The following is a 143403-nucleotide window of genomic DNA, read 5'->3' as shown; positions in this document are numbered from 1 at the left end:
ACAGGCAAAGACCAGATGAATTCTATCCTTGTTCAGTCTGGAGGTAGGAGGGATGGGGCTGAAATCAGAACGATGGCAAACTGAGGAGACGAGTTGGGCCAATGGGCCTATTTCCATGCCGGGTAACTCTTTGACTCATTTTAAATTAATGTATAGAGTTTTTTCAAGTTATTTGATGATGCTTCTATGAAATGAATTGAGCATTTTATTATATTAATACCTGCTTTTGCTCTGCACAAAAAAAGACAAAGTGCTGGAGTAACTCAGCGGTTCAGGCAGCATCCATGGAGAACATGGATAGGTGACGTTTTGGGTCGGGACCCTTCTTCAGACTTGCAACATTTCCTCCCAGTTCGGACCGCACCAGGGTTTCAGGTACATACACGCCATCCATCCATGGCTTCTTGCAACAGTTCCTCCCAGTCTGGTTACTCTCCACAAGATTGTCTGAACATGATAGGTAGACAAAAGTGCTGGAGAAACTCAGCGGGTGCAGTAGCATCTATGGAGCGAAGGAAATAGGCAACGTTTCGGGCCGAAACCCTTCTTCAGACTGAGGGAGACTCTACACCTCCATCCCCCACCAGGATGGTCTCAAAGCCCTCAGGTTCTTCCTCGACCGGAGAAGCAACCTATACCCGTCCACTGATACTCTCCTCCGCCTAGCGGAGTTGGTCCTTACCCTCAATAACCTCTCGTTTGACTCTTCCCATTTCCTCCAAATACAAGGCGTAGCTATCGGCACGCGCATGGGCCCCAGCTACGCCTGCCTCTTTGTCGGGTACGTCGAACAATCCTTGTTCGAGGTGTACCAGGGCCCCATCCCCGACCTCTACCTCCACTCAAGGTATGTACGAACACGATATACTAGTGGTAAGCATATCAGCTTACATAGACACTTGGGTCAGGGATTACGGAACAACAGTTACAGAAGAAAACCTGTCTAGATCATGGTATAAAATTGTTTTTTTATTCAACTTCCTCTGCAATCAAAGTTATATTAAGAAAACCGGGAACTTTATTAATATGCAATAAATTCCAAATTCAGTCCCTTGCATTCAAAGGTTTATGGACAACGGGCCAATTCACGCCCCAACCCCTAAAGCGTCATCGTGTGTTAGCACGATCTTCCCAGTTTTCTTGATGCACAGAGACCTTTTGCCCTTTCACAAAGGTGTATCCTAAAACCTCACAGCATGACAAAGCCACAAATTATTTGCCTGTTTCCTAGGACTTTAAATCTTTTTTCTCTGTCTAATTGTCTGTGCCTCCTGGTCATTTATTTATCACTTGGCTCCATTTCTACATCTTCTTCCCTGTGGTCTTCTTCAATAGTTCTTGTTTCTTGAATTTCCATTGCCTCCCCACACTCGCCTTCATCTTTATTAAATCTCTGAGTCTCACTTTCATCAACAGGTTTATTGAGCTCTTCATGCCCAAGTGACTCAGCTAACGTGTTCTGGCCTGTCATTCCTGTATTCCTTGTTGTATCTTCCTTTGCAAGACTTCCCTCTTCCCTGATGTTTGATTCTGGCTCATTTCCCTCATCCATCATTCCAGGTGCCGCATTCCCAATTTTGCTCGCTTCCGTTGCAGTCTTATCATCTTCCGTGACGGCTAGTTTTGTCACAGATACTCCCTCCATCAGTCCCGCTGTGTTTGTTGTGGTGTGGCCTTCTGTCGTTGATTTATTCTCTTCCATGGTCAACAGGTTGGGTTCTCCTGAAGACAATGCATTGTCTTTGGATTTCTCTCCTTGTTCGCTGCTAGCTTCAACCACAACTTCTGTTGCAGGCAATGTCAAATGATCTTCGGGTTTCTCTCTGGGTCTGGCTTCACAGTTCTCTGGTGGTGAGATGGTCTCACTGACTTTGGCGACAAGTTCGTCCTCGCATTCAGTTGGTTTTTCAGGATCTTCAGGAATTGGAGATTTCCCCTCACAACTAGTCTTCTCGTCATTACTCGAGTCAGTATCGAGAGTCGCACACACGGAAAGATCTTCAGGTCCTTGATCAGTGTCCTTTATGACGTTTGTACTCTCCTCACTTGAATGTGAACATCTTTGTCTCGTTTTCAGAGCCTGGACTTTGCCTGCCTCCGATGGCACGTCGCTAATTTTAGTCAATAGGTCTTCATCCAAACTTTCCTCACTCTGTTGTTCCACCACCTCCTTCTTCACCTCTTCGCAGATATGGCTGAATCGGTGTTCTGTTCCTCTGGGCGGTCCCCAGACAAAATCGGTGAGAGGCTGATAATGTTCCTTAGCAAAAAGTATCAACTTCCTTCTCTCCGATTTATTTCTGATGGTGTAAAGAAAGTAGTCCAGTACGCTGTCCTTAACCTGAGGTAACTGCTTGTTGATCAAGGTTTCTACGAGAAAGAACTTAACCAGCAGTGTCTGATAGTGCTCGAAACCCAACTCTCCGAGGCACTTCAGTATCCTTGTGATGCGGAGATTGTTGTGCATGTGTCTAAAATTAGAAAGAGAAAGGATCAAGGTCAAACCTCAATTCTGCAACAAGAACATCGTAGCAGTGGGACATAGACATTTCCGACCTGGTGTCCCTGATTAGTACGAGTGTCAGAGGTTATGGGGTGAAGGCAGGAGAATAAGGTTGAGAGGGAAAGATAGATCAATCAGCCATGATTGAATGACAGAGTAGACTTGATGGACCGAATAGCTTAATTCTGTTCCTATAACTTATGAACATATGAAATTGATGGTACAATCCCTCAAACAAAAAGTTTTCACCCCTGAATTCCTGTAACTAATCTGGAAACGGTGCAGAGAAGATTTTCGAGGATGTTGCCAGGACTCGAGGGCCTGAGCTATAGGGCGAGGTTGCATAGGCTCGGGCTTTATTCCTTGGGGCACAGAAGGATGAGGAGAGATCTTATAGAGATGTACAAAATAATGAGGGGAGTAGTTAGGGTAGATGCAGAGTCTTTTACTTAGAGTAGGAAAATTAAGAATTGATTGGAACCCGAGGGGAAACTTTTTCACACAAAGTAGTGGGTATATGGAACGAGCTGCAAGAAGAGGTAGTTGAGGCAGGTAGTATTACAGCATTTAGATGACATTTGGACAGGTACATGGATAGGAAAGGTTTACAGGTATAGTGGCCAAACGCAGACAGGTGGGACTGGTGTAGATGGGACATCTTGGTCAGCATGGGCAAGTTAGGCCGAAGGGCCTATTTCGACTCGATGCCAAGAAACTGCAGATGCTGGAATCTTGAGTAAAGGGTCTGTTCCACTTAGGCTATTTTTTAGGCGACTACAGGCGACTAGACTGTCGCCACATGGTCGTGAGACGTGAGTAGTCTCCTCAGTCGCCCAAAGAGTCGTAGCGCCTTTCTGGTCGCCGCTGGATTTTCAACATGTTCAAAAAATTTTGCTGACAGTCGGCGACAGTGGGTTTGACGCCAATGAGCTTCGCTTGACTTCTCCTGATGTAGGCGCTGTCGTAGGTTGTCGCCAGGTGACGTAGGTTGTCGCTGGTGCTGACTTTGATGAATTCCATTGACGACTACCTACGTCAACCGGTGACAAATACCAGCGACTGAATTGTCTCCAGTTGTCGCCGACAGGGTCGTAGTTTGTCGCGGGTGGACGTAGGTTGACTTCGGTTGTCATAGGTTAGAAACATAGAAAATAGGTGCAGGAGTAGGCCATTCGTCCCTTTGAGCCTGCACCGCCAGGGGCGGAAAACCCGGGGGGGGGGCCAGAGGGGACATGTCCCCCCCCATGTTTTGAGAGGTGGGCGACATCCCCGCCAGGTTAACCTGCCTGGGCTTGCGGGAAATATGGCCAGCGCGGAGAAGCAGCGCTGGTATCCCGTCAGTCCAGACAGGGCTGTAGTTAACCCGGTGAGACAGGCAGTTGGGCTGCATTTAGCGCTGGATTGAGCCTCCGAAAATAGGTGCAGGAGTAGGCCATTCGGCCCTTCGAGCCTGCACCTCCATTTAATATGATCATGGCTGATCATCCAACTCAGTATCCTGTACCTGCCTTCTCTCCATACCCCCTGATCCCTTTAGCCACAAGGGCCACATCTAACTCCCTCTTAAATATAGCCAATGAACTGGCCTCAACTACATTCTGTGGCAGAGAATTCCAGAGATTCACCACTCTCTGTGTAAAAAATGTTTTTCTCATCTCAGTCCCAAAAGACTTCCCCCTTATCCTTTGTCGCCTGTGTGATCGTAGGTTGTCGTAGGTGTGTTCGTCCTAATGGGTCGCTGGTTGTCGGTAGCTTGCTGTAGCTTGACGTCGACTAGGTGGTAGGTTGTTGTAGCTTGTCGTAGACATTGTCGTAGGGAGGGTCCAGTCGCTGGTTTTTCGGCGACCTGCTATGACTATGACGGTCGTCGACAGACGCCTACAAAATCGCCTAAGTGGGGCAGGCCCTTAAAACACAAATAGTTGGAGTAACTCAGCGGATCAGGCAGCATTTGTGGAAGAAAGAGATTAGTAGTTTTGGGTTGCTTTGGGACTCTTCTTCAGACTGAACTTTTACACTTCCCTGAGGCATCGGTTCCATAGAAATGAAAGCATTTGCCTGTACTCACTGATTGAGATTGTGAAACCGCTGCTTCCAATGATGGGCGCGCTTCAACTCTCCCGTTTCTTCATTCACCAGCTGAATGCCGTAGAAATCCAGCATCATCTTGTATGCTTCGATAAACCTCTCCTTTGCAACATTGGATAGTTTGAATGACTGTTGATAGTGAAAGATTTATTTATTGATCTCTAACACAGACAATGATTTAAACGTTCCATTACAGTGCAATGTCCTTCATGCAAGATGGTTCGAATCCAAGAGTAGATAGCTTACTCCAATGATACATGTTCTAGTGAGACCATACCTGACATATTGTCCGCAGGTCTGATCTCTCTGTCTAAGGAAGGATAGATTTACAATAAACTGAGAATAGCAAAAGAGATTCAGCTAAAGGAACTTCAGATGCTGGTTTACAAAAAAAAAAGACAGAAAGTGCTAGAGTAACTCAGCAGGTCAGGCAGCATCTCAGGAGAACATGGATAAATAATAAATGGTGTACATCAATTTCCGTCAAATTATATCCATTCCTCTGGCATCACATTTCGCTCCTCTTCTTTTGTCATCTACCCATCTCTGGTCTTTGTCCACCAATCTGCCTATCAACCCCACCCCCTCACCTGTATCCACCTATCACTTGTCCGGTTATGTCCCGCCTCCATCTCTCTTCCAGCTTTCTCCCCCAATCAGTTTGAAGATAGATCCGGAAAGGACCGGAAACGTTGGCTGCACAATGGCATAGAGGTAGAGTTGCTGCCTTACAGCGCCAAAGACCTGGATTCGATCCTGACTATCTACGGAGTTTGTACGTTCTCCCTGTGACTTTGTGGCTTTTCTCTGGTTGCTCTGGGTTCCGCCCACACTCCAAAAGAAGTATAGGTTTGTAGGTTAATTGGCTTTGGTAAAATAGTAAATTGTCCCTAGTGTGTAAGATAGTTAGTATACAGGGTTATCGTTGGTTGGCGTGGACTCGGTGGGCTGAAGGACCTGTTAACGTGCTGTATCTCTAAAGTGAAGTAAAAGTAGCCTGTCCATGTCCTCCGGAAATGCTGTGTGACCCACTGAGTTACACCAGCACTTTATGTCTTTATTTGTAAACCAGGATGCAAAAGTGGGATAACACAGAAAATGTGCGTCTCGGTGGGCCGATGGACCTGTTTCTATGCTGTCTGACTTTCTAAAGCAGGACAACATGCTGATTATCCCTTCTACCCCTCTCCACAAAACACACCTTGATTTCTTGAATTGTCAGTTCTTTGGCCCACCAGTTCATTCCAGGTTCCCGTAGCGGAAACAACCTGAAAACACAAAGCAGCCAACATAATCAAAGGCTGGTCCCAACTCCGTTCATACCTTCTTCTCCCTGCTGCCGTCCAGCAGAAGGTACAGAAGCTTGAAAGTGCACAGCGCTCAGGAACAGCTTCTTCCCCACTGTTATCAGGCTTCTGAATGGTCCTTCCATAAGTTACGGAACTGTCCGATTCACCTCTAGTCCATTGCAGACATTGGACATTGTTTCTGGAACTGATGCGCTACAATGCTGGGAACTATATTCTGCACTCGGTATCTTCCCTTTTGCTCTACCTATTGTACTTGAGTTTGACGATTATATTTATGTAGCGTATTATGTGATCTGATTGGATAGCATGCAAAACAAAGGTTTTCACGATACTTTTCATCATTCGGACTTTACTTTATTCTCTAAATATTATTCTCTTTATTCGGTATCTGTACACTGATGGCTTGAATGTAATCATGTATAGTCTTTCTGCTGACTGGAGAGCATGCAACAAAAAGTTGTTTTTTTCTTGGCACACATCACTATCAACTAAACTATACCTTGGTACATGTGACAATAATAATCCTAAATCAAACTCACTTGATTAGAAACTAGGATGAAATCAGACATACCAAACAGAAATTATGACTGCAACTGCAATTAAGTAGCATGCTTGTTGCAGTGGGTGTACCAGGATGCAGTGTAGTGTAGTTTAATAGCCCACTGTAAGGAGGAGCTAAATTGGAAAATACTGGACATTTGTTATACACAGGCCCATCTGTCCTAGCACCTTGAAAGGCCTTTGTATAACAGACCCAAACACCACACTCTCCCATTGCACTTTAATCGCTTCAGGGCACCTGTCCAATTGCTAACCCTATTCCCTCGTTCTTGAAGTAGCGTCTACCAAGATTCAACAAACCATTAGGGTTAAAAAATATATATATTTCCCCCTTACTTCTTTTCTTAGTCAGTTAAAACATGTCACCTTCAGAGACCACGTTAAAATAAAGGAGACAGACATAAAGCAGGAAAAGATGGACCAGTTAGTCCGACGTCTGTTATAGGGTGACATTTGTCCCCTTCAGGTACGTACCATTGGATGTATGAGTGGTTCCTCTCCAAGTGTTCATATTTTCCCTTCCATTTAGTTAACATGTCCACTATTTTATATCCTAATAAGCAAAGAATTCTCCATCAGTATTTGAAAGATTGAAAGCAGCAATAATAAATGTATGAAACAATAGCTTGTTGAGTCTATGTTCATGGACTAAGTCAAATTGTTACACTGGGTGTGACTGACTTTAGATTTTAGAGATACAGTGAAGAAACAGGCCCTTCGGCCCACCGAGTGTGCACCGACTAGCGATCACCTTTTACACTAACACTATCCAACACACCAGGGACAATTTACAATTTAACCGAAGCCAATTGACTTACAAGCCCACATGTCTTTGGAGTGCGGGAGGAAACCAGAGCACCCGGAGAAAACCCACGCGGTTACAGGGAGAACATACAAACACCGTACAGGCAGCACCCATAGTCAGGAAGCAGCACTACCGCTGCGCCACCGTGCTGCACCACTTATTTTTGTTGTTGTTTATTATGGTGTTCACAGAGTACTGTAAACAGAGTACTTGGTAAGAATTACATAGTTCCGTTTCCGGACATATGACAATAAAACACTTTTCACTCTTGCTCTCTAAGGTACTTGTCACGCCTGTCGTCTATTTTGTGGAGATCACACCGATACATCGGCCATTCCTTCATCATCCCTGGATCAGAAGCCCACACACCAAACCCAACCTCTGCCACGTGTCTGTAGTGATACCTTCCCATGACAATCTTGGCATGGGTAATCAATGCTGGCCTTGCCCATGACACCCGCCATCCTAATGGATAAGGGGATTAATCAGCAGGCCGGGACTTACCGTTGGGTTGTGAGCATATTTTGTTCATATAGAACATAAAGTTGGAGTTGCCACTCTGCTCCACGTTCTCCTTCAGATCCTGTTGGGAACAGAAGCAGGATCAATGTTGGAAAAGCACTGGTACCTACATGCAAGAGGGAGTGCAACACAAACGTCATTCGGCAGAGAGTACAGAGGGAGTGGTTAAAGGCAGCTGAGTAGGGAAAGTTAGAAAAATACATGAGGAAGAGCGGATATACTAAAGAGTTGTATAGTGGCGCAGCTGCAGAGTTGCTACATTATGCCCCTGTCCCACTTAGGAGACCTGAATGGAAACTTTGGGACCCACCTAAGGTTTCCGTGCGGTTCCCGGAGGTTTTTGTCAGTCTCCCTACCTGCTTCCACTACCTGCAACCTCCGAGAACCACCTGCAACCTCCGGGAACCGCACGGAAACCTTGGGTGGGGCCCAAAGTCTCCAGAGGTTTCCGTTCAGGTCTCCTAAGTGGGACAGGGGCATTACAGCGCCAGAGACCCGGGTTCGATCCTGACTACGGGTGCTGTCTGTACAGAGTTTGTTCTCCCTCTGACCGCGTAGGTTTTCTCCGGGTGCTTCGGTTTCTTCCCACATCCCAAAGACGTACAAGTTTGTAGGTTAATTGCCTTCTGTAAATTGTCCCTATTGTGTAAGACTGAACTAGTGGACGGGTGATTGCTGTTCAGCACGGACTCCGTGGGCCAAAGGGCCTGTTGCCCACGTTGTACCTCCAAACAAAACTAAACTAAAGAGAGGTGATAGGGAGTTGTTATTGGAGTGAACAATCACATTCTGCTAATCTCTGCCAAAAAACATTCAGAATTTAACCAAAGCTTTACAAGATGTTTCTGGGATTTGAGGGCATGAGCTATAGGGTGAGGTTGGACAGGCTGGGACCTTATTCCCTGGAGTGCAGGAGGCTGAGGAGTGATCTTATATAGAGGTATATCAAATCATGAGGGCAATAGATAGGGTGAATGCACAGTCTTTTCCCAAGGCTAGGAGAATCAAGAACCAGAGGATATACGTTTAAGGTGAGAGGGAAAAGGGAATAGGAATTAGAGGGGAAATCTTTTCACTCAGTAGATGGTGGGTATATGGAATGACATTTGGGCAGGTACATGGATAGGAACCGCTTAGAGGGATATGGGCCAAACACAGGCAAATGTGGCTAGCTTAGATGGGGCATGTTGGTCAGCATGGACGAGTGGGGCTGCAGGGCCTGTTTCCGTGCTGTGTGACTCACAGGGTAGTAGTGCCGATATCGCTGGAGATCCATGGCTGCCCTCTTACTCCGTCGCCGAGGCTTGTCCTTGAGAGACAAACATTTATATTTAATCATTGTATTCGTTTAAACACAAACCTAGGCTTTGTGGCCAATTTTCCATCCAATCTTCCCCTCCTCCAGTCCTCAGTCCGTGTTTCCCAAACCGCATCTTCCAGCCCCCCCCCCCCGCTGCCCCTCGATTCTTGCTCTGCTCCCTCTCTCCTCTGACCCCCCCCCCCCATCCATTCCTTGCCCAACCAATCTGGTCCCAAGTGAGAGGGGAGAGATTTAAGAGGGACCTCAGTCAACTTTTTAATTCAAAGGGTAGTCTGTATCTAGAATGAGCGGAGGATACATTTACAAGTTTTAAAAAACATTTGGACATTCTCCCCATAACCCTTGACACCCTTACTAATCAAGAATCTGTCAACCTCCACCTTAAAAATACACAATGACTTGGTCTCCACCTGCATCTGTAGCAATGATTTCCACAGATTCACCACCCTCTGGCTAAAGAAATTCCTCCTCATCTCCTTTCTAAAGGCGCATCCTTTTATTCTGAGGCTATGGTCTCTGGTCCTAGACTCTCCCACCAGTGGAAACATCCGCTCCAGATCCACTCCATCCAGACTTTTCATTATTTAGTAAGTCTCAATGTGGTCCGTCCATCATCCTTCTAAACTCCAGTGAGTACAGGTCCAGTGCTGTCAAACGCTCATCATACATTAACCCAATCAACCCGGGATCATTCTCATAAACCTCCTCTGGACTCTCTCCAATGCCAGCACATTCACATTTGGGGCCCAAAACTGCTCACAATTCTTCAAATGTGATCTGACCAGTGCCTTATAAAGCCTCAGGATTACATCCCTGTTTTCATATTCTAGTCCTCCCAAAATGAATGCTAGCGTTGCAATTGCCTTCCTTACTACTGATTCAAGTTGCAAATTAACTTTTTGGGAATCCTGCACCAACATTCCCAAGTTCCTTTGCACCTCCGATTTCTGAATCCTCTCACGATTTAGAAAATAGTCTTCACCTTTATTCCTACTACCAAAATGCATGACTCCACACTTTACTCCCTTTCCTTGTCCATCTCCCACTTTGCTCTTCCCTTCTCTCCTTGCTCCCGATCTTTCTTCTCGTAACCCTGGCTGTCCACAAGGCTGGCAACATGGGATATGTGAATAGTGCCACAGGATGTACCTGAGCCCTTGCCTCACCTTCTTGATTAGTACAGGTGTCAGAGGTTATGGGGAGAAGGCAGGAGAGTGGGGTTAGGAGGGAGAGATAGATCACCCATGATTGAATGGCGGAGTAGACTTGATGGGCCAGATGGCCTAATTCTGCACCTATCACTTATGATCACCTCAAACTGCCCGTTGCTGCCAGTGAGCAGACTGGGGGCTCACCTCCCGCACCCCATGCGGCTCTCTGGTCAGAGGTCGGCTGCCGGAGGCGCCCCGGGGCACGGAGGCAGAGTGGTGGCCGGGTGAGGTGAGGGGACGGCCCATTCGTGGGTCGATGTGTCGGTGTAGTGGGCAACTGGAGGCCCTGCAGCAGCATGGGGCTCAATTAGATTGGCCGTTCCTCCAAGAGGCATAGCTGGCGGATCGGACACGGCCTGCAGCGACATGGAGCAGCGGTGGAGGACAGCGACAACATCGCCTGGCCAACGCCGACCCTTGCAACTCCAACCAAGTGCCATCGCCAGGACAAGTCCTTCATGGCCAAGTTCTGAGTCTACGTTTTTAACATCTCTGAACTTGAAGGGTACAAGATAGCTCTAGCAACTCCTGTGTACTGCCCCAGTGTAATATACCCGCTTACACTTAAGTCTGATTGTGCCTATGTACAGTAAGATTGTTACTGAACTTGAATGTCAAAATTGTTTTCATTGTGCCTAGATACATGTGACAATAAAGTACTATTAATATATCGGATTTTTCAGGGAGGCGCAATGGTAGAGTTTCTGCCTCACAGCGCCAGAAACTCAGATTCAATCCTAACTACGGGTGCTGTCTGTATGAAGTTTGCTCGTTCTCTCTGTGACCATGTGAGTTTTCACCGGGTGCTCCGGTATCCTCCCACATTCCAAAGACGTGTGGGTCTGTAGGTTAATTGACTCCTGTAAATTGTCCCTAGTGTTTAGGATAGAACTAGTGTATGGTTAATTACTGATCCGTGCAGACTCGGTGGGCCGATGGACCTCTTTCCACGCTGTATTTCTAAAGTAAAATAATCTAAACTACCTGTTGTACTTATGTTGGATTTGCATTCATGTATAGTATTATATGATTGATTGGATACATAAAACTAAAGTCTTTCACTGTACCTTGGTACATGTGACAATAATTATCTAAATGTAAGCATGCGTTGTGGTACCTACGTGATCCAGAGATCTCCTCCACATATTTGGCTCAGGCCATGTCTTCTCTCGGTCCTCCTGTACAGTAAAGCACATATCTTTTAACCTGATGTTATCCAATTATAATATATTACTAAAAATTATTCATCCACTTCTGCTTGGCAATCACACCCTTGTACATATGCCCCATACTGCTAGGTTGCATCACAGCTTGGTTTGAGAGCAGCTCAGCCCAAGACCGCAAGAAATTGCAGAGATTTGTGGATGTAGCCCAGTCCATCACACAGACCAGACTCCCCACTATTGACTCCATTTACACTTTATACTGCCTTGGGAATGCAGCCAAAATAGAGACTTGCCCACCCCCGGTCATTCCTCTTTCTCCCTGCTCCCATCCGGCAGAAGATGCTGAAGCTTGAAAGCGCACACCACCAGACTCAGGAACAGCTTCTTCCCCTCTTTAATTAGACTTCTGAACGGTCTTTCCATAAGCTAGGGTACTGTCTAATTCACTTCCAACTCATTGCAGACATTTGACAATGGAACTGATGCGCTACAATGCTGGGAAATATATTCTTTACTCTCTCTTCCCCTTTGCTCTACCTATTGTATTTGAGTTTGGCTTGACTATATTTATGTGTAGTATTATCTGATCTGATTGGATGCTATCCAAAACTTTTCACTGTACCTAACTGGAATGACAATAATAAACCTAAACAGAAATGTTAATATAGTTCTTGTGTCCATTGACTTAAACACCTGATACTATTCAGTTCAACATTTTGCAGGCTTCCCTTTTCACTATAATCTGTGACATTAACTTTATATTTTTCAATTAGGTCACCTCTCCTTACAAATTTCAGACAATGTAGGTGGTTGCTGCCCTCTTTGCATTGTCTCAAAGGCAAGTACATTGATTTAGAAGTAGGCTGACATATGGCTTCTCTAGAACTCCATTTACTGGCATGGTCTCTCCCACAACAACCTTATCATAAAAATATCTGTTGTATTTTGCTTCCCATTTGCTTTCTAGATTGAAGTAAGAAATTGCCGGAATAGGACATGTGGCCACTCAAGCTTTCATCAAGTTCAAGTTTATTGTCACATGCACCAATTGATACAGTGAGATTTGAGTTACCATCCAGCTACACGAATAAAAAAGAACACAACCCACGATAGAATTTAACATGAAAGTCCCCGCACAGCGGAATCAACGTTTCCCACTTTGAGTGAAGGCAATAAAGTTCAGTCCTCTTCCTCCTCAGGTCATGATTTCATTAGTTACAGGAGCAGAATTAGGCCATTTGGCCCACTGAGTCTACTCCTCCATTCAATCATGGCTGATCTATTTCCCCCCCTCAATCCCATTCTCCTGCCTTCTCCCCATAATCTTTGGCACCCTCACTAATCAAGGACCTGTTAATATCCGCTTCAAAAATACCAATGACTTGGCCTCCACAGCAATGAATTCCACAGATTCACCACCCTCTGACTAAATATATTGCTCCTCATCTCCTTCCTAAAGGTACGTCCTTTTATTCTGATTTGATCTTGGCCTCCGTTTCCCCCACTGATCTCATTGACTCCGTCCTCATCATTGTCTGCAAGCCTGATACATCGTGACTCAGTATCCAGTTCTCTATGTTAGGAAGCTTCAAAAATATATTCTGAGAGTCTTCAATGGGATATAGACAGTGAGTCAAAGAGTCTTGCAGCATGGAAACAGGCCTTTCGGCCCAACTTGCCTATGCCGACCAACATGCCCCAACTGCCCATGTTTGGGTGATATCCCTCTATGTACCTGTCCATATGCCTTTTAAATGGTGTTGTAGTACCTGCCTCAACTATCCCCTCTGGCAACTCGTTCCATATATCCACTATCCTGAGTGTGAAAGTTGCCCTAGGTTCCTATCAAATCTTTCCTCTACACTCTAAGGCAAGGGTTCCCAACCTGGAATAAATTTACCTGGGGTAAAAAAACCCAGGGGGTAAATTTCGCCTACCCAGGGGGTAAATTAGTTGATTCTGGATTTGTACATATTTTTTCTCATTGACTGTTTGGTTCTGGTATCTGTTCATCATTAGTTGTTCATAAATAAATGAAATAACATTATTATGTGCTATTAAAGTTGCTAGGGGTAAACGGGATGGAAAAGGTTGGGAACCCCTGCTCTAAGAGAGCGAGTCAGAAGAGGTAGTTGACGCAGATACTAAAATAACATTTAAAAGATATTTGGACAGGTACATGGTAGATGGGGCATCTTGGTCAGCGTGGGCAAATTTGTCTTGATTGAAATCGTCACCATGTTTTCCAGAGATGCTGCCTGACCCGCTGAGTTACCCCAGCACTTTGTGTCCTTTTGGGCCGAAGGGCTTGTTTCTCTGCTGTGTAACTCGATGATATCAATCAGAAGACACGCTTCCAGGAAACACTATGCATTTAAGAGTCATAAGAATGTAAAGCGCAGGTCAAACGCAGGTGGGACGAGTGGAGATGGGGCGTCTAGGCCGAAGAGACAGTCTCCCTGCTGTGCGACTCTGACTAAGTGAAGGCCGGATTGCATGCAGATACATACAGCACACTGGAGGCCCGTGTGTAGGTGTGGGTCGCTGCCGGTACTGGAGTGTGGCGGAGCGGGGACTCCGCTCTGCACCAGCCGCGGCCCGGGCGAGCTGTCAATCAAGCGCAAGAGGGTGCGCACCCCGAACCCCGGCTTCTCACCGTCTGCGGCCGCTCCGGCGAGCCGGCGGGCGATGGCGAGCGTCCCGGCTCCTCTTCGCTCTCCACCCAAGTGGAGTCGTACTCCTCCTCCTCCTCCATCCTACCGACCTTCCCCGGCTGCGGCCAGTGCTCGGGCAACGAGAGAGGGGAGGGGTAAACTTTACCCCAGATAAATCCGCAGAGGGCGATGAGGTAGGGATGAGAGGCAACTGTTTGCACAAGACGGTGTGTGTGAGAGAGAAGGCGAGAGAGGGAGGGAGAAGGAAAGAGAGAGGGAGGGAGGAGTCTATCGTACAACCAGGAAATGAGAACAAAGCCGGGTTGTTTTCGCTGCGGTGCAATGGTTCCTCTTGTCGAGGGGGAGGTAATCTGGAAATATAAAATGCAGGAGAGATTTTAACAGCGGTTACACAGGAACATGCCATTCAGCGTACAGTCAATATGATGCCCAGATAAACCAATCTCCTCTGCCTGCACGTGATCCATATCTCTCCATCCCCTGCATATCCATGTGCTTCTCTAAAAGCCTAACATAGCTGCCTGCACCAGCACCCCTGGCAACGCATTCCAGGCACCCACCACCCTGTGTAAAAAAAACCTGCCCTGCACATCTCCCTTAAAATTTGTCCCTCTGACTTTAAAGCTATAGCACTGGAACATACACCACAATGTCCATACCGAACATATTGCCAAATTAAACTAATATCCTCTGCAGGAACATGATCGGTTTCCCTCTATTTCCTGCATATCCATGTGCCTGTCTTTCAAGAAAGAGCTAGATAGGGCTCTTAAAGATAGCGGAGTCAGGGGATATGGGGAGAAGGCAGGAACGGGGATGATCAGCTATGATCACATTGAATGGCGGTGCTGGATCGAAGGGCTGAATGGCCTACTCCTGCACCTATTGTCTATTGTCTATCTCTGCTAATGATCCGGAAATCAAGCAAGACATCACAGTGAACGTCATTGTCAAGGATCCATTGAACCCAACAAACTTTCTAATCACCTATTTATCATAATGGAAGAATCTGAAGACTGCGGTAGCTTCTTAAAGTAAGGACAATACTCTTGCAGTTGACTCGAAAAAGAAAGGAGATTCAGACTGCTATGAGTAGCTATGAAAAAGATCCTGGCAAACTAAAGGAAAAGGTTGATAAAGAGATGCAAGTCTTTAAAGCAACATTCGGCATACTGTATGACTTTAGACTAAAAGCAACATCTTGGTAAGACCGATAGCGAAGATATGTCTGCTCCGAAGCCAAAGAAGATTGAAGAATCACCAAAGAAGATTAAATGCCAACACATATTACATATTTTTGTTTTTGATAATATGTAAAGCTTTTATAGCTCCTTTTAATGTTTATTGGTAATTGTTTTGTTATATGCGTAGAACAATTAGGGGCTGGTGTGTAGGAGCCATCCATGCTTAGGCTAGTTACTGTTGGCATATTGTCTAGATATTTCTAGCAGTATTATTTTGAACGTTTGGGCGTGGACATTTGATACGCGGATGGGCGTTACATATATCATAATTGGAGAGGGAGTGGCCAGATCAGACCAGCCACGAGAGTTGGAGAGAACACAGTAAGAACGGAAAGTTACAATTTGTATAAGAATAGAGGATCTGGTATGTTCATCTTTTTGTCAGTACAACTATTTCAATAAAGAACCAATTGAGCTGGAAATCATACAACTGGAAGATCCGTTCTTTTGTCTGCATAAGATCACTCCCACATTCCCCTGTAGTAATGGCAATGGAAAGTTGGACATTGAAAAGTTAGAAATTGCCATTACAGATTGCAAAGCTGTACCTCTTGTCTTTGACATTTCCACCCTAAGGAAAAGGTTCTGACTGCAGTTATGCCATTCATAATTTATATACTTCTGTCTGGTCTCCCCTCAACCTCTGACGCTCTAGGGAAAATAATCCAAGTGTGTCTAATATCTCCTCATAGCTAATACCCTCTAATCCAGGCAGCATTCTGATAAACCTCCTCTGCACTCTCTCCAAAGGACAAGGTGGGCTAAATGGCCTGTTTCCGTGCTGTACAGCTCTATGGGCCTATCCCTTCCTAATAACCCTGTCTCCCTGCCCTGCTGGCTTCAAGGATATGTGGATAGGCACTCTGAAGTCCCACTGTTCCTCAACCTTTCTAAGTATCACACCATGCCTTGTTTGTCTTGCCAAATGCTGAACATTAGATATTTCTGAATTAATTCCATTTACCAATTAAGTGCCAAGCTAACCAAAATTGGACTACATTCATTGGAGTGACAAGGATGAGAGGGAAACTCATTGAGATTCAAAGAATTCTCAGGCATCACTACTAGCAGCACGGTGGTGCACCAGTAGAGTTGCTGCCATACAGCGCCAGAGACCCGGTCTTAATCCTGACTACGGATTAGTCCTGCTGTCTGTACGTTCTCCCCGTGATCCGTGGGTTTTCCCGGGTGTCCGGTTTCCTCCTACAATCCAAAGACCTACAAGTTTATAGGTTAATTGGCTGTGGTAAAGATTGCAAAATTCCCTAGAGTATAGAATAGTGCTAGTGTACAGGAATCACTGGTTGGCGTGGACTCAGTGGGCCGAAGACCATGTTTCCACGCTGTATCTCTAAACACTAAACTAAATAGGTCAGGTATCAGTTGAAAAATGTACCAGGGGGCAGACTCAAGTGTCCTCAGAGTAAGAGGTAAAGCATTGAGGGTCAAAATGGCAAAATTGTCTTTGGTCGGATTGTTGCATTCTTATTAATTCTCTTTTTCCAGGAGTTGTGGAAGCCCAGGGTTTAAGTATTTTTAAAATAGACATGAATAGATTTTTGGTCACAACAAGAATAAAGAGAGGTGGAAACAAAGAACTGCAGATGCTGGTTTATGCCAAAGATAGACACAAAGTGCTATAGTAACTCAGCAGGTCAGATAGCCACCTCTGGAGAAAATGGATGGGTGACATTTCGGGTCGGGACCCTTCTTCAGACTGCCTGACCCACTGAGTTACCCAGCACTTTGTGCCCATTTTAGGAATAAAGAAACACGGAGAGACGGCAAAGAAGTGTGTTGAGGTACAGGGACTTAACCTACAGACTCAGAACTGCTGTAGATTTGGGAGCAACAGCAGCAGGAGTTTAGCAAGAGATACGACTGATTGGCTCTAGCCCAAGTGGGAGGAGAGAAGTGAAAACAGTTAAAGTAGAGGCCAAGGACAGGCAGACTTGACTCAGAACTGCTGTAGTTTGGGAGCAACAGCAGCAGGAGTTTAGCAAGAGATACGACTGATTGGCTCTAGCCCAAGTGGGAGGAGAGAAGTGAAAACAGTTAAAGTAGAGGCCAAGGACAGGCAGACTTTACTCAGAACTGCTGTAGATTTGGGAGCAACAGCAGCAGGAGGTTAGCAAGAGATACGACTGATTGGCTCTAGCCCAAGTGGGAGGAGAGAAGTGAAAACAGTTAAAGTAGAGGCCAAGGACAGGCAGACTTTACTCAGAACTGCTGTAGCTTTGGGAGCAACAGCAGCAGGAGTTTAGCAAGAGATACGACTGATTGGCTCTAGCCCAAGTGGGAGGAGAGAAGTGAGTCAGTGCCGGGAAAACAGTTGAAAACTGAGGAATTTGGTTTGTAAATTGGTAAATCAGACAATTTATCAGTCAATTTAAGCAAGACTGCTCTTAGGGGGCGGCGGTGAGTGAGCGGCCTTGTGAGGGAAGTGCCCTGTGAGTAAAGTGTGAGTCTTTGGCTCGAGAGTCTTCGGCTCTGGAGAGGAGACCACGCAATACGCTTGAGAGGTAGAGACGAAAGAAGGAGATGTCAGGCAAGCTGATTCAGTGCGATGCTTGCAGTATGTGGGAGGTCAAGGACACCGCTGGTGCCTCTGGCTGCTACAAATGCGAGAAGTGCATCCAGGTAGAGCTCCTGAAGGGCCGTGTTGGGGAACTGGAGAAGCAAGTGGATGACCTCCGGTTCGTCCGAGAAACGGAGTCGTTCCTCGACAAGTCCTACAGTACGATTGTTACACCTAAGGTACTGGAAGAGAGAAGGTGGGAGACAATGAGAACGGGAGGGAAGTATGGAATGCCAACGTCCCCGGGTGTTGTACCTCTTGTGAACAGGTTCACCCACTTAGAAGCTGTCGGGACAGAAGAGGTGTTTACACTGGGCGACGGACTGGCTTGTGATGCGAATAGGGCTGTTGAACCAAAACCAAAAAGGCCTAAGGCAGGCAACGTCATTGTAGTGGGAGACTCCATTGTGAGAGGTACGGACAGGGGTTTCTGCGGCAACAGACGGGATGCGAGGATGGTGTGCTGCCTTCCTGGTGCCAGGATCCAGGATGTCACGGACAGAGTGCAGAAAATCCTCAAGGGCGAAGGTGAACATCCGGAAGTGGTAGTGCATGTCGGCACAAACGATGTCGGAAAGAAGGGGATGAATATTCTGCAGCGTGACTTTAGAGAGCTCGTAAAAATGCTGAAAAGCAGGACCTCCAGGGTTGTTATCTCCGGTTTGCTTCCAGTTCCTCGTGCTGGCGAGAGCAGGAACAGGGAGATACGGGACCTGAACGTGTGGCTGAGGAACTGGTGCACGGGGCAGAGATTTAGATTCTTAGATCACTGGGATCTGTTTTGGGGTAAGGGGGAACTGTACAAAAGGGACGGATTGCATCTTAACAGGTGGGGGACCAGCATTCTGGCAGGCAGGTTTGCCACTGCTACACGGGTAGTTTTAAACTGAATAAGGGGGGTGGGGTGTCGAATGGGATAGTGGAGGATGGAGTTAAAGGGAAAGGGTTTCTTAAATGTGTGAGTGTAGAGACAGAGGGGTGTAAAATGAGGGTAGAAGCAATAGGTAGCAAGGTGAAAAGTAAAAGTGGCAGGCAGACAAAACCAGGGCAAAAATCAGAAAGGGCCACTTTTCGACATAATTGTATAAGGGGTAAGAGTGTTGTAAAAACAAGCCTGAAGGCTTTGTGTCTCAATGCAAGGAGCATTCGTAATAAGGTGGATGAGTTGAATGTGCAGATAGCTATTAATGACTATGATATAGTTGGGATCACGGAGACATGGCTCCAGGGTGACCAAGGCTGCGAGCTGAACATCCAGGGATATTCAATATTCAGGAAGGATAGAGAGAAAGGAAAAGAAGGCGGGGTAGCGTTGCTGATTAGAGAGGAGATTAACGCAATGGAAAGGAAGGACATTACTTTGGAGGATGTGGAATCGGTATGGGTAGAGCTGCGAAACACAAAGGGGCAGAAAACGCTGGTGGGTGTTGTGTACAGGCCACCTAACAGTAGTAGTGAAGTTGGAGATGGTATCAAACAGGAAATTAGAAATGCGTGCGACCAAGGCAAAACAGTTATAATGGGTGACTTCAATCTACATATAGATTGGGTGAATCAAATTGGCAGGGGTGCTGAGGAAGAGGATTTCTTGGAATGTATGTGGGATAGTTATCTAAATCAACATGTAGAGGAACCAACGAGAGAGCAGGCTATTTTAGACTGGGTATTGAGTAATGAGGAAGGGTTAGTTAGCAGTCTTGTTGTACGTGCCCCCTTGGGCAAGAGTGACCATAATATGGTTGAGTTCTTCATTAGGATGGAGAGTGACATTGTTAATTCAGAAACAATGGTTCTGAACTTAAAGAAAGGTAACTTTGAGGGTATGAGACGTGAATTGGCCAAGATTGACTGGCAATTAATTCTAAAAGGGTTGACGGTGGATATGCAATGGAAGACATTTAAAGACTGCATGGATGAACTACAAAAATTGTTCATCCCAGTTTGGCAAAAGAATAAATCAGGGAAGGTAGTGCATCCGTGGATAACAAGGGAAATCAGGGATAGTATCAAAGCGAAGGATGATGCGTACAAATTAGCCAGAAAAAGCAGCATACCGGAGGACTGGGAGAAATTCAGAGACCAGCAGAGGAGGACAAAGGGCTTAATTAGGAAAGGAAAAATAGATTATGAAAGAAAACTGGCAGGGAACATAAAAACTGACTGCAAAAGTTTTTATAGATATGTGAAAAGAAAGAGATTAGTTAAAACAAATGTAGGTCCCTTGCAGTCAGAAACAGGTGAGTTGATCATGGGGAACAAGGATATGGCGGACCAATTGAATAACTACTTTGGTTCCGTCTTCACTAAGGAAGACATAAATAATCTGCCGGAAATAGCAGGGGACCGCCGGTCAAAGGAGTTGGAGGAATTGAGTGAAATCCAGGTTAGCCGGGAAGTGGTGTTGGGTAAATTGAATGGATTAAAGGCCGATAAATCCCCAGGGCCAGATAGGCTGCATCCCAGAGTACTTAAGGAAGTAGCTCCAGAAATAGTGGATGCATTAGTAATAATCTTTCAAAACTCTTTAGATACTGGAGTAGTTCCTGAGGATTGGCGGGTAGCAAACGTAACCCCACTTTTTAAGAAGGGAGGGAGAGAGAAAACGGGGAATTACAGACCAGTTAGTCTAACATCGGTAGTGGGGAAACTGCTAGAGTCAGTTATTAAAGATGGGATAGCAGCACATTTGGAAAGTGGTGAAATCATTGGACAAAGTCAGCATGGATTTACAAAAGGTAAATCATGTCTGACGAATCTTATAGAATTTTTCGAGGATGTAACTAGTAGCGTGGATAGGGGAGAACCAGTGGATGTGGTGTATCTGGACTTCCAGAAGGCTTTCGACAAGGTCCCACATAAGAGATTAGTATACAAACTTAAAGCACACGGCATTGGGGGTTCAGTATTGATGTGGATAGAGAACTGGCTGGCAAACAGGAAGCAAAGAGTAGGAGTAAACGGGTCCTTTTCACAATGGCAGGCAGTGACTAGTGGGGTACCGCAAGGCTCAGTGCTGGTGGACCCCAGCTATTTACAATATATATTAATGATCTGGATGAGGGAATTGAAGGCAATATCTCCAAGTTTGCGGATGACACTAAGCTGGGGGGCAGGGTTAGCTGTGAGGAGGATGCTAGGAGACTGCAAGGTGACTTGGATAGGCTGGGTGAGTGGGCAAATGTTTGGCTGATGCAGTATAATGTGGATAAATGTGAGGTTATCCATTTTGGTGCCAAAAACAGGAAAGCAGACTATTATCTAAATGGTGGCCGACTAGGAAAAAGGGAGATGCAGCGAGACCTGGGTGTCATAGTACACCGGTCATTGAAAGTAGGCATGCAGGTGCAGCAGGCAGTGAAGAAAGCGAATGGTATGTTAGCTTTCATAGCAAAAGGATTTGAGTATAGGAGCAGGGAGGTTCTATTGCAGTTGTACAGGGTCTTGGTGAGACCACACCTGGAGTATTGCGTACAGTTTTGGTCTCCAAATCTGAGGAAGGACATTATTGCCATAGAGGGAGTGCAGAGAAGGTTCACCAGACTGATTCCTGGGATGTCAGGACTGTCTTATGAAGAAAGACTGGATAGACTTGGTTTATACTCTCTAGAATTTAGGAGATTGAGAGGGGATCTTATAGAAACTTACAAAATTCTTAAGGGGTTGGACAGGCTAGATGCAGGAAGATTGCTCCCGATGTTGGGGAAGTCCAGGACAAGGGGTCACAGCTTAAGGATAAGGGGGAAATCCTTTAAAACCGAGATGAGAAGAACTTTTTTCACACAGAGAGTGGTGAATCTCTGGAACTCTCTGCCACAGAGGGTAGTCGAGGCCAGTTCATTGGCTATATTTAAGAGGGAGTTAGATGTGGCCCTTGTGGCTAAGGGGATCAGAGGGTATGGAGAGAAGGCAGGTACGGGATACTGAGTTGGATGATCAGCCATGATCATATTGAATGGCGGTGCAGGCTCGAAGGGCCGAATGGCCTACTCCTGCACCTAATTTCTATGTTAACACCTGCATTTAATTTTTAATTTGTATATTTAATAGACAGGGAATTTATTCTCTTGGAAGTTAACTTTAAATGTTACGTCTGAAAATGTCTGGACAGCTCAGAGTGCTTTCAGGAAATCGAAACTGAACCTGACTCAGTTTGTAGTAATTGTTTGTTTCAAAAATAAAAATATAAAGTTTCAGTTTCAGTTTGAGTTGAGGATTATTTCAGACAATCGGCACTTTCAGCTTGCATTAGAGGCCCTAAATCTTTTTTTTTCTCTGAGTATTCTCAGTAACACACCCATTGTAACATAATTTAGACTTTGGACTTTAACTTTAAAGTTTAGAGATGCAGTGTGGAAACAGGTCCTTCGGCCCACCGAGTCTGCGCCAATCGGCAATCATCCCGTACATTAGTACTATCCTACACACTAGTGAAAATTTTCAATTTTACCAAAGCCAATTAACTTCCAACCCTGTACATCTTTGGAGTGTGGGAGGAAACTGGAGCATCCAGAGAAAATCCACGCATTCACAGGAAGAATGTACAAACTCTGTACAGACAGCTCCCGTAGTTAGGATCAAACATAGGTCTCTGGTGCTGTAAAGCAGTAACTTTACTGCTGTGCCACTGTGCTGCCCATCTATGCCATTATGCATCTCAATTAGTTTACTTCCCATTCTTCTCACTCCAATGAGCGAAGGCCACATTTTTGTTAGGTTGGCATTGAATTGGTAGATGGAATTTACTTCAGAGTAAGTTGAGGCATTTGGGTAGGTCAAAGATACTTAGAAAGGTCGAGGAACAGTGGGAATTTGTAATGCCATCCACAGCTCTTTGCAAGTAGCAGAGCAGGGCGGCAGGGTTAGTAGGAAGGGATAGAGCATAGAGCTGTACAGAGTTAGAGTCCGCGGTAGAGCACAGGGGAGACCCTGCCCTTTCTCCCATAAAGTCGAGCGGGTTTACATGTTAATCTGTACAAATTATCCCTAGTGTGTAGGAGAGTGGTAGTATACGGGAATGATTGCTGGTCGGTGCGGTTTAAAGGCCATTCGGCTCATCTTGTCCATGCTATACGTGTGGGCATACCGGACTAGTCCCATTTGCCGGTACACAAAAATGCTGGAGAAACTCAGCGGGTGCAGCAGCATCTATGGAACGAAGGAAATAGGTAACGTTTCGGGCCGAAACCCTTCTTCAGACTGAACGTCGAACAATCTTTGTTCAATACGTACCAGGGCCCCATCCCCGACCTCTTCCTCCGTTTTCATTTTTTTTTCTCTAACTAGTCCCATTTGCCGGCGTTTAACCCATATCCCTCTACAACCTTCCTATTCATATATCATAGAAATGTATCTTGAAGTGTATCCCGAGGCTGGGATTGGGCCTTGGGCAGCGCAGGCGTTACGCAAGACAATTGCAGCTGTTTGTTGCGTTGTGCGTGGGAGCCGGCGCCTCAGTGGTTAAGGCGGCAGGGCGGGGCCGGGAGTCGGACCAGCCTCAGTCCGCACTTCCTCTTTCTTTCTCTCTCAGTCGGCTCAGTCACAGTCACCGGCTCTGCATCACCTCCACAGGCCCAGCATCCACTCCCACAGGCCCCGCATCCACTCCCTCAGGCCCAGCATCACTACTACAAGCCCCGCATCACTACTACAGGCCCCGCACCACTACTACAGGCCCCGCATCGCTACCACAGGCCCCGCCCGTCCTCCCGCGGCCCCGGGCCCACAGCACAGACCCGTCTCGTCCCCAGTGAGCGGCTATCGGGCACGATGGCGGCCCGCGGCCGGGCCTCAGGCCCTCAGGCGTCCGCGGCGAAGCTGAAGAGCTCGGGCAACGAACTATTCCAGCACGGGCGCTACGGAGAGGCGGCAGGCCGCTACTCGGAGGCCATTGTGCGACTGCAGGAGGCCGGTAACTGGGGGTGGGGTAAAGAGGCGAGAGGAGGGGTAAAGGGCTGAGCGAGAGAGAGGAGGGGGGGGGGGGGGGTTAATGGACGGGCGAGAGCGAGGGGGGGGGGGGGGGGGTAAGGGAGGAGAGAGACTACTCCCCTCCCTTACCCCCCTCTCCCCTCCCTTACCCCCCTCTCCCATCCCCCTTCTCTCCCTTACCCTCTATCCCTCCCTTACCCCCTCTCCCTTACCCCCCTCTCCCTTCCCTTACCCCCTCTCCCATCCCCCTTCTCTCCTTTACCCTCTATCCGTCCCTTACCCCCCTCTCCCATCCCCCTTCTCTCCCCTACCCCTCTATCCCTCCCTTACCTCCCTCCCCTCTCTTATCCCCTCCCTTACCCCCTCTCCCATCCCCCTTCTCTCCCATCCCCCTTCTCTCCCTTACCTCTCTATCCCTCCCTTACCCCCCTCTCCCCTCCCTTACTCCCCTCTCTTCTCCCTCTCCCCTCCCTTACCCCCCTCTCCCCTCTCTTACCCCCCTCTCCCCTCCCTTACCCCCCTCTCCCCTCTCTTACCCCCCTCTCCCCTCCCTTACCCCCCCTCTCCCCTTCCTTACCCCAGCTCTCCCCTCCCTTACCCCCCTCTCTCCTTTCTTACCCCCTCTCCCCACTCTCTCCTCCCTTACCCCGGCTCTCCCCTCCCTTACCCCCCTCTCTCCTTCCTTATCCCCCCCCCCCCCCTCTCTTACCCAACTCTCTCCCCCTGTACCTCCACCTTCCCCTCCCTGCCTGATCCCTTACTCCTCCATCCTCCCACCCCTTTCCATCAGTTGTTCATGGGGCCCATAGGCCCGTTGTGCCTACTGTCAATGATGTGAGTCCTTTTTCCCCTTTGTCTTGCTTCAGGTACAAAATGGCCGGAGGAATTGAGCGTTCTGTATTCCAACCGAGCTGCCTGTTATTTAAAGATTGGAAGTTGCAGTGACAGTATAAAAGATTGCACTGCGTATGTATCCGAGCTACAAGAACTAAAGCAGCAATGTTAGGATTGTTACAAAGGGTAGTAATTTTAGGGTTCGATTACAGAAGCTCCATAGTTAATTTCATCTATCCTAAGCCAAGAATTGGGAATGAAGTCAAGAACAAAATGTCTGATACGCACAAGTGCTTATCTTTGGGGCACCCTCTATAGCTTAATTTGGGTTCTTAGGTAAAGTTTTATTGTTGTCAAGTATACTGAGGTACAGTGAAAAGTTTTTGTTTGTATGCCTTCCAAAAAAATAAGATAATACTAAGCATGAATACAATCAAAACAAGAGACCCAAGAGAAAAATACCAAACTGCAGCGTGTAGTTCCTCAATAATGTTCCAGAGAAAAAGTCCAATGTCTGTAATGGGGTAGATTGGAGAATCGGGACTGAACCCTAGTTTATGGAAGGACTGTTCAGAAGCCTAATAACAGTGGGGAAGAAGTTGTTCCTGAGTAGTGCACACCTTCAAGCTTCTGTACCTTCTGTACGGGAGCAGGGAGAAGAAGGAATGATCAGGGGGGGGGGGGGGGGGGGGGGACAAATCTTTGATTATGTTGGCTGCTCTCCCGAGACGGCATGAAAAGTAGAAGTCAGTGGGGAGTCTGGGCGACATCCATAGCTCTCTGCAATTTTGTGTAGTCCTGGGCAGAGCTGTTCCCAAAACAAGCTGTGAGGCAACCGACAATAGGCTTTCTGTAGAAGTGCATGGTGCATCTGTAGAAGTCAGTTTAGTTTTTTAGTTTCTAGAGATACAGCATGGAAGCAGGCCCTTCGGCCCACTGAGTCCACACCGACCAATGATCGCCTGTATCTTAGTTCTATCCTACACGCTAGGGATAATTTATAGAGGCCAGTTAACCTACAAACCTCGCACATTTTTGGAATGTGGGATGAAACTGGAGCACCCATTGAAACCCACGCAGTCACAGAGAACGTACAGACTCCGTACAGACAGCACCTGTAGTAAGCATCAAATCTGGGTCTCTGGCGCTACGGCAGCAACTTTACAGCCCCTTATTAAGAGTTGTTGGAGACATTCTAGATTTCCTCAATCACCTGAAGAAGTAGAGGCATTTATTTTTTTGGTTGTAGCCTCAATGTAGTCGCATCCTTCTATAGCTTGGCGATCAGAGCAACACACTCTACTCCAAGTGCAGTGGGTTAATGAACGTCGCTCTGTCTTGTGGTTCTCCCACCAGGTCTTTGGAGCTTGTTCCCTTCGCACTGAAGCCATTGATCCGTCGGGCTACTGCATACGAGGCGCTGGAGCGGTACCCCCAGGCGTTTGTGGACTTCAGGACGGCTACACAGCTGGACGGCAACGTTCAGGCTGCACAGGATGGCATGAACAGGTATGCATGTAGGAAGGAACTGCCGATACTGGTTTTTATAGAAAATAGGTGCATTCAGGCCATTCAGCCCTGCGAGCGAGCACCGCCATTCAATATGATCATGGCTGATCATCCAAAATCAGTACCCCGTTCTGGCTTTTCCCCCATATCACTTGATTCCCTTAGCCCTAAGAGCTAAATCTAACTCTCTCTTGAAAACATCCAGTGAATTGACCTCCACTGCCTGTTGTGGCAGAGAATTCCACAGACTCACAACTCTCTGGGTGAAAAAGTTTTTCCTCATCTCAGTCCAAAATGGCCTAACACTTATTCTTAAACTGAGACCCTTGGTTGTGGACTCTCCCAACATCTGGAGTCCACAACCAACAGCCTGCATCTACCCTGTCTTAAGAATTTTATATGTTTCTATAAGATCCTCTCTCATCCTTCTAAATTCCAGCGAATACAAGCCCAGTTGACCCATTCGTTCATCATACGTCAGTCCCGCCATCCCGGGAATTAACCTGGTGAACCTACGCTGCACTCCCTCAATAGCAATAATGTCCTTCCTCAAATTAGACTATCTTCTGAAGATATATACAACATGCTGGAGTAACTCAGCGGGACAAGCAGCATCACTGGACAGATGGAATGGGTGATCTTTCGGGTCAAGACCCTTCTTCAGACTGAAGAAGAGACTTGACCCAAAACGTCACCCATTCCTTCTTTCCAGAGATGCTGCCTGCCCCGCTGAGTTACTCCAGCATTTTGTGTCTATGAACAGGTAAGCAGTGGGCAAAAGCTGCAGGAGATGCAGGTCCCTGAGGGGGTGAAGCAGCCGTGCCCAGCACGTCAATGCAGTCAAAGAAAGCCCATCAATGCCTCTCCTTCCTTAGAAGATTGAGGAGATTTGCAATGTCAATCAATACTCTCTTGGACTTCGACAGGGTGTACGGTAGAGAGCATATTGATTGGTTGTATCACTCCTGGTCCGAGAACACTGATGCAATTATAAAGAAAGCACGTCAGCGCCTCTACTTCCTGAGAAAATTACGGAGAGTCGGTATGTCAAGGAGGACTCTCTAACGTCTACAGGTGCACAGTAGAGAGCACGCTGGCCGGTTGCATCGTGGCTTGGTTCGGCAACTCGAGCGCCCAGGAGCGGAAAAGACTACAAAAAGTAGTAAACACTGCCCAGTCCATCATCGGCTCTGACCTCCCTACCATCGAGGGGATCTATCGCAGTTGCTGCCTCAAAAAGGCTGGCAGCATCATCAAGGACCCACACCATCCTGGCCACATACTCATCTCCCCGCTACCTTCAGGTAGAAGGTACATGAGCCTGAGGACTGCAACGTCCAGGTTCAGGAATAGCTACTTCCCCACAGCCATCAGGCTATTAAACTCAACTGAAACTAAACTCTGAACATTAATAGACCATTACCTGTTTGTTTATTCATGTGTGTATATATTTATATAATGGTATATGGACACACTGATCTGTTCTGTATTCATGCCTACTATATTCTGTTGTGCTGAAGCAAAGCAGGAATTTCATTGTCCTATCTGGGACACATGACAATAAACTCTCTTGACTCTTGACTCACAGTCTGGGTTGGGTGTTTGAACACTTGGGAATAAGAGGTTGCAGATAGTGGTGAACACTGCCTGGTCCATCACGGGTATTCTCCTCACCATCAAAGGGATCTATAGCAACCAGCATCATAAAAGACCCACACCACCCCGGCCGCACTCTCATCTCATTCCTATCGTAAGGAATACGGTACTGCATTAGACTGAAAACTGACCACCATGTTCAAGAACAGCTTCTTTCCAACAGCTGTTGAACACTGCAACACAACTTCAACTATGAGCTATGGATCACCGTTCCATATTCTCCAGAGTTGCTGCCTGACTCGTTGAGTTACTCCAGCACTTTGTCTTTTTTTAAAAAATAAATCAGCATCAGTTGCCCTAGAATGGGTTAATGATGGTGAGGTGGTGATTGCCTTGTTTTGGATTGCTGTTGTTTCCTTCCCGTCTGCCTTGCAAGTCATCTTCCTTTGTTTATCATCCATCCCCTTTGCAGAATGAGGAAGGTGTTGACGGAGAAGGATGGAAACAATTGGCGTGATAATCTCCCTCCTATACCGTCCGTGCCCGCCACACATCAGCGGAAGTGGAGACCCAACCTTCCCGGAAATACGGGCGCGGAGACGGCAACTATACAGCAGAATGGAGACGGCACAGGTCAGTCGCTCAGACCAGACATGAGGCATAGATAGGGTAGACAGTCGGAGCCTTTTCCGCCGGGGTGGAAATGTCAAAGACTAGAGGGCACTATGCCTGCATATCTTTAAATTTGCCCCTCTCACCTTAAAGCTGTGCCCTGTAGTCTTTGACATTTCTACAGTGGGGGGAAAAGATTCTGACTGTCTACCCTATCTAAGCCTCTCATAATTTTATATACTTCTATCGGGCCTTCTCTCAAACTCAGATGCTCCAGAGAAAACAATACAAGTCTGTCCAACCTCTATTTGTGGCGCAGTGGTAGAGCCGTTTTCTTACAGCGCCATCGACCCAGGTTGAATCCTGACTGCAGGTGCTGTCTGTATGGAGTTTATACGTTCTCCCTGTGACCGTGTGGGTTTTCTCCGGGTGCTGCGGTTTCTTCCCACATCCCAAAGACGTGCAGTTTTATGAGTTAATTGGCTTCGGTAAAATTGTAAATGGTCCCTAGTGTGTAGGATAGTGCTAGTGTCCAGGACAATCACTGGTCGGCATGGACTCAGTGGGCCGGAGGACCTGTTTCCACGCTGTATCTCTAAAGTTATAACTAATGCCCTCTAACGGCATGGGTTTGGCGCACGGGGAGTTAATGGGCATGGGGAAGATGGAGATTAGCATGATGCACAAGGCAGCCCTGGAAGCCTCTTGAGAGGAAGACTAATCCCGAATGGTTGCTTTATCCAGCTTCCGCCAGCCTCGTGCAAGCCAGATCTTTGAAGGAAGCAGGGAACGCACTGGTGAAGAAGGGAGAGCACAGGAAGGCAGTGGAGAAGTACAGTGAAAGCCTGAGGCTGAACAGCAAGGAGTACACCACCTATACCAACAGGTAACGAGCAACATTAGTCTGGGTCAAGGTCGTAGCACAGTGATGTAACTGGCAAACGAACCAGGAACAGCTTCTTCCCACTCTTGTTATCAGGCTTCTGAATGGTCCTTCCATAAGCTAGGGTACTGTCCAATTCACCTCTACCCCATTGTGGACATTATACTTTGTCTCTGGAACTGTTGCACTACAATGCTGAGAATGAGATTCTACGCTCTATATCTTCCCCTTTGCTTTAACCATTGTACTTGAGTTTTACTTGATTATATTTATGTATAATATTATCCGATCTGTCATAGCAGGCGAACAAAAGCTTTTCTCTGTACCTCGATACATGTGACAATAATAATCTCAACCTAAAGAAATCAGATCGAGTCTAAAGAAGGGTTCCAAGCCAAAACGTCAGCTATTCCTTTTCTCCAAAGACGCTGCCTGATCAGCTGAGTTATACCTGCACTTTGTGTCTATCTTTGATATAAACCAACATCTACGGTTCTTTCCTATTCAAATCAGACCTCATCTTTGTGTTAATTCAGGCAACCCTCTGTAACCATTCCAATGTGTGGGGGTCACTAGAAAGGTTGCATTCATTACCCATCCCTGATGATTAATTCAGCTGCCAGTGGCTCTGGTTTTACCTGCTATCTGCCCCTAATTTCCTGAACTGGCCTGTGTGGTTCCTGGCAGGGCTCTGTGTTACCTGAACCTGCAGCAGTATCGTGAAGCAGAGAAGGACTGCTCGTCCGCTTTGGCCTTGGATCCTGCAAACCTGAAGGCATTCTATCGACGCGCACAGGCTCGCAAAGAGCAGAAGGTAAGTAAAATACAACTGGCAAACGTGTTTAGATTAGAGATACAGCATGGAAACAGGTCCTTCGGCCCACCGAGTTCACATCAACCATCGATCACTGTTCACACTAGTTCTATGTTAAACCACTTTATCATCCGCTCCCTTCACACTGGGGGCAATTTTTATTTTTTTATTTTTTAATAAATTTTTATTAGAGGCATCTGCATATCATAATCCAAACCAATGCAGACTTTGTTTAACGGTTACATATTAAATATCCAGGATTTCAGGGACCCAGTTACCAAAGTAGCTGGGATACTCCTTTATCAGTTACGTACACTGGGGGCAATTTACAGAGGGCCAATTAAAATACAAACCCACACGTATTCGGGATGTGGGAGGAAACCGGACACCCAGAAGAAACCCATGTGGTCACAGGGAGAACGTCCAAGCACCACACAGGCAGGTGTCAAGTGGGGCTCAAGTACTTCCTCCGTTAGTTCGTTCCATATACCCATCACACTGTGGAAAAAGCTGCTCCTCAAGTTCCTATTAAATCTTTCCCCTCCCACCTTAAACCTATGTTCTCTGGTTCTTGATTCCCCTACTTTGATAAAAAACTATGCATTCACCCTATCTGTTCTCCTCATGATCTTATACACCTTTATAAGATCACCCTTCAACCTCCTGCACTCGAAGGAATAATGTCCTAGCCTTCCCAACATCTTCCTAAAGCTCAGGGCCTCGAGTCCTGGCAACAGCCTCCTCGACCTCTCTGCGCTCTTTCCAGCTTAATAAAGTCCTTCCTAAAGCTGGGTGGCCAAAATTGAACACAATACTCCAAGCATAGCTATGCCAACAATTTGTACAACTGAAACATGACATCCCAACTTCTATAATTCAGTAGGTCACAAAGTGCTGGAGTAAATCAGCAGGTCTGCAGACATCTCTGGAGAACATAGATGGGTGACCATTCGAATTGGGAACCTTCTTCAGACTCTGAAGAGGGGTCCTGACCCAAAACGTCGCCTAATCGTCACCTAATCATGTTCTCCAGAGATGCTGTGTGGTCCGCTGTGTTTCTTCAGGGCTGTGTGTCCTTTTGTGTAAACTAGAATCCTCAGTTTGTTGCTTCTACACCTCTATACTGATAAAAGCCAATGTACCAAAAGCCTCCCTGACCACCGTAAAACCACTTTCAGGGATCAGTGTACTTGCACTCCTCAATCCCTCTGCTCTGTTTCAAAGTGATAGGAGCAGAATTAGGCCATTCAGCCCATTGAGTCTGCTCCACCGTTCAATCATGGTTGATCTATCTTTCCCTCTCAACCCCATTCTCCTGCCTTCTCCCCATAACCTTTGACACTCTTACTAATCAAGAATTTATCAATCTCCACTCTGAAAATATCCATTGCAGTCTAAGGCGATGAATTCCACAGATTTGCCACCCTCTGACTAAAGAAGTTTCTACAATAAATCTTGACTTCTCCAGATGCTTGAGGTTGGTTTGTTTTGCAATATTGTATGGCCACAACAAAGGGTTGATTGGAAAGAGCGCTCTAGGTCTTACTTTTATTTCCTCAGAATTACAAGGGCAGCCTTGCTGATCTTCGAGAGATGCTGAAACTGGATCCAAACAACGCGGCTGGGCAACGTCTGGTCCAAGACATTGAGAAGCTTGTTAAATAAAAGCTTGCTATGTGGGAGTCTCGAAGACACTTGCTGAGACGACCTCACCCTTGAACAAATTTTGGGGGGGAAAACCTGTGCTTGTTGCATATATGGATTTGCATTTGTTTTGCTTTTGCAAATACTTTTCTGAAAATCTGGTCTGACACCAAAGAGAGCGTTGGGATTAAGCTGTTTTAGAATTGTAGTTGGTTTGATGCAGATTGTGCCTGTCCTCGCACAAAAGAGACACTTGTAAATAGAGGCAGCTCCTATACAGCTTGCATCAGAATCCTTCACCTGAATTAATCCAGGATTGCACAGATCAATACTATAGATCTAAGACTATAAATAGCGACAGGCCTGTTTGCAGATTGAGTTCCTGAGCAGCAAAAGAGCATCTAACATTCTTTTTAAACAGCATTATTTGGAAAATCTACAACAATTGGGTTCTGTTATTTCTTGGTTATTTCTTAGTTCCCCACCCCACCTTGGTTTTTCTAGTGATTATGTTTTGTTCCTTGCCGGGTATACTCCAATTATATCTGTCCAATATCCTAGACGTGTTGACTTTTGGATTCAGCTGACTACATGCACAATTGCACGCACATTCAGTTAGTAGAGGGTATTCAAATCACTCCTGTCAGTGAAACCTTAATGTTTCTGTTCTTTTAAATGTAGTTCATTCTGTGCGGAAGGGGAGAGTAATGGAGTGATTGTCTTTGTTCACTTGGTTCATTAAATCGACCATTTACCTTGTGCTTCCATCTATGCCACCTCTTCAGTAATCTGTCAGACGCTTTACTTGTGTGTCAGTTGCACTATCGGGCTACATTTCAGCTGGGAATGAGCCTGCCTGAGGAACAATACATAGAATTTAACGGCAGCATGAGAGCATGTGTATATAGGAACATATTTCAGTGTTGTAGGAGGAAAAGCTTCCAGGGAATTAACATTAGAGCTGGTTGAATGGAGAACCTGGGAGGACCAATCCACCTAAAGAGATGTTGAAAAATTACCACACTGTCCACAAATGCCAGAACCATAGAAATCTGCTGGGACTAGACACAAAATGCTAGAGTAATTCAATGGGTCTGGCAGCATCTCTGGAGCAAAGGAATAGGTGACGTTTCGGGTCTGAACCCTTAGGACCTCTCTGAAGAAGGGTTCCGACATGAAACGTAACCTGTTCCTTTTCTCCAGAGATGCTGCCTGACCCGTCGAGGTACCCTGCCATTTTGTCTATTTTTGATATAAACCCTCTGCAGTTTCTTTCCACACACTTTGCTAAGATTTTGGTCAGTTTTGTCAGCACTAAACTCTGGATTCATTCATGGATTAGTGCTGTTTAATTGGAGCCATCTCATGTCAGGCAATGGAATGGAGATATGGTGCTTTTTGACTCGCCACTAACAGATGCCTAGACCAAATGTTCCAAACACCCCGTACAATATTCCCAGTTCTTCAACTACAGAGCAGACCTACTGAGAGAACAAGTGGGTATATAAACTAGTCAAATATCACATGGTTGCAATGTGAATTGTTGAGTTGAGTACTGGCCCATTTCTTCCTGTGCTCCAGGTGTCCTAGCAAAAACTTTAGACACACAGTGAAACTTTTCTTCCTCCCACCTCTGATCTATTGACAAGGAGGATTTTCTTTAGCCCAATTGTCATACTTGAGGTACGGAAGTTATATAGCCATGAGAATATAGAACTTAAGCAGTGTAGATGGAGCAGATTTGACAGCATTTGTGGCGGGTAGAGACGGCTGTGACCCCTTGCATTTAAAGTAGGGAAGAAGTTTTTAGCTGAGGTCAAGCTTTGTGTTTACCGTCAGAAATCAGACTGTCTCTTTGGTGAAGTCATGTTTATTGCAGATTGAACTGTTAATAACCTTCCTGCCTCAAGCATGGTTCCAGATATCTCAGGCATTCAATGGTGTGGTTTGGATCTTGTATTGCACTGTAAATCTCAAACTCAGGTATTAAACTGTTAATAAATGACAAGGGATATCTTTTCATTATTGAAGTGGAGGTCTTGCCCATCTTGGGAAATGTGAAACCACCATGGTGGTAATTAATCTCAACACAGAAACAGACCATGTGGCCTAACTCATTCATGCCAACCAAGATGCCCCATCTGCCTGTATTTGGCCCATATATCCCTCTAAACCTTTTCTATCCATGTTCCTGACCAAATGTATTTTAAATATTATTGTACCTGCCACAACTACTTCCTCTAGCAGTCCATTCCATGTACCCACCATCATCTGTGAAAATGTTGTCCCTCGGGTTCCTATTAAACCTTTCTCACCTTAAACCTACACCCTCTAGTTCACAATTTCCCCTAGACAGGGAAGATGACTTACCTTATGTACCTCATGATGTCACACATCTCTCTAAGATCAGCCTTCTGTGCTCCAAGGAATAAAGTCCTAGCCTGCCCAACGTCTCCCTATAGCTCAGGCCCTCGAGTCCAGGCAACATCCTTGTAAATCTGTGCCCCTTTCTAGATTGATGGCATCCTTCCTAGAGCAGGGTGATCTCTCCAACAACCTGCACAGTTGCAACAGGACATTCCAATTTCTGTAGAAACTAACAACTGCAGATACTGGTTTATAACAAAGGTAGACAAGCGCTGGAGTAACTCAGCCAGTCAGGTATACCTTGAATTAAAGGATAGGTGACGCATCGGGTCAGGACCCTTCTTCAGACTGCAATTCCTGTGCTTAATTTCCTGACCAATGAAACAAACTGCCAAATCCCTTCTTCACCACCCTATCTAGCCGTCACCACTTTTAGATTAGAGATTTAGAGAATTACCAGGTGCGTACCCGTTGGGCCCGTTCATCTGCCTTTTCTTGGCTTATTTCCCTGGATTCTAGTAGTGTTACTTAACCTTCACTGTCCACTGCATCAACAAAATGTTATCCACTGTCGAACTAATTATGTTAAGATAGTCATCTATATTAATAAACATGATGACAAACAACTGGACCAAAACCCGCAGCTCACCACTGTCATAAGCCTCCACCATCAACCTCCGACTGTTTCCATGATGTCAATTTAGTACCCAGTTCATAAGTACATAAGCCATAGGAACAGACTTAGGCCATTCAGCCCATTGAATCTACTCCACCATTCAATCACGGCTGATCCATCTTTCCTTCTCAACCGCGTTCTCCCCGTATTCTTTTGACACCCTCACTAATCAAGAATCTATCAATATCCGCTTTAAAAATGACAGCCTCCACAGCTGCTTGTGGCAATTTGACGGATTTATCAACCTCTGGCAAAAGAAATTCCTCCTCATCTCTTTTCTAAAGGTATGTCCTTGTATTCTTGCTGTGCCCCCTGGTCCTAGACTCTCCCATTAGTGGAAACATCCTCTCCACATCCACTCTATCCAGGCCTTTCATTATTCAGTAAGTTTCTACGAGATCCCAACACATCCTTTTAAACTCCAGTGATTACAGACCCAGAGCCATCAAACACTCACCTTGGCTTTCATGATCTCACCTTGCAGACTAGCTCACCACAATGGACCTTGTTAACGATCTTACTGAAGTAAGTGCAGACACCGTCTTGTCTATTGCCCTACCATCAAATAACTCAAATTCATGAAACTATTTCCCATGTTCAAAGCCACACTAACCATCTGCAATTAGACATCCTTCCAAACGCTGGTAGATCCTGTCCGAAGATAGACAGAGTGCTGGAGTAACTCAGCGGGTCAGGCAGCATCGCTGGAGAGAAGGAATAGGTAATAATAATAATATATCTTTTATTGTCATTGCACGTCAGTGCAACGAGATTTAGTGTGCAGCTCCACTGATGTACAAGAAAGGTAAATAAATACAATACATAAATAAACAAGCTGAATTGATTGACGTGACCATCTGAGGGAGACTGTCCAAAGGGGGTGGGTGGGGGGGCACTCATTAGGGCCGGTTCAGAGCTCTTGGGATAAAACTGTTCCTGAGTCTGGAGGTTCGGGCGTAGAAGGCCTTGTAACGTCTGCCGGAGGGAAGTAGTTGAAACAGACCGTGGCAGGGGTGTGATGAGTCCTTATGGATACTGAGGGCCTTCCTGAGGCACTGCGTGTGGTAGATGCCCTCCAAGGCTGGTAGCTCTGTCCCGATGATCCGCTGCGCTCTGTTGACGACTCTGGTGATGCATCAGGTCGGAACCCTTCTTCAGACTGAAAGATAGAGAAGGCCAGAACAAAACAGGGGCCAGCAACAGATGATCTCAGGAAGGATGGAGTCCATAATGACCCATTGTTGGCTGGGAAGATGCTGTACCTCGGAATCTCCTGCGGTAATTTTCCTACCCTTGTTAGGCTCACCAATCTGTACTTCCATAGCTCATCCTTGCAGCCCTTTTAAATAAATACATCAGCCACCCTCCAGTCTTCTGCTGCCTCACCTATGGCTAAAGATAATGCAAATATCTCTGCTAGGGTCTCTGAAATTTCTTCCCTAGCTTTCCAAGATGTCGAAGGATACACTTGATGAAGCCACAAATCTTGGTTTAATTGTCGAAAAAAACTATAACTAAGCATTTCCTAGGGTGAAAAGGTAAGTGGACATTAAAGCAAAAAGTTTAAATTTGAATCACAATAAACTTCAAACATGTTTCCCCAACCCTTCCTAAAGGGAGACACTGAACTGCTTCTGCAGGATATTATTTTATATGGAGACTTTCCAGAACCAACATGCATTTTCTGTTTCGATTTCTCTAAATTCCATACACGAGAAAAGAAGAGAACCAAAGCACTTTAGATCCAGTTTCAGTGTAGTTTAATAAAGGTGTAAGTAGGACATACATTTAGGACAATCAACACAATCTCTGTTAGACCTTTATCTCCCAGACTCTTTGATCAATTCTCTCCCCATTGAAACCTCAACAACATGAACAATTTATTCAATTGTTTTTCCAAAAGTCTTCTCTTCACAAAGTGGGTTTCCTGGAGTTTTTCCAATCCTGCAATAAATGAGACACCCGTTAACTGGTCATAAGAGTTGCATCACCAGGCTGCCTCCCTCAAGATTCGAGGTGACATCCTCGACAATAATCCTCATCACTGATGCCCCGCAAGGATACATTCTCAGCCCCCTTTGTTACGCTTGATACACCCATGACTGCGCAGCCAAGTACAAATCATAATCGTGCTTTATTAGCCAAGTATGTTTTGCAACATACGAGGAATTTGATTTGCCATCCAGTCATACCAATAAATAGCAACAAGACACTAAATACATTTTAACACAAACATCCACCACAGTGACTCCCCCACATTCCTCACTGTGATGGAAGGCGAAAAACAAAGTTCAATCTCTTCCTTTCTTTAGGAAGGAACTGCAGATGCTGGAAAATTGAAGGTACACAAAAATGCTGGAGAAACTCAGCGGGTGCAGCAGCATCTATGGAGCGAAGGAAATAGGCAACGTTTCGGGCTGAAACCCTTCTTCAGACTGATGGGGGGCGGGGAGAAGAAAGGAAAAAGGAGGAGGAGGAGCCCGAGGGCTGAGGAAGGGGAGGAGACAGCAAGGACTAACAAAATTGGGCGAATTCAATGTTCATGCTCCCAGGATACAGACTCCCCAAGCGGAACATGAGGTGCTGCTCCTCCAATTTCCGGTGTTGCTCGCTCTGGCAATGGAGGAGACCCAGGACAGAGAGGTCGGATACGGAGTGGGAAGGGGAGTTGAAGTGCTGAGCCACCGGGAGGTCAGGTTGGTTATTGTGGAACTTCCTTTCTTTGTTCTCCTGCGGTCGGGGGCTTCGAGCCTTCAGTTGACGGGACGATCTTGCTCCTGTAGCTGGCGGTCGGGCCCACTACGTCGGGGCGATCAAGCTCCCGCATTGGGGGGAATCTCAGCTCCCCGCGCTGGGCGATCCACGGCCTCTCGGGCTCAAAGTCAGTCTCGAGCAAGGTCGCCAGCTCCATGATGTTCGGCCGCAGAGCGACCGGAGATACGATCTGGAAAACAATCGCATCTCCGGCAAGGTAGGAGATTGAAAAAAAGCCAATCCCCCACCTCCCACATAAAACAAACCAGAGAACATTAACATAAACTTTTAAAACACAAAAAATAACAATAAAGACAAAAAGACAGACAGACCGTCGGCAAGGCTGTCATCTGAAAATCCAACTCAATTTACAAATTCGCAGACAATACCACTGTAAAAGGCCAGATATCAAATAATGATGCAACGGAGTACAGGAAGGAGATTGAGAACATCACAACCTGGTGCCAAGACAACCATTCCCTCCCCCAGACACTCCCACGCCTGCCCTCTCCCATCAGGCAAGAGGTACAGAAGTGTGAAAATGCACACATCCAGATTCAGGGACAGTTTCTACCCAGCTGTTATCAGGCGACTGAACCATCCTATCACCAAGCAGATAGCAGTCCTGACTTCCCATCTCCCTCATTGGAGACTCAGACTAGGTTTAATGGGACTTTACCTTACACTAAAATAATTCCCATTATCCTGTATCTGTACACTGGACGGCTTCATTCTAATCTCTAGTCTTTCCTCTGAATAGATAGCACGCACCAAAAAAGCTTTACTGTACCTCTGTACACGTGACAATAAACTAAGAAAGTCAAAAGCTCAGGTTTCCTCTTCCCATGGAAGGCTGAGACAATGCCTCGATTCATCCAACTACACAAGACACTAGCTATGCTGCTGGTATTTCTACCCCTTGGACGGGTTGATCGCATACTGTGGCTGAGGTCATGCAAACCAAGATCTGACAAGGCTAAATAAGAGGGCACAAAGTGTTGGAGTAACACAACGGGTCAGGCAGCATCTGTGGAGGACCTGGATAGGTGGTGCTTCAGAATGGGACCCTTCTTCAGCCCCCACTGCTTTCAGTCTGAAGATTCCCAACCCAAAATGCCACCTGTCCATGTTCTTCGGAGATGCTGCCCGACCTGCTGAGTTACTCCAGCACTTTGTGCCTTTCTCACTATCAGTTTAGAGATACCACCACCCCATCAAGAGCACGCTGACCATTGATCACCCACTCATACTAGCTCCATGTTATTCCACTTTCTCATCCACTCCTGACAGTGTAATTTTTGTAAACCAACATCTGCAGTTCCTGATTTCTCTGAAGCATATTAGAGAATCAGTGAGTTTTAGATTAACCTGAATGTATTTTGATATTGTAAAAGAACGCAAAAACAAAGCAGAAGCAAGATTTGCAAGGGATGTACCATGAGCGGAAAGGATTGAACACGTTAAAAAGGCAATCGATATTTCAATTTATGTCTAAACCTCTGAATCAGGAATAACAGTCAATGGACCCGATCACAGTCACGCTGCAGGTAGTGCTGTTGCCTCAGATCCAGCAATCCAGGTTCGATCCCAACCTCTGCTGTTTGTATATCCTTCGCTTCCCCCTGCTTTCCTCCCATGTTCTAAAGACACGCAGGCTGACAGGTTGGGTAGGAAAGAACTGCAGATGCTCGTTTAAATCAAAGGTAGACATCAAATGCTGGAGTAACTCAGCACGAGAGGCAGCATCTCTGGATTTTCAGGTTGAGACTCCTCTTCAGTCTGAAGAAGGGTCTCAACCCGAAATGTCACCCATTCCGTCTCTCCAGAGGTGCTGCCTGTCCCGCTGAATTACTCTAGTATTTTGTGTCAACCAGGCTGACAGGTTACTGGGCCACATGGTGGGTGGGTGGTCAGAGAGCTGCAGGGTATTAATGGTCATACGAGAGGGAATAGGTTACAGGGGAATAATTGGGAGAATGGCATTGCTCTTCGAGCTGGTATTGCCTCAATGGGCCAAAAGGCCTCCTATATCATAAAGATAGAACACAGAAGAATACAGCACAGGAGCGGTCTCTTTGGCCCACAATGTCATTGTCGAATACAATGTCAAATTAAACTAATCCCTTCTGCTTGCACATGATCCATTCTGTCCATTCCCTGCATATCCATGTGCCTATCTAAAAGCTTCTTAAACACCACTATTGTATCTGCCTCCACCACCACTCCTGGCAGTACGTTCCAGACACCCACCGCTCTAAGAAAATTGCCCCGCATATAAACTTTGCCCCTCCGACCCCGTGTAGAGGGTAAAAGTGGCAGCACAGTGGGTAGAGCTGCCACCTCATAGCGCCAGAGACCCAGGCTCAAATCCGACCGAGAGTGCTGTCTGTGTGGAGTTTGCACATTGTCCCTGTAACTACATGGGTTTCCACCCACTTCCCAAAGACGAGCAGGATTGTAGATTAGTTGGCCCTCCATCAATTGCTCTCTCAATGTGTACTAAGAAAGTGGTTAAGAGAGTGGGATAACGTAGAATTAGTCAACGGGTAATCGATGGCCAGCATGGACAGGGTGGGTCGAAGGCCCCGTTTCCATGCTGTATCTATGGCAAGCCTGGAGTGACATGGAGGCCACAGACACGAACACAGAGCAGATGGGCCAAGAAGGCGAGCAGAAGGCTGGGACACCGACCTGCAGACGTGGCCTCTCCTGGTCAGACCACGGCTCCTTTCCTCTGCACATCGTCTTTAGCCTGATGAGCCTGAAGCACAGCCACCGCCTCCTCCACCTGCAAGAGACCAAGCAAGGTTATGTAGGCTCGGCATGTCCAAGGACAGCTGCCTAGGTGATGTCTGCTATATAATTTTACTGGGTTGTAGGCAAAACAAAGCATTTCACTGTATCTAGGTTCATGAATCATTGAATGCACTCAATATCCTTTGCCAAACTCTGTGGGGCGGGGGGGGAGAGAAATCTCAAGAGCTTAAGAATTTGCAGGTTCCAGACCCACCGACCCGTGTGTGTGCGTGTACTCTAGGAGGTCCAGGACAGTAAGGTCGATATGGGAATGGGACAGGGATCTGGCCAGCCTTGGTGGACCGAGCGCAAGATTACAGCAAAGTTGGACCATGTACCAGGAAGCCATGTGAAGAATATACAGTAAACCCTCATTGTAACGGACCATGGGGTGGGAAGGGTGTCAGTTATTGCCGACTGTCCGCTATAACCGAGTAAGGGATTACAGAGTAATAGTGTATCATTGTATAAGTAGTAGATACATAGAACTACAGATGCTGGCTAATATCCAAAAGGAGACAAAATGCTGGAGTAACTTAGCAGGTCAGGCAGCATCTCGGGAGAACGTGGATGTTTGATATTTTGGGTCGAGACCTTTCTTTATACTCTAGGTGTGGATCTGGGCCTGGAATCCAGGTGAGTTGATGCGAGGATCGATTGTGTCAATGGTCGCTGCCCGCGGGCGGCAGGTAGGGGACGACGGCGGTGGCAGGTGTGGCCTGGCCGCGGCAGTGGAAGCTGTCTGGGCTGGCGGTGGTGGCAGTAGATCTGGCCTGGAAGCAGCTGCGGAGGCAGTGTGGGCCAGGGGTGGCGTCGTCAGTGAGGGACGGTTGGTCCGTCCCCTATAAACGAAGCCGGATATAACGATAATAAGGAGGGCTTACTGTATAACCCTTCAGCTTTCTCCGTCAACCACAGGACACCAGCGACCCTCTGCCATTCCCAACCCCATCAACATCCACCCCTCTCGGTAAACAAGGCCTCGCTGGCCACTCTCGCACCTTGGAGCAGAGGATCTCCTGAGACTCCAACATGTGCAGCAGCTCGGAGTTGTCGATCTCCAGCAACATCCCGGTGATTTTGCCGGCGAGGGTCGGGTGCAGACTGTGGATCAGCGGAAAGAGACGCTCACCTATAAATCAAGAACATAAGAGTTCCAAAACGTCTCCAGTAATCATCTGCCCATGGCTTCTAAACAGGCCAATGTCCAAAAAGACCTTTGAGTTGAGTTTAGTATTGCCATATGTACTGAGGAACACAGTGAAAAGCCTTTGTTGCTTGCTATACTGTCAGCAGAAAGATTTTACATGTTTACAAGGTGAATCGAGAACCAGAGGACATTGGTTTAAGGTGACGGGGGAAAGATTTAATAGGAACAAGAGGCAACTTCCCCCCCCCCCCCCCCCCACACACAAAGGGAGATTGGTGTATGGAGTGAGCTGACAGAGGAGGTATTATCGCAATGTTTAAGAAACATTTAGACAGGTACATGGATAGGATAGTTTTAGAGGGATATGGGCCAAACACAGGCAGGTAGAGTTAGTGTAGGTGGGACAGGTTAGTCAGCGTGGGCAGGTTGGACTGAAGGGCCCGTTTCCACACTGTGTGACTATGGTCAGGAACTATGGAACTGGGTGGCACTGTGGTAGATTTGCTGCCTTACAGCGCCAGAGATCCAGATTCAATCCCGACTACGCGTGCTGTCTGTGCAGAGTTTGTATGTTCTCCCCGTGACTGCCTGGGTTTTCTTCTGGTGGTTCAGTTTCCTCCCACATTCTAAAGATGAGGTCTGGAGGTAAATTTGCTTTGGTAAAAATGTGTAAATTGTCCCTAGTGTGTAGAATAGTGGTAGTGTACGGAGTGATCGCTGGTCGGCGCGGACATGGTGGGACAAAGGTCCCGTTTCACTGCTGTATCTCTGAAGTAATATAAAGTCCAACTACAGTAGAAGCCCCTGGTCCTTTGGCAGTGTGTGGTCTCCAAGGTAGACACGTACCCAGCATCTGCTTCTGTTCGAGGGGGAGGGCAGCAGCCAGCATGGAGGTCGTGAGTGGCATCTGACCATGGACACGTGGCACAGGCTGGGGCACCTGCAACAGCGGCACAAGAGAGACCCCATTACACAACTCCGAACTCCAGCACGAGTGAGGAATGCCAATGATCAATGGCAAGGAGTGATGCCCCAGAGAATCCATGACAGATCCGCCCACCCCGTCAGCTGCTGACCCCAGCACTTGCATCACTTGAACCTGACATGTGATCACTCTCATTCACACGTGCAATGATGATCTATTCAATCATGTTACGTACAACCTTTGCTACTAGAGAGTCGGGATGGGAGATTGCAACCTTCACGTGGTCCACCCGGTTTCGAATAATAAAATCAACCCGATTTTATGTCTGAAGGTGCCAGACCCGAAACATCACCCAAACTTTATATCCAGAGATGCTGCCCGACCCAGAATTACTCCCGCAATTTGTGCCTATATTCTTTATTATTGCGAGTCAAACACTCCAGCCTCCAAACCCCTATTCCCATTGTTAATTGATTTTCTACTACAATTTTCTATAATGGCGAGGTTTCTACAAAACATGACTATTGCTAACAGCAGAACTACCCGCACTTTGGAAAAACATTAGAGCAAAACCCTTCCCCACCCACTTAGCCGATTGTTGCCGGAAGTTTAGCCGAAGGCTCCGGGCCAGTACCTGCTGTGGGCTGGGCGGGTGCCGAGTGTGACACACTCCCGGGGTGTATTTATACTGTGGAAGGACCCGCACCATTGGTCCGGACAGCACTGTACGCGGACCGACGGTCTGTGTTCCGATTGTGGCTGCACAACGATCAGATTGTTTCCAAACAAGGTAAAGAGAGAGGTTAAAAGTGTACAAGTTCACACGTCATAGGAGCAGAATTAAGCCTTTCAGCCCATCGTGTCTACTCTGCCATTCAATCATGGCTGATCTACAGTATCTTTCCCTCTCAACCCCATTCTACTGCCTTCCCCACCATAATTGGTTTATTATTGGCACTTGTACCAGTCTAACCAGCCAGCAAAGAGACTATACACAATTACAATCATGCCGTCCACATTGCACAGATCTAGGATAAAGGAAATATCATTTAGCACAGAGTAAAGTCCAACTAAAGATAGTTCGAAGGTCTCCAATGAGGTAGATAGGTCTGGACCATTCTCCAGTTGGTGAGAGGACAGTTAAGTTGCCTGATAACAGCTGTGCAGAAACTGTCCCCTAATCTGGAGATACGAGTTTCAGGGACAGTTTCTTCCCAGCTGTTATCAGGCATCTGAACCATCCTATCAACAACTAGAGAACAGTCCTGATCTACCTCATTGGAGACCCACGGACTAAATGTTATTCCCTTTATCATGTATCTGTACACTGTAGATGGCTTGATTGTAATTGATTGTATCCAGTGCTGATTAGCACGCAACAAAGGCACTTCACTGTACCTTGGTCCAACTAAACCCACCCGGGTGGTTGGGACAGAGTGGTGGGAGGCTGCAGGCTACTCACCGACTCTCTGGGCATTGGGGGGCAGCTGGGGAACCTGGGTGGAAGCCTGTCTCATTGTGCTGATGCTGGTGACCCCTCTCCGGGGAGCTCCTCCTCGGTTGGTGGGGACCACGCTGTGGTAGGGGGCTGTAACAACAACATTCACACATTACACAGAAAATAGGACAGCACAGGAATAGGCCCTGCTCTATCTGTGCCACGGTGCAGAGTTAAGCCTCTCAAATGATTTACAGTTGATTAAATAGTGCAGTACCCGAACTGATCCTTTGGCCTGCAATGTCCAATGCCAAGTTAAACTAATCTCCTCTGATCCATATCCCCCCCATTCCCCGCCCAACCATGTCTCTATCCAAAAGCCTCTTGAACACCACTATCATATTTTCCTCTACAACTACTCCAGCAGCACATTGCAGGCACCCACTAACTTCTGCATATTAAAAAACTTGCTCCTGTGCATCCCCTTTAAACGTTGCCTCCTTCACCGTTAAGCGACTGTGAGTGCCGTGTGTGAGTTTGCACGTTCTCCCTGTGACTGCGTGGGTTTCCTCCCACACTTGAATTAACCCACACGCTGGTTTGTGAGTTACTTCAATTCTAAATAATGTGTAAGGAGTGGTTATAAAAGTGAGGCAATATAGAACTAATGTGAATGGGTGATCAATGGTTATGTGGACAGGGTAGTCCCAACTCCAAAATAACTAGTCCCTCAATGAGAAACACAAGGGACTGCAAATGCCAGCATCTTAGGCAACTAATAAAGCCCTGGAGGATCTCAGCAAGTCGGACAGCATCTGTGGAGAACATGGACAGGTGACATTTTGGTTCAAGGCCTCAGTGAGGAAGGGGTGGACAAGGAACTGTAGATATTGGTTTACAAAAACGAGACAAAGTGCAGGAGTAACTCAGCGGGTCAGGCAGCATCTCTGGAGAACGTGGATAGGTGACGTTTCGGGTGGGGAAAGAGGACTGGACCCTGGGCCTTGCGACTGGGTCACAATTAGGATGCGTTTCGTCCAGGTCAGGAGTTTGACCCTGGTCACAGAGGTCAGGTGCGGGTTATCTCTGAATATGGGGCGTTTCAAGGTCACACGTCCTTTTCTGACTGGGGATGACTGGTGGTGCTCAGTCAAGAGAAGAGCTCACAGGCAACTGGCCACCAGATGTAGACCGCTGGTGCCGACCCATCCAGGGATTGCCCTTCACCCCGACCAAACCAATCCAAATAGACCACGCGTTACAGGGCGACACATTGGTGCAGCGGTAGAGTTGCGCCAAAGACCTGGGTTTGATCCTGACTACGGCTGCTGTCTGTTCCAAGTTTATACATGCTGCCATTGATGACGTGGGTTTCCTCCGGGTGCTCCCGCTTCCTCCCACACTCCAAAGATGTATAGGTTCGGAAATTAATTGGCCTCCGTAGTGTGTATGATAGTGCTTAGCGTATGGGTGATCACTGGTCAGTGCAGAACTCGGTGGGCTGAAGGGCCTGTTTCCACGTTGTATCTCTAAAGTCTAAGAGTCAATCAGGCCCATCCAAGCTCGGATCCCAAATAAACACCCAACCAGGACAATCCAAACCCTAACTCGATGCAAACCTTGAAGCCCAACACTGACCGACCAGGCCCAGTGTGTGGAGCTGTGGGATCAGGCACCGAGACACCTCCTCGCACCATGGGGGGGGGGCAGTCACAGATCAGAGTCAACACCTCTACAGTCAAATGCAAAACACAACCACGGAGGAAAACAAAGGGCATCTCAGGTTCAAACACAAAAGAGATAAACAAAGACACTGGAGGCCATTCTACCCATTGTGCCTACTCTGCTATCCTCCATAATGGCTGACCCACCGCCACCTTCCTGGTCCAATCCCACGTCCCTCGATTCCCTTCGCATAATTTTTTTTAAATAAAGTCTGAGGCGTACAGCACAGAAACAGTCCCTTTGACCAAAATCCATGCCGACCCATATGCCCATTTACACTATTCCCATTTCTTCCATAATCCCTGTATTTCTTTCGTATATCCAATATACCCAAGTGTTTTTAAACACTGACTGTACACACTTCTACCACTTCCTCTGGCAGCTCGTTCCATACACCCACCACCCTCAATGAAAAAGTTGCCCCTCAGGCTCCTATTAAATCATTCCAATCTCACCGTAAACCATTGTCCTCTGGTTCTCAATTCCCCCAATGTTTGTAAAAGGCTCTGCATTCACCATGTTGGCATATCCTTATTTATAAGACTATCCTCGGTGTTCTTCCTTCATACCTGCAGAAGTATGTAATTCGAAAAAGTACAGGAACTTATCAGCTCCGCTCTGAGGACTTGTTCTTACTAACTGTACCTAAAGTCCGTACTGAACTGGGGAAAAGGGCATTTAGTTATGCTGCTTCCTTCGCATGGAACCAGCTGCAGAATGAACTGAAACTTAAGGAGCTGGTTTCTATAAACAGATTTAAATCCCTTCTTAATGATGTTGAAGCGGGCTCTTCTGTCTGTACATGCTTTGTTTGATGATGTTCTGACTGACTCTATTTATATGTTCTCTGTTGTTTTTTTGTTTTTTTTAAATTATTGTCTGTAACTGTGGAACTGTGCTGCTGCCTGTCTTGGCCAGGACTCTCTTGTAAAAGAGATTTTTAATCTCAATGAGACTTCTCCTGGTTAAATAAAGGTTAAATAAAATAAAATAAAAATGTCTATTTTCTCTTTCCCAAAGCAGGATGACCAAGTCGGAACATAATACACCAAGTGCTGCTTCAGCAATATCAAATCCCAACGACTTTACTCAATCCCCTTGCTTATGCCATAAGCCTTCTTCACCATCCTGTCTATTGTGACACCACTCAGGGAATTATGTACATGTACTCCTAGATCCCCCTGCCCTACAACACTCCCACCAGCCCAGACATTCACGGTGAAGGTCCTGCGCTGGTTAGACTTCCTAAAATACAATATCGCGCATCTATCAGAATTAGACCAATTCCTCAGGCCACTTATCTGGCTGATTAAAGTCCTACCACAAATTTGATAACCTTTCTGAACTTTCTACAGTACCACCTATTTTACTGTACTCTGCAAACTTACTCATTATGCCTTGCATATTCTCATGCAAATCATTGATGTAGATGCCAAATCAATGGCCCCAGCACCGATCTGAAGCACATCACTAATCAAAGCATGCCCCCTTCTGCTTCCTACCATCAAACCAATTATGTATCCAATTAATCAACTGAGGGAACTGGGAACTCTTCCCAGCTGATCTCCATCCCTGAACCCGTGGGAAACCCCTCTACCTACATCAATCCTTGCATCCTCAGTAATCTTAGAGCACAGACATTTGCCAAGTCCCAGCATTGATCCCCATGCTACACCACTGGCTACGAACGTGCAGACAGAAGAAGAACTCTCCACAAACTCCGTCGTTAGTTTACAGATAGTGTGGAAACAGGCCCTTCGGCCCACGGAGTCCATGCCGACCAACAATCATCCCGTAAATTAGTTCTATCCCAGGGATAATTTACGGAGGTCAATTAACTTACAAACCTGCACGTCTTTGGGATATGGGAGGAAACCCGTGCACCCAGAGGAAACCCACACGGTCACAGGGAAAACATACAAACAGCACCTGTAGTCAGGATCAAACCCGGGTCTTCGTGCCGAGAGGCTGCGGCTCTACCGCTGTGCTGCCACTATAACCTCTTCAAAATAACTCCGATTTGAGAGACGGGATATTCCGTACATTCCCTCTAGTCAGCCCTTGCCTTTCCAAGTGATCATAGATTCTGACGAAGAGTTTTTCCCAACTGTTTCCCAACTACTGACCAGTCTTACCTGCCTGTGGTTTCTGGTTTTATCTCTACCACTCTTCAAGTAAAGGAACAACATTAGCTACTCTAAACACAAAGTGCTGGAGTAACTCAGCAGGTCAGCAACACAGACGTTTTTGTAAATCAGCATCTGTAGTTCCTGTATCACCTTCTGTTCAGATTCAATCTTTATTGTTATTGTGCAGTGTACAGTACAGAGGCAACAAAATGCAGTTAGCATCTCACCCAGAAGAGCGAACATAGAATAATGGAACAGTAAGTAAATTATTGCTAGTTTGCAAATTCTCGTGAGACACGGGGCGTCACGATGTGCCCGCGCCGCCGCCGCCATCTATTCTTCTTAACCTTACAACAAGGAGACTCTGAACTCTTCCTGTTCATAGAATTATACAGCACAGAAACGGGCCCTTCAGCCCAACTCAACTATGTGGACCAAGATGCCCCATCTAAGTTAGTTCCATTTGCCAGTGTTTGGCCCATATCCCTCATAACATTTCCGATCCATGAACCTGTCCAAGTGTCTTTTTCAATTATAAAACCATCCCACTTATCAGATATTTTGGTCATCCTTCCCTAGAAGCTGGAAAGAGCACAGAAAGGATTTACAAGGATGTTGCCAGGACTTGAGGGTCCGAGTTATATGGAGAGGTTGAACAAGCTCGGGGTTTATTCTTTGAAGCGCAGGAGCATGAGGGGTGGTCTTATAGAGATGTACAAGATTATGAGAGGCATAGATAGGGTAAAGGCAGAGCCCTTTTTACCCAGAGTAGAGGAATCAAGAACGAGAGGACATAGGTTTAAGGTGAGTGGGGTAACTTTTTTTAAACACAAAGGGTTATGTGTATGAAACAAGCTGCTAGAGGAAGAAGTTGAGGCAGGTATGATGACAAGACATTTGGTCAAGTACACAGATAAGAAAAGTTTAGAGGGATCTGGGCCAAAGGCAGGCAGATTAGGGTTAGTGTAGATGGGGCATGTTGATCAGCATGGACAAGTTTGGCCAAAGGTCTTGTTTCTATTCTGTATGACCCTGACTTTCTAAGAGAAAGTCGGTGTATATGGAATGCGTTGCCAGAGGAGATAGTTGAGGCAGGTACAACAAAAACACTCAAAAGTTGCTTGGACAGGGACATGGACAGGAAAGGTTTAGAGGGATATGGGCCAAATGCAAGTGAATAGAACTCGCTTTGATGAAATATATTAGATGGACGAGTTGGGCCTAAGGGCTCATTTCGTGTTGTTTGAAACTATGAATGTGTTGTTTCTTCTCTCTCTCCTGGATAGAGAATTCCAAACATTCACCATCCCCGGTGAAGTAATTTCTCATCATCTCCAACAACATATCCCTTTTCTTAAAGATCTCCCCTGCTTCTAGACATGCTTGCTGGGGGAAAACATCACTTCCCCCAACTGTGAATCGTAAACCCATTTTAAACCAGAAAATATTCTCCATTTCCAAGGTAGAATCAAGGGATTGCAGATGCTGATTTACACAAAATAACACAGTGTTGGAGTAACTCAGCAGGTCAGGCAGCATCCCTGGAGAACATGGATAGGTGACATTTCAAATTGGGATGTAAAGAAGGGTCCTGACCCGAAACATCACCTAGTCTCGTTTATTTATTGTCACATGTACTGAGGTACAGTGAAAAGCTCTGTTTTGTGCTCTACTGTCAGTGAAAAGACACTACACGTTTATAATCAAGCTGTCCACAGATCCAGGATAAAGGGAATAACATTTAGTGTACAATAAAGTCCAGTAAGGTCCAATTAAAGGTAGTTCAAAGGTCTTCAATTAGGTATATTGTAGGACATGACCACTCTCTAGTTGGTGAACAACCCCTCAGTCTCTCCACCTCTGCTGTACAAGATGCACTGAGCAAGGTGAATGAGCGCAAAGCTGCCGGCCCCGATGGCATCCCTGGCCGGGTTCTTAGGGCATGTGCTGGACAACTATCCCCAGTCTTCACCGACATTTTCAATCTCTCACTGGCCCAGGGTGTTGTCCCCACTTGCCTCAAGACATCAACCATCGTGCCAGTGCCCAAACAGTCAGCCACAGGGAGTCTCAATGATTTCCGCCCAGTGGCACTCACCCCCGTCATTGCTAAGTGCTTTGAGCGGCTGATCTTGGCCCACCTCAAAGCCAGCCTACCCCCCCACACTGGACCCCCATCAGTTTGCCTACCGGGCCAACAGGTCTACAGAGGATGCCATATCGGCGGCCCTACACTCTGCCCTGACCCACCTGGACAACAACAACTCCTACATCAGGTTGCTGTTCATTGATTTCAGCTCTGCCTTTAACACTGTCATCCCCGCCAGCTTGATCACCAAACTCAGCGGACTTGGCATCTCCACCTCCCTCTGCAACTGGACACTGGATTTCCTCACCAACAGACCACAGTCTGTCAGGGTCAACAACCTCACCTCCTCCACTATAACACTGAACACCGGCGTGCCACAGGGCTGTGTGCTCAGCCCTCTCCTCTACTCCCTCTTCACTCACGACTGCATCCCTAAGTACGGATCCAACGCCATCATTAAGGTTGCTGACGACACCACGGTGGTAGGACTGATCAGTGACAACGATGAGTCAGCCTACAGAGAGGAGGTCCAGCACCTGACAACCTGGTGTGCCAACAATAACCTCGTCCTCAACTCCAAGAAGACGAAGGAAATTATTGTCGACTTCAGGAAGGTCAGAGGAGGCAGTCATACCCCCATCCATATAAACGGGACTGAGGTGGAGCGCGTCTCCAGCTACAAATTCCTCGGGGTACATATCTCGGAGGATTTGTCCTGGTCCCTCAACACCTCCAAGCTGATCAAAAAGGCACAGCAGCGCCTTTACTTCCTGAGGAGGCTCAAGAAAGCCCACCTGTCCCCCCAGATCCTGACCAACTTCTACCGCTGTACCATCGAGAGCATCCTGACCACCTGCTTCACGGTATGGTACAGCAGCTGCACTGTTGCGGACAGGAAGGCACTGCAACGGGTGGTGAAAATCGCGCAGCACATCATCGGTGCCCCGCTCCCTGCCATGGATGCCCTCCACCGAAAACGGTGTCTGAGACAGGCTGGGAAGACCATTAAAGACCCCTCCCACCCCAACCATGGACTGTTTGCCCTCCTCCCATCAGGGAGGCGGTACAGGAGCATCAGGTCTCGTACCAGTAGGATGAGGAACAGCTTCTACAATTATACCATCACATTGCTGAACTCGGAGTCCCGCCGATAGATTTCTCCAGTCCCTCCGTCCCCATTGTTTAATTATTCTGTATTTTTGATTATTCTGTATCTTCTTTTTTTTTAAATTTCTATATTGCACTACTACTACGGACTGACGCAAAACTGCATTTCGTTGTACCCATACTTAGTATTTGTGCAATGACATTAAAGTTGAATTGAATTGAATTGAATAAGACAGTTCAGTTGCCCGATATCAGCTGGGAAGAAACTGTCCACGTTCTCTAGAGATGCTGCCCGACTCCTTGAGTTACTCCAGCACTGTGTGTTCCTTCTCCATTCCCTTTCTAGCTTGCAATGCAATCAGACTGGATTGTGGTGAAAGGCAGCCCTCTGGTGGTGCTTTTACAATCCACTCGAAAGATTTAAATGGTTCCAACTTTCCATGATTAGCTTCTGAAAGTGGTCCAGTTTTGAGATACATCATGGAAACAGCCCTTCAGCCCACCGGGTTCACATCAACCAATAATCACCCCATGCACTAGTTCCATCCTACATTCTAGGGACAATTTACAGAAGCCAATTATTAACCTATAAACCTGTGTAGGAAGGAACTGCAGGTGCTAATTTACACCAAAGATAGACACACAACGCTGGAGTAACTCAGCAGGTCAGGCAGCATCTCTGGAGAAAAAGAATAGGTGATATTTTCGGTGTGAAGGGTTCCGACCCAAAACATCACCTATTCTTTCTCTCCTGAGATGCTGTCTGACTCGCTGGGTCACACAAGCATTGTGTCAAACCGACAAGTCTTTGGAATGGAGGTGAAAACCGGAGCACCCAGAGAAAACCCATATTCACAGGGAAAACATGCATATTCCATATAGACAGCACCTGTAGTCAGTATCGAACTCAAGTCTTTGGCACTATAAGGCAGTAACTGCACCGCTGTGCTAAGGAACCGTCCCCCAGATGCAGTTCTAGAATGCGGGCCTGGATTTTAGTGGTGAGAATAATAGGGAATTGTATTCACTGTGGCAATTACAGGGGAAAACTCTAGTCCAGCATTAATCACAGATACTGACCTCCCCACCATCAAAGGGATCTACAGGAGGCAATGCTTCATAAAGGCAGCCAGCAATAAAGACCCGCACCATACTGGCTATGCTCACATCTCACTCATGCCATCGGGAAAAAGGTACAGGAGCCTGAAAACAATGACCTCCGGGTTCAGGAATAGCTTCTTCCCAATAACCATCAGCTGTTATCAGGCAACTGAACCATCCTATCATCAACTAGAGACTGGTCCTGATCTACCATCTACCTCATTGGAGACCCTTGGACCATCTTCAATTGAACTGTACCTTGCACTAAATGGTATTCCATTTATCCCGTATCGATACACCATGGACAGGCCGATCGTAAACATGTATATTCTTTCCACTGACTGGATAGCATGCAACAAAGAGCTTTTCATTGTACCTTGGTACACGTGACAATAAACTAAACTAAACATCAGGCATGTGAACACTGCACAATATTAACCTCAGCAACTGTGGCCCATGTCTTTGGTTGCACTATGGACCAGTTTTGCACTATCACGGGTACCTACAGTAGTACTACTACAGTTATTAAATTGTTGAAATATTGAGTATGTTTATCAGTGTGTTATTGCGTTTCAGGCCTTTTAAGCTGCAGCAAGAAAGAATCTCCTTGTTCTGATGACGGTACATATGACACACACACAAGGAAGTGCAGATGCTAGAATCTTGTGTAAAATACAAAGTATTGGAGTAACTCCGCTGATCAGGCAGCATCTTTGGAGGTTTGTGGACAGGCAACATTTCAGGTCGGGACCCTTCTCCAGTCTGAAGGAGAGTCCTGGTCTGAAACATCACCCATCCATGTCCTCCAGAGACGGTGCCTGACCCGCTGAGTTACTCAAGCACTTGGTATTCCTGACATAATCAGAGAGAAATCCTGCATCTTAAAGCCGAATTTCACCAAAGAACAGCAGTCACCAGAATGCCCAACATTTAACAGTTTATTCTTCATCATTCTGACCTAACCAGAAGTGCACATTCTAATCTTTAAATAGGTTTTACAGAACGATCATGAAAAACGTTAATGAAATCTGTGCTGTGTCCCGCTTGCTTGCTGGCCGAGGGTTCGTTAACAGGGTTGGCTGCTCAGCCTAGTTTGGCGAAGTGAAGGCAGCTGAATTCAGAGATCCTCGCGATCTTACAGCTGAAAATAACCAGTTGGAGAAGGGAATGTTTGTGCCCAGCATTTCGGAACACTTGGAATTTGTGCGTGTGTTTTAAAAAACAAAAGTATTGTATTTTGTGGAGAGTTACTCTCTCTCTCTCTCTACGGGTAAGTAGTCAGGCTGCATCGAACCGTTACTCACTAGGAGGGCGGATAGGGTGCGCAGTCCAACGCTGTGATGGGCGGATGGGAGTCACTGGAGAGGCAGCGTAATATGCAGTCCGGTTCTGAACCTGTGGACACAAAAATGGACGATGCAAAGTGGCTGGAGTAACTCAGCGGGTCAGGCAGAATCTGTGAAGAACATGGACAGGCAACATCTTGTGTCGGGAGCTTCATTGATTGGAGTGGGACGGGGAGAAGGAAGAAAGCTAGAAAACAGGTGGGGACAGGGCAAAGCCTGTCAAGTGAAAGGTGGATACAGGAGAGAGGAGTTGCAATGGGCAGATGGTTGGACAAAGGCTAGATATGAGAAGGGCTGTGAGATAAGGTGTGAAAAGTGAAGACTGAGGAAGTGATGTAGGTGGAAGGTGGATTGGGGCGGGAGAAATGAGTGCAACACAGGAAAGAGAGGGAGAGGAAAAAGAGGGGGGGAAAGGGGTAGGGTGGTATGTTTGTAGGTTAGTTACCTAAACGTTGCAAACTCAACGTTCATACCGATGGGCTGTAAGCTGCCCAAGCTGAATACAAGGTGCTGGTCCTCCAGTTTGTGTGTTGCCTCACTCGGGCAATGGAGGAGGACCAGGACAGAAAGGTCGATGTAGGAATGGGAAGGGAGTAAGGTTAATACTGACCAATGGGAACAGAGACACAACGCTCTCCCATTCACAAGACTTGCTCCGTACTTAAAGCAACTCATTCACCTTCCACTTCAAAAATAATCAGAATAGGAGACCAGAATCCTGCAACTTAACACAGGATTTTACTTAGGAATAGCCATCCCCCAAAATGCCCGAACCAATCATTGACTCCGTCTATATATCACACTGCCTCGGGAAAGCAGTCAACATAGTCAAGAGACTTGTGTAGGAAGGAACTGCAGAAACTGGTTTAAACCAAAGATAGACACATAATGCTGGAGTAACACAGCACGACAGGCAGCATCTCTGGAGAGAAGGAATGGGCGACGTTTCAGGCCGAGACCCTTCTTCAGACTGAAGGGGAGTCTCGACCCGAAAAGCCATCCATTCCTTCTCTCCAGAGATGCTGCCTGTCCCGCTGAGTTACTCCAGCATTTTGTGTCTATCATCAGAGACTTGTCCCACCCCAGTCATTCCTTCTCCCTGCTCCCATCCAACAGACAGGCTAAACAGCGAGAACCTTTATCCCTGGGCTGGCAGTGTCAAAGACTAGAGGGAATAGCTTTAAGGTGAGAGGGACAAAGTTAAAGGAGATGTGCGGGGCACATTTTTCCAATCTGCACACACCTACACATACAGGATGGTGGTGGAGGCAGATACGTTAGTGGCATTTAAACGGATAGGCACACGCAAATGGAGGGATATGGATCACATGCAGGCAGCAGAGGCTAGTTTACCTCGGCATCATGTGGGACAAATGGTCTGTTCCAGTGCTGTATTATTTTTACTGTTTTATGAAGAAGTGGGGAATGTTATATTTGGGCCAAATTGGTTATACTGTAACACTACTATTTTGTTGGGATACGAGAATACCATTGAAAAAATCACTTCGGAAATCAACAAGCGGAAAAAAGCTGTCTTGAGGAAAAAAGAGTTTTGGGGGAAATCTTTGTCCATGTGATCTGCCCAACTCCCAACTTATTTCTGCCCCCCCCCCCCCATCCCCCCCTTCCATTTACCTGGGGTAGAGTGGGCATGAAGTATCCAGAAGGGGGCAGGTGTTGGAAGGATCCGACCAGCGGGCTAGGCAGCGCCCTGACGTTGGCCAGGCGCTGTATGTACTGGTTGGTGAGGTGGACCTTGCGTTCCTCCTTGCGTTGGGCCAGGGCCACGTATAGGGGCTTGGTGCTGACGATGCGCCCGTTCATCTCCGTCACAGCCTTGGTGGCCTCCTCTGGCGAGGAGAAGCAGACAAAACCAAAGCCTTTGCTGCGAGTTCCGTCCGTCATCACCTAGCAAGGCAACGCAGGTTAGAGTCTAACCCAGGGCCGGACAGAGCCCACCTCTCCACCCCCACGGAGCAGGAACACACAAACCAGCCTTGCCCTCCTCCAGTGCTGGAGTAACTCCCCCATGAAGGGGGATTCACGGCTGGTACCTTTGCGTTGGTGATAGTTTCCATACGGAGATAACTCCTTAGTCACGCAACTCGGTGCTGGCTCAGGCAGCATCTCCGGAGAACATGGATAGTTGATGTTACAGGTAGAGACTCATCTTTAGTGTCTTCTTTAATAATCTTCAGATTGCTGCCGCACAGCACCAGAGTCCCAGGTTCAATCCTGACTATGGGTGCAGTCTGTTTGGGGTATGTACGTTTACCCTGTAACCGTGTGGGTTTTCTCCGGGTGCTCTGGTTTCCTCCCACATTTCAAAAGACATGCTGGTTTCTACATTAATTGACCTTGGGTTTTTTTTTGTTTTTTTTTTTTTAAATTGTAAATTGTCCCTAGTATGTAGGATAGAACTAGTGTATAGGGTGATCGCTGGTCTGTGTGGACTAGGTGGGCCGCAGGGCCTATTTCCACCCTGTCCCAACCCGAAACCTCACCTAACCAAGTTGTCCAGAGATGATGCCTGACCTGCCGAGTTACTCCAGCACTGTGTTTTCTATGTAATAGTCCACGAGTTCCTGGCCATAACCAGTCGCCTCAAGTTGTCAAACTTGTTTCGCAACATGTAGCCAGTTCCCAGTACCTTCTAGAAGAGTGTTTAAGAAGGAACTGCAGATGCTGGATAGATGCTGCTGGACCCGCTGAGTTGTTCAAGCATTTTTTTGTGTACCTTCTAGAAGAGGGTGGGGGAGGGGGGGTAGAATTCATGGCTGGTACCTTTGCACTGGTTATAGTTCCATACGGGGAGAACTCCTTCCTCAGACATTCATCATCGATCCCATCGTCTAGATTTTTCACGTAGAGGTTCACTCCCTTAGGACCAAGGACCAGAAGATGCGTCAGTGCCCCAGGAACAGGGCAACATGTGCCCCAGTGCTGCCTCGTTCCCCAATCCACCCAAGTTTCTCCCTTTGCCAAAGCCATGATCATGTTGAAAGGCAGGGCAGGCTAGAGGGGCCGAGTGGCCTGTTCCCATTCCCTCCTACTCACCTGATACCGACTGTTCCGCTCCTGTTTTATCACATCAAACTTGCGGCGTAACTCACTCTGACGCTCCGCCTTCTTCTGGGCCCGGCCGACGTACACCGCCCGGCTGTTGATTTCCTTGCCATTCATCTTGGCCACGGCCTGGAGATGTCAAAGAGCCGCGAGTCAGGACGAGAGGGAGAGGACTTGCACTGCAGAACACGGTCATCGTGGAATCCCATCAGCTTCGACCATCCACTCCAACTCAGTGAAATACCAAACCTTGGCCCAGGGTTTCAGGGGCCGGCTCGGACCTCCGTTCCAGTGGGCTGCAGTGCAGACATGGTCAAAGCCATGAAAATGAAGAGTTTCCTAAAAGTTTAGGAGTGCTCTCGGGAGAGGTTGGACAGGCTAGGACTTGATTCCTTGGACAGGAGGAGGCAGAGGGTGTTCTAATAGAGGTGCATAAAATCGCGAGGGGAACAGATAGGGTGAATGCACAGAGTCTTTTAGAGTAAGGGAATCAAGAATCAGAGGACAGGCTTATGGTGAAAGGAGCAAGGTTTAATAGGAACACAAGAGGCAACGTTTTCACAGAGGGTATTTGGAACGAGCCATCAGGGGAGTTAGAAACAAGGAGGTACAGATGCTGGTTTACACGGGCAAACTCTGTCCACCAGAGTTCTCACCTTGAGGGCATCTTCATGCTTCTCGAAGTTGACGAAGCCAAAGCCCCTGCAACGTCCGTGTTGGTCCGTCATCACCCGGACGCTCAGCGTCTTTCCTTCAACCAGGGAGATGTACTCGTGTCAGTCACACAATGTTAGTAGCCACGGGAGCTGGTGGGGTGGGAGACAGGCAGATCCAACCCCTCCCTCCCTCCACAATATCCCACCCCCACGGTCACCACCCCACCTCTGTCAGCCACGGACTCTTCAGACCCCAGCCCCAGGCAAAATCCCTCCCATCCTTCTTCCCAGCCACTGAGATACAAGGAGGACGTCTTCAACAGGTGTACGGTGAAAAGCATATCGACTGGTTTCTTCACGGCCTTAAGTAGCTCAAACCCAGGAGGTTACAAAAAGCGGTGAACACTACCTGGTCTATTTTGGGTACTGACCTCCCCACCATCATACGGATCTACAGAAGGCACAGACTCAGAAAGGCAGCCAACATCATCATAAAGGACCCACACCACCCTGGCCATGCTCTCCTTTCACTCCTACCATCAGGAAAGTGGCACAGGAGTCAGAAAACCATGACCTCCATGTTCAGGAACAGCTTCTTTCCAACAAACATCAGGTAATTAAACACTACAAATGCTAACTAAACCATTCCTTCTCTTCAGATATGCAGCCTGTCCCGCTGAGTTACAGGCGAGGGGGGGGGGGGGGGGGGGGGGGGGGGGGGGGGGAAAGAAAGATTTAATAGGAATCCAAGGGGTAACTTTAAAAAAACAAAACAAAGGGTGGTGGGTGTATTGAACGAGCTGCTGGAGGAGGTAGTTGAGGCAGGTACTATCAGAACATTTAAGAGATATTTAGGAAGGTACATGGATAGGATAGGTTTATAGAGATATGGGCAATATACAGGCAGGGCTAGTGTAGATGGGGCATGTTGGTCGTAGTAGGTAAGTTGGGATGAAGGGACTGTTCCACACTGTACGACTATAACATCATTGATCCTCTGTGTCAAGGTGGTTAAATGGAGGTCTAGGTCGAAGGTCAGGAGGAGGACGATAGAGCACAACCATCCAAACTGACCAAAGACATTGAAGATCTCCCGTAGTCTGCCGCTGCTCATGTCCTCGCCAAAGTTCTTGATGTAGATGTTGGTGTACTCCAAAGCCTTGCTACCAAACTCCGCTTCCCGCTCCTTGTGGGATTTGAAGTGTCCGACAAACCTTTTTACAAACACAACATCCAAATTAGTCATTCACAAATGAGGGAAACCATAAATAACTCAATTACAGACAATTGTTAACATTCCGAAGGATAGGAAAACCGGAGGACATGTAGTTACAACTTCAGATCTTGTTTCATTGGCATCCTTAGTTTAGTGTCACGTGCCCAAGGAACAGTGAAGAGCTTTTTGTTACGTGCTATCCAATAAGTTTGAAAGACCATACATGATTACAATCAGCCATCTACAGTGTACAGATACAGGATAAAGGGAATAAAGTTCAGTGCAAGATAAATTCCAGTAAGTCTAATTAAAGATAGTCCGAGGGTCTCCAATGAGGTAGATGGTAGTTCAGGACCTCTCGCTAGTTGGTGAAAGGATGGTTCAGTTACCTGCTAACAGCTGGGAAGAAACTACCCGAATGTGGAGGTGTGTGTTTTCATACTTCTGTACCTCTTGCCTGATGGGAAAGGGGAGAATAGGGGTGATACTGTTCCTTGATGATGCTGGTGGCCTTGCCAGGGCAGCGTGAAATGTAGATGGAGTCAATGGAAGGGAGGTTGGCTTGCGTGATGGTCTGGGCTATGTCCACAACTCTCAGCAATTTCTTGCCTTCACGGTATCTCCACCCAATGGCATCTCAAAGGTACGAATCGGAAGTGGATCAGCCATCTGACTAATTGGGAATCCCAATGACTCACTAAGATGGACTTCCCCTGAAACTTACCGGGTTCTGCTCTTTGCACGCTCTTGAAACTTACCAGGTTGAGTGGAAAATGTATTCTATTGGATAATAGCCTGGTGATAATTACACTTGCCACACAGCCACAGTGTAACAAGTAAAAAAGGAACACAAATTCTGGAGATTTGAAATAAACAGTCATAAAAAAGTCATAGACTAGACGGCATAGTTTAAAGGCCAGAGGGGGAAGTTTAAGGCAGAGATTTACAGGTTCTTGATTAGCAAGGGTCAAGAGTTATGGGGAGAAGGCAGGAAAATATGGTTGAGAGGGAAAGATAGACCAGCCATGATTGAATGGAGTAGACGATGGGCTGAATGGCCTAACTCTGCTCCGATGACTTACCAAGTTTAAAGGAGATGTGCAAGGCAAGTTAATTTTGAACACAGAGGGTGGCGAGTGCTGCCAGGGGTGGTGGTGGCGGTGGAGGCAGATGCAATAGTGGTGTTTACTAGGCTTTTAGAAAGGCACTTTGATATGCAGGGAATGGAGGGATGTCGATCACATGCAGGCAGCGCAAATGAGTTTAGAATGGACAAGATGGGCCAAAGGGGCTGTTTCTTTGTTCCATCGACAACATTTACCAGCGACACGTCAGCTCACTGCAAATGTGAAAATGGGGCAGGCAGGTTAGTTATTATTCTTATAAAAACCCTGCATCGGAATAGGGAACGTCAGCTGCAAACACTTGCACATCCAGTCCTCCTAGAGATCTCACCAAAAGGATCAAAAACCAACCTCATTTAGTTTGCAAAACACAAGCACACTGGATGCAAATTCAGGAGCAACTGCATTTGTTAGCAACTTGTTTCAGTTTGCTCAACCTGCAGAGTACCGGAGGGAGTACACTCCACTAAAGTCACCTCGACACAGAGGACAGGCCTGACCAACACCCATGGCTGGAGGTGCATGCAGGATGTCTCGATGGATCTGTGCGAGGAGATTGATCTTCCCAAGCCTTCCCCAGCCAGACCACCAGAGACATCTCCACACCGCTACCTTCAAGTTGAAACAAAGAACTGCAGAAGCTGGTTTATACCAAAGATAGACACTGGAGTAACTCGACGGGTCAGGCAGCATCTCTGGAAAAAAATAGGATGGGTGATGCTTCAGACTGAAAATTACTTTCAAACAAGGTGGCACAGAGGCACAGCGGGTAGAGCCGTTGCCTCACAGCACCAGAGACCAGGGTTGGATGTTGACGTAGGGTGCTGTCTGGGTGGAGTTTGCAGGTTCTCCCTGCAACCATGCGGGTTTCCTCCAGGTGCTTCAGTTTCCTCCCACATCCCAAAGATGCGTGGGTTTGGGAGTTAATTGGCCCTCTGTAAATTGCTCCCAGTGTGTAGGGAGTGGATTAGAAATGGGATAACATGGAATCAGTGAGACTCGGTGGGCCGTTTCCAAGCTGTATCTTTCAATTCCATTGACAGTTGCCGAGAATTTTGGAACCACTCAGGCCAGGCAGCATCCGTGGAGAGGGAAGCAGGAGTCGGCATTTCAGGTCAATGGCTTTTTGTCGGAATTGGAGAAGCTTTATTTGTTAGTTTTGGTGATACATGAAGTGCTGGAGTAACTCAGCAGGCCAGGCAGCATTCTCTGGAGAACATGGATGCATTCTCTCCACTGATGCTGCCAGACCCACTAAGTTACTCCAGCACTTTATCCTTTTCTGGTCTTCAGCCGGGTCCAATTATATATTGGATAATTTTATGCACCCAGTATATTTAGGAAAAAAAAATTGCAGAGTTATCTTTTATAAGGAAATCACATCAGAGCACAACCTCAGAGGATCTAGGAACAAATGATATTCTGGAGACAGCCTGTGATGGCCCCCACATTCTCTCCCCTCCCCACTACAGAACAAGGCTTACACTTTCCGGTCATTGAGCAACATCCCGTTCATGGTATTAATCGCTCGGCTGGCAGCTTCTTGCGTCTCAAAGTGAACAAAGCCGTATCCTTTTGATCCACTCTCATCACCGACTACCTGCAAGAGAGGGAGCAGAACTTCCAGATGAACTGATCGAAAGGTGGACCATTCACCCTCTCACTTACCAGAGAACAACTAAACATTTCTGACAATCCCCTTCCGTAATTCTATCCTTCTAATTCCAGACGGGAACGTTCAAAGGTTTCCCCATTCCCTTCTCCAACTCCCCACATCTTGGACTAACTAATTAGACTTTATCGAGCATTAAAGGTTATTCCCATTATCCTATCATTTACACTGTGGACGGCTCGATTGCAATCATGATTAGTCTTTCCGCTGACCGGATAGTACACAACAAAAAAGCTTTTCACTGTACCTCGGTACACGTGACAATGAACTAAACCAAACCCTTGCACTCTTGGTTTCTGGCCTTCATTAGACTGGGAGCATGTATAGAAGTTACTATGTTATGGTAAAGTTGTACAAGACCTTGGCGAGGACACATTTGAAGCAATATGGTCAGTTTTCATTATAGCTGCTGCAGGAGGGATGTCATCGGGCTGGAAAGAGTGCAGAGAAGATTTAGGAGGCGGTTGCCAGGACCCGAAGCACTTTGTTACAGGGTAGGATTGTATTCCTTGGAGCGCAGGAGGCCAAGGGGTGATCTTGCAGAGCATACAAGATCACGAGGGGGATAGGGCGAATGCACATTTTTCTCAGGGAGGGGGAATCAAGAACTAAAGGGCAGAGGTGAGGGGGAAAAGATTTAATAGGAATCTAAGGGGCAACTTTTTCCATGCAGTGGGTGATAGGTATATGAAGTGAGACAAAGCAGTCGAGGCAGATACATTTAAGCAAGTCCAATGAATGGCCCAGACCCCACACATCAGCTGTCCATTCCATCTACAGATGGTGCCTGACCTGCTGTGTTCCTCCAGTACTTTGTGTTTAGGACAGGTAAATGGAGAGGAAAGGTTAGACGAACCTGGATCAAATGTGGGGAAACGCAACTAGCTTAGATGGGCACTTGGCCAGCATGGATAAATTGGGTCGAAGGGCCCGTTTCCATGCGGAACGACTCGAAATAAGAGCACTTTAGTTTATTATTGTCACATGGTCAGAGATACAGTGAAAAGCTTATGAAGCAAAAAAAGTGTTGGTGGAACCCAAGGGATCAGCCAGCATCAGTGGAAGGAAATGACAGGCATCATTAGGGTCAGTGTGGAAACAGGTCCTTCAGCCCAACTTACCCATGCTAACCAACATGCCTCATCTCTACCAGTCCCATCTGCCTGCATTTGGCCCATATGCCACATACCTATCCAATTGTTTTTTTTTTAAACATTGTGCTAGCACCTGCATCAACTACCTCCCCTGGCAGCTCGTTCCAAACACCCACCACCTTCTGGTAAAAAGTCAGACTGATGCTGGTCCTATACAGACCTATTTTATGAGCATAGAACAAGTTGCAATAAAAATGACCAGCAGATGCTGGTTTGTATCAAAGAGAGCCACAAAGTGCTGGAGTAACTCAGCAGGTGAGGCAGCATCTTAGGACAAAGTAGACAGGTGACTTTTGCAAGTCAGGATTCTTCTTCAGACAGATTGTAGGGAGGAGGAGCTGGAAGCAAGAAAGGACCAGGACAATCAGGGACAAATATTGTCAGTGTTGAGGACAAATCGTGTCTTCAGACTGATGCTGGTCCTATACACATCCAGGTGAACCTTTGGTCCAGTGGAAACTCTGGTGGTACACATCTCTCCATAGGCTCGAGTGGTACATATACCCCTCGCAGGGTCCTACCTTGCAGGACAGGATGTTTCCAAAGGCGGAGAAGGTGTCATACAAGGCCTTGTTGTCAATGGACTCATCCAGGTTTTTGATGAAGATGTTGCCCACGCCAGACTTGCGCAGGGAGGGGTCACGCTGGGACCACATGATGCGGACAGGCCGGCCTTTGATCACCTCGAAATTCATGGTGTCCAGGGCACGTTCGGCTGGGGACGGAGAGAGGAGAGTTACTGTCCCTGCAGAGTTACATAGTTTGGTTTAGAGATACAGCGCGGAAACAGGCACTACGGCGCACCCATTCCTCACTGACCAGCGATCAAAGTCTATCCTACACACCTGGGACAAATTTACCAAAGCCAATTAACCTACAAACCTGCACGTACTTAGAATGTGGGAGGAAACCGGAGCACACAGAGGAAACCCACGCGGTTACAAACTCCATACAGACAGCACCCACAGTTAGGATCAAACCCAGTTCTCTGGCACCACGAGGCAGCACTGTGCCTACAGAGTAACAGTTATTCTGAAAATGCATCACTTCACTAACGCAATCCATCAGTCCATCACAGCGTTTTATAGCAGAGGCCTACTGTAGATTTGGAAAATCACACAGCGCCAAAATAGGCCGCTCAGTCCAACTCAACCATGCTGCCCATCTATGCCAAACCCATATCCCACTAAACCTTTCCTATCCATGTATCTGTCCAAATGGATTTTAAAGATTGTGTTTGTACCTAACTTTAGGATTGTTTGGGAGTTTTTTTCTTTGGCATGTAGGCGGCCGAGATTCTAAAACTAGAGGCCACAGGCTTAAGATGAGAGGGGAGAGATTTCAGAGGGACCTCAGGGCAACTTTTTCAGAATGAACTGCCAGAGGAACCTATGGAATCAGATAAATTAGCTTACAAAAGATATTTGGACAGATATGTGGATAGGAAGGGTCTAGAGGGAATTGGGCTAAATCAGACTAGCCCAGTATGCCAACTTGGTCAGCATGGATGAGGTGGGCTGACTGACTTGTTTCTATGCTGTTCAGCTCTGTGAAACTCTCACTAACTACATTTAATTACTTGAAATTAAGTTTCTATTTGGGATTCAAACTCATGGCTCTGGATCAGTAGCCAAACCCTCCAGCTGCTAGCCCAGCAGCTTGCCTCCACGCCCGTGCTCACTCACCATCTGCAGGCTGCTGGAAGTTGATGTAAGCGTAGCCCAGGGATCGCCGGGTGACCATATCACGGCACACACGGATAGACATGATGGGCCCGGCGGGAGAGAACTTCTCATACAACATGGCTTCCGTGACATCCTGGTGCAGGTCTCCGACATAGAGAGAGGCCATGGGGTAGCTGGGTGCAGTCGCATTCATCTTGGTGCTGGCAGCGTTCTGTGGGGAGTTTCAACAGAACAAGTGATTGGTGCAGGAAAGGAGGTGTCCCTCTAATCACAGTTACCACACCACTGGAGAGCAGAACTGGGAAACTATTTCCCCACCTTCCAATCTCCATCAACATCTCATGGGTCACCTCTGACCAAACCTTCTCATGGGACCAATCAATGGGCACAAGAACAGGCTAACATCTGGATGTCCTGTAGTCACACAGGCCCTTTGGCCCAACCTGCTCATGCTGACCAACATGTCCCAACTACACTAGTCCCACCTGTCTGCATTTGGCCCATATCCCTCTAAACTATCCTATCCATGTACCTGCCCAAATATTTATTAAATGTAGCGATAGTACCTGCCTCAACCACCTCCTTTGGCACCTTATCCCACCACCCTCTGTGTAAAAAAAGCCTTTAGGTTCCTATTAAATCCCCACCCTCCCCACCACCACCTTAAGACTTGAGAGGATTAGTGAGGGGCAATGGTCTGATTATATTTAATTTTGTTAATTTACAGAAGGTAGCCATATCTCAGAGGTTTATTCCCATCTCTATAGGCCCTAATCTTACTGGTTTTCTGTGCCATTTTAGGGGGCTCTTAAAAATCAGTCATTTGCCGAGTCTGGATGCACATACAGGATACTTCCCTCCCCACGACACCCTGTACACTGGCTCTGGGACACCCTCCTTTGGAGGAAGCACCAGGAGGTAGAATACAAACCTGGAAAAGTTTGGGGAGATGGTGGGACAAGGGAACTTGCGTCTGGTCGCCCCTCCTCCTTCTCCTCCTCCTCCTCTCCTAACGCCCCCACCCTTACTCCTCCAACCCTTAGCATCCACAACAGAGATAAACTATCACAAATAGTTAAGAGGTAACGCTTCCTCCTCTCGCCCGGTTTTTGTCAGGGACACAGAACCAAGGCTTCCGACACACAGGGTCCCAATAAAAGATAGAACCAAGGCCCAACGCAACACCAAATATAACGTGAATTTGGTGACCATTCACCATTGTTCAAGACTTCAAGTGACCCACACACAAGCCCATCCGCCGCCTTCCCACGGAGAATTCACCACCTTCCCCGGGGCCCGCGTTACAACCGGGACAAGGGGGCGCAGAGCAACGCTGCTCTCCTTTCCCAGCCTTCACCCCACCCGGGTCAGATTGACCGGGCCAGCCCGGCTCCTGTTGACTCCCCCGAGGAATCTCCGGGGTAGGGAACGGCTCCAGTCTACGATTATGGGGCCCTCGGAAAAGCAGTATCTCATGACTTGTCCCATTCCTTACCTCCGCGAGCGATCTTTTCCTCCACTCTCTCTTTTTTTGGGTGAGATGATATTTTAATGTAGCGGACACGAACCCCCCTATAACTGTTTATAAAGTCCACAGAACTGCGCGTAATAGCGCAGGCATCAACTCAATGGTTGGGGAGAGAAGAGATAGGGTGAGATGTGATGGGAGGGGTAGGATAGGATATCTGTAACTCCCCTCCAATTACATCCAAAACCTTCTGCACGGATCCCCGCACCTTGATTGGAAGGAATTATAATTTTATTTGGGGATAAGTCTGTCCATTTACAGTAACCAGGATTGTATTTACAAACAGTGGATAGATATATATTTTTGGTGACGTGCCCAAATGGCGAGACTGTTCCATAAAGCTGGTGATGATCCGGCTTGGCCTGTTCGACCACACACACTATCACAATCAAGCTTGTAGAAATCCCAAAGTCACCGACAACACCTGTTTCATACAATCAGACGTTCTGTCTGAGTCCATATCACGATTTCAATACATTCCTCTTCCCGGCAATTGCTTAAAGATAAGCTAATTAACGCACAACATGAGCGGCTGGCTCGGTGATAGGACTTGTAGAGTTGTTCATTAACCCTCGTTTCTACCATGGGAACAGTGGGCTGGGATCCGCCCCGCCCGGACCAGCCAGGACCCGACCCAACCCAACCCAACGCACTCCTACCCCACCCTCCGGCCCCGCCCCGCCCTTCAGTGAGCTCCAAGCCTATCTCTATCCCAACAATTCATGGAGGAACTGCAGATGCTGCAATCTCCAGCTAAGCACAAAGTGTTGGAGAAACTCGGGGTTCAGGCAGCATCTGGGTATTCCCTCCAGAGATGCTACCTGACCTGCTAAATTCCTCCAGCGCTCAAGATTTGAGCATATGCAGTCTTGTGCCTTATAAAGAGGGGTTGGACAGGCTAGATGCAGGAAGATTGCTCCCGATGTTGGGGAAGTCCAGGACAAGGGGTCACAGCTTAAGGATAAGGGGGAAATCTTTTAAAACCGAGATGAGAAGAACTTTTTTCACACAGAGAGTGGTGAATCTCTGGAACTCCCTGCCACAGAGGGTAGTCGAGGCCAGTTCATTGGCTATATTTAAGAGGGAGTTAGATGTGGCCCTTGTGGCTAAGGGGATCAGAGGGTATGGAGAGAAGGCAGGTACGGGATACTGAGTTGGATGATCAGCCATGATCATATTGAATGGCGGTGCAGGCTCGAAGGGCCGAATGGCCTACTCCTGCACCTAATTTCTATGTTTCTATGTTTCTATAATTGGTGATGACATCCCTTCTCAATCCTTGATATATTATAGAATACAATCACAGCATATTTGATCTTTCCTTATCCAAACCTCACATCCCTGGAAACAGTCTAGTCCAAAGATAGACACAAAATGCTGGAGTAACTCAGTGGTTCAGGCAGTATCTCTGCAGAAAAGGATTGGGTGACATTTCAGGTCGCACCCTTCTGAAGAACCCTATTCCTTTTCTCCAGAGATGCTGCCTGGCCTGTTAAGTTACTCCAGCATTTTGTGTCCACGTGTCTGCATTTCCTTTCTACACAACAGTCTAGTCCACTCCCTCCATGGCAAGTAGATTTCCCTCCAAGGCAAGTAAATCTTTTCTTGGGTAAGAAGACTAGAGTTATACACAGTCTGCACAGTATGGTGTCATCTCCCCAAGGCCAGATGCAGTTGCAGTGCTGTACTTAGTGACACAAGAGTCTGAAGATGTTGAAATCTTGCACAAAGAACAAAGTGCTGGAGGAACTCTTTGGGACAAAAAATTTGCATTTTCTTTTAGCACTACAGATATTTCTGACATTAGGCTGGGGAATACTCCTCTGTCACTTAATGGTTGGGGATCATGACAGAAGCGTCCTCTTGGAGATCCCCGGACACGATGGCACCATGCACTCTGTGATGACGGAAGCCAACAGCGAGCTATGCATCGTCTGACACACTAGCGAACAAATTTAATGGTTCTGTTAGAATTTCATAATGTAATGGCCATTACATCCTCCTCTATGATAAATTCCTTGTATTTTCTCGTTTAGTTTAGTTTACTTTATTGTCACGTGTACAGAGGTACAGTGAAAAGCTTTTGTTATCTGCTAACCAGCCAGCGGAAAGGCTTTACATGATTACAATTGAGCCATCCAGTATACAGATGGAGGGATAAAGGGAATAACGTTTAGTGCAAGATAACTTCCAGTAGAGTCCAATAAAGATAGTCCCAGCTTCTCCAAAGAGGTAGATAGTAGCTCAGGATTGCTCTCTAGTTGGTGATAGGATGGTTCAGTTGCCTGATAACAGCTGGGAAGAAACTGTCCCTGAATCTGGAGGTGTGCGTTTTCACACTTCTGTACCTCCTGCCTGATGGGGGAGGGGAGGGGAGCAGTGACCGGGTGAGACTTGTCCTTGATTATGCTGGTGGCTTTGCCAAGGCAGCATGGTGTAAATGGTTCTCTGCTTATGGGTCATATATCTATTTTTTTCAGACCAGAGGGGATTAATTCATCATTATTCATCCTTAATTTGCACATTACCTGTTCTCTAATTTCTTTTCATATTTGAGTTGAACATCCTCGTCTAAAATGATTCCTTCCTCCGGTGTTGCATCCTCCTCTCCGTTCATTATGTGACATCCTTTTGTCTCCTTTTTACCTGTAGCCACTATCTCCACCCATCTGCCAGTGAAACTCCTCCACACCTGTATCCATCTATCACTTGTATCATTTGAGTCTTACTATGATGCATGCTGCCCTTGGGATAAGTGGCTACGGAGAGGAGAGGGTCCTTGTCACGGTTTATCCTGAGCAGCTCCTTAACAGAGGACTCTCAGACTTACGGGCTGTACCCCATGTACACATTCGGAGATGGACATCAAGTGTTGCTGGAAGACTATCAACCTGGTGTAAGACGCTCTTTGGTCTGCCCAAAACTTGTTGGTCTCCCAGCAGAGCGCGAAGTTCTTCACGGAATGATGTCAACTGGCCCACTCCGGACAGCAAGGGTACATGCCGAGGGATTCATTGAAGCTCGTTGAATGTCAAGGCTCTGTGGGGGAGGACCACAATCTAGGGTCCTTCCACTGCTGGACATTGAGGGGCAGAGTCTAGTGAGGACTCAAACTAGGGTAGGGATGTCGCTCCACGAGTGGCAAGGGTGTTTGTGTAAAGATAGGTGTGAATACAACTGATTATCACACAATTGTATGTCTGGATATCGACAGTGAAGGCAGCTTTAAAAAAATTTTTTTTTTAAATTCTGAATGAAGGTTTCTGTCGGATAGAGCTCATGTCAGATAGTAGCAGCGAGAAGAGGGCATGCCTGGGCCCTGGATGGTGGGGGATCTTTGATGATGATAATGATAATGATGCTGCCTGCTTAAGGCAGCGTCTCAAGTAGTTGCTTGCAACAGTGGTGAAAGCTCAGTCCACCACTCCCTGCAACCTTTTATGTTCCCGCATGGGAAATGCCGTACCAGGCCGTGATGCAACCAGTTAAGTTACTTTTTGTACTGCACCTGTATTTGTTTAGAGTGTTTAGTAAGTTGCTGAATTTCTTCAAACTTCTAAGAAACTAGAGGCACTGGCATGCTTTCTTCACGATTACATCGATGAGCTAAGCCAAGGATAGATCATCTGAGATGTTAACGCCCAGGAATCTGTTCTGTGAATGAAGGAATAAACACATCCAGCCACCTCTACAGTGAGACTCGATATTCCTTGCTACCCCAGATGTTGGTCCATGAACAGTATTTCCAGTTGGAGAACATGTGGACAGTGGTATCTGGAATGTACTGTGGAGAATGGTGGAAGCGGGGTTGCTGATGGCATTTTGAGTGTCTAAAGCGGCTGGGACAAAAACAACTATGGTCTAAGTGCAGGAAGATAACTAACACGATGGACGCCTAATTTCTAATAGCAAGGAAGTAACGATTTGGAAAGTAGGGTGGCACGGTGGCGCAGTGGTAGAGTTGCTGCCTTATAGCGCCTGAGACCCGGGTTTGCCCCTAACTATAGGTGCTGTCTGTACGGAGTTTTATATTCTCCCTGTGACCACTAGGGTTTTCTCCAAGTTGCTCCGGTGTCCTCCCACATTCCAAAGACGTGCGGGTTTGTAAATTGTTCCTAGTGTTTAAGATAGAACTAGTGTTGCCATGTGACTGCTGCTGAAGGGCCTGTTTCCAGGCTGTATATCTAAACTAGGAATCTTATTTCCAAAGGATTATACTCCCTACGGCAACATGGATTCCCAGACTAAGCCAGATACCTTTACATAATCAGTAGATGCAGTCCTTTTGATCCAACTAGTTTGTACTAATTAACAGGTAAATCTCTTCTCAGTCCATTCAGCTTATCTAAGATTTAGCACATCTGCTCCCTTTTATTTCACACATTGCCTTTGGAGTCTTTTTGAAAGCGTTTGCCTAAACTGGTTCCACATTCTAACCACCTCAGAAGGGAAGAAAGTTCACATTTTCTAAACCATTGAAGTTCTTTTGGGCCCTTTAGTTTTGGATTATCCAAATCATAGCAACCCATTGGTTATTTTTTCTACAGCAAACCATTTTGTAAAAACCAAAGTTTAATTATGGAACCAGAGATGATCAGTAAAGATCATTGACAAGAATCAATTAAAAATCTCCTTCCTCTATTCTCTTAGCTAGTCAGTTAAGTTTATTGTCACGTGTGCAGCAAAAAGCGTTTTTGTTGCGTGTTATCCAGTCAGCAGAAAGTCTCTCAACATTTACCAGTGTAGGACTAGTATAAACGAGTAGTTGACGGGCAGAGATAGACACACAATTCTGGAGTAATTCAGCAGGTCCGGCAGCATCTCTGGAGAAAATGGACAGGTGTGGATTACCGTAAGGCATAGAAGCAGAATTAGGCCATTCGGCTCATTGAGTCTACTCCGCTGTTCAATCATGGCTAATCTGTTTATCCATCTCAACCCCATTCTTCTGCCTTCGCCCCACAATCTTTGATATCCTTACAAATCAAGAACCCATCAATCTCCGCTTTAAAAATACTCAATGACTTGGCCTCCACTATAATCTGTGGCAATGAATTCCACTGGTTCACCATCCTTCACAGAGCCTGTTCATAGGTGGGAGGACTCTAGGGCGGCACAGTGGATAGAGCTGCTGCCTCACAGCACCAGAGGCCCACGTTCAATCCCAACCTGTATGTGTATGGAGTTTGCATATTCTCCCTGAGACTGTGGGTTTCCTCCCACACTCCAAAGACATGCAGATTCGTAGTTTAATTGGTCCTCTGTAGATTGTCCCAAGTGTGTAGGGTGTGGAAGCGAAGGTGGGATAACATATAACTAGTGAGAACAGGTGATCAATGGTTGGTGTGGTCTCGGTGGATCTGGATCCCGACCATCAGATATAACGGGGTCTCCAGATTCCATAAACCACCAAATTATAGTTTTCATTTATCACCATGGCAGTCGTACAGCGTGGAAACATGCCCCTTGGCCCAACCTGTCTATGCCAACCCAATGTGTCCCATCAACATTAGTCCCACTTGGCATTTGGCCCATATCCCTCCAAACCTATCCTATCCATATACTTGTCTAAATGTTTCTTAAATATTGCGATTGTACCCGACTCAACTACCTCCTTGGGCAACAATCCCAGCTTTGTCATGGTAGACAAAAGTGCTGGAGAAACTCAGCGGGTGCAGCAGCATCTATGGAGCGAAGGAATCCCAGCTTTGTCATGTTCCAGCTTTCTCCCTCCACAAACCCTACAACCAGTCTCAAGAAGGGCCCCGACCCGAAACATCACCCATCTGCGTTCTCCAGAGATGCTGCCTGATCTGCTGAGTTACTCCAGCACTTTGTCTATTTTGCAAACTAGCATTTGTAACGTTTTTGTAAACTAGCATTCCTCGTTTCCACAATCCAAGCTTATGTATATATCTCAAGTCCTTCATCCATGGAACATTTTAACAAGTTTCTCTACACATTCAAAGGAATACTGTAAGTTATACAATTCTCCATCACAGAGGGCAGATACCACCAGATACCCAGAGACAAGAAACACACAAATTTCTCAATAAAACTTTTATTTCACTTTGAACCGTCTTGCACGTTCTGGATTGACTTTCCTTGCAGTCCAATTATGGAAAAAGAAACTTACACAAAGCTAATCGTACATCAAAAAAAAAACAAATTTAATATGTTTGCTCTACGGTTCCACAATCATGCGTGCTGCAACAGTCACGGAAGTGAATGAAGGCAGAATACTGGTCAGTAAAGTAAAAACAAAGCAGAGAGGCAGCCATGGGATACACAGATGCAAGACAAGAGGCCGCTCCACGTTCACTACTAGAGGTCACCAAAAGTCAGGTAAAAGTAATTTCAATTGTTTTTTTTAAACATAGTGCACGGTACATGTTCCAGTGGACAAACAGACAAAAATGACCAACAGATGAGGGGTGCACGTCTGTGGAATGTGATCAGAGGAAAACAAAAAAAAAATCAGAAATGCTTTCTGCGACACTGATATTTTGTACATTCTCACCCAGTATGGTCCCCTCCCCTCTCCATTTCAGCCCTTTCTCCAACAATGCAGGTGAGTGTGCAGGTTAACAGAATTACAAAACCTCTAAGCTGACACTCCGGCTCTAGTGTGGAGTGCCGAGAAGCAAGCCCGAACAATGAATGCTGACAGAAAATCCCAGAGTCTGCACTTGGTGCCGAGAGGAGCAAAGAGGGGAGGCTAGTCTGGTGGAGGTAACGCCTGCTCTTGGGTACAACTTAAAGTTTTTAATAAATGGCATTACTCATAAAGATGTAGGAAATGATAAATTAAAAGGCATCATACAAAGCCCTTCCCCCCACCCCCCCCCCCCCAAAACCACGTCTGGGGAAATGTAGGTCCAAGGTGTCTCAAGCTAAGGTCTAGGCTGATGTAATTCATGTTAGAGAGATTTCTATTTTAGTATTGAAATACCAGAAATATATCTGCACAGTGATTAGAAAAGGTTGCAGGTTGTTGCTGCAGCTACCAGTTATTACCACAGGTGAGTAGACATTACAATTAGGAGAGCGCGAATGGATGGGAGGGGATGATGGTGAGGAGTGATTTGATACACACTCAGCAGTGTGGTGGTGGGGAAAGTGAGCGCAAGGAGATCAGAGGGAACAGGAAACTGAGCACCAAGCACACCTGATGTAGAATCGTGAACAGAGTCAGATTTGGAAGTGTGCCCTCACAAGGGTTTGTGTAGAAGAGCGGGAAGGGAAAGGGATGGTGATCCATTGAGATCACTGGGGTGATCGACATTCAGGCCTTTGCATAATAAAGTGGTCCCAGTGGCCTGCCTGACAGCAAAAGCTCACCAGCAATTAATTATTCAACCATCTTACTCCCATAATTAGAGAAAAGACCCCCTCTGCACCCCGTTCCCAGCGCCACGGGAGCTGTGAAGCCACCAACACAGGGATGGTAGTTTGCAGCACTGCTCCTCAAGAGCAGGGAGGGTGAGAGGGCAACGCGATTGTACATGGAGGAAACAAATGAGGAACGGCCAGTTTGGGAGGGATGTCGCCAAGTAGGAAAATGCAGAAAACTGAACCTACCTCTAGAGGGTAGATTTATTTAACAAGCAACAAGTCTCTCACCAAGCAGTGCTCCAAGCACCAACTGCTCCCTCTACTCCACCCTCACCGTCAACAGGCCAATTTTACCATCCGAAAGAAATTTTGATAACAACCACCTACCCAAAGAACTGCAAGAAGCAGGATAGCTTAGACTCTCCCCCCCACCCCCCCCCCCCCCACCCCAAGTTTGTGGGTGCATCAGGAAACAGGTGATCTGTGTAGGTGAACCCAGAGTTGATCCCAAGGGGATGGGGTGCAATACCTAAAATAAGTCAGTGAGAACCAAGAGGGGCAGTTTGGCAGACAGGAGGTGAAAGTGAATAAATGAAGGAAGCTTGCAGGCTTAGTTCTCCCCCTCGGCCTGCTCCACCTCTTCTCCCTGGTTGTCCGAGGTCCACAACTGCGGGAAGGAAACAGGGAACATGTTAGAGTCAAACAATATTCACAAACGAGGAGTGCAGATGTTGATTTACCAAGGAGAAAAGATACAAAGTGTTGGAGTAATTCAGCAGGTCAAGCATCATCTCTGGAGAACATGGATGGGCAATATTTTGGGTGGGAACCCTTCTTCAAACTTCCCAGTCTGAGGTCCCGACCTGAAATGTCACCTGTTCTTCACAGAGGCTGCCTGACCCGCTGAGTTACTCCAGCGTTTTGTGTCTTTTCAAGGAATGTTCAGACATAAACAGAAATTTCCCATTTCCAGCACGAGCAAGGAAACTACATCCATTCAGTGCTGACAGGGTTATTTCAGCAAATAAGCAAAAGGCCATTGTTTTAATGTGGGAGCAAGAACACCCTTCACCACACATCCTCCTCCACCACAGGTTTACCATGGCGAACTTATCATTGTAATAGCATACCTCACAACCAAGCAGCTACCTGGCTTTTAAGCCTCTCAAATGATTGACAGATTATTAAACACCCGAGTACCAGACCCTTCGACCAATGATGTCTGTGCCAACTATGATGCCAAATGAAACTCACCCCACTGCCTGCACACGATCCAAAGAACATAGAACAGGAATAGGCCCTTTGGCCCTAAATATCAATGCTGAACATAATGTCAAGCTATACTAATCTCATCTGCCTGCAAATGATTCATACCCCTCCACTCCCTGCAAATCCTTGTGCTTCCAAACACCACTATCGTATCTACCTCCACCACCATCCCTGATCTATATCCTTCCATTTCACTTTGTTGTTGCTCGGATACCTGAATTCAGCCTTTGAGCAGCTCTTCTTTTAATTTAGTTTCGAGATATAGCGTGGAAACATGCCTTTTGGCCCGCCGAGTTCGCGCCGACCAGCCCACCCATACACTAACACTATCCTACACACACTAAGAACAATTTACAATTTTACCAAGCCAATTAACCTACAAACCTGAACGTCTTTGGAGTGTGGGAGGAAACCGGAACACCCAGAGAAAACCCACATGAGTCTCGGGGAGAACGTACAAACTCCACACAGACAGCACCCGTAGTCAGAAGCAAACCCGTGTCTCTGGCGCTGTAAGGCAGCAACTCTAGCGCTGTGCCACCATGCCGCCACGGTGTCTGACAACTGTCAATAGACAATAAGTGCAGGAGTAGGCCATTTGGCCCTTCGAGTCAGCACCGCCATTCAATATGATCATGGCTGATCATCCCCAATCAGTACCCCGTTCCTGCCTTCTCCCCATATCCCTTGACTCCGCTATTTTTAAGAGCCCTATCTAGCTCTCTCTTGAAAGCATTCAGAGAACCTGCCTCCACCGCCCTCTGAGGCAGAGAATTCCACAGACTCACCACTCTCTGTGAGAAAAAGTGTTTCCTCGTCTCCGTTCTAAATGGCTTACTCCTTATTCTTAAACTGTGGCCCCTGTCTTTGCCTTGTTGCCAGTGAACATAACCCAACACGTACAACTTTGTCATGGCGTCAACCTGGTCCATCAACCACCACAGTTAAACCTTTAAAACCAGTGCTTCCATCCTTAGGCACTCAGAATCATTGATCCAATGCCACAGCGCTCTATCATATTGCATCTTCCAAGCAATATTTAGGGCATTAAACTATTTCAGGTCAACCTCATTTGGCATAGACATTGTGGGCCGAAGAGCCTGTCCCTGTGCTGTATTGTTTTGTGTTCTATTTCCACACCCCCCCACCAATTCATGTTCACCGTTGCATCATCGATCACCGATTCCATTGTGTGGACAGCACAAAATAGCAGCGCAGTAATTAAGAGCAGAATAATGATAAACAAATTATCGCCATGTTAGAGCCATAGCAAAGTACTGTAATTACATGGGAGGAAAGAATGTAAAAGAATATGTTGAAAACACATATCCAACAGTTTTGCATGATAATCTCTGTCACACACAATGATTGTACTGTGGCCATTTAGTTCTTCATAACCCCTTTTGTTTTACTTGTCACATACCTGACCCACTGCCTTCACATTCCACATCTGCTTTAGACTTTAGAGATACAGTGTAAAAACAGGCCCTTCTGCACACTGAATTCGCACTGACCAGCGATCACCTCGTGCACTTGCACTATTCCAATCACGAGGAACAATTTACAATTTTACAGAAGCCAATTAACCTACAAATCTGTACATCATTGGATGTGTGGAAGCCGGAGTACCCGGAGAAAATCCACACAGCACACAGTCAGGAGCTCTGACACTGCAAGGCAGCAAATCAACCACTGTGCCACTGTGCTACCCCAGTTCTCCCATCTGTTCCCGCTATTTGGTTCAGTCTAGACCAGTGGTTCTCAACCTTTTTTCAGTGATGTACCCCCTGTGAAATGTTTTTTCAGCCAAGTACCCCCTAACCAGCGCAAAAATATAGGCCTACATATATGTAGGCCTATATTTTAAAATCTCACGTACCCCCTGGAGTGCCTTCACGTACCCCCAGGGGTACGCGTACCCCCATTTGAGAACCACTGGTCTAGGCAACAGGCCTTCTGTTCTTTCCCAGACACTTTCTCCACCGGCTCAAAATCTCTCACTTCTTAATGTTTTGCATTCTGATGAAAAGTTAACATGACAATATTTTAAAGGCACTTGGGCAGGTACTTAAATGAAATATAAATGTTTACAGGCCTAATGCAGGTAAATGGGATTAGCATAGACATTCACAGTCCACAAAGACAAGGAGCACCAAAATGCCACTTTTGTCCCATTTAGGGTGCACAGCGGTGCAGCTGGCAGGGCAGCTTCCTCACAGTTCCAGTGACCCAGGTTCCATCCTGACCTTGGGTGCTGTTGGTGTGGAGTTTGCACGTTCTCCCTGTGGTTTTCCTCCGGATGCTCTAGTTTCCTCCACATCCCAAAGACATGCATGTTTGTAGGCTAACTAGCCTCTGCAAATTGCCCCCTAGTGTGTAGGGAGTGGATGAGAAAGTGGGGCAACATAGAACTACTGTGAACGGGTGATCGATGGCTGGCATGGACCTGGTGGGCTGCAGGGCCTATTTCTAAGGTCAAATAAAACTAAAATTATGATTCTAATCCAAAATGTTAATTGGAAAAGCAAACCCCACAGAAGCTAAAAATCTGAAATAAAATCAGAAAATGCTGAAAATAAACAGGCCATCGACATGAAACGTTACTCTCCACAGTCATCTGCGAGTATTTTCAGTGTTTATTACACATTATTACAGTGCTAGTTTCCCTCCAACATTCAGAATTTTACTTTTAATTGGCTACTGCAGTCGGAGTCGACAGTCAACGCTGCCTTACATCAGAGTTGAAATATGCATAGAATACATGCAAGGGTTAGCGGGGGGAAAGGATTTAAGTACTAGGAATTTATACAATACATACAGTTAGGTTGTCTCGTAGTAACTGCATAATCAAGGTGCTGTCTTTGTATGACTCATCATTCAATGTGTCCAGTTCTGCAATTGCTTGTTCGAATGCCTACAACACAAGAGAATGATGATCGGTCATCCATCAACCAACAGATGTTGTGCCCCCCCCCCCCCCCCCCACCCAACATTATCAACAAATGTTACAGTGAAGCTTTCCACAGAGCCTGCTTTTGAACTGAATCAGTAGAAAACTGCTGGCAAACCAATAACACCACATTCACGGATATGAGCAAAGATGGACACTGGCGCAGCAGGTAGAGCTGCTCTCTTACAGCGCCAGAGACCAGAGTTCAATCCTGACCTCGAGTGCTGTCTGTGGAGTTCGCCCATTCTCCCTGCGACTGTGGGGTTCCTCCAGATGCTCTGGTTAACTTCCACATCCCCAAGACATGCGGGCTTGTAGGTTATTTGGCCTCTGTAAAACTGCCCCCTGGTGTGTAGGGAGTGGATAAGAAAGTGGGATCACACTGAAAGGGGAAGCGGGGCCCCGCTTCCCGTGTCCACATTAAGCTCATAAGAAAAATGTGACTGTAGTCAGTGAACAAGCTGATTAATTATAACCAGCCTCAGCAGCATTGTGTTGAGGCACAGTGGCTGAAACCTGGCAAGAAAACAGGGACAATTCTAGATTAGGTCTAGAAACGGTAGGGAGATGTCGGAAATGGTCCAGGTGAATTTGAGTGCCGATGGCAATTAGTGGTGAAATGGATGAAGTCAGTGAGTTCTGCATGGGTGCAGGAGGTAGCATCAATGCAGTCGCCAATGTAGCAGAGGTAGAGTTCGGGGAAAGGGCCACGGTACACCTCGAACAAGGATTCTTCAACACACCCTACAAAGAGGCAGATATAGCTGGGGCCCATGCATTGGATTTGGAGGAAATGGGAGGAGTCAAAGGAAAGGTTGATGAGGGTAAGGACCAGCTCTGTTAGGCGGAGGAGATAATTAGTAGACGGGGATTGGTTGGTTCTGCAGTCGAGAAACAAACGGAGGGCTTTAAGACCCTCGTGGTGGGGGGTGGAGGTGTAGAGTGACTGGACATCCATGGTGAAGATGAGGGGATGGGGGCCTGGAAAACGGAAGTCATGAAGGAGACGAAGAATGTGTGAGGTGTCTTGGACATAGATGGGGAGGGATATGACCCGGGGGGGGGGGGGGGGGGGGGGGGGGAAATAGGACGGAATCGAGGTATGTGGAAATAGGTTCGGTGGGACATGAACAAGCAGAAACAATGGGTCTGCCAGGACAGTCAGGTATGTGGATTTTGGGGAGAAGATAAAATCGGGCCATGCGGGGCCGGGGAACAATGAGGTTGTGAAATTCATTTTGCTTACAGGGTTCAGTAACTATCTTACTATACATAAACACAATCACACTTAGTGCTCGGACATGGGAATGGTAGATCATATTGAAGCAGTACACGAGAATCGCCAGGTTTCCGGTGCTATTTTATATGATTCAGGTAAAGTCTGAAGAAGGGTCCCAAGGATTACAATCAGTCTGATGAAAGGTCCCGACCCGAAACGTCACCTATCCATTTTGTCCAGAGATGCTGCCTGACTTGCTGCATTACTGCAGCACTTTGTGTCTATCTTTAAGACTTGCATTATTCTTTGTGATGGAGGAAGAAACAAATGTATCTAGTGGAGGTGAGGGGAGGAGATTCAAGCTGCAGGGTGTGGTGACACAAACATTGGCAGTAATGAATGGATCCGACTACAGCGCCAATCAATTTTTGCCACTCACCGTTTTTGCCAGTTGACACGCCTTATCAGGAGAGTTCAGGATCTCGTAATAGAACACGGAGAAGTTGAGGGCAAGGCCCAGGCGGATGGGATGTGTTGGCTGCATGTGAGCTTCACTGATTTCAAATGCTTCTTTGTAGGCATTTTGAGACTTATCCACCGTACCTTCAAAAGAAAAATGCTACTCTTAGTAATGGTAGATGGTTGTGCACACAAATCAGGTGGTGCCACAATATTCCATTCAGTTTACAAACAACTAATGGCATATAGAAACAAAGAACTGCAGATGCTGGTTAATACGCAAAACTGCTGGAATCACTTAGCGGGTCGGGCAGCATCACTGGAGATAAGGGATGGGTGACGTTTTGGGCCGGGACCTTTCTTCAGATTCCCCCCCACCTTCCCCCTGACACTCAGTCTGAAGTAGGTCCCGATCCAAAACGTCACCCATCCATGTTCTCCAGGGATACTGCTTGATCTGCTGAGTTACTCCATCACAGGAACAAGCCCTTAAGCTCAGAGTCCGTGTCGAACACAAGGCCAAGTTAAACTAATCTCCTCTGCCGTTCCTGTACGGCATTACGTTCCAGGCACCCACCACCCTCTGCATACCAAAAATCTGGATCCACACATCCCTATAATATTAAAAGTCTTCCTATTGTTTGTGTTTGTGCCCACGATGTGTCGCTGTGTCAATCTGGTTTTCCTATCTTCTTCCAAATGTTAGGCCACAGCCTTCCCAATTTCACACATCCTAATCACATTTTTCCCATTGTGGCGATAAACTTCTTCCCGTCGTATTCCCACATATATTGGGAATTGCGTTGGGGAAACGGGTGAGTGGTGGATTCTTGCGTTGGAGGAGGGGACCCAATGGATCTGCAATTGGTCTAGTCTCCTTTAAAATTTCCCCTCTCACCTTAAACCTATGCTCTTTGACATTTTCACCTTGGGGAAAAAAGTTCTGCCCATCTACACCACTCATAACTTTATATATCAATCCGGTCTCCCATCAACCTCCAACTTTGTAGAGAAAACAATCCAAGTTTGTCCAACTTAATACCCATAATCTAGGGGGGGGGGGGGGGGGGGGGGGGGGAGAGAGAAACGACCTACTTGTGCAGGCAATAAAATAGAACCAGATAAACCTTTGAAAACACCATCAACAAAGATCACATCCAAAAATACAAACATGTTTTTAATTTGTTTAACAAGCTGCTCTTTTGGTCCCTAGAGAAATCAGGAATCTTTCATGTTCATGTTTTTGCAATGGTTTGTAATCTTCTAATATGTTACAGACCCGTTGGTGGGAGATGGAAAGATGGATATACAGATAAAGGATCCAAAACAGCAGCTTGCCCAAACTGGAGGATTCCTGTATGAAAGAACATAACAAATCTCAATTAAGTTCTAAATTTTTCAAACATACTCTTCTTCTTGTCCTCGCTTGCAACTTCGGATAGGTATCTGTAGTAATCTCCCTTCATTTTCAGGTAGAAGACCTCGCTCTCAGAAGTGGATGCTTTTTTGATAAGATAATCATCCAGAAGGCCCTGAAGTAAAACATAGAGAAGAGACCTTGGATACTGTGCAATAATTCAACAATTTGATCTCTAGTTTATACAGGAATACAGGATACAGGATGGAAACATGCCCTTCGGCCCACCGAGTCCATATTGACCACCAAATACCCGCTCACACTAGTTTCATGTTATCCCACTTCATATTAAGGGCAATTTACAGAAGACAAATAACTCAAAAACGATCACATCTTTGGAATGTGGGAGGAAACAGGAGCATCCAGAGGAAACCATGTGTTCGCAGGGAGAACATGCAAATGCTACTCAGACAGGATCAAACATGGGCGCCTGGCGCTGTAAGGCAGTGGCTCGATTGTTTTATTTCATTAAATTATTGGTTCAGCTTGGGACAAGTGGAAGAGTATGGCCCCAAATCCCTGCACCCAACGTAATGCACTGGTATGGTTACACTATAATTGGAGTACTAAGCATCACAGCTCAGAGTGATGATAAAAAGTTTCATACAACCCTCAAGAGAAAAAAAATTAAATGATTGATTAATCGTCTTGCTATTACCCTGTTGCAAGAATTGCAGAGGCAATTCTACAGGAGATAATTCACAATATGCAATGCTGGGAATGGAGGAATAGGGATGACGTAGAGATGATAACAAGCTTCTTAGGAATAAACATCACCAGTCACAACGAAATAATAGTCAAGAAAGCACGCAAATGCCTGTTTCCTTAGAAGGCTCAGGAAGTTTGGCATGTTCCCAACAACCCGCACCAGTTTCTACAGATGTGACACAGAAAGCATTTTATTGAAGGTAGACACAAAATGCTGGAGTAACTCAGCGGGCGAGGCAGCATCTCTGGAGAGAAGGAATGGACGACGTTTTGGGTCGAGACTCTTCTTCAGACTCATGTCAGGGGAGGGGCCGGACAAAGATAGAATGTAGTTGGAGACAATAAGACTAGTGGGAAAACTGGGAAGGGGGAGGGGATGGAGAGAGAAAGCAAGGGGTATATGAGGTTAGAGAAGTCAATGTTCATGCTGCTGGGGTGTAAACTACAAAAGCAAAATATGAGGTGCTGTTCCTCCAATTTGTGCAGAAAGGTCAGATTAGGAATGGGAGGGAGAGTTGAGAGGCTGAGCCACCGGGAGATCAGGTAAGTTAAGACGGACTGAGCGACTGTTCAGTGAAACGATCACCGAGTCTGCGCTGGTCTCGCCGATGTAGAGAAGTTGACACCTGGAACAGCAGATACAGTAGATGAGGTTGGAGGAGGTGCAAGTGAACCTCTGCCTCACCTGGAAAGATTGTTTGAGTCCTTGGGTGGAGTCAAGGGGGGAGGTAAAGGGACAGGCGTTGCATCTCCTGCGGTTGCAGGGGAAAGTATCTGGAGGGGGTGGTTTGGGTGGGAAGGGACGAGTTGACCATGGAATTTCGGAGGGAATGGTCTCTGCGGAAAGCAGAAAGGGGTGGAGATGGGAAGATGTGGTCAGTAGTGGGATCTTGTTGGAGGTGGCGAAAATGTTGGAGGATTATATGCTGTAATATTAATCTTAATTTTATTGAAATGTATCACAGCATGATTTGGGAACAGCTCCAATCAAGACTGCTAAGAACAGCAGGGAATTGTGGATGTAGCTCAGACCATCATGCAAACCAACCTCCCTGCCATTGACTCCATCTACACTTCACGTGGCCTCGGCAAGGCCACCAGCATAATCAAGGACAAGTTGCACCCCAGACACTCTTCTCCACTCTCCCATCAGTCAAGAGGCAAAGCTCATTCCTCCAAATTTATGGGCAGTTATTTCCCCAGCTGTTATCGGGCAACCGAACCATCCTCTCACCGGCTAATGTGTGGTCCTGACCTCCCTTCAATCTCATTGGAGACCTTTGAACCATCTTAAACTATCTTGCACATATTGTTTATAGTGTACTATGTTTACATATTCTGTTGTGCTGCAGCAAGTAAGAATTGAATTGTTCTATCTGGGACATATCACAATAAAACACTTCAGTTTAGTTTAGAGATACAGCGCGAAAACAGGCCCTTTGGCCCACCGGGTTCGCGCTGATCAGCAATTCCCGCACATTAACATTATCCAATACCCACTAGGGACAATTTTTACATTTACCATGCACATGTAGCTTTCTATATTCTATGATGCAATTTATTATTTTTGCACCGTATTCATCCTCAGCCAAGCAATCCATTTAGTCAATCCTTTCACTACTGTGTTTTTTTAAACATTAATGAATTATTTGGGCTGTGGGCAGGTGTTATAGACCTGCACGGGTAGGTAGATGCTCCCGCCCCCACGAGTCTCTGGCAGATGGGGCTCGTCAGCCTGAGAAGGCAGTCCATCTAGGAGAGGGAAAACTCTGATTTAAAACCTCCACTGCCTTGTGGCCATATCCAGTCGTGGAAAAGGCTCCAGAAGTAAACCTCAAGAAAATCCAGAGTCGGAGCCCCTAAGGCAGTTGGTCGTTGTCGACAACCTCGCTCTGGCAGCTCCTGCGACGGCGCTGGTGCCAAACTGTAACGGCCCTGCTGTTCCTTTGGATCGATCGGCAACGTGGAGAGGGGGGACGTGCTCCATGGCCAACAGCCTGTCCTCCATATGACATCGCCCAGGCTTGCATCCGACCAGGATGCGTCACCCATGGTCAGTTATGACCGAGAGGGGCCTACTGAATGAATTATACCAGCAATATTAACTTTAATGATTTGCAATTATAGAATTCCAAATCATTGGAATGATTTAGAATCTCGGTAGTTCAATAATTATATGTAGCTGACTACACTTGCAGTTAAATTATTTAAGTTTACAACAATAAATCTTACTAGCCACTCCTACGGAAGGAATGCAGTTGGGTGTAAAAAAGTAGCATTCCTGTGAGTGGATGGGTCCTGTGCTGACATTTTCACTTCAGAGCAATGGTTCAATGGGAGGTCATGTTGCAATTGTAGAAGACATTGATGAGACCGCATTTAGAATATTGTGTTCAGTTCTGGGCACCATGTTATAGGAAAGGTATTGTCACGCTTGAAAGGGTTCAGAAAAGATTTACAAGGATGTTGCCAGGACTAGAGGGTGTGAGCTATAGGGAGAGGTTGAGTAGGCTGAGTCTCTATTCCATTGAGCACAGGAGAATGAGGGGAGATCTTATAGAGGTGTACAAAATCATGAGATGAATAGATCGGGTAAATTGCACAGAATCTTTTACCCAGAGTAGGGGAATCGAGGACCAGAGGACATAGGTTCAAGGTGAAGGGGAAAACATTTAATAGGAACCCGAGGGGTAACTTTTTCACAGAAAGGGTGGTGGGTGTATGGAAGAAGCTGCCAGAGGAGGCAGTTGAGGCTGAGATTATCCCATCGTTTATGAAACAGTTGGGCAGGTTCATGGATAGGACAGGTTTGGAGGGTTATGGACCAAGCGCAGGCAAGTGGGACTAGGATAGATGGGACATTGTTGGCCGGTGTGGGGGAGTTGTGCCGAAGGGCCTGTCTCCACACTGTATTACCCTATGACCAAGTTATTTTGGACTGAAACACAGAGCGCTGCCTCAAAGTGCTATTATATCTATTATATAGAGGAGGCACGGTGGCACAGTGGTAGAGTCGCTACCTTAAAGCACAGACCTGGATTCAATCCTGGCTATGGGTGCTGTTTGTACGGAGTTTGTACATTTTCCCCACGACTGCATGGATTTTCTCCAGGTGCTCCCACACTTCCCTCCCACACTCCAAAGATGTACACGTTTGTAGATTAATTGGCTTTGGTTGTAAATTGTCCCTAGTGTGTAGGATAGTGCCAGTACACAGGGATTGCTGGTCGGTGCAGACGCGGTGGGCCAAAGGGCCCGTTTCTGCATTGTATATCTAAACTAAACTAAAATCTTCTGCTGCACCATGAATAACAGGAGCCAGAAAGTATGCAGAAGTCTCTCCCAATTAGCATGACAGCTAAGGCATGCTGGCTGCATACTTGCCTCTGCACCAGTAAAGCTGTGGGCTGTAGATCCATTCTGGATGATCAATGCCTATATCCAGCCTGTCAGAGCAGTGCTTTAGTGAAGGAGGGGCCAGCAACCAGACAAAGAGCTAAGCTGTGATCCCTACCACATTCTCAAAAGAAAAACTCCACTGCATTAATTCAAAGGGGAGAAGAGCTCTTGGCTTCCTGGGACCCTGTGTTTCCCAATCGACGCCAATAAAACTACCAGTGGTGTTTGTGGAAACTTGCTGTGCACAAATTGTCTGCACTATCTGCAATAGAATATGAAAAGCTATTGTGGATGAAAAGCACATTTTAAAATCCTGAGATATATTTTAGAAATTTACTTTCTTCTGTGTTTTAATGACGATTGACTGCATCCATTAGCATCACAGGGCAGTTAATTTCAAATCAATAAATTGGCATCAAAGCAAAACTCTTCTGTGGAATCCCTCTGGTTATCACTCTTCAGTCAAGAAACAGAGGCCATGGGCTCAGAATAAAAGAATTTACCTTTAGAAAGTAGATGAGGAGGAATTTCTTTAATCAGAGGGTGGTGAATCTGTGGAATTCATAGCCACAGACGGCTGCGGAGGCCGTCAATAGGCATTTTTTAAGGCAGAGATTGACAGATTCTTGATTAGTAAGGGTGTCATGGGTTATGAGGAGAATGGGTTGAGAGGGAAAGATAGATCAGCCATGATAGAATGGTGGAGTGGACTTGTAGGGACAAATGGCCTAATTCTGCTCCTAGAATTGTAATTTGGCCTTGAGTGGGGCATTTACAGAAGAGAAAAATAAAAATATAGTAGCCTGTACAAATAACGATCAATCACATACCAGAACATCATTGCAGATATCCTGAAGCTCCTTCTCAATCCTCTCTCGGTAAGATTTTACCATCTGCAGCTTCTTATCGCTATTGTCGTCTTTCTGCTCGATGCTGGAGATGACACGCCAGGAGGAGCGGCGGGTGCCGACCACATTCTTGTAGGCGACGGAGAGCAGGTTCCGCTCCTCGTTTGAGAGCTCTTCGCCTTTTTCCGCAACGGCTTTCATGGCGGCCGCCATATCGTCATAGCGCTCCATCTGCTCGGCGAACTTTGCTTTCTCAACCAGCTCAGCTTTCTCCATTTTTAATGCTGTACAAACACAACAAATTATCCCCATAATTATCACAGAAATGTGCTGTCCTTAGTTTCCATTTTCACATTACAACCATGATAAAGCCAATCTGGAGAATGTGCAGGAAGAAACCATACAAGGTTCAAGTGTTTAAATGTCATATGTACTGACAATGGAGCAATTAAATTATTACTTGCACCAGCGCAACAGGCCTGTAAACAATACAGATAATAAACAAAAATAACTCCAGTACGTGCAAAAAATCTATAGTCCTTAGGGCAACCAAAGGCAGTCCATAGCTCACAGTTGAGGTTAGTGTTGTGCCGTGTTCAAGAGCCTGATGGATGTTGAAACAAAGCTATTCTTGAACCTGGTAGTCAGTTTTCAAACTCCTGTGCCTTCTTTCCAATGGTAGAAGTAAAATGAGAGTGTGGCCATGGTTGTGTGGATCACTGATGATACTGGATTTCTCTTTAATTATGAGTGGCATAAACAATGTAGATGATTTTTTCACAGGGATGAAAATGTCAAATAGTAGAGGGCACTGCTTTAAGGTGCTGGGGGAGAGTTTAAAGGAGATTTGAAAGATATTTCTTTCCTCAGTGGTAGATGCCTGGAATATGATGCAAGAGGTGGTGGAAGCTGATAAGAAAGCAATGTTTAAGAAGTATTTAGATAGATCATGAACAGGCAGGAAATGGGGGGAGGATATGGATCAAGTGCAGGCAGATGGGGTTAAAACAGGCACTTTAGTCAACATGCTTTCTGTGTTGTACTGTTCTACACATATGTATGATAGAAATGTGTTATGCCCACCAAGAAAGATGTAATACGATAAAACTTTATTCGTCCTTGGAGGGAAATTGGTTTGCCGACAGTCACAACACACAAGGTACACAAAAACCTGAGATTAAAAAAGTGAAAGCAAAAAGACAAGCAAGTGATGGCTGGCTGCCATGTGCACAGTGCCTTCACCGGGACAAATGAACAAACAAACACAGACTTATCCCCTGGGCAGTGGATTCTAAACTAGAGTCCCCAGCCCAACCCACACCGGGTTCCCCTTTGTTCTCCCACCGTCCCTCACAGCGATCCCCCCCACGCGAGGTCCACATTGTTCTTCACAGTAGTCTCCCACACAAGGTCCCCAATATCACCCCCCCCCACCCCTCACGTTGCCGCCGAGGCTCACATCGCAGCCACCACTGAGTCTCCTTCTGCCCATACATGCCTCGCCTCCCGGCTTCTCCTCAGTCCCCTGGAAGGTCTGTGGGGCGAGTCGGGCCCACCGGGGCATGTTCCAGTCTTTGGTCGTCATTGCCCCGGTTGTTCGGCGGGTGAATCGGGCCCGCGTGGCTTCCCGGGACACTCCCGCCGCATAAAGGTATATTTCCGCCACCTCCAACGTGACCCCACCACTCGCCACATCTTCCCATCTCCCCCCATGTCTGCCTTCCGCAAAGACCGCTCCCTCCGCAACTCCCTCGTCAATTCTTCCCTTCCCTCCCGCACCACCCCCTCCCCGGGCACTTTCCGTTGCAACCGCAAGAAATGCAACACCTGTCCCTTCACCTCCCCCCTCGACTCCATTCAAGGTCCCAAGCAGTCGTTCCAGGTGCGACAAAGGTTCACCTGTATCTCCTCCAACCTCATCTACTGCATCCGCTGCTCTAGATGTCAGCTGATTTACATCGGTGAGGCCAAGCGTAGGTTGGGCGATCGTTTCGCCGAACACCTCCGCTCAGTCCGCAATAACCTACCTGACCTCCCGGTGGCTCAGCACTTCAACTCCCCCTCCCATTCCCAATCCGACCTCTCTGTCCTGGGTCTCCTCCATTGCCAGAGTGAGCAACAGCGGAAATTGGAGGAACAGCACCTCATATTCCGTCTGGGGACCTTGCGTCCTTATGGCATTAACATTGAATTCTCCCAATTTGGCTAGCCCGTGCTGTCTCCTCCCCTTCCTTAACCCTCTAGCTGTCTCCTCCCACCCTCCCATCCGCCCGCCCTCGGGCTCCTCCTCCTCCTCTTTTCCTTCTTTCTTTCCCCACCCCCCATCAGTCTGAAGAAGGGTTTCGGCCCAAAACGTCGCCTATTTCCTTCGCTCCATAGATGCTGCAGCACCCGCTGAGTTTCCCCAGCAATTTTGTGTACCTAAGGTATATTGAGCTGGGTTAACTAGGGCTTAGTTTGCAAATTAAGCTTGACCTGGTCTTCCAAATGAGTGTAGGATTCAATAAGATTGCGTAAAGATGTCCACACTAGTCATAAATACAAGATAGTCACTATAAATCCAGAGGAGGAATTTAGAAGATGTATTAGTAGGTCAAATATGGATTGGATGGATAGACAGGCTGAGATTAAGACTTACGTGGAGTGTGAACACCAGAAAAAACATTGACCTAAATATCTTGTTTCTGCTGCGAAAAATATATAAATACTCACAGGTGGATCAAATGGTTTAAAGACTTTATATCATTGCATTTATATAGACCATTATTTCTAAGCTGTCAATCAATACACTTGTTCACAAACTAAATATGTGAAATAGAAATCAGCTCACAAACAGCAATGCTTCCAGTTTCAGATGTAGCATGTACTTGTAACTGCAGTTAAATCACATTTTTATCTAATAATTACAGCGGTCACGGTGGCGCAGCACTAGAGTTGCTGCCTTACAGCGAATGCAGCGCCAGAGACCAGGGTGCATTGCCAACTATGGGTGTACAGAGTTTGTACGTTCTGCCCGTGACCACCGAGATCTTCAGTTTCCTCCCACACTCCACAAAGACGTGTAGGTTTGTAGGTTAATTGGCTTGGTAAATGTAAAAATTGTCCCTCGTGGGCGTATGATAGTGTTAATGTGCGGGGATCGCTGATCGGCGTGGACCCGGTGGGTCGAAGGGCCTGTTTCCGAACTGTACCTGCAAACTAAACTAAATTACGATAAGGACCTTGATGTCAACATTGCAACTAAGAGCTACAACCAAATTAAAGTTGTCTCCATGCATTTGAAGTCAAGACAAACATCAGGCAAACTGCATCAGCTTGGCAGAAAAGATACAGCATGGATACAGGCCCTTCGGCCCACCGACACAACGTCAACCATCAATCACCCATTCACATTAGTTCCATGTTATCCCACTTCCTCATCCACTCTCTACACACAGGGACAACTTTACAGAAGACAATCAACCTACAAACCCACATGTCCTTGGGATGCGGGAGGAAACCAGTGTACCTGGAGGGAACCCACGCAGTCACAGGGAAGACGTGCACACTCCACACAGACAGCAACCAAGGTCATGATCGTATCCGGGTGTCTGACGTGGAGAGTTAGCAGCTCTGCTGTGCCATCCGGAGTTAGCCACACAAACCAGATCCTTACACTTTTTACGATTAGACATCAGATACAAAAAAAATAAAAAATCTTGTAGAGTCATTTGTTGTATACATACATGGAAAACGGAGTGATAGTTGGCGGCGCGACTCACCCGTTGCAGCGGCCCCTACAGCCTGTCTGTCTTTTTTTAATTTTTTGTCTGGTTAAATGTAGTTATTTTGTGTTTTTTGATACTGGTTTTAAATGTGTATATGTGGGGGGCGGGGGGGGGGAGGGGGAAACAGTTTAGAATCTCTTCCCTGTCCGGGAGACCTGACCTTTTCCCTGTCGGGTCTCCGTTGTCGTTGGGGCCTAGCACCGTGGAGCGGCCTCCAACCTGAACGACCCGGGGGCTCGGGAGACTGCGGAGTTGCGGACTACTTACATCGTGGGGCTGGCCGGCATCGGAGCGTGGGGAGCGGCTGCGACTCGACTCCTGGGGTTCGGAGGCTCCAGCAACGCAGCCGCAGGTCCGGTGGACTGGGACATCGGGAGCTCGCGGGTCCGGGGGGAGAGAGAGACCGCTTCCCGGAGCTTCCGCAACGCGACTTCTCCAGCCCGTGTCGCGGGGTTGGAGCGACCGTGACCATGGGACATTCTGTGGGACCGTGGCCGTGGGACATTCCAGCGCCCGCCGGGGGCTCCAACTCTGTGACTTTTGGACCGGGAGCGGGGTCGTAAATCGCCCGGCACGGCCTAAAATGGCCGTGGGACTTATCATCGCCCGCCTGTGGCTTGGACATCGGGAGGGAAGTGGCGAACAGGGGAGAGAAAAGACTTTGCCTTCCATCACAGTGGGTCCACTGTGATGGATGTTTGTGTGAATTAAATTGTGTGTATGTCTAGGAAATTGTCTTTGTTTGTATGGCTGTGGAAACAGAATTTCGTTTGAGCCTCACTGAGGCTCAAATGACAATAAATGGTATTGTATTGTATTGTATTGTATTGTATTGTTAAATCAGTGTGGTGTAGGTGGCGGGTCTGCTGGCAGAGACAGACCCATGAATACTGATTTTGAGGGGAGAATACTGCTTTTGAAATTAATAGGTGAGTAGGAATTTTGTCAGAGCCCTGGGCTGATATATGAACAACACTGATTTCAGAGTTCCATTAAAATGCCCTGAACTGAAATATTATCCCACACAATTACACCTGCCAATGTAAAATAAAGGAACCTATTGTCTTCAGAGTCTGAAATCCATGTTTCCTGTCTACACAAAATGCTAACACATGCATGCTAAGGGTAGGGAGGTGCGCAGAGGACTGTACAAAGTTTAAAAGGCAAATCAAGCACAAAGGATTAAGAATTTGCAATGAGTTAAATGCACCTGCAGAAGAGACCTGCTGACAACAACAACAAAAAGATAGGCTGCTTTCAAAGATGTTTGTGAAGTTTGCATATACAGAAATACAATCGAACAAGAGTAGACACAGAGTACTGGAGTAACTAACTCAGTGAGTCAGGCAGCATCTCTGGAGAAAAAGGATGTGTGACATTACAGGTCGGGACCCTTCTTCAGACTCAATTTAAAGAAGGGTGCCAACCCAAAAACATCATCCATCCTTTTTCTCCAGAAATGCTGCCTGATTTGCTCCATCACTTTTTGTCTATCTTTGGTATAAACCTGTATTACAGTTCCTTGTTTCAACACAATCTAACAATTTCCTTGGGATCCCAAGCCAACACCCAAACCTCATCAAACTCCCGTCTGGCAATTCCTTGCAGCAATCTGTGTGGAAATCAGAAATATGTTGTGTACCAAACCAACGATGATGCCTAAACGTGAACCAGCTCATATGAACCCCTTGTTTTATTTATATTGAATGTCATATTTGAAAGCTTCAAGGTAATGGGTTTTTTTGGGAGGGGGATGAGAGTGAGGAAGAAGGGGGATAGAAAAATCAATAAATGTTGAATATCCCAGTGATCCTACTCATTTCATGACCACTGGTCCTGGGTGCTGGCAGGATGTTAATATCAAATGACTTAGAAAGCCTAAGGGAGTGGAAGCCAGAGCAAAGTAGGCTAACAGCACCAATGCCAAACTAAGATGACAATGGTAGCAACATGCACATTTCACAGGGACAAACAATCCTAACAAATGAGCACCTTATGGCTTTAAAATAAAGCAGCTAAAATTCAACAGCTTGAGCAGGTATTTTGGAGTGAAATCAGTCTAGGAGGGACATGGAACAGGCACAAGCAAGTGTTTATTGTCACGTGTACCAAGGTACAGTGAAACGCATTTTGTTGTGGCCTAAATAGTCAGCGGAAAGTTTATACATTATTACAATCAAGCCATCCACAGTGCACATAAACATGATAAAGGGAATAATACGTAGTGTAAAGTAGACCAGCTCAGTTAGATAACCTGGTTGGCATGGACACATTGGACAATTTCTGTGCTGTAAAACAGAAGTTTGAAAAGGTTCAGGACAGTTTCTTCCCAACAATCATCAGGCTCTTGAACACTTATAACACTAACTAAACCATGAACTGTCTTGGTTGCACTATGGACTTTGGGGTTTTGTTTTGCATTCATGCTTTTTTTTCTTTTTATTGAGTTACCTTACGAGAACTGCATTTACAAACTTTGTTATACTGCTGCACTTAAGGATTAATTTGTTTCATTTTCAGTATATATGAAAATCACACACTTCTTCTAATTAGGCACAAGTGATAATGTTAATACCAATGCTCCCCACTGCAGGCGGATCCAAAACTAAGCAGATATCTTGATACCAACTAAGTAGACACCCCATGCAGGCTATCATCTATCTATATACTTTTAAAAGTGTTTGTGTGTGCACGCGTGTATGGCATTTTGCCTTTGAAACGCATGTCCTCGAAAACCAGACGCAAAAACGCAGAGACTTTAATCATTTCGATAGTGATTTAACTTATGAATTCACTCATTAAATTTGGTCATTCATCTCTGCACATTTTCAATAAAATTCTTCACAAAACTTACTGTTTTGTTTAAATCAGACCGCTGCCCAGCTGCGGACGTCACAATGCCCTTGCTCGAGGCACCGCCACACCCGCCGCTCTCGATTCAAGCAGATGCTGTCATCGCACTTTCAATCGCCCTCTCCTTCCTCCCCCCCCCACTCAGTCCTGGACTAATTGTTCAACATTAACATTTACTTTCTCCTCACAGCCGGCACAGCTTGCGAAGCCCCGCCCGCCTGCACGCCCCTCCCATCCCCTGCGCGCTCATTCCAGCTGTGGGTTTCCAGAGAGTCAGAAGCCGGTGCTTCCTTGCTGTGAACGTTCGCTCCTGGGCTGGCAGTTATCAACGGCTGCGGGCGTCGCAAAGCCGAGTTACGTCAACACCCCCCACCCCGCCCCACGCTGGCATTTGGCTCTCTGACTCCCCCCTGTTCTGTGTTCCTCTCTGTGAACGAGCAAGTTCTGCAGAACCGGAGGACAGGCGAGATCCTGGGGAGGTGAAGAGGGGGTGGGGGTGGGGGGGTTGAGGGAGTAGGGGGAGAGAGGGGGGAATGGGGGAGGTGAGGAGGGAGAGTGTGGGAATAGGAGAGGAGTGGGGGTGATAGGGAGTGGGGAATAGATGGACTACCCCACCCCTCTCCCTCCCCCTCGCCCCCTACCCATCTCCACTCTTCCCCCTCTCTCCCCTACCCCATCTCCCCCTCCCTCACCACTCTTCCCCTTCTCCCCCTCCCTCCTTCCACACTCTTCCCCCTCTCTCCCCCTACCCCATCTCCCCCCATCCCCTCCCCTTCCTTCCCCCCACCTCTCCCTTCCCCCCTTCTCTCTCTCCTCCCATCTCTCTCACCGCTCCTCCCCCACTCACCCTCCCTCCCCTCCTCCCCTCTCCCTCTGTCTCTGCCCCTTTCTCTCTCTCTCCCCATTCTCTCTCTGCTCTCACTCTCTACCCCCCCCCCCCCCCCCCCCAGACGCGCCTGTGAGTTGGGGGCTATGCGTCAGTGGATAGGGCGGTTATGGGGTAAAAGGAGCAAATTAATAATATTAATATAATATCAAGGGGGGTAGATAGCATGTGTGCGGGGGGGGGGGGGTAGTTAGTGTGTGTGACGCCGCATGCCAATCCCCCCAGCCCCCCCTCCCCCGCAACCACACATTGGGGGACAGACCCAACGGGTCTGCACTTGGTCTAGTATATTACTAAAACTCTCATCTTGACCACTTCCTGTCTGCGTTGTAATTAAATTTGCGCAAAAACTATCCCCCATAGCGCTATGATTTTTCTCCACCTTACTCACCATTCTCCTCTGCTGCAAGTCAAATAGGTTTTGTTCCGATCGGTGAAATAGTTCAAAAGTTATGAAGGTTTTGAAGGTTCCCCCTCCCCCCCCTTCCTCATCCCCCTATACAAAGCTTAGAATACATTTTGATGGGTGGAAAGGGTAGAGGGAAATGCCAAAAACAAGCACAGAATGATGGCATAGTAGAGCCTCTCCTGTAAAAAGTATAGACTATCTGCTGTACACAAAGTTTTTCTAGTGCAAACACTGCCTTTTAGAACTTGGAACAGTACAGCACAGGAACAGGCCCCGAGGCCCACAACGTCTGTAACAAACAGGATTCCAAGTTAAACTAATCCCCTCTGCCTGCACATGATCCATGTCCCTCCATTTCTTGTATATTCATGTGCCTATCTAAAGATCTCCTAAATGCAACTATCTTATCTGCCTCCACCTCCACCCTTGGCAGCATGTTCCGGGCACTCGCCACCCTGTGTATAAAAAACTTGCCCTGCACATCTCCTTTAAATGTTGCCCCTTTCACCTTTAAGCTACGCCCTCTAGTCTTTAACATTTCCATCCAGGGAAAAAGGTATTGACTGTCTACCATATCTATGTCTCATAATGTTTATAAACTTTTATCAGGTCTCCTCTCAACCTACGGTGTTCCAAAGAAAATCATCCTGATGTGATCTTCACCAAACTGTCATCAACAGTTCAATGAGGCCAACATAGATGATCACTCCTACCTTCTGATACTCTGATTTTACTGCTCAGCACAACACTCCTGTCATGAACACAAGCTGACATCCTTAGTACCCAGCAATCTTTCGACCAATCAAAATGACGAACTACCTACATCTACAAAACTATCATTCATTTCAACAAAACATAACAGAAGTCTATACATTCAGCGGAAACATCCCAACCTGAAACGCTGCCCATCCATTCCCCCCCATAGATGTTGCCTGACCTGTTGAGTTACTCCAGCACTGTGTGTTTTACTCAAGATTCCAGCATCTGCAGCTCCCCGTGTATGCACTTTGCTGTTCCAGTGAAATCTCCTCAAATTATGACTTATTTGAAAAAAGTTCTCTCTCTCCAACCCAATCCGAAATGTCACCTATCCATTGCCTTCACAGATGCTGCCTGATCCACTGATTTCTTCCAGCACATTGTGTTTTGCTTAAGATTCAAACAACTACAGTTTCTTGTGTCCCACATCCCTCCCTTTTCTGGTTTCACTCAACACCTTTAATAGATTCCATCCGCAGCATTTGTTGTCTCCTCTTTGTTGTCCCTTCTCTCCCCAACCAGCACCATCTGCCTATAAAGTCCTCACCTGGATTCACCTATCCTGGCTTACCTCACCCTTTGTACTGCCAGTCTCTCCTCCCAACATCAGGAAGATGGCACAGGATTCTGAAAACCGTGACCTCCAGGCTCAGGAACATCTTTTTCCACACAACCATCAACACTACAAAAGTCTAACTAAACTATGAACTATCTTGGTTGCAACTAAAGATTTCGAGCTTTTTTTGCATTTGTTTTGGGGTTGTTAATTTATTGAACTTTATGTTTATATGTTAACTATGAGTATTCCAAGTCTGTTACGCTACTGTAAGTAGGAATTTCACTGTTCCGTCGTTGGTACATTTGACAATCAAACACTCAGCTCTGATGCAGAGTTTTAATGAAAAACGTCAAGTATCCCTTTGCTTTTACAGATGCTGCCCAACCCAGTGAGTTCCTGCACCAATTTCTTTCCTGCTCCCAAATTGACTGCTGCATTTTCTACACGATAACATTAATACTGAAAGCACAAGCTGAGATCCAGAAATATATTTCAGAAATTACTTTTCCAAGGTCTTTATAAATTTGCAATGTTTTCAAGTTTGAGTCACAATTTAAAAATGCTCTAACATTTTGCAGCATTAATAGTTAAATTGCCTGAGGCCAATTCTAGGGTGGTTCAATTAGGGTGGGACACTTATTCTGCTGGCACAGTGCCACCAAGAGACAGGAAGTAGACTCACACCCATTACTCACCACTGAATGTGCCAGGTGCTCAATGTGCAGCGTGAACACTCCTCATGGATCCGTCATCTACAAATTTATTTTTAATTAAAAATACAGCCAAGCTGGAGAAATGGCAGGGCCAGACCAGACAACTATTACACATGCATTCAGAGACCAATCAGCCCATATTGCTCACTGTGCTGACTCTTTCAAAGACCCACCCCATTAGACACAGATTCACAGGCCTCGCCCATAGTAATTCCCTTCTCACCCCTACAGGCACTTCGCAGTTCCTTACGCACGCTATTACGGACAAATTAAAATCATTTCAAGTGCTGTAATATTCAGGCACATTCTCTTAGAACAAAGAGCAGTAATCTCATAGCGCACAATATCCTTAAAGCAATACAGCCACGGACAGTATTTTGTGTGATCAAATTTAGCAGCAAAGGCAGAGTAAAATGCGCACTGTTCTTTAGACAAGTAATGGAACACGTTTTGTTGCCACAAGCTCCCTCTTCAACTAAATTTCAGTCTTGCTGAAAAAGTAAAAACTTGGGATTTCAAAGAACTTCACAGCTCTTATCAGAACAGGTGACACAAAACCACAAAAGGAAATATTAAAACGGTTAACTAAAGCTGGGGCAATGGTAGGTTTATGGTCAAGAAGAAGTGGTTTTTAATGGGTGAAAGTGGAAAAAAAGGAAGGAGGTGGGGTTTAGGAAGAAGTTTCAGAACTCAAGGCTTTGACAGCTGAAAGGAGAAGCCAGCAGAAGAGAAATAATTGAAATCAATAACACACAAGAACCCAGAATTGAAGGAGCACGGGGTGCAGAGGGTTGGAGGAGATGAGAATGAGAGGGGAGAAAAATATCATGGAGGGATCTGAAAAGGAAGACGAGAATTTTAAAAGCAAGGTGTGGTCAGACAAGAAGCTAGCGTGAGCCAGCAGTCACAGGGCTGAGAGGTGAATAGGACTCGTGAGTATGAAGACAAGCAGTAGAGTTTAGAATAAGTTTACAAGCAGATTTCAATGCAGCATTGGTGCCCCTTATGACGCAGTTCATTAGTGGCAAGATGGACGACCGTGAAAAATACAGACATTGTGTTGCAAGACTCATAGCATTTAATAACACTGACCAAGTCAATCCCAATCATTTTAACAACTTAATTCACCTACAGTAACAAGATTTTAAAAGTAACAATTAGTTTCATACACTAGGAACAAGGAAAGTGATCATATTTTATGCAAGAGTTGAAAAGCCCACAGAAACACATGCTAATTGTACCAGTGTCTATCCCTCTGCTTAAGAAAGAACTGCTGATGCTGGAATAATCGAAGGTTGACAAAAATGCTGGAGAAACTCAGCGGGTGAGACCGCATCTATGGAGCGAAGGAATAGGTGACGTTTCAGATCGAGAAGTCTGAAGAAGGATCTCGACCAGAAAAGTCACCTATTCCTTTGCTCCATAGATGCTGCCTCACCCGCTGAGTTTCTCCGTTCTGCTGTTTTAGATCGCTAATGTTATGCCATATGACCACATAGGATTGCTTACCCTCTCACGTACACATTAACTTGCAACGTCTATACAGGTAACCTTCAGGTCTCTTCACTCGATTAGCGACCTGCTCACAGGGTGCATGAAACTGGAGGGACTACACCCACTGCAGAAACCCCAAAGTACTCAGATTGTGATGTAACTTGCTTCATTAAACTGGTTTAACCAGTACTCTCAGCAAGAATAAACAAGTTGCTACAACTCCTGAAGGCTAAGAATCGCAAAATGATCGGCTCTACACCAACTTTAAGGGAGCTAAAGCAAACATCGAATATGCTGGAAACAGGTCAGACAGCACCTGGCAATTAATTCTTTGCAGGCACCACCTCAAACTGCCTGCTCATTTACTGCACAGAACATGGAAAAGTACTGCATAGGAACAAGCCTTTCGGCCCGCAACACTAATTCTGAACACGATGCCAAGCTAAACTAACCTTCTCTGCCTACACGTAATCCATATCCCTCCATTCCCTGCATATCCACATGCCTATCTAAAAGTGTCTGAAATACCACCATTGTATCTGCCTCCATCACCAACCCAGAAGCACGTTCCAGGTACTTATCACTGTGTGTAAAAATAAACTTGTCTCACATCTCCTTTAAACTTTGCTCCACTCAGCTTAAAGCTATACTCTCTAGCCCCTGTGCTGAAGATATTTAAATAACATCCGATGTGACGGCAGTAACGTGGGCCTTGGTGGCAACGGGAGCCTCGGTGGCGTTGGAGCCTCGCGGTCAATGAGCGTGAGGGGGAGGGGAAGACAATGGGTACCCGGCCTGGGAGGACCGCTGTGAGAACAAAGAGGGACACTCAGGGGATAAGTCTGTGTTTGTTTGTTTGTTCCGGTGAAGGCGCTGTGCACACGGCAGCCAGCCAAGTCGCTTGTCTTTTTATTTTTGTTTTCACTTTTAATTTTAAGTTTTTGTGTACCTTGTGTGTTGTGACTGTAGGGAGGCCAATTTCCTTCCGGGGATGAATAAAGTTTTATCGTATCGTATGTATGGGCAAACCAGGGATCCAACTTAGTCCTAGCAATTTCTAGCATTAAACATTCTGCTTAGTCAAAGCAATCAAAGTGCATCGCAATGTGAACTAGAAAGCAAGTCATCCTCAATCCAAAGACTTTTACCAAATACAACATGCATTTTCTATATTGTACTGCTTTTAAAAATATTAGAAAAGTGCAAAGATTGTGTTCTTTGAGATGCTTCACTTGATCTAGTCACTCTAATCTTTGCCCTCAATTTGCACTTTGCCAGTGAATGCTTGATTTTTCATCTATCTCTAGGTTGCTGCAATACCCAAGCAAAATACAAAGTGCTGGAAGATCTCAGTGTGTCAGGCAGCATATTTTGGGGGTCTGGAACTTTGCTACAATGCCTCAACCTCAGTTTCTGCAAAGTTCAAGCCAAACACAAAGTGCTGGAGGAACTCAATGGGTCAAGCAGCATTTTGAGAGGGAATGGACAGGCGATGTTTTGGGTCGGAACCCTTGCAAACTTTGTGCACAGCACCATGAATCCATTTTGCCAACAGGTAGTTCTGTTATTGCTCCAGCATCTCCCAGAATTATTACCCTACACTACAGGTGGCCTGCAATGTAATATGGTGCATTTATGAGACTTGTCGTGCATATCATGTTATTCTATTGCAATACCAAATAATTAGAGTCCCCAATGCTTTCTGCATTTCTTGTCACACTCACTGCTCCAATCTATTGCACCCTGCCAATTAATTCTTTATCCCTCATGCAGGCGGTTGGCTTCAATTTCTGCCCCCTATGCCCACTGGGCCCAGCACTCTTCCCCCAAAGTGATTATGAATACATGCCAAAATCAGCCAGCTGTTGTGTCTGGTCTACCATTTAAATAACGGCTAACATTTCACTTCAGAGCCATGTCTCAAAACCTGCTATCACTTGATTCAGGTTTTGATTAGGGATACAGCATGGATACAGGCCCTTTGGCCCACCAGGTCCCCTCTGTCTTTCCATCACCTGTTCACTAGTTCGGTTATCCCATTTTCACATCCACTCCCGGCACAGTAGGGGCAATTTACAGAGTTCCATTAACCCACCAACCTGCACATCTTTGGGATGTTGGGGAAAACCAGAATACCCGGAGAAAACCCACGCAGTCACAAGAACGATCAAACAGACAGCTCCCATGGTCAGGATCGAACAAGGGTCTCAGGCATGGTAAAGCAGCAGCTCTACCAGCTGAGCCACTGTGCCGTCCCCATTAAAAGCTAATCTACTGGCCTCTACCTTAATCATACCACATGACTGGAGCACCTTACTGGCAATGAATTGCAAAGTTGAATCCCTTTCCAACTTCTGGCCGGAATGCTTGACTGCTTGAAACCGAGCTATATGCATCAACTCTGCAAGCTTGCAAGAATTTTGATATTTAAAAAAAAAAAATCACATCTTCATCTAAAATCAAGAGAGCAGAAGCAACTCTGCTAATGTCTACTCATAAAACAAGCTCATGAACCAATTTGTCAATTTGGTGAGCCTTAACCAAACCAGCTTTCTCTCAAACAGATCCTTCCAGAGAAATTACACATTGCTGGTGATTTATGCACAGGGACAGCTGGGTCCCTCAAGATACTAGCAGCTTTCAGCCTCTCACCAGTTACAAAATACTCTGTTATGCCCTCTCCCACTCAATGCACCATGTCTACCATATCATGCAAAAATACCCTGTGCATCTTCCTTCCTGACAGCTGTCTTTGGTATCTTTAGCAACTTGGATATATTATACTTGATCCAAATCAATGGACAATAGACAATTGTTGCAGGAGTAGGCCATTTGGCCCTTCGAGCCAGCACAGCCATTTAATGTGATCATGGCTGTTCATCCCCAATCAGTATCCCGCTCCTGCCTTCTCCCCATATCCCCTGACTCCGCTATTTTTAAGAGCCCTATCTAGCTCTCTCTTGAAAGCATCCAGAGAACCTGCCTCCACCGTCCTCTGAGGCAGAGAATTCCACAGACTCATCACCCTCTGTGAGAAAAATTGTTTCCTCGTCTCCGTTCTAAATGGCTTACTCCTTATTCTTAAACTGTAGCCCCTAGTTCTGGACTCCCCCAACATCGGGAATACGTTTCCTGCCTCTAGCGTGTCCAAGCCCTTAACAATCATATGTTTCAATGAGAATCCCTCTCATCCTTCTAAACTCCAGAGTGTACAAGCCCTGCTGCTCCATTCTCTCAGCATATGACAGTCCCGCCATCCTGGGAATTAATCTTGTAAACCTACGCTGCACTCCATCAATAGCAAGAGTGTCCTTCCTCAAACGAGGGGACCAAAACTGCACACAATATTCCAGGTGTGGTCTCACTAGGGCTCTGTACAACTGCAGAAGGACCTCTTTGCTCCTATATTCAATTCCTCTTGTTACAAAGGCCAACATGCCATTCGCTTTCTTCACTGCCTGTTGTACCTGCATCCTTACTTTCATAGACTGATGTACAAGGACCCCCAGATCCCGTTGTACTTCCGTTTATCCCTACTTGACGCCATTTAGATAGTAATCATAGATTGTGCTGGGTTTGGAGCCCAGTATTGATCCCAGGAGCAAAAACAATCCATTTACGTGATTCCATTCACCAACACCTCCACTGGAGTATGTCAAGTCCCCCAACCTGCCTCCTCCACCCCAGTGCAGAGTCCAGCCTCCATCCATTTGTCCTCACTCCAGACCCCTCACAAACCTGCCCCAACCGTTCTCACCTGCCTCCTCTTACTTCCTCCCTCCCCTTCTTTCCTTTCTCCACCATGCCACCTTTAACCTTCCAACTCTCCCTCCCCTGTGCTTCCCCTTTCTATCCTTAGAACAGAACAGCAGAAGAACAGGTCCTTCGCCAAGTTAAACTAATCTCCTCTGCCTGCACATGATCTATATACCTCCATTCCCTACATATCCCTATGGTTATCTAAAAACCTCTTGAATGCCACTATCATACCTATCTCCAACAATACCCCTGGTAGCGATTTCTAGGCATCCTATGTACAAATATGAGCCACAAATTTCCTTTAAACTTTGCCCCTCTGACCTTAAAAGCCATGCCCTCCAGTCTTTGACATTTCCTCTATGGGAAACAGCTTCTGACTGTCCACCCTATCTGTGTCTCTCATAATTTCATATACCTCTCCAAAACCTCCAAACCTTTCCTGTAGTTGGACAACCAGTACTGCACACAATTTCCACCATGCCTCTTCCATCCCCTTCCCCATCCTAACCTCTCTCTTCCTGGACCTCTCCACCTTCCTATGCTTCCACTGTTCCGATCCTTTCTCCCCCCCCGCCCGCTCTTCACTCCCCAGTTTTCACCCTCCCTCTTATATCCCATCCACCTCTCCTCCCTCACCCATTTCACACCACTCCTCCATTCCCTCTCACTCTTCCTCCCACCACTCTTCCCACCACCCTTCACCTACTCCCCCTTTCCACTCCTTGCCCTTCCTCCCAGCATTCCGACCAACCCATTCTACCCCTCCCCCACCGTTTTGCTCCTCCTACCCTTTTGCTCCACCTCTCTGCACCTCCCTATCCCTCCCCACCCCTCCCTCAGTTCCCACTCCGACCCCTCCTTCAGTCCTCAGTCCCCGCACCCTCCCCTCCCTCAGCCCGGACGTGGCTGGCAGGTTGGGGAGAGGGGCCCGGCTCCTCTGGCCGCCCATCACTCACGTTATCGCCGCTCCCTGCCTCAGTCTCTGACTACAAGCTTCCGCTCCCCGCTCCTTTCCGCTTCCGTTTCTCCCCCCTCGGGGTCACCCAGGCAACGGCTCGGCACGGGGTCGCCAGGCGGATTTGCAAGGAGCGTAACGTCACTGTTGCTGTGGCAACCGCCGAGCCGCCACCGAAGGGGAGCAGCAATGCGCACGCGCAGAGTTGGCAGGGCGGTGGCCGGTCGAATGCGCGGCCTCGGACCGCCAGCAATATTCCGGATGTCCGCATGCGCACTGCTCGCCTTGCCGGCCCGTATCTCAGTGGCGCATGCGCGCCGAGGCTGGTCGTCAGCGGAATTTGTTGTCGGCCTCAGGCAAAGATCTTAGAGCAGATCTTTGGCCTCAGGTATGAGGCGTTACCGTGGTCTCCGCCCAACAATTCGGGCTCTGGGACGAGTGACGGGACTGGAAACGGTTCCCCATCCCCCAAGCAGACTCGGCCTTGCTGAACAACCCACTGCAGTCTATCAGTTGACATAGGTGGGGAGTCTGGCTGAGAAGAGATGGATTGGTGTGTGTGGCAATGGGTCGGAGTCTGGGTTGGAACGGGCGAGAGGAGCCATCAGTCTGAAGAAGGGTTTCGGCCCGAAACGTGGCCTATTTCCTTCGCTCCATAGATGCAGCTGCACCCTCTGAGTTTCTCTGGCACTTTTGTCTACCTTCGATTTTCCAGCATCTGCAGTTCCTTCTTAAACACAGGGGGTGAATTGGTATGGCTGGCAATTTGGGGGGGGGGGGAGATGGGTGTGAAGGGGTGAATTGGTATGTTGGGGATGTGAGTTGAAATGGTGAGATAGAATGGATGAGATAGTGGATTGGTATGGGTGGCAATGGGTAGGGGGACCGGGTTGGAATGGGTGAGGGGGGTGAGAATGGATAAAAAAGGGCGAGTTGGTATGGGGGGGCAGGGTTGGGTTGGAATGGGTGAGGATGGATTGGTGCGGCTGGCAACGCTTTGGGGGTCTGGTGTGGAATGGGTGAGAGGGGGTGGGTAGGAATGGGTGCAAGGGATTGGATTGGTATGAGCGTCTGTTGGAATGGATGGGGGTCTGCGGGGGAATCCTGTACGGATCACGGGTCGTGACCTCGACTGACGTGCAACCTCCCTGTAGTGAGATTACTCTGGGGATAAAGGATTGGCCTCGAGTCAAGTTCACAAGTTCATGTTATAAGAGTAAACATTGAAACAGAAAAATAGGTGCAGGAGTAGGCCATTCAGCCCTTCGAGCCAGCACAGCCATTCAATATGGATGGATTTAAGAGAGAGTTGGATAGAGCTCTAGGGGCTAGTGGAATCAAGGGATGTGGGGAGAAGGCAGGCACGGGTTATTGATTGGGGACGATCAGCCATGATCACAATGAATGGTGGTGCTGGCTCGAAGGACCGAATGGCCTCCTCCTGCACCTTTAAAAAATAAATAAATAAATAGTGTGATCAATGACTGATCATCTAAAATCAGTACCTCGTTCCTGCTTTTCCCCCATATCCCTCGATTTCTTTAGCTCCAAGAGCTAAATCTTACTCTCTCTTGAAAACATCCAGTGAATTGGCCTCCACTGCCTTCTATGATGCAGAATTCCACAGATCACAACTCTGGGTGAAGAAAAATGTCCTCATCTCAGTCCTAAATGGCCTACCCCATATTCTTAAACCGTGACCCCTGGTTCTGGACTCCCCCAACATCGGGACCATTTTTCCTGCATCTAGCCTGTCCAATCCTTTAACAATTTTATACGTTTCTATACCATTCCCTCTCATCCTTCTAAATTCCAGTGAATACAAGCCCAGTCGACCCATTCTTTAAAATAACTGTTTTACGAACAGCGACCACTCCCACACTCCCCGTCACCTCCTCCCTAAATGCAACAACTAAACTGGGTTAGAGAGTGTGAGAGGAAACCGAAGATCTCGTTAAAAACCTGCACGGTCATGGGGCGAATATGCAAACTCCGTACAGACAGCACCTGTGGTCAGGATTGAACCCAGGTCTCTAGTGCTGTAAGGCAGCAACTCTACCGCTGCGCTACTGTTGGAGAATTAGGTCATTCAGCCCATCGAGTCTACTTCGCTATTTAATCATGGCTGATCTCTGCCTCCTAGTCCCATTTTCCTGCCTTCTCCCCATAACCCTTGACACTCATTCTAATCAAGAATTTGTCTATCTGTGCCTTAAAAATAATCACTGACTTGGCCTCCACAGCCCTCTAATCTACAAGTACGGTGAGGTACAGGTGCAATGAAAATCTTACTTGCAGCAGCAACACAGGCACAGACTCGGATAACACAAAACATAAATTATACATTGCATTTAAAATTCTGCAAGACAATTAAAAAAAAATTGTGTAAAACACAATTAGAAGAAAGGTTCAAGGTGGTGCAAGGGATGATCCGTAGTGTTTCATTGATTGATATACAAAGCCCAAGGGACTAAAGGATAATTTTAGAAAGGGGAAGTTGGGAAAACACTTGTCAGTTTTTATTGGTGCATCGGCAATGGAGGGAGACTGAAGAAGGGTCTGGACCTGAAACGTCACCCATTTTCTCCAGAGATGCTGCCTGTCCCGCTGAGTTGCTCCAGCTTTGTGTCTATCTTAGAGTTATATATTGTACATAAATTATACAACACAGTGAAAAGAAAAAGACTGCAAAGCAAGTTATTAGTTCAAAAACACTTAGAAACAGTCACTGATTGGGTGTTCAGGTAACCAGAAAATATACTTCTTTATTCAATGCAAACTTCCCGCCTTTAGTTACTAAATTAAACGCTCTTATTCAATTCTGGAAAACACTCCCGATGTCTCTAATAGGCAGAATAAATGCTATAAAAATGATCTTCCTCCCACATATTCTCTATTTATTTCAATCAATACCGATATACCTACCTAAAAAATGTTTTAAAAATCGTGATTCTCGGATTGCAAACTTTATTTGGGATTATAAAACACATAAAATTCATAAACAACATTTATGCAAACCCAAGGAAACGGGCGGATTGGCTCTCCCTAATTTCTTATGGGCAACGAATATTAAAAATGTAATTTATTGGCTGGATAACGCATGTCAACAGGTAGACTGGTTAATAATGGAGAGAGAGGACTGCTCGCCTTTTAATATAGGCGCGATTCATCTCTCCAACAAAGTTGAAGAACACACTATATGATAAAAATCCGATTATTCACAGCACTTTACGAATCTGGAGACAAGTAAAATCAACTTTTAAACTAAGAAATTTAGATCTTCTTTCACCAATAGCTAATAACCCTTTGTTTATGCCATCTATTATAGATAAAACGTTTACTTATTGGGAAAGACTAGGAATTAAAAAACTTGGAGATCTCTACGAGATGGGAAATCTCCTGTCATTTCAGAAATTACAGTCGGAATACAATCTGAAAGGTAATCAATATTTTAGATATCTTCAAATTCGAGATTATTTGAAAACATATACCCATGACTATCAAACTCTGCTGCCAGATATATTAGACGAAGGTATGAATAGAAACTCAGAGTCAAACAATTTAACATCATACTTGTATAATACCCTTCTAAATATAGAAATTCCATCGTCAGACGCAATTAGAAGAGACTGGGAAGAGGAACTAGGCCTAAATATTTCCAAAGACAGATGGGAAAAAAATATTTTATATATATATAACTTCGATTAATGTTAGACACATTTTAATCCAATTTAAAACACTGCACAGACTACTACTCAAAGACTAAACTGAATAAGATTTTTTCAAATGTATCTCCTATTTGTGACAAATGTCTCCTTTAAGAAGCAACTATAACACATTCCTTTGCCTCTTGCATAAAACTACATAACTTTTGGAAAGGAATTTTTGAAATTTTCTCAAAAACATTAAAAACAAAACTGGACCCCCATTGATTATTTTCGTAAAACATCAGAAGCCTGCCCTGAGCTATCAATATTTCAAATAAGTTTCCTTAACTATAGCCTGATAACGGCAAAAAAACGAAAACTTAAATTTTGGTAAAATACATCTGCCCCTATTAAAATGTGGATTACAAACATGTCTGAGACGCTACATCTTGAAAATATGAGACTTGTCTTAGCAGGAAAACCAGAGCAATTTTCGAAGACATGGATTCCATTCATTGATTCATTACATGGATGGTATGGTGCAACACAACTTCGGAATTAAACCGATTTATGGGTTGGGTAATGGGTGGGGAGAGATATGAAGCAGGTAAATCATCACTCTTTGTTTTTCTTTCTGTTTTTGTCATTTTATTTCTTTACGTCCTCATTTTTTTGTACTTACTCTTCGATTACACTTATTTGGTAGTCTAGGGGTTCTATTCTTACACATTCACTTTCTCTTTCATTTTCTCTCTTTCTTGCTTTTTCTCTTTTTTTCTATTTCCTTAGCTAAAAATTAAAATTGAAGCTGTACAATAAATGTATTATGTCATATGCCGCGGTTTATACTTTTGTACACTGCTTCAAATAAAAATTAAAAAAAAAGAAACAGTACCTGATAACTGTATTCGAGCTCCCCTCATGTAAGAATGAACAATTCAATTGTTCTACAAAATTTCAACCCTGTTCTCAATTTTGCATGCTCTCAATCTGACCCTTTTTTGGGGCTTCATCTCCATCCCAGGGAATGTATCCAGGTCCACAGAATGTATCCTTGGCCACTTCCTCCGATCCTATTTCCTGTGACTACATTTTGTGTACCCGGTTTCTCCAGCTCAGTTGCATCTGCTTTGAGAAACAAACATTCCACATCAGTGCTTTTAAGATGTCTTCCTTTTACCTAAGCTGTGGCTTCTCCATTATAAGGGTTCTGCGTATCCAAACCTTCCACCCCACCAGCCTTCAAGCTTCAATTGATCATTTTCCTTGTTGTTTCCACCACACTTTCCAGTTCCCTGTGTCTCCATTAACTTAAGCTACAGAAGCCATCTGATCCACTGAATATTTCCAGGATTGACTTCCCCTCCTCTCTCCCTGCATTCAGTCATTGACACCTCAGATTAGCCAAGTCTTCACCATCCTCTTTTATCAGGCAGCATCAATAGTATTTATGCCATCTGGATTATAAATGTAAAAAATTAAGAGCAGGACTCACCTGCTTGGCTTCCTGAGGCTGCTCTGATATTCAATAAGATCACAGTTGTGACAATCCTGGTCATAGCTCATGATTGATTGAAAGATACGGCATGGAAACAGACCAGACAGTCCATGCCAACCATCGGCACCTGGGTGAAACGGGTTATTCCAATAAAGACACAAAGTGCTGGAGTAACTCGGTGGGTCAAGCAGCGGAGTTACTCCAACACTCTGTGACTTTATTTGTAAACCATCATCTGTTGTGATAGTTTGTTTCACAACAGATGATGCCTTGTTTCTATGTTATCCCACTTTTACATCCACTCCTTACACACTAGGGATAATTTTACAGCAGCCAATTAACTTATAAACCCACATATCTTTGGGATGTGGGAGAAAACTGGAGCACCCGGAGGAAACCCACACGTTCACAGGGAGATTGTGCAAACTCTACACAGACAGCATCAGAGGTCAGGATCAAATAGGGTCTCTGGCACTGTGTGACAGTGGCACTACATGCTGCACCACTGTGGCTGAGATTCAAATAGTTTTCTCAGGTAACTCCCTTGTAAAATACCCCTCGTCCTTTTTTATTCCCTCACCAAACAACCTTATTTACGCAGGGATATAGAAACATTGATTAATTCAACTAACCTGCAATGAAGCTAGTATCCAACTATAAAAAACCCAGGCATTTCATCATGTCTGGGAAGAGTGTATTGAAGATTTACAAGGATGTTTCCAGGGCTCAAGTGCCTGAGCTACAGGGAGAGGTTGGGTAGGCTAGGACTGTATTCCATTCAGTACAGGAGGCTGAGGGTTGCCTAAAATCATGAGGGGCATAGATAGGATGAAAGTACGTAATATTTTTCTCAAGTTGCGGAATTAAGAACTAGAGGACATTGGTTTAAGGTGAGAGGGGAAAAATTCAATAGGAACCTGAGAGGCAACTTGTTCACACAGAGGGTAATAGGCAAATGGAACCAGCTGTCAGGGGAAGTAGTTGAGACAGGTCCAATAATGACATTTGGATAGGTGCACGGAAAAGAAAGGTTTAGCGGGATATAGGCCAAACATGGGCAGACAGAACTAGCATACATGGGACATCTTGGTTGGCATGAGTGAGTTGGACCAAAGGGCCATTTTCTGGGCTGTATGATTTTAAGTCCTTGAGATAGTAAGTTGCAAGGAAGACTCAAACTATCTGTAAGGGATAAAAACATGTTAGACAAAACAAAGGCAGATGTAGTACAATGTGAAAACTGTTATCAGCAGGTAGGAAAAAAAAGAAAAGCAGAATATTATTTGTTTTAGTTACCTCAGACATGTAATTAGCAAGGCAAAGAAGATTTTGGACTTCATTCCATGGATGTTGAAAATAGCTTTAACCGCAGTTAAACCAAACATTACCAGCCATCTTGGGTGTAGTTTTGATTGGTGAACTTAAGAAAGGATATAATCGTCTGAGAACAAAAGCAGAGAAGGTTCACTGGATTGATCAGGTAGCTAATAAGGAGAAATTGGATCTGAACATGTTGGTGTTTAAAATGAAAAATAATTTTGTTAAAACTTGCTATGAAACTACCAGACAACTGTAAAAAGCCATCTAGTTTACAATGCCTGGAAAGAGTATAGATATTTACAAGGATCTCACCAGAACTCAAGAGCCTGAGTTACAAGGAGAGGTTGAGCAGGCTCGGACTTTATTCCTTGGAGCACAGGAAGCTGAGGGGTGGTCTTATAGAGGTGTATAAAGTATGTAATCTTTTTTTCCAGGGTAGGAAATTCAACGGCCAGAAGGCAGAAGTTGAAGGCCAGAGGGGATAGATTTAATAGGATCCTGACCTTGTGTGTTGTCTCTGTGGAATTTGCAAGTTCTTCCTGTGACCATGTGGGTTTCCTCTAGGTGCTCCAGTTTCTTCCCAGATCTTAAAGACATGCGAGTTTGTAGATATGATGGGCCCTCTGTAAATTGCCCCTAGTATTCAGGGAGTGGATGAGAAAATGGAATAAGAGAACTAATGAGATCGATGGTCGACATGGACTCGGTGGGCCAAATGGACTGTGTCTATGCTGTATCTCTAAAAGAAACATAGGGAAATATTAGGACTGGTGACTAAAAGCCTGGTCAAAGGAGTAGGTTTTAAGAAATTCCAGGGATCAGAGTTCCCGTCTGCTGCAAGTATGGTCCCCAACGGTGGTGCAGGGTGCAGCGGTGGGTTTGCTGCTTTACAGCACCAGTGCCCCGGGTTTGATCATGACTACGGATGCTGTCTGTACGGAGTTAGTACGTTCTCCTTGTGACCGCGTGGGTTCTCTCTGGGTGCTCGGTGCGTGTTTATAGGGTAATTGGGCTCTGTAAATTATCCCTAGTGTGTAGGATAGAACTAGTGAATGGGTGGTCACTAGTTGGCATGAACTTGGTGAGCTGAAGGGCCTTCCTCGCTGTATCTCTAAACTAAATTAAACTGAGACAACCGGCGAGAATAGTGATCCTAAAGGGTTAAAAGTTGATCTAAATATGTCGGGTTTTTTTCTGTATGAGGGGAAGTATATGAGATCCTGTTTCCTGCTGTCTTGTTTGAATCTATTAGTAACCCAGATATAATCTCATGTAGTATGAAAACGGAAGATGATTGCACTTAGTTTTGGATGCAGTTTCACAAAGATGTTGCAAATTAATTCAGCTGCTGAGAGCCTAATCATGTGTGAAATTTCAAAGGATGTCCAGCCCTTGGGAGTGTTTAGCAGTCATGCCTGCACAAGTCAGAAATGAAGAGAATGTGGGCTTGTCATTCACACGTGTTACATACATAGATACATAGAGAATAGGTGCAGGAATAGGCCATTCGGCCCTTTGAGCCAACACTGCCATTCAATGTGATCATGACTGATCATCCACAATCAGTATCCCCTTCTCCCCATATCATTTGATTCCAACACACCAAAGAGCTCTATCTAACTCTCTTTTGAATGCATCCAGTGATTCGGATTCTACTGCCTTCTGAGGCAGAGAATTCCACAAATTCACAATTCTGGACTCCACCAACATCGGGAACATGTTTCCTGCATCTGCATCTGCATCTGGACCCCCTGTGTCCAATCCCTTAATAATTTTATATGTTTCTATAAGATTCCCTCTCATCCTTTTAAATTCCAGTGAACACTAGCCCAGTCACTCCATTCTTTCATCATATGACAGTCCCACCATCCCGGTAATTAACCTTATGAACCTACGCTGCACTTCCTCAATAGCAAGAGTGTCCTTCATCAAATTAGGAGCCAAAACTGCACACAATACTCCAGGTGTGGTCTCACTAGGGCCCTGTACAATTGCAGAAGGGCCTCTTTTCTCCTATAATCAACTCCTCTTGTTATGAAGGCCAACATGCCATTAGCTTTCTTCACTGCCTGGTGTACCTGCATGCTTACCTTCAGTGACTGATGTACAAGCACACCAGGTCTCATTGCACTTCCCCTTTTCCAAACCTGACACCATTCAGATAATAATCTGCCTTCCTGTTCTTGCCACCAAAGTGGATAACCTCACATTTATCTATATTATACTGTTTCTGCCATGCATCTGCCCACTCACCCAACCTGTCTAAGTCACCCTGCATCCTCATAGCATCCTCTTCACAGTTCACACTGCCACCCAGATTTGTGTCATCTGCAAATTTGCTAATGTTACTTTTAACTCCTTCATCTAAATCATTAATGTATATTGTAAATAGCTGTGGTCCTAGCACTGAGCCATGCGGCACCCCACTAGTCACTACAGCCATTCTGAAAGGGACCCGTTAATCCCTACTCTTTTTCTGTTTGCCAACCAAATTTCTATCCATGTCAATACCGTACCATCAATACCATATGCTCTAATTCTGCCCACTAATTTCCTGTGTGGGACCTTATCAAAGACTCTCTGAAACTCCAGGTACACTACATCCACTGGCTCTCTCTTGTCCATTGCTTGTTACATCCTCAAAAAGTTCTCTTCACAATGACTCTACATTTTCTGATTCTATGTCACCCCTCGCAACAGAGCCACCCCATCCCCTCTGCCCACCTGCCTCTCTTTTCGATAGGACGTATAACCCTGAATATTCAGTTCCCAGCTCCAAACCTCGTAGCCATGTCTCTGTAATTCCCACAACATCATACCTACCAATCTCTAACTGAGCCCCAAGCTCATCCACTTTATTTCTTATACTTCGCGCATTCATATATAAAATTTTTCATTCGGTATTCATCTCCCCTCTCACACCGGTTCCTACGTCATCTGACCTCACTCTCTTATCCCTTCTTGAACTTTCCATCCCATTAATTCGGTGTCTTTCATAACTTTTCCTATACTCCCTTCCTCTTTAACTCCATCATACTCCCAATTACTAGAGGGCACAGCTTTTAGGTGAGAGGGGTAAAGTTTTTTTACAGAGAGAGTGGTGGGTGTCTGGATTCCCTGCCAGGTTGGTGGTGGAGGCAGATATGATAGTTGCATTTGAGAGTTTTGGATAGGCACCTGGATATACAAGGAATGGAAGGGTATGGGTCATGAGCAGGCAGATAAGAGTAGGCCTTGGCATCATGTTTGGCACAGACATTTTGGGCCGAAGGGCTTTTCCAGTGCGGTACTGTTCTATGTTTAACAGTCTAGGTTCAATCTGATACCCAGCCCCGACTGTGTGGAGTTTGCATGTTCGCATAGAGTTCCTCCCGGTGCTGTTTTCCTTCCAATAAAAGCAACAAGACACACAACTACATGAGAGTTAACATAAACATCCACTACAGCAGATTCCAACATTCCTCACTGTGATGGAAGGCAATAAAGTCTAATCTTCTTCCTCTTTATTATTCTCCCGCAGTGGGGGGGATTGAAGCTCCCGCAGCCGGCGATCGAAGCCCCCGCGTCGGGGCAATTGAAGCTCCCGCATCAGGACAGTCGAAGCTCCTGCGGCTTGGAGCTCCTGAAGACGGTCTCTAACCAGGGACCGCGAGCTCCACGATCTTAAAAGCTCGTAGGCTCCAGCAGTTGGAGCTCCGAGGTCGATCCCTGACAGGGATTGCCAGCTCCAAGATGTTAAGTCCGCAGTCTCCCGCGGTTGGAGCTCCCGAAGTCGGCCTCCAGCAAACGCCGCCAGCTCCTCAATGTTAGGCTGCAGTGCGGACGTAGATACGATATGGAAAAATATTGCATCTCCGTCGAGGTAATTGATTAAAAAAAGTTTCCCCCTTCCCCCCCCCACCCCCACCTATCACATAAAACAAACTAAAGAACACTAAAATACATTTAACACATACTGAAAAACAACAAAGAAAGAAGGGACGAGACAGACTGTTGGCGAGGCAGCCATTGCGGGAGCCACCCAGTGGATGCTTGCTTGGGAATGGTTAGAGGGTTATGGGCCAATGCAGGAAAATGGGGCATCTTGGTCGTCATGGACAAGTTGGGGAAATGGGGCATGTCTATGCTGTATGACTATGACTCACTATGACTCAATGTGTTTCATGATTCTATAACTTAATTTTCACTGCCTAAAGTGCTGAGTATTTCAATAATGCGGCACTCCTTCACAATGCAGATTTTGTAGTGTCTGGAGTGGGAATTGAACCCCTGCCAATCTAGTTTGGAGATAAGAGTTACTGCCACCAATTTCTGGATCAAGAGAGTAGGTTCATTGTTCCGTTTCAGTACACATGACAATAAAATGCTCTTGACTTGAACACAATCTGAGAATTCATGACGTTCGGGGAAAAGGTTGTTATTTCACATAATAATGAAATATTCATCAGAACAAAACAATTATTCCGACCCCCAGTGCAACAAGATTTGGACAATAAACACCAGAGTTTCCGGTCACATTTATGTCCCCAAAATGTCTTGAAGAAACCATACAGCGCTTTATAAAAAAAACAAAGATGCAACTGATAGGTGATTTGAACTGCTTTAATTTTTACTCAGATGAAGGCAAATGTAAACATGAATGTTCCCTTTTGGACCTTCAGGGAAACACTGACTCCTGTCAGCTTGGAACCAGCCTGAGAGTGAAGAAATCGACACACAGCTCTCACATGTACAGAAACAAAATGCAATTTACAAGTTAATAAGTACTGCTAAACCTTAAGCAAGTGATCAGTACTTTTCTCGTCATATACCTGAGGTTTAATCCAAAATAAATCGGAAAGATGAAACAAATTCTTCAGTGGGGTTATTGCGGTAGCATCATATTCTCAGGAAAGTTAGTTGAACAAAATAAGCTCAGAATCACTGGATCAGTTCTGGTTGGTATCTTCTATTAGGAGAAGATGGTCAGGACCATCTATATTCTATATGGTCAGTACTGGCTCGTTTAGTTTCGTTCAAAGATACAGCATGGAAAGTGGCCCTTCGGCCCACCAAGTCCACACCAACCATCGATCACTCGTTCACATTAGTTCTATGTTATCCCACTTTCTCATCCACTTACTGCACACCAGGGGCAATATGCAGAGACCTGCCGATTAACTTACAAACCTGCACGACTTTGGAATGTGGGAGGAAACCGGAGGAATCTCACAAGGTCACAGGGAGAACGTGCAAACTCCACACAAACAGCATCTGAGGTCAGGATCGAACCCGGGTCTCTGGCGCTGTGAGGCAGTGGCTCTGCCAGCTGCGCCATTGTGCAGCCACAATGTTTGTATGGCTAGATGGTGTGCAACAACTTACAACATCGTCTTACATTTGGCACAACCTTTTTTTTGCTTCTCTGACAGGGTCAACAGGAAGGGTCCTTCCAGTTTCTTCCACTGAGATCATTTCAGCACTCTGTCTTAATTCCAAGCTTCTGTCTTTGGTCCACTTCCCTGTCATTAACAAAAATCTATCAACTTTAGATTTTAAAGTTACTGGAGACACAAGGAACTGCAGATACTGGACTTGAGCAAAACACAAAGTGCTGGAGGAACTCAGTGGGTCAGACTACATGTGTGGAGGGAAATGGAATGACGATGTTTTGGGTTGGGATTCTTCTTGGGACTTGATGTGCTTTAAGGAGCAGATTTTGGATCTGGTCCTTAAAGCACATCAAGCCTGGAGCAGAGTCCCTTACAGATGCTGCCCAACATGCTAAGAGTCTCTGTCACCCAATGTTGTTTGATTACGTGCATCTGCTTACGTGAATAAACTAATTCATTCATTCATCTGGTATCTTTTTGTTTTGTTTGAAGATCCTAGCATCTGTTTTGCACAGAAATAGATGCCAAATTAGTCTGTGATTTATTCTAAGGTAGAATCAGCAAAATACTTAATTTCTTAATTAAGGCCACTGATAAACTTTGAAAAACAACTACATGCAGACAGAGTATGATCAGTTTGCCAAATCTCCAAGATTGTAGTGGAATCTTCAGAGTTTACATTTAATCTTCAGGTCCCTGCCGAAGCGGAAATCATCAGAGAGTAATCAGTGGGGCATGAAAAATTCTTAAAAAAATGATTTGACTTTGCTAAAACACGACTTCTTGACTGAGAGCTAGGAATTATCCAACTGTGCAACGAGTTTGCTTCATTTCAGTAGAAACAAGGAACTACATATGCTGGTTTATACCAAAGACAGACACAAAGTGCAAGAATAGCTCAGCAGGTCAGACAGTATCTCTGGAGTAAAAGGATGGGTGATGTTGGTCCAGATCCTTCTCCAGAATGAAAGTAGGGGGGGTGGGCTGAAGAGCTGGAAGTGAAGACAGACCAGGACCAATCAAGGCCAGCCACAAATGACCTCAGGCAGGGCCTTGCCCTGGTAGGCCCATCGTTGGTATAATCTCAAGAGGGAAACAATGTGGTGAACTGGAAAACAACTAGGGTGGAGGAAGGGGTCAAAGGGGAGATGGGAGGGGACTTCATTTCAGATTGGCCGTACAGGCATCCAAAAACTAGGATAGTTTTAACAAAGAGTCCCTGACTTGAAATGTTAACTGTTTCTCATTCCGCAGATGTTGCCTGACCTGTCAATTCCAGCATTTTCTGTTTTTGTTTCCAATTTCCAGCAGTTGATTGATTCCCAGGGAGTGGGCTTGAGGCAGTGGCAGGTATGAAGTCAAGCGAAGATACCTCCAAGAACTCATCCAACCAGAGTTGGAAAAACCTACATGTTACTGCAACCAGATTTTATTTCAGTTTGACAATGATGCAAAGATAATGCCAGTCTCAGGGACTGTGCTCAGGATAAAGGTGAGTCAGTGTCGACTATGCCCGACAATATGACCAACAGGAACTGGGACTGGTGATTCCCACAGATCAAAGGGCTGATGGTGTATGGCACTTACACGTTGTGCATTGAACTGACAGGAAGAGGCTGCATTGTGCAATTTGATTCCCTTTATAACCTCCTGCATTGGTGTGAGAGAACACTGGAGGATTTGATGAGTAGTTTTGTTGCCATTACTGCAACGATTAAAGTTTTTATTCAGACACAACAAATATTGGGTAACTACCAATGACAGAGATAGAGGTTGAGAATGCACCTTAAATTTGCCAGAGAATTCTAGCCCCCCATGTTCTGGGACATCTCGATGCGGTAAAGATGTTTGCAGGAGTATCTTTGATCATTTTAATACCACAGTTAATTCTCAAAAATATACAAGCCCACATCTGTAATGTCCCTATCCTTAATACAGACTGCAGATAAAATCCTAACACAAAGCGGAATATTTCACATATGGAAAAGCATAATGGACTACACTTCAAATTTGGATATTAAGGACAAGGCTAATTAAAGCAACAAAGGCGAGCATTATGGAAAGAGTAAGCTACAAGAAGCAGTCAGCATTGCTCTCATAGTGTTGCCTGATATTTTGGCCAATGGCTGTATATGGCTTATTGGTAAATGTTGACATTTTTAAGAGGATTGAATGATTTTAGGGAACAGATTTCCTGGACAAATGGGCAATAGCAAGGGATGTGATAGGGATACATCAAGTTTCTAGAGAAAGGGTTCCCAACCTGGGGTAAATTTACTCCAAGGGGGTAAATTACGCCTACCCAGGGGGTAAATTTGTTGATTCTGGATTTGTACATATTTTTTCTCATTGACTGACTGTGTTTGGTTCTGGTATACCGGTAACTGTTCATCATTAGTTGTTCATAAATAAGTGAAATAACATTGTTATGTGCTATTAAATTTGCCAGGGGTATACGGGACAAAAAAGGTTGGGAACCCCTGCTCTAGTTTTCGCGGCTGTGTTCTGACATTGTAAGCATGGGTTGGACAGGAGAAAGGAAGACGGAGAAAGGAAGACAGGATCAGTGGAAGCCATTCAATGGATCAAGATTGTTCTGCAACCTGATGGCTAATATGTGAGGTTTATATCAACCTTCCGTTTCCTATGTTCTTTAACACCTCTATTTTATTTATCTCTAATTTAAAATTAACAATTAACTTGGCATCAATTGCTGTTTGTGGAAGAGTGTTCCAAATTTCTTCCATTCTCTTTGCATGGAAGAATCTCTTCACTATTGAAATATCTGGCCTTATTTCTGCCCCCTTGTCTTGAAGAAATCAAATTTCGCGATCTCTGTAATGCCTTGAAAACTGTGATGACATTTTTTCATCAATTGGCTGAGATCCACTGGTGGGCTTGCCAAACCTCAGACTAGGGATGTAGAAATGGATAATTGTATACAAAATAGGCAAGAACTCAAGAGAGTCATGTATGTGCCAGGCAACCAACTCAAGTTCTTAATACTATAGTGTAAACATTAACCCATCAGACTTTGGTCCTCACGTTTCCTTATGTCAGGTATAAACTAAATCTCTGTACTATTAAATTAAAATTAAAAAAACTATTGGACTATAAAAAGCTATATCCACAACAGAAGTGGACATAAGTAAAGATGCAGCAGCATTTTCTTTTAGCTGGTCAGCAGAATTCCCCTTATCTTGGCACATTTATGTATTTATTATACTATAAGATGCAAATCTGTTGCTGCATGCAATATCTTCATTGGAAGGTTGGCGGATGCTCAGTTTTGATACAGACTGGGGGTTCCGTTTGCCTGAGCATTTCCATTGACTGACCACTCGGGGTTGGTGCGGGCAGGAATGGCACAGAGCGACAGCACTTGTCCCATGGGCAACGCTTCAGAACTGCCCTGCAGTGCTGGGGTCACATTGCAAGAGGCGGACGATGGATGGATCCTTCTTTGCTCCGTTGATGAACTCTTCCAGAGATAGTCTTCCTGGTGAGATCAACAGTTGCCAGGTAAGAATTTCCAGGATATTTTTCCTTCTCCCCCCCACCTCTGCTCTGCCCTGTGCACCACCTGGACTTGCATCAATTTCTCCCCTTCCCCCAGTCTCCTTCCACCAACCTCTGGTTTCACAATCTTTCCCTCTCTGCTTTAATCTATGTCACACGGCATGCAAATAAGCCCTTGGGCCCAACTTTCCCACAATGACCAACATGTCCCACATACACTAGTCCCACCTGCCTGTGTTTGGTCCATATCCCTCTAAACCTGTCCTAGCCACGTACTTGTCTAATTGTTTCTTACATTTTGTCATAGTCCCTGCCTCAACTACCTCCTCTGGCAGCTCATTCCATACACCCACCACCCTATGTGTGAAAAAGTTACCCCATAAAATTCCAATTAAATCTTTCCCCCTTCACCATAAACCTATGACCTCTGGTTCTCTCGATTCCCTACTCTGGGCAAGAGAGTCGGGGCATCTTGGTCGGCATGGACAAAGGGCTTGTTTCCATGCTGCATGACAATAAGCCCCTCGTGATCTTGTATACCTCACTAAGGTTACCTGTCAGCCTCCTACACTCCATAGAAATAAAAGTCCCAGCCTATCCAACCTCCATCTATAATTGTAGCCCGCAAGTCCATGCAATATCCCGGTGAATCTCTTCTGCACCCTTTCCAACTTAATGACTAATTGGAGGTCTCTCTTCAAGAGCTGGCACCCAGACTCTGAATCGACTGCCCTCTTTCTGTAGCAGTCTCTGCCGATGCCAACCAAGGGAGCTTTATTGCCACTTACCATCTGCATTGGTGTCCATCTGTCGGAAGATTTTTTCTGTTCTTTTCTCGGGCGTAGCTTCATCTTCAGACAACTTCATCACTGATGACACCATCTTGTAGATCGCCTGTGTATGGGGAAGGAAGACGCTTAGGAAAGAACTGGAGTTGCAGGTTTAAATCGAAGGTAGAGACTAAATGCTGAAGTAACTCAGCGGGACAGGCAGCATCCCTGGGGAGAAGGAATGGGTGATGTTTTGAGTCTGAAGAAGGGTCTCGACCCGAAACGTCACCCATTCCTTCTCCAGAGATTCTGCCTGTCCCGCCGAGTTACTCCAGCATTTAGTATCTACCCTCTCATTACTGATGGTCACAGCGTGCTACAGAAACAGGTCTGATCGATGAGACAGTATACTACCCAGTTCCCACTCAATCTACCCGCAGGAATTTTGGTATGATCCTATCAGGTGGAGCGGCACAGTGGCACAGCATTAGAGTTGCTGCCTTACAGCCATAGAGACCTGGGTTTGATCCTGACTATGGGCGCTGTCTGTACAGAGTATGTACATTCTCCCTTTGACCACGTGGGTTTTCTCTGAGTGCTCTGGTTTCCTCCCACACTCCAAAGATGTGCAGGTTTTTAGGTTAATTGGCTTCCGTAAAATAATGTGTGTATGATAGTGCTAGTGTACAGGTGGTTACTGGTCGGCATGGACTCGGTCGGCCGAAGGGCCTGTTTCCATGCTCTTTCTAAACTAAACTAAACTAAACTAACCCAACTCTTGTCAACAACAGCTTAAAAACTGTAATAACAAGGAACTACAAATACTGGTTTACATAAAAAAGACACAAAATGCTGGATTGTTTTCTCTGCAATGCTGGAGGTTGCAGGGGGACCTGATGGAAGTGCATAGAATTATGAAAGGCACGGATAGGGTAAACAGTCAGAATCTTTTTCCCAGCATTGAAAAATCAAATACTAGAGGGCATAGCTTTGAGGTGAGAGTGGTTAAAGTTAAAGGAGATGTGCACGGGAACACAGTGGTGCCTGGAATGTACTGCCAGGGTAGTGATGGAGGCAGATACGATAGTGGCATTTAAGAGACTTTTGGATAGGCACATAGATATGCAGGGAACGGAATGGCCTGTTCTTCTGCTGTACTGTTATATCTGCTGTGATGTTTCAGGTCGGGACAATTGCCTGGGACAGAAGCCAAGTTCCGACAACACCTTGTTGTTTTGTTCAAATTCAGATTCCAACATCTGCAGTTCCTTGTGCCTCCATCGTGGTGAATGCACAGTCTTTTACCCAGTGTAGGGGAATCAGGAACCAGGGGACATAGGTTTAAGGTGAGAGGAGAAAGATTTATTAGCAACTTGAGGTCAAACCTTTTCACTGAGAGGGTGGTGGGTATATGGAACGAGCTGCCAGAGGAGGTACTATAATAGCATTTCATGGAGTCATACAGTGTGGAAACAGGCCCTTCGGCCCAACTTGCCCACACCGACCAACATGCCCCATCTACAGTAGTCCCACCTGCCTGCGCTTGACCCATATTCCTCTAAACCTTTCCTATCATGTACCTGCCCAAATGTTTCTGAAACGTTGTGATAGTACCTGCCTCAACTACCTCCTCCGGCAGCTCGTTTCATACGCCTACCATAATTGTTTTTTAAAAGTTGCCCTTCATGTTCCTATTAAATATTTGCTTAAATCTTAAAACTCTTTGACAAGTTCATGGATAGGAAAGGTTTAGAGGGATATGGGCCAAACACAGATCTATGGGAACTAGTCTAGATGGGGCACCTTGCTTGGGTTGGGCTGGAGGGACTGGTGCCATGTTGATGATTCTATGACTAATTAGATTTTCCAAAAGAGATTTTGGTGGGGAGAACTTGCAGATACACAAAATTGTGTACAGAAAAGACACCACTTACAGCCTCATGATTTGGTAATGTTAGTTATTGAGATAATTAACTTCAAAAGCATCAACGCATCTTTGCGTATAGAATAAATGAATTGCAGTTGCCTGTTTACACAAAAAGACACAAAGTGGTGGAGTAACTCAGTGTGCCAGGCATCTTTAAGCACAGTAAAAGATTCAGCCCATTGTGCTTGCTCATCAGTTTGTTCCCATTCCCCTCCTTTTTCCTCAAAGCCCAGCCAATTTAATGTCGGACTTTTCTGGACATCTTAACCCTGTTCCTTCAGCCGATGCATCCCCCAGTGACAATATCTTTAGCTAAAGGTTTATTATTGTCACGTGTACCACGGTATAGTGAAAAGAGACAGATCAGATGTAATAAACATAACAAGTAACACTTAAGTCACCTTCCCCTGATGACAGAAACAAAGTTCTGGAGTATTCAGCAGATCAGGCAGCATCTTTGGAGAAAAATGATTCTCTCTGGTTATTTATTGGTGCCCTTAACCATATGCCGTCTGGTTACTGACCCTCCTGCAGTGTGCAGCATTCCTACAGGAAAATAGCTACTCTGGCGTGACCCCACCACCTCCACCAAAATGTATTAGGTAACCACATTAGCCCCACTGCCATATTTCCTCCAAATATCCCCCCTTCATTCCTCCCCCCCAACCTCTTCTCCTGTGTCCCATCTGGATTCACGCTTATTTCTCCCCTGCCCCCTCCGTCTACATTCCTTCCAGCTTCACAATTTGCAACCCTTCAATGCTTTTGTCTCACCTTCTGCCTTTTCATCTCAGGCCTTCTGCCAGGCTTTGTTATGCCCCTCTTCTTTTCCAGTTTGCTCCCCCTCCCCTCCCCCCTACAATCAATCTGAAGAAGGAACCCAACCTAAAACATTACCTATCCATGTTCTCTAGAGATGCTGTCTGACATGCTGAGTTACTCCTACATTTTGTATCTTACATTAAATTAAGGGAAAACTGGGAACTATTCCAAAAAGAAACAGTGCAGGGAAAAATAAATCTGCCAATGCAAATATTTTGGAAATTTGGCGTGACGTTGTCTACCTGGACAATCTCCAACATCTCTGACTTGCTGATGTAGCCATTCCCATCGACGTCATACATGTTAAAAGCCCACTTCAGCTTTTGCTCCAAGCCTCCTCGGGAGGTGACGCTCAGAGCGATGATGAACTCGCGGAAGTCTATCGTGCCATCTCCGTTTGCATCGAAAGTACGGAATACATGCTCTGCAAACCTGGAGGCGTCACCGTAAGGGAAGAAGTTGCCATAGAGTTTCTTGAACTCGTCTATCGTCAGGTAGCCACTGGGGCAATCCTTCACAAAGCCCTTGTACCATTCCTGAATCTCGTTCTCCGTGAATTCCGTGTTCTCCCGTAAATCCTGCAGTGCCTCAGGACGCAGTTTGCTGTTCTGTTTCCCCATCCTTGCTGCCCTGCAGCCAACAGAAATGGCGAAGGAAAGAATTAGAGTTGTACTCAGCGTACATTGTGGGCTGAGGGGGCCTTCCTGTGCGGCACTGTTCCAAGTTCTGTGAGAAACAGTGCATTGACCTTCATGCAAGATGGTTTGAAACCAAGAATAGAGACAGCTTACTCCAATGCTGCACATTCTGGTGAGACCATACCTGACATATTGTCGAAGATAGACACAAACAGCTGGAGTAACTCAGCGGGACAGGCCACATCTCTGGAGAGAAGGATTGGGTGACTTTTCGGATCGAGACCCTTTGTTCTGAAGAAGGGTCTCGACGTGAAATGTCACTCATTCCTTCTCTCCAGAGATGCTGCCAGTCCCGCTGAGTTACTCCAGCTTTTTGTGTCTATCTTTGGTTTAAACCAGCATTTGCAGTTCCTTCTCTGGCATATTGCCCACCGGTATGGTCTCTGTATAAGGAAAGATGAATTTATGATAAAGGGAATACAGCAAAAGAGATACAAGGAACTGCAAATGCTGGTTTACACAAAAAGACCCAAAGAGCTAGACTCAGCGGGTCAGGAGCGCTGGCGAATAGGGATAGGTGACATTTTGGTTCAGAACCCTTCTTCAGAATGATTGCAGTAGGGGAGGAGAAAGCTGGAAGAGAGGTGGGGGCAGAACATATCCAGGCAAATGGACAGTGGCCTTACGGAGCGGCTCTCCCTTGCCATTGCACTGACTCGTTACATCATGACTGGCTGTGTGCGGCACAGTCCGCGGGCCGTTGCCACACCCTGACAGCAGGCCTGGCTTGCCCGCCGCAGAACCGGGAACCCACCGGGAACCCGCCCGGCCCCCTGTTCGACCCCCGAGGGCGAGAGTACCGGAGAGGAGGCAGGATGGAGTCAGCGACGGCGGGTGCTAGAACAATGGGCTGGGTAAGAGGTACAGGGGTCTTACCTTCTATGCCCTCAAGGTCGGCTGTGCGAGGCGCCCCTGGGACACAAAGGTGGTTCTGCAAGGAGAGGGATAACAGTTCGTTGGATGATCCGGATGGAGGCGACGGCCGCAACAGGCCTTTACGGCCAGCTTTAGTTTTGAAAATGGTGCCAAAACCTGACAACTGTAGCATAAGGACTCAGTGGGATGTTTCTATACATTCTGTACTTATTCTGAGGTGCTTATGTATGGTAATAATTTTACTGAACTGAATGCAAAAAAAAAACATTTGGGGCGGCACGTTGGTGTAACATTAGAGTTACTGTCTTACAGCGGTAGAGACCCGAGTTCGATCCTGACTACCGGTGTTGTCTACAAAGTTTGTACATTCCCGCTGTGGCCGCGTAGGTTTTCTCCGGGAGCTCCAGTTTCCTCCCACCAGCCAAAGACGTACAGGGTTGTACATTAATTGGCTTTGATAAAAATTATTAAATTGTTCCTAATGTGTAGAACAGTGCTAATGTACAGGGATCGCTCGTCAGTGCAAACTCAGTGGGCCGAAGGGCCTGTATCGCTAAACTAAACTAAAACTAAAAGAATGTTGCACTACCTTGGTATATGTGATCATAAAGAACCATCGATTGATCTTTCATAACCTTTCACCATGTTATGGGAAACACACAACTACCACATTCAAGCAATGGTCAAGAAAGCAACATAAGAAAGCAACATACATTCGGCATGTCTCCAGTGGTGACTCTAACCAACTTCTGCAGATCGATTTGGAACAGCTAAAGCAGCAAGAAATTGCAGAGTTGTGGATGTAGCCCTGTCCATCACACTAACCAACATCTTCTCCATTGATTCCATCTACCATTTACGCTGTTTCGGGAAAGTTGCCAACATAATCAAGGTCCACTCGAATCCCTGAAGTAGGGTTCCGACCTGAAATACCGTCTATACATGTTCTGCAGAGATGCTGGCTGACTCGCTAAGTTACTCCAGCATTTTGTGTTTATCTTTGGTATAAACTAGTATCTGCAGTTCCTTGTCTTTAGCACTCACATCCCAGTCATTCTCTCTTCTCCCCTCTCGTCTTGTTGGGCAGAAGGTAGCAAAGCTTGGAAGCATATTCCACTAGATTCAGGAACACCTTCTACCCCATTATTATCGAACTTCTGAACGCTCCTTCCATAATCTAAAGATGTAGTTCTGATCTCCCAACCTACCTCAGGGCTGTGTGCTGAGCCCCCTCTTCTACTCCCTCTTCACCTATGACTGCACACCTGTACATGGTACTAACACCATCATCAAGTATGCAGATGATACAACGGTGATTGGCCTCATCAGCAACAACGATGAGTCGGCCTACAGGGAGGAGGTCCAGCACTTAGCAGCATGGTGCGCTGACAACAACCTGGCCCTTAACTCCAAGAAGACCAAGGAGCTCATTGTAGACTTCAGGAAGTCCAGGGGCGGCACGCACACCCCCATCCACATTAACGGGACGGAGGTGGAACGTGTTTCTAGCTTCAGGTTCCTGGGTGTTAACATCTCCGATGACCTCTCTTGGACCCACAATACCTCAACTCTGATCAAGAAGGCTCACCAGCGTCTCTTCTTCCTGAGGAGACTGAAGAAGGTCCATCTGTCTCCTCAGATCCTGGTGAACTTCTACCGCTGCACCATCGAGACCATCCTTACCAACTGTATCACAGTATGATATGGCAACTGCTCTGTCTCCGACCGGAAGGCATTGCAGAGGGTGGTGAAAATTGCCCAACGCATCACCGGTTCCTCGCTCCCCTCCATTGAGTCTGTCCAAAGCAAGCGTTGTCTGCGGAGGGCGCTCAGCATCGCCAAGGACTGCTCTCACCCCAACCATGGACTGTTTACCCTCCTACCATCCGGGAGGCGCTACAGGTCTCTCCGTTGCCGGACCAGCAGGTCCAGGAACAGCTTCTTCCCGGCGGCTGTCACTCTACTCAACAACGTACCTCGGTGACTGCCAATCACCCCCCCCCCCCCCCCCCGGACACTCCTCCCACAGGAAAAACACTATGTCTGTATATATGCTAATGTAAATATTTATTCAAATCATATGCTATGTCGCTCTTCCAGGGAGATGCTAAATGCATTTCGTTGTCTCTGTACTGTACACGGACAATGACAATTAAAGTTGAATCTGAATCTGAATCTGAATTGCAGACCTTATACTTTTTCTGTAGCTGTAAGGCTGCAACCCTGTAACACTATATTTTCAACTCTGGTATTTTTCTCTTTGTATGACCTGGATGGTTTGATTGTACTTATGTATGGTATGATTTGACTGGATGACATGCATGCAAAGCTTTTCATTGTATCACAATACACATGACAATAATAAACAAATATCAATACCAGCACTAATTCTGCCTCTATGGATGCACCATGGTGGGCTAACAAATGTTTTATATAGCCGCAATATCATGTCACAGCTCTTATGAGTCATAGAGTCATGTGCTCATCGAGTCATACATCTCGTATATTCAATGTCTCAGCCTTTGAGGGCAAGCACACCAAATGCCTTTTTCTCCACCCCATTGCCATTGTCGGTGAGCTATGAATTTACATCCTACGGTCCTTCGGAACATCAATGCGCCACAGGTCCCTGACATTGCTTTTGTATGTCCTAATAGGACACGATATCCCAAAGTGCATTATCCCCCCACCCCCTCCCCCCCACATCCCCTACTTGTCTGGATGAAATTCCCCCATCACTGTTTTGTCAGATTTTCCTCGTCCCTCTCTATCCTTAGACGATCCATTAATCTTTTTAATCCGACTAGCCACATTCTGATCCAAGTCATTTTAATTTCCAGAAAATATTTCCATACGACTCTTAAAGCTCATTTCCCCAAACCCTGCCATCCAGAGAGAATAATTTGACATGAAGTGCTGGAGTAACTCAGCGGGTCAGGCAGCTCTCTGGAGAACACGGACAGGCAACTTTTCGGGTCAACAGCCTTCTTCAGACTGATTGTGATGGGGGGAGGGGGAGAAGAAAGCTGGAAAAGGGGAGAGGCAAGAATATGTGTGGCAAGCAACAGGTCGACACAAGTAAGTGGGTCTTTGATAGGCAGATAGTTGGGACAAAGGCCAGTGATAAGAACAGAAGGCGTGAGACAAATTTGAATTGTGGTTTGTGAAGCCAGAGGGAGGAAAGCAGGAAGAGGAGGGGGTGGGGTGGAGGGAATAAATAGGTGGGAGTCTAGATGGGGCATAGAGGAGGGAAGGGTGGGGGGGGGGGGGGGGGGGGGGGGGGTTAGTTCGAGGTTATCTAAAATTGGAGAGTTCAATGTTCTTAGCATTGGGTTGTAACCTACCCAAGCGGAATATGAGGTGCTGTTCCTCCAGTTTGCGTGTGGTCTCACTCTGACAATGGAGGAGGCCCAGGGCAGAATGGTCAGTGTGGGAATAGAGAAGAGAAGTTAAAATGGTTAGCAACCAAGAGATCCAATAGGCCTTGGCGGACCGAGTGCAAGTGTTCGGCGAAATGATCGCTGAGTACGCTTGGTCTCGCCGATGTACAGGAGGCCACATTGGGAACACCTGCTGCTGTAGATGAAGTTAGAGGAGGTGCACGTGAAAATCTGTCGGGAGGAGCAATTTATTCAGCTAGTACCTGACCCTGGACAAGGAGAACACAAGTGGAAAAGTAAATATTTCTCTAGCTCCACTACTTTTTAGCTAAGATTGCACGTCACTGAATCAATATAGATCTGAATTGGTGCCCCACCCGAACTGCAAGAGGATATCTGGGGGCCATTGAGGTATGGAATAAAGGTAACTGATAATATCAGGGCTGCATCTGATTACACACCGAGATGTGGGTAGCACAGTGGTGCAGCTGGTAGACCTGCTGCCTTATAGCGCCAGAGACATGGGCTTGATTCTAACTACAGGTGCTGTGTACAGAGTTTGTATCTTCTCCCTGTGACCGTGTGAATTTTCCGGGTGCTCTGGTTTCCTCCAACACTCCAAAGATGTACAGGTTTGTAGGTTAATTAGCTTTGGTCAAAACTGTCCCTAGTGTGTAGGATAGTGCTGGTGTGTAGGATAGTGCCATCACTGGTCGGCATGGACTCAGTTGGCCAAAGGGTCTGTTTCTGCGCTGTATCTCTATGGTAAAGTCTAAGGGTGAAGTGAAGATATACATCGCTACATAGCTTGTGACCTTCCTGTTTTTACCAGGAACAGACTGACAAGATGGCTCCACTCCCCAATCACTGCTCCTCTGGCACTGATCCCAATTACTCCACCTACGGAACACCCCCCCAATCAGATGCTGGTTTACAAATATGAGACACAAAAGAGACAAAGCACTGAAGCAACTCAGCAGGTCTGGCAGCATCGCTGGAGAATACTGCGGCACAGGGCGGCTTAGTGTAGAGTTGCTGCCTTATGCCCCTGTCACACTTAGGAAACCTGAACGGAAACCTCTGGAGACTTTGCGCCCCACCCAAGGTTTCCGTGCGGTTCCCGGAGGTTGCAGGTAGCGGAAGCAGGTAGGGAGACTGACAAAAACCTCCGGGAAACGCAAGGAAACCTTGGGTGGGGCGCAAAGTCTCCAGAGGTTTCCTAAGTGGGACAGGGGCATTACTGCACCAGAGACCCGGGCTTGATCCTGACTGCAGATGCTGTCTGTACGGAGTTTGTATGTTCTCTGTCCACATGGGTTTTCTCCGGGTGCTCCAGTTTCCTCCCGCACTTCAAAGACGTGCAGGTCGTACGTTAATCGGCTTCTATACATTGTTAATTGTCCCTAGTGTGTACAATAGTTCTAATGTCCGGGTTTCTGGTCGCTGGTTGGCGTGGACTCTGTGGGCTGAAGGGCCTTTTACCATGCTGTATCTCTAAACTCTAAAGTTTAAAACATGGATAGGCGACGATTCGGGTTGGGACCCTTCTTCAGACTGATTGGTGGGGGTGAAGAAAACTGTAAGAGAGGAGAGGCAGGACAATGCCGGTTGATACAGATGAGGGGGGATGTTGTTAGGCAGATGGCAATTGGCCATGACTGTGGAAGGTGCGAGACAGAAGGAGTGAAGAGTTGCAAATTGTGAATCTAGAGGAAAGGATGTAAGTGGGAGGGGGAAAATAGGCGCCAATCCAGGTGAGGCACAGGAGAGAGGTGGGAGGGGAAGAGAGTCCTTTTAGGTCTAGGTTTAATATTGTCACGTTAACCGATCTGGAGTGATCCGCTTTGTTTTGCATATCATCTGATAATACAGTCGTCAAACTCAAGTACAATAGGTAGAGCAGAGGAGACGGTACAGAGTGTTGTAACGCATCATCACTCCTCAATCACTCCACCTCCAGGGACCAACCAACCAGGTTGGCACAGCGGTACAGTTCCTCCCTCCCAGCACCGGAGACGGGTTCGATCCTGACTATGTGTGCTGTCTACATGGTGTTTACGTTCTCCCTGTGACTGTGTGGGTTATCCGGTTTCCTCCCACACTACAAAGATGTGCAGGTTTGTAGTACTAGGTGATTGATGATTGGTGTGGACTCATCAGCACATTGGCTAATAAAGAACCTGATCCAAACACGAATAACGTTTTCAGCAGCGGACCTAACCGTGCTGGGTCCAACACGCATTCAATGCCATTGACCTTACTGAAAGCCAGATCAGCTCATTGCCGCTGACAGTGATCAAGCACTTTTGTTAAGGGCCTGTCCCACTAGCATGCGACCTGCATGCAGCAAGGGTGACCAAACCGGAAGTGGGGGCCGCACGGAGGTCGAGTGATCCCCGTACAGGGCTGGTGCCACCAGCATGCGCCTGCATGCGGCGAGCACGACCAAACCGGAAGCGGGGGCCGCGCGGAGGTCGAGTGATTGACGTGAAGTTCGAGCGAAGTCCGCGGGAAGTTCGCGCGTGACGTATGACGTCAAGATGCTTCGTACGACGTCAGGACGCTGGGCACGCCCGTCGAGGTGGTGCGTACGGCGTCGAGGCGGCTGCGGCCTGGCAGGCCGTTGCCGCGCGGAATTTTTGAACACGGTCAGTTTTTCTGAGCCCTGCGCGATGTCGGGACCTGCGCGATGTCGGGACCTGCTCCGCACAACTCCATACGGCTCCGGCGATGGAAGTGGGACCGGCCCCGCGAGGCCGTACGGCTCAAGCGACCACGTTAGGTCGCGCTTGCCGCATGGAGTCGCATGCTGGTGGGACAGGCCATTTAGTGAGTCAGAAAATGCACAAAAATCACTATCTAATAACCCCAGACTTCCATCCTGAACCATCCTCTCACCAATTAGAGAGTGGTCCTGACCTACCAGCTAGCTCATTGGGGACCTGCGGGCTATCTGTAATCAGACTTTAGTGGACTTTATCTTGCACTAGACGCTATTCCCTTTATCATGTATCTATGCACTGTGGACAGCTTGATTGTAATCATCTATAGTCTTTCAGCTGACTGAAATGCAAGCTTTTCACTGTACCTCCGGTACATGTGACAGTAAACAAAACTAACCTAAACAAGGCTGTTACGAAAGGACAATAACTAAATGTGACGAGAGGGGAAAATATTATTTCTGACATTCGTAGGAGTGAACATAAGCATGCAAGTTGGACTTTAAATTTAATATAATGGGAGCTGGTCTGTATGTGGGAATGTCCACAAGTCAGGTGTTCCTAACCCAAGCATGGCCTGTATTGTTATAAAATATATATAAATAATCTTGTTATAGACAACTGCATGAACTTTGAATTCCCCACTTTTCCCCCCATTCTCTTCTCTACACCCGACCTGGATGCACACCCATTGCTGTCACTATTCTGCCCCCCACCTCCCTGCCTCACCTGTATGCACCTATCACTTGCCAGGCCCTCCACCCCTCTTCCAGCTTTCTCTCCCAACTACAATCAGTCAGAAGAAGGGTCTCAAACCAAAACATCACCTATCCATGTCCTTTAGAGATGCTGCCTGACCTGCTGAGTTACTCCAACTCTTTTTGGTTAAGCAGCAACTGCAGCTCCTAGTGTCTATGTAAGTCAGACAGTTGAATGTAATATTATGTTGGGAGCTTGTCAGCATGAGCGGGTGTCCGTAATTTAGGTTTTCATAACTTGGATACGGTCAGTATTGTTCTGAACCATCAGATGTCCCAGCTTCATATTAACATGTATTTATAAGCAAGAAAGAAACAAAATGCTGTAGCAACTCAGTGGATCAAGCCGCATTTCTGGAGAAAAAGGATTGGTGATGTTTCGGATCGGAACCCTTCTTCATTCAAAAGTACAGTTCCGCCCCAAAACGTTACCCATCCTTTTTCTCTACAGATGCTGCCTGACAAACGGAGTTACTCCAGCACTTTGTGTCTATCTTCTGTATAAACCAGCATCTGCAGTTCCTCCCTACACATGTATCTATGTGGGTCCGGTATAATTCTGTGACACTCTCCCCACCCCCAGTGCCATGACAAGGAGTTGTTCACAGCTCATGGCTGCGTCATATCCATGAGGAAGGGAAACCTGTTTTCCTTCTGCAGTCTGGGCCATTGTCTCACTCCCACGTGATGGATCTTTTTTGTCACCCTGAGGAGACAGCCAGTGTACTTGTGCAGCCAGACCAGCTGTTTACTCATCAACGTCTAGGTTGCTGAATCAGCATTTTCTAATAACAAGGAAGTGCAGATACTGGTTTATACCAAAGAAAAACACAAATTGCCAGAGTAACTCAGCGGGTCAGGCAGCAGCTCTGGAGAATGTGGATAGGCAAGGTTTAGGATCAGAACCCTTAAAGTCTGAGGAAGGGTTCTGCCCTGAAATGTCACCTATCCATGTCCTTCAGGGATGCTGCCTGACATGTTGAGTTACTCCGGCACTTTAAGTCTATCTCAGCACTTACATTGTGACAGAGGAATAAAGGCCAGCCTGGGTGGCACAATGGCGCAACGGTAGAGACCAGTGTTCGATCCTGACTACAGGTGTTGGATGTACGTAGTTTGTGTGTTCTCCCGGTGACCGCATGGGTTTTATCCGGGTGTGCTGATTTCCTCCCGCACGTCAATGACATGTAGCTTTGTGTAAATTGGCTCCTGTAAATTGTCCCTCGTGTGTAGACCCTGGTGTAGAGGTGATCGCTGGTCAGCGCTGACTCGGTGAGCCAAAAGGCCTGTTTCCACACTGCATCTCTAAACTAAGATTGGTAATGCCTTTACAGAATTATAGAACACACAAACAGTTCCTTCAGCCCATCCACAGATGAACAGTAGAGAACATATTGGCTGGTCCAGCAACTCGAATGCCCAAGATGGGAGCAAATGACCAAAAGTGGTAGAAACTGCCCGCCCCATCATTGGCACTGTCCTTCCCCACCATCAATGGGATCTACAGGAGGTGCCGCCTCAAAAAGGTAGCCAGCATCATCAAAGATCTACACCACCCAGGGCACGCTCTCATCTCATTCCTGCCATTGGGAAGTAGGTACAGGAGTATGAAAACCGTGACAACCATGTTCAATAACAGCTTCTTCCCAACAACCATCAGGCTCTTGGGAGCCGACCCAACACTACCCAACACCAACTAAACTGGGGATTATCTTTGGTTGAACTAAGATCTTCGGACTATTTTGCACTATTTTTGGGGGTTTCTTAGTTGAATTAATTGTTTTTGTTTATTATATGTTATCTATGGGTACTGTTACTCTGCTGCGAGTAAGAATTTAATTGTTCTAATGCGATACATATGACAATTAAACACTTGACTTCTAAACTTGATAATGCTGACCAAGGTGCCCCATCTCAGCTCGACCCATTTGCCCGCATTTGGCCCATATCCCTCAAAACATTTCCTATTCAGGTACCAGTCCAAATGTCTTACTTCCTCTGCCAGTTCGTTCCGTATACCACTCGGCACTGTGTGAAGAAATTGCCCCTCAGGTCCACGTTAAGTCCAGATAGGGGGAGCAGGAGTTGAACAAGACCACCATTTCTCAGCACTGTTTATGTGTAGAGTTTACCTTGAGGCAGTTCCAGCTACCTCTCCCTTTCCCCATTGACAGCCTGGTCCATGTTTTGGATCGAGAAACTCTGGGCAGGAATGCCAAGTCTTGTGAGCTGGGATGAGCCATATTCCATAGTCATGTCATACAGCATGGAAACAGGCCCAACTTGCCCACGCCGACTAACATGCCCCATCTACACTTGTCCCACCTGCCTGCGTTTGGCCCATATCCCTAAACCTATCCTGTCCAATGTATCTGTCTAAATATTTCTTAAACGTTGCGATTAAGAAATCTACCTGCCTCAACTAGCTCCTCTAGGAGCTCATTCCATACATCCACCACCCTTTGTGTAAAAAAAGGTACGCCTCAGGTTCCTATTTCACCTTTCCTCCCTCACCATAAACCTATGTCCTCTGGTTCTCAGTTACCCCTCGGGTTCCTATTTAATCTTTCACCTCCTTCACCGTAAACCTATACCTGCTTCTCAATTCTATTTCTCTGGGCAAAAGACACTGTGCATATTATTTGATCCGATCTATTTCTTCCTCTCGTGATTTTGTACACCTCTATAAGATTAGAAACAGTTCCCTCATGTCCACAATTCCCTCATGTCCCTTTGGTAAGGCAGTCTTGCTCTTAAAGACCTTGTCCCACTTTTCCGAGTTACTCACAAACTCTCCCGAGTTTTCCCCTTGATTCGAACTCGGATAATTACGGTAATAGCCATTCGTAGGTACTCGGGGCTATTTTTTTTACTCGTGGACATTTTTCAACATGTTGAAAAAACATCCTGACTTACCTGATGCCCCGAGTTCACTATGAAACATCTACGGACTCCTACGCCCTCCTACGGACTCGCTACGGACTTTCCCCGACATTCCCCGAGTTCGAATCAAGGGGAAAACTCAGGAGAGTTCGTGAGTAACTCGGGAAAGTGGGACAGGGCCTTAAGTCTTCAGACTTATGTTCTAGGGATTGTACATTGCCTATTGTGTGGGAGGGAGTGGTGCCAATTTGTCCCACACTGAGACACTTTTACTCTTTCCTCTATATATCCAGTTACTTTGAAAGCTCCAGTTACATGAATCCATGTCCACCTTTTCAGAAAAACAGGTTGTAGAACACAACACTGGCAGCATTAAAGGTATCTCCCCATCACCCCAGAGTCTGTCAACTATCTTCACACTGGCTTACAAAAAAAGGCACAAAGTGTTGTATTGTACTGTTCGATACTGTATTGTTCTACGTAGAAACAAAGAACTGTAGATGCTGGTTAATACACAAAAGTACACAAAGTATTGGTGTAACTCACAGGGTTAGGCAGCATCTCTGGAATATATGGATAGGTGACGATTCGGGTCGGGACCGTTCTTCAGACCTATCCATGTCCTCTAGAGATGCTGCCTGACCCGCTGAGGTACTCCAGCACTCGGTGTCTCATTTTGCAAACCAGCATCTGCAGTTCCTTGTGTCCACACCTTCACTCTGGCAACAGAGGTCCTGCCGTCGCAAAGCGTTTACAAAGAGCGCGTGGTGGTTAGATGCACAAACGTTACGTTACCTCCAGTCTAGACACTTTGCAGCTTAGTTTCCTGCATCTTTGGTATTCTGCACCCTCTGCACGTGTAGTTCTCACTGAATCAGACGGAGTGTTGAAGCACAACTAGTCTCTCCCACACTGTGAGGCACTTGCTTGTTTCACACTGGCAAAGTGCGACACTGCTTGCCGGCCGTGTGCCACTAGAACGAGAGAGTCTTCAGCACTTTGTCAAGGTCTGTTACATCCAGAGAAGACCGGGACTCGCAGCGAGCTAACACAAGAAGCTCGATGTGACCACATCCGCCTCTATTTGTGGAGCCCCGTTGTTATGTGAACAGGAAGCAGAGCACAGCTGCACTGAGGAATCTGCTCGAGTCCACAAACCTACAAGGTGAACTGATAGTAACTCGTTCAAAGACCATCATGCCACGCATAGAAGCCCGACCTAGCATGCATCCAATGGGAGCTCTCTCTTTCCTCTCAGACAGCCCTGGGTTCAAGTCCCACTCCAGAGACTTGGGCACAGAGCCCAGGCCAGAAGGACAGCGCAGCAGGTAAAACCACTGCCTCACAGCGCCAGAGACACCCTGTTCGATCCAAACCTCAGGTGCTATCTGTGTGGAGTTTGCACATTCTCCTTGTGACTGCGTGGGTTTCCTCCGGGTGCTCCAGTTTCCTTCCACATCCCAAGGATGTGCGGGTTCTTAGGTTAATTGGCCTCTGTAAATTGTCCCCAGTGCTTAAGGATTGGTAAAAAAATGTGGGATAACATAGGCCTAGTGTGAACGGGTGATCGATGGTTGGCGTGGGCTCGGTGGGCCGAAAGGCGTGTTTCCATGCTGTATCTTTCAATCTATCAATTCTGTCAAGTCTGGATCACGCATTGATACCATGAGTCCTGTGGAGTGGGTAGAAAAGATCTCACAAACATTGTTGGGAAAGAGCAGTTAACCCTCCAATGTCCTGGGCTCAGCATCTCAACCAGTGTTTTAGTTTAGTTAAGAGATACATCAAAGAAACCGGACCTTCAGCCAACTGAGTCCGTGCCGAACAGCGATCATCCATGCACTAACACGATCCTACATACTAGGGACAATTTACAATTTTACCAAGCCAATTAGCCTACAAACCTACACACTCCAGTGGGAAGTAACCAGTGCACCTGGAGCAAGCCCACCTGGCCATGGGGAGAACATACAAACTCCGTACAGACAGCACCCGTAGTCAGGATTGAACCTGGGTGTCTGGCGCTATAAGGCAGCACTGCTGCGCCACCATGCTACCCCAGTGCTTGGCCTCATAGCACTGCTGCGCCACCATGCTACCCCAGTGCTTATCTCACTAGAGTTCACGGGGGCTTGCTGTGTACAATTTGACGGCTCCATTTCATTGTCTAGATAGAGTATAAAAGCAGGGATGTAATGTTGAAGCTTTATAAGGCACTATTCAGACCGCATTTGGAGTATTGTGAGCAGTTTTGCGCCCCATATCTGAGGATGGAGGTGCTGGCTTTGGAGAGGGTGCAGAGGAGGTTTATGAGAATGATCCCAGAAATGTTTGGGTTAACGTGTGATGAGCATGGGGCTAACGTGTGACTGCACTGGGCCTGTACTGGGCCTCAGATTAAAAGAACGTACTTTTAGAAAGGAGATGAGGGTGAATTTCTTTAGTCAGAAGGATGTTGAATCTGCGGAATTCATTGCCACAGATGGCTGTGGAGGCCAAGTCAATGGATATTTTTAAAGCAGAGATTGATAGATTTTTGAAGAGTATGGGTGCCGAGGGTTACGGGGAGAAGGCAGGAAAATAAGGTTGAGAGGGAATGATAGATCAGCCATGAATGAATGGAGGAGTAGATTTGATGGCCTGAATGGCCTAATTCTGCTCCAATGACTTATGAAGGTTTGAAATGCTTCGGTGCAGCCCTGTGTACACCCTGACAGCGTGCAATTCAACATTTGAAAGCCTTAGAACACCCTCCTCACTCTGATAAACATACCCCAGCAAAATATGTCACTTTAGTGGGGGCCAAGATTAAAAAAAAACCCTTTCCCCACCCACCCACTGTAAGCAGCAATGACGATAGCAGGGAGGGATAATTTCCTGGCCGTTGTGAGTCAGTGGAAGCGTTGGGGGAAAGGAGCGACAGCGTGTGACACAATACCCATGGCTCGACCAGAGTTTTGGCCTTGCAACAATGGGCAAAGTTACCAACGACTTTACTAAAAACAGAAGCAGCGATTTCATCTCAGCTGAGGTTAGGTGCAGGTGGGGAAGTATGAAAGGGTTCGCTAATTCTAGTGGTTTCACGCTGCTTGTATCTGTGGGCTCGGGATGCCAATTTTAGAAAACACCTGAACAACTACACACACCAGCCCACCATCCCCTCCCCTTCCCTTTGCTGCCTGTTAACAGTAACTAAACCCACCACTCTCACCCCCAACCCCATCTGCACTCTCCTGTCATTGACACAAGGAGCTGAAGACGACATTGCTATGAGTCATGGAGCTGTATAGCATGGAAACAGGCTCTTCAGCCCAAAGAGTTCCACCTAAGATCCCTCTGAAATCTCACTCCTCTCATCTTAAACCTATGCCCTCTAGTTTTAGAATCCTCTACTCTAGAAAAAGACTGTGAGCGTTCACGTTATCTGTGCCTCTCATGATCTTGTACACCTCAATAATGTCACCCCTCAGCCTCCCACGATCCAAAGAATAAAGTTCCAGCCTATCCAACATCTCCCTGTAACTCAAGCCCACAAGTCCAGGTAACATCCTGGTGAATCTCTTCAACACTCTTTCCAGCTAAACACTGTTAGTGTACGGGGTGATCACTAGTTGGTGCGAACTCCGTGGGCCAAAGGGCCTGTTTATGTACTATATCTCTGGCCTGGTCAAACATAAAATGATTTAAATAAAAATAGAATGATTTTGCACTCACATTACACACATCTTAGTGTTAGAAACATTCAGTGTCAAAGTGTCGTAGTGTTATTCAGCACGGAAACAGGCCCTTTGGCACAACTTTGGCAACTCTTATCTCCAAACTAGTTGGCCAGAGGATCGAATCCCACTCCAGACATGTCAAAATCTACACTGACTGAAGGAGAGCTGCACTATTGAAATAGCGCTTTAGGGAGTGAAAATTAAGTTATAGAGTCATGCAACAGGCCCTTTGGCCCACATTCGAGTTACAGAGAGTCATAGTCACACAGCATACAGACAAACTCTACGGCCCAACGTGTCCATGCCGACCACGATGCCCCATCTCCGCTGATCCCATTTGCCCATGTTTGGCCCATATCCCTCTTAACATTTCCTATCCATGTAACTGTCCAAATGTCATAGCTATTGGCATTTAGATAGTCACAAGGATATGCAGGGAATGGCAGGATATGAATCATGTGCAGACAGATGAGATTAGTTTAACTTGGCATCTTGTTCGGCGTAGACATTGTGGGCCGAAAGGCCTGTTCCTGTGCTATACCTTTCTATGTTCTAAGGGCATTGACGTGTGGTCACTATTATGATACAGGGAATGTAACAGGCAGTTTGGACCAGAAACTCACACAAACAGCAGAGTGATAGGCAGGGAGCATGGAACGGTTCCTGTTCCCCAAGAGAAGGGAGAACTGGAGCCAGAACTCTTGGGACTCCAATGAGGAAACCAGAGATTGGATGGGTTTCTGCTGCCCATTCGATGAGATGACCTGGAAAACACACCAATGCCGCTACTTCCTGAGGAGACGGAAAGCATACTGTTGGATTGCATGACAGCTTGGTTTGGGAACAGCTCTGCCCAAGACTGGGCAAATGGAATCAGCATAGATGGGGCATCTTGGTCGTGAATACTGTTTATTGCAAGATAAAGTCCAGTAAAGTCTGATTAAAGATAGTTTGAGGGTTTCCAATGTGGTAGATAGTAGCAGACTGCTCTCTAGTTGTTGGTAGGATGGTAGTAAGGGTGTCAAAGGTTTTGTGGAGAAGGCAGGAGGATGAAACATAGAAACATAGAAAATAGGTGCAGGAATAGGCCATTCGGCCCTTCGAGCCTACACCGCCATTCAATATGATCATGGCTGATCATCCAACTCAGTATCCTGTACCTGCTTTCTCTCCATACCCCCTGATCCCTTTAGCCACAAGGGCCACATCTAACTCCCTCTTAAATATAGCCAATGAACTGGCCTCAACTACCTTCTGCGGCAGAGAATTCCAGAGATTCACCACTCTCTGTGTGAAAAAATGAGCTTGAGAGGGAAAAATAGATTAGCCATGATCGACTGGCGGAGCAGACTCGATGGGCCAAATTGCTTTTTTCTCCTCCGATGTCTTATGATGATTTGGAGAACATGAAAGATGCTATGAAAGTGCGAGTCTACAGGCATTAAAGAAAAAGAGGAAGAGAGAAAATCAGACAACTGGATACCAACAAGCATGACATCACCAGTGTTAGTATCACTAAGGAAGTGACAATAGGCCATCTGGAAAATAATATGACCAGAACAAGTCAACGTGGATTTATGCAACATAAATCATGTTTGACAAATCTGTAAGTGATTTTGTGGTCAAGAGTGTGTAATTGTCATCTGCACCAGGAATGGAAACAATGACATTCTTCCAAGCAGTCACAATGTAGAGACAAGGAACTGCAGATGCTGGTTTACCAAGGAAGACACAAAGTGCTGGCGTAACTCCGTGGGTCAGGCAGCATCTCTGGAGAACATGGATAGGGACCCTTCTTCAGAAATTCTTACTAGTTGCAGCTTAACAGATTCAGGTTGGTGTGAACATGGGACTAGATGAGGGAGACCCAGTGGATGTGATGTACTTGCACCTTCAGGAAGCCCTTAGATTAAGCTATTAATAGTTTAATCCGATAAACCTTCTGTCCAGAAAGAGATAATCATTTCTTTTCTAACAAAGACACGTGTGAGTATTAAAGAAAATTAGGGGCAATCCACGGATGTGGAGTGAAGGTCAGTTAAGGGCTAAAAAAGAAGGGGGTGGGGATGATGGGTGACAGTGAGATGTTGGGCCCCACAGGGATCAATATTCTGCTCCAATGTCTGATGTCAATATCAGATCAGTAGAGCGCTCAGTGGCGCACTGGTAGAGTTGCTGCCTTGCAGAGCCAGAGACCCGGGGTTCAATCATGACTACAGGTGCTGCCTGTACGGAGTTTGTACGTTTTCCCTATGACCGCGTGGGATTTCTCCGGGTGCTCCAGCTTCCTCCCACATCTCAAGGGCATACAGGTTTGTAGCTTTAAATATTCAAAGTCCGTGGCGATACAAAGCCTGGCATCAGTGTGAGGTAAGAGGAGGGTGCAGAGACTTCAAGGGGATATGGTATGCAAGTTATAAACAAGTTACTTTAAGTTATAAACAAGTTACTTATTTCTACTTTTGCACCTTTGTATTCTTAATAAATACATTTATATCCTTGTATTAAACATAAACTAAAATGGTGTGTGTAACAGTATAAAATAGTGTGTGTAACCTTGGCTTTAGCTAAAACATAGCTGGGAGACTTCAAGGGGATATGGACGGTACATTGAATGGGTGGAGGATGTGGCAGATGGATTAATGTGGACAGACGTGAGATCACGTAACTTGGAAAGAAAATTGGACAAGCCAAGTATTTTATGCAGGAAGGAACTGCAGATGCTGGTTTAAACCAAAATGTTTTCTGAACGGCAGAGACTGAAACTGATGCGCTACAATGCTAAGTAAATTGTCTATTGAATTTTGTATCTTCCCCTTGGCCTTACCTTTTGTACTGCTGTCATTAACCACTCTGTGTGTAAAAAAAACTGCCTCACAAATATCCTTTAAACTTTCCCCCTTTCACTTTAAAGCTACAGTGCCCTCCATAATGTTTGGGACAAAGACCCATCATTTATTTATTTACCTCTGTACTCCACAATTTGAGATTTGTAATAGAAAAAAAAATCACATGTGGTTAAAGTGCACATTGTCAGATTTTAATAAAGGCTATTTTTATACATTTTGGTTTCACCATGTAGAAATTACAGTAGTGTTTATACATAGTCCCCCCATTTCAGGGCACCATAATGTTTGGAACACAGCAATGTCATGTAAATGAAAGTTAGTCATGATTAATATTTTGTTGCATATCCTTTGCATGCAATGACTGCTTGAAGTCTGCGATTCATGGACATCACGAGTTGCCGGATGTCTTCTCTGGTGATGCTCTGCCAGGCCTGTATTGCAGCCACCTTTAGCTTATGCTTGTTTTGGGGGCTAGTACCCTTCAGTTTTCTCCAGCATATAAAAGGCATGCTCAATTGGGTTCAGATCAGGTGACTGACTTGGCCACTCAAGGAATTACCATTAGCTTTGAAAAACTAATTTGTTTCTTTAGCAGTATGTTCTGGATCATTGTCTTGCTGTAGAATGAACTGCCGGCCAATGAGTTTTAAGGCATTTGCTTGAACTGGAGCAGATAGGATGTGTCTATACACTTCAGAATTCATTGTGCTACTACCATCAGCAGTTGTATCATCAATGAAGATAAGTGAGCCAGTACCTTCAGCAGCCATTCATGCCCAGGCCATAACATCCCCACCACTGTGTTTCACAGATGAAGTGGTATACTTTGGATCTTGGACAGTTCCTTCTCTCCTCCATACTTTGTTCTTGCCATCACTCTGTTATGTTAATCTTCGTCTCATCTGTCCACCAGATCTTTTTTTCCAGAACTGTGGTTGCTCTTTTAAGTACTTCTTGGCAAACTGTAACCTGGACATCCTATTTTTGCGGTTAATCAGTGGTTTGCATCTTGCAGTGTAGCTTCTGTATTTCTATTCTTGAAGTCTTCTGTGGACAGTGGTCATTGACAAATCCACACCTGACTGCTAAAGAGTGTTTCCGATCTGTCGGACAGGTGTTTGGGGATTTTTTTAAAATTAGAGAGCAAATTTTCTGTCATCAGCTGTGGGGGTCTTCCTTGGCCTGCCAGTCCCTTTGCGATTAGTAAGTTCATCAGTGCTCTCTTTCTTCTTAATGATGCTCCAAACAGTTGATTTTGGTAAGCCTAAGGTATGGCTGATGTCTCTAATAGTTGTATTCTTGTTTCTCAGTCACATAATGGCTTCTTTGACTTTCATTGGCACAACTTTGATCCTCATATTGATAAACAGCAATAAAAGTTTCCAAAGGTGATGGAAAGACTGGGTGCTGAGAGCTCTCTTATACCTGCATTGAGGAGGCATTTAAACACTCCTGAGCAATTACAAACACCTGTGAAGCCATGTGTCCCAAACATTATGGTGCCCTGAAATGGGAGGACACTGATATAATTTCTACATGGTGAAACCAAAATGTGTAAAAATACCCTTTAATAAAATCTGACAATGTGCACTTCAATTGCATGTATTTTTTTCTATTACAGATCTCAAAATGGTGGAGTACAGTGGCAAATAAATAAATGATGGGTCTTTGTCCCAAACATTATGGAGGGCACTGTATGTCCTCTAGTATTTGACATTTGAAGCAAAAATGGAATCCTGAAGGTTTATAAGGTGCTGGTCAGGCCACAGTTGGAATATTATGCACATTTTTGAGTCCCATATCTGTGGAATGATATGCTGGTGTTGGAGATGGTCCAGAGGAGGTTTACGAGAATGAGAATGATTCTAGGGTTGATTGGGTTAACTTACATGGAGCGTTTGAAGGTTCTGGGCTTGTACTCGCTGGAGTTTAGAAGGATGAGGGGGATATTTACTGAATAGTGAATGCCCTGTATAGAATGGACGTGGAAAGGTTGTTTCTAGTAGTGGGCGAATCTAGGCTCAGAGGGCACAGACTCAGAATAAAAGGACAATACTTTAGAATGGAGATGAGGAGGAATTTATTTAGTCAGAGGGTGGTGAATCTATGGAATTCATTGCCACAGACGGCTGTGGAGGGCACGTCAATGGATATTTTTAAGGCAGAGATTGACAGATTTTTGTTTAGAAAGGCTGTCAGGGGTTATGAGGCAAAGGCAGGAGAATGGAGTTGAGAGGGAAAGTTAGATCAGCCATGATTGAATGGCAGACTTAAATTTTTGGCTCCTATGTTTTAGGATTTTTTTTCCACCCCTGAATAAAAAGATTGTCTACCCTATCTATGCCTCTCATAATTGTGTATAGTTATATCAGGTCTCCCCTCAATCTTCAATGCTCCAGATAAATCAATCCAAGTTTGTTCAACCTCTCTTTATAGCTAATGGCCTCTAATCCAGGCATCATCCTGTTAAATCCCTTCTGCACCCTCAGCCTCTGACATTCCAGAGAAAATAATCCGTTTTGTCCAACCTCTGTTGTAATCTGCACACTTCAATCCAGGTGACCATCAACACTGACTGCACCTTAGACCACAAGACATAGGGGTAGAATTGGGCCATTCAGCCCATCGACTCCATTCCTCCATTCAATCATCATTGATCTATTTTACCCCTCACGGATATACAGATTGACTTTAAAACCCCTTACACGTTTACACACCCAGACTGATTCATGCACTTTCACACTCACAATACTTCCACACTGATTTCAGTGTCACGCTGATTTTTATATTTATTCACTCATTTGCTCGAACGACTGGACTACAAATCTCCCCTCATTTTCTGCTTCTTGCACATTTTATTAAACATTTTGCATACTTGACTTTGGCTTGCGGATCTACATTAAAATTCTCACACCCAGAACCTCTTACTGGTTGTGATTCCGTCTCACATTAATCCACACTCACCTGAAACGTTCACACTCATTTGTACACACACTATCTGATGAAAGGGGGAATGCTGGAAAAACTCAGCTGGTCAGACAGCATGGGGGGTGGGAGATTTAATGCTTGACATTCAGAGTCCTGCAGGTTTTGATCTGCATCTCTCTCCACAGGTGCTGCCTGATCCACTGGCTGTTTCCAACATTTTCTGGATTCAATTTTGGATTTCCAACACTTGCAGCTAAATACAGATTCGCTTCTGGTCACACTACACAAGGAGTGTCTTGCACGGCTATTTCCTTACACGTCAGCACCACACACGTTTGCCCCTCAATGCATAGATTTCCTCTCACACTCACTGTCTGATTCACACCCGGCGCAGAAGCCCACACCGCTTGCACACTCGAGCATTGCTCAGTCGCCGTTTGCTTTTGTCCGGTGTCCCAGCCGGGAAGCACTCACCGAGGAGCGCTGGGCTCCGGAGCCACCGCTGGATGCCCGCAGCCCGAGTCTGACCCGGTCCCGGTCCCGGTCCCGGAGCCGGTGCTACAGCAGCGGCCGATCCCCAACGGCAGGGGCTCAGCGGCGTAGGAAGAGGAAGTCTGCGGCGGTCTGCAATTCTGCGCTGGGACTGCGGGGGCAGCGGGATCACACTCACTGCAGCACTGGGACACTCACACTCACACTCACGCCAACACACTCACTGCAGCACTGACACACTCACACTCACACTCACGCCAACACACTCACTGCGGCACTGCCACACTCATTCTAACACACCCCCTTCGGCGCTGACACACTCACACTGACACAGTCACTGCGGCACGGACACACTCACACACGCTAACACATTCACTGCGGCACTGGCACACCCACTGGCTCACACTCACAGTGGCTGTGGCACACCCACACTGCCACTCACCACGGCACTAACACACTCGCACACAAACACACACGCAGGCATACTCACTGAGGCACAGATACATGGTCGCACTGGCAGACTGACTCACACTCACCATGGCACCGGCACACTCACACTGACACACTCAACGGCATACACATGCATACACTGACACTGCAGCGCTGACACACTCATACACTCACTAGGACAGACACACTCATGCTGACATGATCACTGCAACACTGCCACACTTGATAACTCACACTCACATTCTCACACACCCACAGGGACACACACACGGTGGCACTCACTGACACACACGGACACTCACTGCGGCACTGGCACACTCACTGAAAGGTGGTTCACACTCTGTGACACTAGTACACGCAATGACACACTGCAACATGGTCACATTCACTGACACACACTGTAACACAAGCACACTAATTGATACACACTGACACATGGACACAATGACATAGGTGCACACATAATCAACGCAACACTGACACTCACCAATATACACAGTCACACACACTCTGTGGCACAGATACATACACCACGTAGTGACACACCAACTCACTATGACAGTGACACTGGGATCACACACAGTTCACTCATAGTGCGGCTCAGGCACACTGACACACACTCAATGACACGCACTTGCACACTGACACATGCACACATATTGACATATTCATTTTGACACAAACACACTGCAACATGGGGCAGGCATACACTGACACACAGACATGGGGCTCACATTGTAACACGGGCACCCACACTGACATGTAAACACTGACATGGACACACAGCGACACACACATGCACACGCAGTGACACTGGAGTATATGTTCACTGACACACTGCTGACACTGGCACACTCACTGACACTCTTACACACACATACCCAATCAAACAGTGACACTCACATATTCACACACTGGGCACACTATAACTGACACACGCAAATACTGTGACACACAAGCTGACAACCTCACACACACTGCAGACACACCATATGACACTGGCACACGCATGCTATCATCATCACACACTGACACACTGACATGTACACACTGACATTCTGGGGGCATACCTGCCAGTAGCAAAACTATTACATTCAGGGCGCTGTAGGAGTCACAGCTACTTGGACATTGACACTGGAAGGGCTTGGCCTCAAAGGGATCTAAAATTCAGGACAAGAATGGTAAAAGCCAAGGTCTTGTTCCTTAAGCACTTTCCACATTATCCTGGAATTGATCTGAATTACCCCAATTACCAATCATATTCATATCTACTTATATAGAAACATAGAGCCAGTCTGAAGATGGTCTCGACTCAATATAACGAGAGAGTGGTCCTGAACTTCTATCTACCTCATTGGAGACATTTAGACTATCTTTAATCGGACTTTACTGGACTTTATCTTACACTAAATGTTATTCCCTTTATTATAAATCTGTACACTGTGGGTGGCTCGATTGTAATCATGTATAGTCTTTCCGCTGACTGGTTAGCACGCAAAAAAAAGCTTTTCA

The 143403-nt window shown here is 46.2% G+C and overlaps 5 protein-coding genes across 13 annotated transcripts; 1 reads left to right on the top strand and 4 right to left on the bottom strand.

Moving 5' to 3' along the window:
- Window positions 1–948: 948 nt before the first annotated feature.
- Window positions 949–23492, bottom strand: LOC116986296 (opioid growth factor receptor-like protein 1). 2 transcript variants are annotated; one of them, XM_033041683.1, is made up of 9 exons: window positions 23214–23492; window positions 14144–14512; window positions 11443–11499; window positions 9033–9098; window positions 7772–7850; window positions 6937–7015; window positions 5793–5859; window positions 4572–4720; window positions 949–2471 (listed from the first exon to the last, which is right to left on the bottom strand). In XM_033041683.1, exons 1-9 carry the CDS (start codon window positions 23271–23273, stop codon window positions 1280–1282), a joined length of 2118 nt encoding a protein of 705 aa, XP_032897574.1. In that variant the 5' UTR covers window positions 23274–23492; the 3' UTR covers window positions 949–1279. The 2 variants fall into 2 exon arrangements, with proteins under 2 accessions (XP_032897574.1, XP_032897575.1); XM_033041684.1 differs by lacking the exon at window positions 23214–23492 and having other exon boundaries at window positions 14144–14591.
- Window positions 23442–33809, top strand: tomm34 (translocase of outer mitochondrial membrane 34). 3 transcript variants are annotated; one of them, XM_033041691.1, is made up of 8 exons: window positions 23513–23653; window positions 23694–23892; window positions 24776–24875; window positions 26100–26252; window positions 28321–28481; window positions 29205–29346; window positions 30031–30157; window positions 31718–33809. In XM_033041691.1, the coding sequence occupies exons 2-8, from the start codon at window positions 23751–23753 to the stop codon at window positions 31820–31822; spliced, it is 930 nt and encodes a 309-aa protein (XP_032897582.1). In that variant the 5' UTR covers window positions 23513–23653; window positions 23694–23750; the 3' UTR covers window positions 31823–33809. The 3 variants fall into 3 exon arrangements, with proteins under 3 accessions (XP_032897581.1, XP_032897582.1, XP_032897583.1); XM_033041692.1 differs by having other exon boundaries at window positions 23521–23633; XM_033041690.1 differs by having other exon boundaries at window positions 23442–23892.
- LOC116986298 (embryonic polyadenylate-binding protein B-like) lies at window positions 33423–64170 on the bottom strand. 2 transcript variants are annotated; one of them, XM_033041688.1, is made up of 15 exons: window positions 63978–64170; window positions 62814–63007; window positions 60951–61066; window positions 58201–58340; window positions 57127–57221; window positions 56462–56599; window positions 56189–56284; window positions 55040–55312; window positions 53363–53453; window positions 43932–44057; window positions 43138–43228; window positions 42391–42527; window positions 41396–41526; window positions 40343–40386; window positions 33423–33554 (listed from the first exon to the last, which is right to left on the bottom strand). In XM_033041688.1, exons 1-15 carry the CDS (start codon window positions 64168–64170, stop codon window positions 33494–33496), a joined length of 1926 nt encoding a protein of 641 aa, XP_032897579.1. In that variant the 3' UTR covers window positions 33423–33493. The 2 variants fall into 2 exon arrangements, with proteins under 2 accessions (XP_032897579.1, XP_032897580.1); XM_033041689.1 differs by lacking the exon at window positions 33423–33554 and adding an exon at window positions 36581–36788 and having other exon boundaries at window positions 40290–40386.
- Window positions 64171–71550: 7380 nt separating this feature from the next.
- On the bottom strand, window positions 71551–101403 carry LOC116986294 (14-3-3 protein beta/alpha-like). 2 transcript variants are annotated; one of them, XM_033041682.1, is made up of 6 exons: window positions 101265–101403; window positions 85092–85393; window positions 80146–80269; window positions 78718–78881; window positions 76928–77023; window positions 71551–73507 (listed from the first exon to the last, which is right to left on the bottom strand). In XM_033041682.1, exons 2-6 carry the CDS (start codon window positions 85383–85385, stop codon window positions 73451–73453), a joined length of 735 nt encoding a protein of 244 aa, XP_032897573.1. In that variant the 5' UTR covers window positions 85386–85393; window positions 101265–101403; the 3' UTR covers window positions 71551–73450. The 2 variants fall into 2 exon arrangements, with proteins under 2 accessions (XP_032897573.1, XP_032897572.1); XM_033041681.1 differs by lacking the exon at window positions 101265–101403 and adding an exon at window positions 96565–96712.
- A 13016-nt stretch (window positions 101404–114419) lies between these two features.
- On the bottom strand, window positions 114420–141610 carry LOC116986293 (neurocalcin-delta-like). 4 transcript variants are annotated; one of them, XM_033041678.1, is made up of 5 exons: window positions 141424–141610; window positions 121713–121767; window positions 120381–120768; window positions 117408–117513; window positions 114420–116599 (listed from the first exon to the last, which is right to left on the bottom strand). In XM_033041678.1, exons 3-5 carry the CDS (start codon window positions 120756–120758, stop codon window positions 116502–116504), a joined length of 582 nt encoding a protein of 193 aa, XP_032897569.1. In that variant the 5' UTR covers window positions 120759–120768; window positions 121713–121767; window positions 141424–141610; the 3' UTR covers window positions 114420–116501. The 4 variants fall into 4 exon arrangements, with proteins under 4 accessions (XP_032897569.1, XP_032897571.1, XP_032897568.1 ...); XM_033041680.1 differs by lacking the exon at window positions 141424–141610 and adding an exon at window positions 132249–132495; XM_033041677.1 differs by lacking the exon at window positions 121713–121767 and having other exon boundaries at window positions 141424–141588.
- Window positions 141611–143403: the final 1793 nt, after the last annotated feature.

Source organism: Amblyraja radiata, chromosome 23 (assembly GCF_010909765.2).
Source record: "Amblyraja radiata isolate CabotCenter1 chromosome 23, sAmbRad1.1.pri, whole genome shotgun sequence".
NCBI classification, from domain to species: Eukaryota; Metazoa; Chordata; class Chondrichthyes; order Rajiformes; family Rajidae; genus Amblyraja; species Amblyraja radiata.
Note: the sequence above shows the minus strand (reverse complement) of the source record. Positions and strands in the feature narration are given on the sequence as shown.

What these genes read in the sequence shown, in the direction of transcription:
- tomm34 (XM_033041690.1), top strand. Translation starts at nt 23,751, where the DNA reads ATGGCGGCCCGCGGCCGGGCCTCAGGCCCTCAGGCGTCCGCGGCGAAG. An exon ending in GCACAGGATGGCATGAACAG is followed by an intron (nt 26,253 to 28,320) that starts GTATGCATGTAG and finishes TCCCCTTTGCAG; the next exon opens with AATGAGGAAGGTGTTGACGG. An exon ending in AGGCTCGCAAAGAGCAGAAG is followed by an intron (nt 30,158 to 31,717) that starts GTAAGTAAAATA and finishes TTATTTCCTCAG; the next exon opens with AATTACAAGGGCAGCCTTGC.
- LOC116986298 (XM_033041688.1), bottom strand. Translation starts at nt 64,170, where the DNA reads ATGAATGCGACTGCACCCAGCTACCCCATGGCCTCTCTCTATGTCGGA. An exon ending in CGAACAGAAGCAGATGCTGG is followed by an intron (nt 41,527 to 42,390) that starts GTACGTGTCTAC and finishes CTTGATTTATAG; the next exon opens with GTGAGCGTCTCTTTCCGCTG. An exon ending in AGGAGATCCTCTGCTCCAAG is followed by an intron (nt 40,387 to 41,395) that starts GTGCGAGAGTGG and finishes GGTCTCTTGCAG; the next exon opens with GTGGAGGAGGCGGTGGCTGT.
- LOC116986293 (XM_033041678.1), bottom strand. Translation starts at nt 120,758, where the DNA reads ATGGGGAAACAGAACAGCAAACTGCGTCCTGAGGCACTGCAGGATTTA. An exon ending in AGATGTTGGAGATTGTCCAG is followed by an intron (nt 117,514 to 120,380) that starts GTAGACAACGTC and finishes CCCCATACACAG; the next exon opens with GCGATCTACAAGATGGTGTC. An exon ending in GATGGACACCAATGCAGATG is followed by an intron (nt 116,600 to 117,407) that starts GTAAGTGGCAAT and finishes TGATCTCACCAG; the next exon opens with GAAGACTATCTCTGGAAGAG.
- LOC116986296 (XM_033041683.1), bottom strand. Translation starts at nt 23,273, where the DNA reads ATGGGACTAGTTAGAGAAAAAAAAATGAAAACGGAGGAAGAGGTCGGG. An exon ending in CGCCGGAGCGGCCGCAGACG is followed by an intron (nt 11,500 to 14,143) that starts GTGAGAAGCCGG and finishes TTTACTGTACAG; the next exon opens with GAGGACCGAGAGAAGACATG. An exon ending in CGGTTTCACAATCTCAATCA is followed by an intron (nt 2,472 to 4,571) that starts GTGAGTACAGGC and finishes TTCTAATTTTAG; the next exon opens with ACACATGCACAACAATCTCC.
- LOC116986294 (XM_033041682.1), bottom strand. Translation starts at nt 85,385, where the DNA reads ATGGAGAAAGCTGAGCTGGTTGAGAAAGCAAAGTTCGCCGAGCAGATG. An exon ending in CGTGTCAACTGGCAAAAACG is followed by an intron (nt 77,024 to 78,717) that starts GTGAGTGGCAAA and finishes CTTGTGTTGTAG; the next exon opens with GCATTCGAACAAGCAATTGC. An exon ending in TACTACGAGACAACCTAACT is followed by an intron (nt 73,508 to 76,927) that starts GTATGTATTGTA and finishes TCCTTCCCGCAG; the next exon opens with TTGTGGACCTCGGACAACCA.